Source organism: Mchenga conophoros, linkage group LG5 (genome assembly GCF_057382185.1).
Source record: "Mchenga conophoros isolate Kocher_MC1m ecotype Shallow Benthic linkage group LG5, M_conophoros_male_GT1.1, whole genome shotgun sequence".
Taxonomy (NCBI): domain Eukaryota; kingdom Metazoa; phylum Chordata; class Actinopteri; order Cichliformes; family Cichlidae; genus Mchenga; species Mchenga conophoros.
In genome coordinates, this window is record NC_140530.1 from 35,695,075 (window position 1) to 35,839,253 (window position 144,179).

The 144,179-nt window shown below is 39.5% G+C and overlaps 3 protein-coding genes across 8 annotated transcripts; 1 reads left to right on the top strand and 2 right to left on the bottom strand.

Annotated features, from left to right (window-relative positions):
• Positions 1–2,251: 2,251 nt before the first annotated feature.
• On the bottom strand, positions 2,252–63,115 carry shmt2 (serine hydroxymethyltransferase 2 (mitochondrial)). 6 transcript variants are annotated; one of them, XM_085275143.1, is made up of 12 exons: positions 62,936–63,114; positions 52,999–53,190; positions 50,623–50,699; positions 47,892–48,092; positions 47,580–47,661; positions 44,664–44,786; positions 40,068–40,207; positions 39,783–39,945; positions 39,476–39,575; positions 30,113–30,194; positions 19,463–19,632; positions 19,253–19,383 (listed from the first exon to the last, which is right to left on the bottom strand). In XM_085275143.1, the coding sequence occupies exons 1-12, from the start codon at positions 62,966–62,968 to the stop codon at positions 19,289–19,291; spliced, it is 1,458 nt and encodes a 485-aa protein (XP_085131269.1). In that variant the 5' UTR covers positions 62,969–63,114; the 3' UTR covers positions 19,253–19,288. The 6 variants fall into 6 exon arrangements, 5 of the variants coding, with proteins under 5 accessions (XP_085131271.1, XP_085131269.1, XP_085131267.1 ...); XR_014892516.1 differs by lacking the exon at positions 19,253–19,383 and adding an exon at positions 19,703–19,902 and having other exon boundaries at positions 19,507–19,632; positions 62,936–63,050; XM_085275140.1 differs by lacking the exons at positions 19,253–19,383; positions 19,463–19,632; positions 30,113–30,194 and adding exons at positions 34,006–35,143; positions 35,403–35,510; positions 36,142–36,297 and having other exon boundaries at positions 62,936–63,049.
• LOC146575002 (cytochrome c oxidase subunit FA4) lies at positions 7,977–16,973 on the top strand. The gene is made up of 4 exons (XM_085275146.1): positions 7,977–8,188; positions 11,342–11,427; positions 13,787–13,850; positions 16,781–16,973. The coding sequence occupies exons 1-4, from the start codon at positions 8,147–8,149 to the stop codon at positions 16,835–16,837; spliced, it is 249 nt and encodes an 82-aa protein (XP_085131272.1). The 5' UTR covers positions 7,977–8,146; the 3' UTR covers positions 16,838–16,973.
• An 8,858-nt stretch (positions 63,116–71,973) lies between the features above and the next one.
• nxph4 (neurexophilin 4) lies at positions 71,974–117,900 on the bottom strand. Its single transcript, XM_085275635.1, has 2 exons — positions 117,506–117,900; positions 71,974–73,788 (listed from the first exon to the last, which is right to left on the bottom strand). The coding sequence occupies exons 1-2, from the start codon at positions 117,557–117,559 to the stop codon at positions 72,985–72,987; spliced, it is 858 nt and encodes a 285-aa protein (XP_085131761.1). The 5' UTR covers positions 117,560–117,900; the 3' UTR covers positions 71,974–72,984.
• Positions 117,901–144,179: the final 26,279 nt, after the last annotated feature.

Consider the following 144,179-nt stretch of genomic DNA (forward strand, 5'->3'; position numbering starts at 1 on the left):
ATAGTACAGTATGGGGTCTCTGCAGAACTATTATTATTACAAGGATTTTGGTACAGCAAAGAAAACGTGACAAAGGAGAAACAGTGAGGATACTGTGTGCTGTGTGGAGGAATGGGAAGCTATGTGTTTTTGGCATTCATGTCACAGCCCTTTTGAAAAATGCATCAAAGCAATTGCAGAACTCGAGGGACTCAGTTTGGGCACACAAAGTCGTGACCACCATCCAAACCTCAGTGGTAAGGATGGGGGGAGGAGGAGAGGGGTGCTGCTTATGGTTGAGGGTTTAAAATTCCTGCCGCTTAATATTAAAAACGAGCTCTCCACCATACCATGGCAACACAAATTCCCGTAATTTCTGTGGATGTGCCTCTTAAGTTCCAAGATGTGTGTACGTGTGTGCATGCACATGCCTGCTGTGCTATACAGTATACTGAAACAATTTGTCAGTGGCAGTGGCTTGTATATTTTATGCCTCCTGAAAAACTTGGAAACAGATTGTGTTGTTTTTCATGCTTACATTCACACATGGCTATTAGCCGAAATGCCTTCTGCTTTAAGAAGAACTCTCTCTTCCACCTTCTGCTCGGAGAAATCACAAATAACGATGGCCCCAGTCTAACTATGACTTTTTTACATGTGCACTGACTGTTAGAAATTGAAATGAGATCACTCGCAGATGGATAATTCCCTGCAGATGTCGTACTCCCCACTTATCTTCTGCTTTGCAATTCTTGGCCAAGACTAAAAAGAAAAATAAGTTCATCTCTCTGTATGGTTAAAAAGAAGCAAAGATCATGCTGTTATAGTTACAGCTTCCATAAAAGTCATAAGTTGGATTTCAGTCAACATGTGGAGATAGGTCACATGTTAAAGTGACTGGAACTGAAGCCTCACTGGTTTCTTATCAATGCTGGTGTTTATCCCAAAAGATTATGATTTTTTTTTTTAGATGCAAAAAAAAAAAAAAAAAAGAATTTTTTTTTGCTTCTGGCTTTATTGGACAATAAGTGTAGATGGACAAGAAAGCATTTCGAGAGTTGAGAAAGTCGAAGATCCACTCTCTCTGGGTCGGTGCTCGAGCCTGGACCGGTGCATTCTTGCCATACAGCACACAGCCACCACCTCACCCAGTGCACTAAACCAGCACCCCAGAACAGACTGTCATTTGTCCAACAGTCAAAACTCTGAGCTGCTGATTAACTTCCCCTCAATTAATCCAAAATTTGCTCGTATTTCAGATGCAAAGTCAATTAACAGAATCCTGTTGTGTCCTGAATGTTTTGACATTCCTGTACTGTAATCGTTTTATTAACTGCTGACCAGTAAGTCCATAACAAAATTTTAATTACTGATACATACTATCCCAAAAGTATAATATCCCAACCTGAGACAAACAGCAGTGATATGAACTGGGTTAAGCCTCAGTCACAAAGACCTATAGACTGGTCAACGATTGCCTGGCAACCACAGGTCATTTGGGAAAACTGTGTTTTCTCTGACTGGTTGTAAAGAGGTTTTGATAATGGCAAGGTGAAAAAAAAAAGGTGTTGCACCAAACAGTTTGCATGGACGACATGCAAATAAAGGTGACTGTGGTAACCCAGTAACCTAGTTTTTTGGAGCAGCATTGTATGCCTCTTTGTGACCAGTGTCATACTAGCAGCTGCCTGTAACCTCCCACAACCACTCTGAAACCAGTTGCAGAATGCACATTTTTCCCCGGGATGCCAAATGACTGCTGACCGCCACCTGTTCAAACTATCATGGAGTTAGAAACACCGTAGTTCATTGCAGCACTAAAACAGAGAGACTAATTAACCCTCAAATTCACTCTAAAATTTATACATATGATTAATTTTGAATTACTGAATAACTAACTTAACAATATAGCTAGGCTCCAGCCCCCCAACCCCCGATCCCAAATTGGATAAGCAGAAGAGAAATAATGGATTTGGATAGTGGAAAGAAACAGGAGTACCAGACAATTATAGAGCAGCAGAGTCCAAACACAGTCCTAAACACTGCACCAAAGAAGAGTAAGAAAAACTACAAAATGCAGACATGCGTCCAGGTTGAACTCAAGCCGCCATCACCACACCCTCCACCTCTGTTGGAAGTCTTAGCTGTTTGGCTCTGTTCTTTATGTTTACCTTTGTTTTCTTGATAATCCCACTGCAGAAACTCACAGTACTCCAACATGTTAAACTGCCACGGGGAGCTTTACACATCCATTGGTGTGCAGTATGCAGAGCTGCAGATGCACCTGTCAGGATCTGAATGTCAGTGACTTCTTACTGAACCTGAATAAAACAGAAAAAGCAAACAAAAATAATGTTAATCAAAAACAGTTTTGTGTTTTTAGAAAATATATTCAGTTGCCTGTGTTTGACATAACCAAGCTACTTTTTCAGCGTAGTAGATCCTCAAAGCCAGCAAATATAGATTTTACAGGTTTTTCTGAAAGACACCCCCCCTCCCCCCCGACAAAGAAACTGTAATCCTTAGCCCCCATAAGAAGTAATATTTGATGTGCATATTATGTTTTATCTAAGCACACAGGATTAGGTGCATGATTCTGACAGCCAAACATTCTTGGTTGATATCCAATTTAATTTCCCCAGATATGACACCGGAACATAAAGCATCTTACGGTGCACCATGTCTTTGTGTTGTTGTAGTGTGGAAAAGAACAGAAATTCTCTTTTGGGTTTCACACAACTATGTGACACTGCACCATGCTGAAAATCTAAAGTGTCAGGAATATTTACCCTTAGAAATTACAGCAGGAAAAAGTCACTGTTAATTACAATTATTCATGAGAGAGCTTTAAGGGGAAAAGAGTTGCAAAATGAAACTAGAAAGCTAAGATTATTATCACAGAGTACATTCAATGTCAATTATATGCATTAGAGAAGAGCGTCTGCCTCACTTTCCTGTGTGTAAAATTCAATAGCGGCATTGCAGTACTAGAAATGGGTCAAATTTTTAAATAAACAGTGTCACAGTCAATCTCTGTTCAATAATGTGCTACAATCACAGGAAAGGAATCACTAACACAGCCATCTATTATTCGGACACTATCCTGCAGGGATCACATGTACGGGTTGCCACTTATTTGTACATGTTCAGGCTTATAGTTTGGAAAAGGCTCGCGCGTTCCCTGAACGTGTCACACTTGTGACTCATGACTGCCCTCTACACTCAGAAATGAAAGGAAAACATGTTGAAAATTTATAGGGGTTCTGAGTGTGTGCCAGGTCACCAGGTGGATTTCGAGCATGCGTCAAGTTACATGACCTTACTGCAGTATGGTGTGTATTTCTCCAAGTGTGTTTGTTTGTGAGAGGCAGAGGTGGAGAGAGCAAAGCACTGAGAAAAGTAGTGAGTTTCCAAATGTATTAAACCATGTGTAAAACGATGGGACAATTTATTACATGACAAACTTTCTTTTTTATTTGTTTTTGACATTGTAGATGTTCCACTTCAAATTTGAACAGATGCATGGCTTCATTTTTGCTCCAGGTTCATATCTAACCAGACTGATTGCACATATATACTTGTTTTAATATACATGATTCACATACATACACGGCTCGACGACAACATTATAACCATCTGGTTAATGTTGAGTAGGACCCCTTTACTCCAAAGAAGCTTAGTGTGGTGTTTTTGGTTAATCCTTTAGGCCATGGGAGTTTGTAGGCTGGGTCAGTGTCTTGGACTTTTTGCTTGGGTTCCTCCAACCATACCTAAGCTGATTGTGCGATACGGTGCAAGGCATTATCTCGCTGGGGGATTATCTGCAGTTACTGTCAGTGTGCAGCTATGCCGAAGTTTGGCGGTTTGTGGAAATGATTCATGTTTTTCACTTAACCTGTCAGTGTTTTTAATGTCGTGGCCAGCCAGCCAGTGTATATCTATATCTACTGCACATACTGCACAAAAGACAGTCTAACATCTATCTCACCACACATGGAGGAGTGGCACCTTGTGATTTGAGTGTAGTGGGTGGGTAGCCTGTAGATTTGCATCTCGGGCCTCAGTCACATGAGCAAGAACAATCAGCACCAATCTGGCAACCGCCAATCATGAGGAAAAAAAAAAAAAGCACATTCCCTGACTGATAGGGATGCGATTCTTGGAGATCACAGTCCATTGCCAGGTTGCAAAGAGCGTACTGTGTTCGCCTTGCTATGGTCGCTTGGAGATTTCTCATTTAAAAAACAAACAAACAAAAAAACGTTTGCTTTCAAAGAAAAAGTTCCAACTTTCGCTTTGAAGGTAAAATTCTCCATTTCCAGTTTGTGTTGCACTTTTCACAGTCCCTACAGCTCAGTTGCTGCAGAAAAGTTGGACTCTTCCATGGAAAATACACAGGAGCTTCCATCGTCTTTCAGCAACCATTTGCCAACTGGTCAAGAAATACATATTTTTCCCTCATGATGATTGGTTGCCACATGATTACCCATACCTCTAGTCCTCTATGACTGGGACTTTAACCTTTTATTTTTGCAACAAATAGACAGCAGATGTTATGAAGAACTTTATGGATATGTGCCAGTATATTTCTCTACATAAATAAATTTTTCTTTTTGCCATTTTTCTAGAAATACAGACACAAGATTCACATCCAGCATTGTGCAGGGTCAAAACTGGAGTCAGACCCATCCCACTGTATCCATTCTTACAAAGAAAATCTCATTAAAAGCCACCCTTTCTCTTAGCTACATATCACCAGTGAGAAACATTTGGATATTGCAGTCTGCCTCTTATTATAAACACTCGGCTTGCAATCTGTTAGGGGGAACAATGGAAGAGACTGATAAGGGAGGGGGAGTATGTATTGACTTTTTCTCTCACCTCTTTCGTCTTAATGCATCTCATTTTCCCCCCCAACCTCTTTTTGTTCAACACCTTTCCTTCCCCATCAACCTTCATCAATCTCTCTATCCTTGCTGGGTGAAAAATTGCACCCATTACCTTTGTCATGTGGTATACAGAAATAGCATTCTTTTCCACTGACAAGCATCAGGTAAAACAACTTAGGGTGACTCACAAGACTCCAGGACGAAAGCACAAGAGCATAAATCAATCCCAGATATTTCACAACTTTGATGCAGTAAACATGTTAAAAGTTCAGGAAATGGGGGCAAATTATGCAGCGTCCAAGCCGAGCCGTGACACGTGGATGGAAGGATCTGTTATCCTTGTTTCTTTTAGATGCACTGATACAGAATTTCAGGACGAATTAAAACTATAATAACAACATCTGTATTCTTCCTCCAACCAGATTCCAACTCTCATTCTGTTCTTGAGTTAATGAATAATGAACAGAAAAATGTTTTTGAATAGTGTGTTACAGTGTTCTTGACCTTTAACCACCAAATTATCATCAGGCCAGCCTTGAGTCCAAGTGGATGTTTGTCTCAAACATAATATAAATAAGAAAGAAAATCAGGATGGCTTTGAGGTCTCAGTTACCCTGACCCATGTCCACCACAAATCTACATTTGAAGAAATTCCCCTCAAGATAAATCACATTCACATAGATGAATGGGTGAAAAGACAGGTGAACAACCCTGTGGCTGGTGAAGTACGGCAGCTATAATATTTATCCTATAGGTTAATTAAAAGAGTTTTCCAATGCTCAGAAAACCTTCAATGCTGCAAGCATTCAGCTAATTCTGAGACAAAGGGCCCATCGAGCTCAATTTGAGTACTTGGACTTGAGTAAGAAAAATAAATAAATAATGGGGTGGTTTCCCAGACTGGTGTTAAATCAGAAGCCACTTAAACCAGCTTTCTTAGTTGTGGCTTGAAGTAGTATCATAAGAGGGCTGGACCAGTAAAGCTGCCCTTTCTGTCAGTATAAAGACATTTAACTAAACATTTAATTCCTGAGATATTTTAATATCAGAAAAAGAAGAAAAAAAGAATTTAAACAGAAAGTCTCAGTTTCTCTACAATGCAGGCCGATTCCGGCCCCCAGGCCTTATGTTTGACATCCGTTACCTAGACTTAACCTAGTCCTGGATTATTTAAACAGATTTCCTGAAGACAAATTGGAGCTACTCCAGGACTAAATTAAACCTCCAGGAGTTAAGTTTAATTTTAGATTAACGTCATTTGTCAAAGAAGATCAATGAGTTACTTGTTATTAATGACGATCAGTGAGCATCACCAGCCAGACAAATTCTTCCTGACATTTTTATGCAATTTGATTAAATGAGTTCTTATTCGTTAAAGATGCTGCATTGTCATTATCACAACAGCTGTTTTACCGTCAGCAGTGTGGATGCCAAGCTCCCGCGGCAGCAGTCTGATAATCCAGATGTATTAATGAGTTGCATACAGAGATGATTTTGTAGAATTAGTTAAAAGTAGAACATATTTCATATCAGATGACACAGGAGCAACTGAAAGTTTGCATTTTCTTTTTCTATTTTCAAAGTTGAAAGTTTTCATATACTTAGTGTAAGTGCGTATGATGCCTGATCTGATCATCATCGTCATCATCTGTTATGTTCTTCAAGGCTGCTGATTCTCTTTCCTTATTTGTAGGTCCTTCATCAGTTTTAGACTGTTCATGAATCAGCAGCAGTTTTTTTTAATTCATTGTTATATTCTTCCTCAACATATGTGCAGGACCTCTACTATCATGCCATCTCAGCGATTTCACAAAAAAGTAACAAGATGAAGCCAACAAATGTTACCTGAAATCAATGAATTCTTCCCATAGATTCTATAGATTTCTACAGTTTTTTCAGAGCAGAGCTTATCCGGTGCCATCGTTTTCATTGCCTTTACTGTTCCAAACGGTTTTAAGCTTTTAGAGTGTAACTCTGTCCAACCTCAGTCCAGCTCATTCAGATTAGCACAGGTGGTTTTAAGTCCAAGACTCTGTAGTCCAGGTTTTAGTAATCAGCAATTAACCTGTGTTTGGGAAAGCTACCTTTTAGGCCTGAATGAACTAATGTGTATCCAGGCCTACTGTTAACATCTGAACAAAAACTCATGCTTGTCCTTTCAATTCTGTGTTGACCAGAAATACTATTTCAAAATAAATCATCTGGCAATTATGAATGTTTCTATCAAATTTCACCGAAATCAAAAAATTAATTATCCAGACATCTCAAACCAACCTCATGAGGGTGGTCTAAGTTAGAACTGATATAAAACAGTGCTGAGATGCTTCTTTATGTAGCATAGTGGTAGATCCACTGACCAACATATTAGTCTGGCATTACAATAATGACACTAATGTGGCTTAAAATGCAACCACTTTGCTGTATTGCATGATAAATAGCACCTTAAGTAGGTAATTGCAATGACCTGTACATTTTGCAGTGCACAGCATTTTGATGTTAATTAAATTAGGTCGGAAAATGCTGTTAAGAAACCTGTAAGGTCTGCAAGTGCTGCATCGCCGACTAATCAATTGCCATTATCATGTCCGGGACAAAGGTCTCGACCCGAGGGACGTGTTGGATTCTGCCGTTTCTCTCCTCTTCGCACAGAACAAGGTGCTCTGCAAAAGCAGCACAATTTTATGGCCACCGAGGGATGATTTTACAGTTTAAGAGTAACGGCTACCCATAAAAATAGTGGCTCATCGTTTCAGAAATGACAATACATTGTGAAACTAGCCAGCACAATGGCTGTATTGTTGGTGTGCTGTCTAAGCATGAATCTATTATAGCAACACTACTGCTGCACCTTCAGGAGGAAATGTCTGGGTAAATGTCTCTATCTGTTGCATCAAAAAAAAAAAGTGTTCAGAATCTGCAGTTTTGTTGTTGTACAACAAAACACTTTAGGACACAGAGTACTCAGTGAGCCTCAGTGGAAACATACAGTGTCCTCAACAGATGTCATTATGTGGATTAGGACTGTCTCTCCCGCTCTGCTCCCCTCCTCCCACTCGCCTCTGACCCTCTCATTTATCCAACACGAGGGCGGGTGGGGGGGTGGAGAGACGGGATAGACTGGCAACAGGTTTCGCCACACTGGCCAACATACTGTACTTAAGCTAGCAAGCACCTCTTTGTAATAATCTGCAGAGATAGAGAGTCTCTTATATGGATATCTTCATCAGCCTTTAACTGTCTTTTTTTTTGGTGGATTTGTTTGTGGAAGACTTATAAAGATGATTAAAACCATGTTTCAACATGCGAAGAAACATCCAGGGGTAGGTTCCGTCATTCATTTATCTTTTATATAGTCAGAGATTTATAAACAAGGCCTAAACAGCTGACTGTAATTTTAGACTGGTGTTTGCTAACAGTTGCACTTCTAAACTGCAAGTCACTGAAAAAGAGACACAAAACTGAAAACATGACAGTGAAGAATGATAGAAGAAGATACAGTTGAAGCCAACCGTGTAAATGGCATGAATAATGTGCAACACTGCCTCGACGCCGCTGAGAGCAATATGTTACTGTGCAGCTTAAAGCGTGGCACTAGAATACCAATTTGCAACTACAACTTATGTCTTAAAAATGCAGTAAAATACTGTCTACAAGACATACTAATGTTATTAATTAGTAACTGAGTCCCTTTCAATTTCACAATGACAGCTCAGAGATTACAGAAAGCTTCAGAAAACTAATAAGTGGACCTTAAAGTCTGGATTCTTTTGTTACAACAATTATAACTCCTTTCCTGATCAACTTGTTTGAAACAAGTACTGTGGCAGTGTATAATTACGCTGGCATCTTAATTTGCTTTACCAACATAATAAAATGAAAGCAGAAGAAAGACACAGAAGCTGTCTTTTTTTCTGCTTCAAAGCTGTGCTGGGCTGACCCAAATTTGAGGATTGACGTTGTTGGCTTGGCAGTGCACCAGAAAAGTAATAAGGGCAGCGTCAGTATCGAACCCCAGCGAGCATAAAACATTTCCTATATCGGTCAGGCTGATGGTGAAAGGTGAAACCCTCTGCTGCGTGGCTCGACATGAAGAGATCAGCACCCGGGGATTGGACAGCTCCCGGCACACGACAGTCTTCATTATTTTCTTGGTGTTTGTTTGAGTGTCAGCGATCAAAGCTGACCTGCTTTGTTTGTGTTTATATGTGCTGCCGCTTCAGTGATGATCTAAGCGAGGCATCTGCAGTAAGATACAGTGTGTGTGCAGCGCACAGCGTGAACCTTTTTTCAAGGTTATGCCAAGTTCATCGAGATCTTACTTGGAGAAAAAGCAAACAAAAAACATGCAGCGTGGGCACACTGTGCAGTACACGAGTAAGACAACATGTGCTAAATACACAAGGAAAAAGTCTGTTTTAGTTGATGAAAACTGACTACAATCCTACTGACGCTCAGTTGTGATTAAAAAAAACAAAACTGGAAATACTCACTGGTTTCAGCTCGTTAGCTTACAAATGCAAATCAGCATCTTTAGGTTTCAGGCTATTGATGATCAAACAAGAAATATGGAGATAATTAAGATGAAACACATTTGACAACGTGTTGACAAGGATAATAAAGAAAGGTGAGAAATCATTTAATCTTAATTGATAACGCATGCAGACGACTAGTTTCATGTTAGTGCATAATTTCTTAATTATTATGATATTTGGTTAATTGGCACCTTGGATTCTGGGTGATATTTAACATGAATTAAGACAAAATATTAATAACACAAGCAGGAAAATAATCTGCAGATTACCATTTGTATTAACTAACTGCTGGCTGCAAAACTATTCAAACTTCATTTTGACACATGGACATGAGGACCAAAAGTCTATAAAATGCTCTGAATGAAAACGAGAGCGTAGCCACGGTGATGTCACTCCTGATTTTGAATGACACCAATACTGTTAAACTATAAAGGCAGCTTATGTAGGGGAGAGCAGTGTGTCATGATTTATGAGAGGAATCATCATCAATTTGCAAATGCTGAACACACTTTAATGACCACTAAATCACTGTGAATTTTGCTTTCCGCAATAATTAGTTGATACAACAAAACACATCTTTCAGCTTTTCAAACTTTTTTTTGGGAGACCTGTAATTTTAATGTGGCTGTCTTCTGTTCTTTAAATGTTCTATAGGCTGTAAACAAAATAGGCGTGACAGTCAACACAAAATATATTTTTTGTGACATTTTTCATAGTGCATAGGTATAGTTTTTCCATTTCAAAAAGATTTATTTCTTACAGTTCTGTGAGATACATACTGGACTTGCAGGATAGAAAGAAAGTATCAATATGATACCGGCTGCCGGCTTTGGTATCAATTCTACTGATATTTGGATTTAAAACTTAAAACTAGTACCTGAAACCATGAAAGTCTTTACTGAGATCACAAATCGAGTCAGCACTGGATTCGTTTTCTCAGACTTTTATACAACGGCACTTCATTTTGAAACCAGAACTGTCAAATCCTGCTAACTAAAGCCCTTTTAAAGGAACTTCTGCAATAACTTCCCAAGTCTATCTATCATATAGTCTATGCTTTAAAGTAGAAAATATCAAAGTTTTATCATCACCAGACTTTCTCCTAATCAACAACAAGGCAAGTGGCAACGCAATCAGACAGAAGACAGATGTCGAGATACAGCTGAGCAGAGACATCCTTCAGTTCAACCTGATCAAACTGTCATCTCTCTACAGCTTGACTAGATCTGTGTGGGCTGCGAACAGCTGTTCGCCAGTGGTGTGACTCTCCCTCTCCATCTTGTATACACAGTATCACACAGTAATATTAGGAAAGTTATGCCTATGTAGTGCTGATAAATAGATGCGCCATGGTGAAGGGATTGTCACACCTAAGCTTTGGGTGTTTAGGATGACATCACATTTCCTCCCCCTTCCCCTTAATGTACTTTTTAAAATGTTTAAATCCCATCATCATCACCTCTCAGGATATCAGATAAATGTGTCTGCATAAACACATTCATGACTGTGCGTCTGAGAGCACCCACTGGGTGTGTAAGCTCATTTTTGTGCACATTTGTGTGAGTGTATGCGTTAGGTGTGCCTCCGCCTCAGTGTGTGTTTGTGTTTCTGTCACTCACTGTGACAGGTATAGCGTTATAGGAGGAGAGGCTGGCACACAGAGACGCGGCAGCTCTCTCTTCCACTGCGTCCTTGCCCGTTCAACCCAGGCTGACAGTGAGCTGCCTCACACATGGCCTGGGTCTCATGCATATGGAGGAGGGCAGGGAGAGGGAAAACAGGAATAACAACTACCAGTATATGTGTGTGTATTTCACACGGGCGTATGTTCATGGTACATATCACAGCCAACCACTTGATGGAATGTGTTTGTTTACCACCTTCTGTCTCTGTGCTCTGGGACTAATGCAACCCTCCTCTCCTCTACTGTCCTTTCCTCAGTTAATCCCTCAATTTTTCTTCATGACTCTGGGCATCACAGGGGCCTCTCTCTACCTGATCCGTCTGGCAAGAGGGCCGCATGTCACGTAAGTTTTCATATTGTTTGTCTGCACACCGTAGGATTCTTCCACTTTGCTATTGCTAGTGTGAGTTTACAGGTTTTGAAACGTTGGCTGATTAAAGCTTGATATCAAACTGCCTGGACGGTTTGGTTTCAATAGCTGGTCCCAGTTTTGATCTGGGTCTCTGCTGACATGACATACTCTATTTTAAAACATAAAATCAGAAAGATTTGGAGTCAGCAAGTGGATGGAATACATAAAACGCTATCACCTCTGAACCCCAATGTCACTTGTATAGATGTGTTAATTTCTAAAGTAAAAAGAACCAAATGTAACCCCTGCTTCTCTTTAAATGTTAATTCGCTACTACTTTCTGCTGCTGAACTCTCTTAAAGTCATTACTTTAAGAGAGAATTATTCTCGAACTAAAAAGTTCGAGAATAATTCAGTCAGCTAAGTATTCAAAAATTGGTAAAAATTGTGGCGATAACAACAAAGAGGTTCTTAACCACCAAGGATCTGAAAATTAGGTCCAAATTACTGCGACATAGTCAGACAGTCAGAGTCGATCTTCTACCAAAGCCAATGTTCCATATCACAATTTGAAATAAAGTGATAAAAGATCAGAAACAACATTTTTTCAGTTTTCAGTTTTACTTGTCATATGCAAGTTAGCACAGGGTCAACATCGCAATGAAATGTATTTGACGAGCAGAAGACAGTCACTCAGCAGAATGGTACAGTAGAAGAAAAAAACCAGGTACCATCTTTGCTCATGCTTCTCCAAATTTCATGACAATCAATTCAGTAGCTGAAATTTACTCCCGTCTCAGCTACTTGTTGAAGCCAAACTACGATTGACAATGTCTTCATGCTTTTAATTTTCACAGTCCAAAATCTGATAAATCCCACATGATCATTACAAAAATCAGTGTCTGAAGGGTAGACAAATAAAACAAATAATTTGTGTCACAGAGGAAACACTCCACAGCTGGAAGGAATAGTGGATTAAAATACCAGGATCAGAGTCATCTTCAAGCCTGATGAAGGACACAAGCCATCTGTTGGTCAAGTAAAACAGTTGTTCTACATACGACCAGTGTTGTTGGAGTTTTGACTTTTCCAACTAGTCACCATCAGCTTGCAACCATTGGAGAGCTGGTCAAACTTGGAATTACTTTGGTTTTAACAACTATGAAACCTGTAGGCCAACAGACCTAAAGAGCCCCTCCTCATGCAGCCTCTAAATTAACAAAGTTCAAAGACCAGAGTTCTTATTCTTTCACTTAGTCACAGCCACAAAAGACCCAAATTCAACTCTAACTGCCCAGTTCCTTCTAACATGAGTCTTAGACAATTAAAGTTCATGACACAACATGGCCTATTAAACAAAACAGAAGTTCTCACTTCAGCATCATTAAAATCCAGCCACACATGTTTAAACATGCTATCCATGCAAGTTTAAAGTATCTTAGAACTTGAAGTGATTGAACAAAATTGTCTGAAATTACCTTAATCAAGACTACAAACTCTCTCAGCTGAATACAAAGGAGCATTTGCTAAAAAGCAAGTTCTTAAGCAGCGACTTTGTATGGTTAATGCCTATTTGCTGGATGGCTTGTGTTTATTTCCAACTTTAAAAACCAAAAGGATATTTTGCCGAGTGGTGCTGAAAACACAGAACTGTAAGTATGCACTGATTTCAATACGAGTATCAAAACAAGGCGTAAACACTAAGAATAAGACAATTTAATCAGGTAGCAGCATTAAACTGTCATGTTTTAGAACTGCACTAACCGCACTGAACTCGGTGACCGCTCACATACAGTAAATGTTCACTGCTCGTGTCCTACTTTGAGCTACACAAACCCACTTGTTCTGAGGGTCAGCCATAAAGCCTGACCTCATCACCAGCTGCAGACACTACTGTTGGTGGTAATGGAAAGCGAGGAGGGGAGATATGCTTTCTCTGCCATCGGTCTCTCTGTCTCTTTGTTTGTGCTTTGGCGGTGTGACGTGTTGCCGGAGGGGAGGAGGAGGAGGGATGGACAGTCACAGAGGAGTGCTGTGAAATCCAGACTTTGGTTAATGAACAGAGGAGAACTGCCAAGTCACTGGGATGAGTTCACCTTATCTCATAATCACTCTCTCTTCTCCCCCCAACTTCTGTCTCCATTCGGCATCCACATATTTATCTTCTTTTGTCTCCGTCCTTCTGTTGCTCTGTCTTTCTTTCCCTTGTTATTTGTTGCATCGTGGTCTGTTACCCTTGTTTAAGTCTTTTTCTCTTTACCTGCCTTGCTTTATGCTTATGTTCTGTCTTTTTTCTCCTTTGTCCTGCTCCTCTTTATCCTGCATGCCATGAATCTCTGCACATTTGCAGCCTCTGGGATAAGAACAACAACCCGGAGCCCTGGAGCAAGCTCGACCCAACCTACCAATACAAGGTGACTATAATCCCATCACACACCAAGACCACATTTGCACCAATCATGCCAGAATAGTAATCTAGACAAGAATGGCATTGTTTCACTCATTCACTGAAAATCTCACATTTATCATCAGCTTAAAAATGACCAAAATAGATTCTGACAAATCAGTTCTGGCAAAATGTCAAATACATGACGCTGCTTCCTGGCTTTCTTCACATCTGCTCAAACAAAGGAAAACAAAGTGTCTCTCAAAAACAAATTAAAGCAGATGGAACCAGGAGCTTTTAGTGGTTGGTAATAATTTGCCTTACCTCTGAACAAGGCCAGAGCTCCAAACAAACTAAAGAAAATATAAACAAAACTGACCCAAAATAAAGCAGAAAAACAGCCACTTGACAGGACCCACTAAAGAACATTTGGATGATATTTTTCAGAGAAAAAGAGTGTTTTCTTGGGGCTTGAAGGCTGCGTTGCACGCTAGTGGAATGAAAGTCCCTGCAGACAAAAGGTCAGGACATGGCATGTTTAATTCTCGATAGGAAGGCAAAGGTCTCGCATCGAAATTCTACTGAAGTCCAAACAATGATCATAATGAGGAGGGTGAAGTGAGAAGGGATGAGGGGGGAGGTGAGGGTTTTAGTGGCAGACCAATCAAGAAAAATACATGTGGAGAAAATAATCACTGCCAGTGATTTCACGGCTGGAGGTCTGAGAAGCGTGCAGGACACACACATGCACTCGCACAGTATTTATTATCCATGGCATATGCAAACTAAGGGTCGACCGATTAGTTTTATCAGGGCCAACGCCAGTAGCAGTTAATAATCCAGAGAATGATAACTGATATTTGGAATTTAAATCAATTTGCAGTGAATGAACATTTCGGTGTTCGGTGAACAACACAAAATTTTATTGGTATTTACAGTAAAAACTGCAAACTTTTTTTATTCTGGACGAAGTTGTTAAGAATGGATTATGTTGCCAAAACTGTTTATTTTATCTGAGGAAAAGGTCTCGCTGCAAAGTCTATTTTATAGTTTTCTTATACTACATTAGCCACGTTTGCCAGATCATGCAGAGACAAAAAGGCTGTGCAGGATGTGTATGAGCAAAGAAAGATAGTGGTGAGATATGTGGTAGTGACAGATGGCTTCACATCAGGAATTAGGGGGTGGGATTACATCAGGTACTGGCTCTTAGCTAATTTTTGTTTGCAGTGGTGATGGACAGGTTGACAGATGAGGTCAGGTCAGAGTTCCCATGAACTATGATGTTTAAAGATGACCTCATGATTGTAGTGAGGGTAGGGAGCAGCTGGAAGAGAGTCTGGAGACATGAAGGTATGCGCTGGAAACAAGAGGAATTAAAGTCAGAAGATGCAAGATAGAATATGTGTGAGAATGAGAAGGAAACAGGTGTAACACTGAAAATGCAAGGAGCAGAGGTAGTGAAGGTGCATGAGTTTAAATACCTGTGGTCAACCATCCAAAGCAAAGGACAGCAGATGAGAGGTGAAGAAGAGAGTGCAGATGGGGTGGAGTGGGTGAAGAAGAGCATAAGGCTGGGATTTGGTACAGAAGGACAGCAGAAGTGAAAGGCAAGGTTTGGCGATGGAGATGGAGGAACTAACAAAGAGACAGGAGACCAAACTGGAGATGGGAGGTTTGACAAGATTAGGTGTGAGCACATCAGAAGGACAGGATGAGTGGTTTGGAGACAAAAATTACAGAGGCAAGGCTGAGATGGTTTGATCATGCGGAGCGGTGATGGTGGGTATATTAGACAAAGGATACTGAAGACGGAGCTTCGAGTCAGGAGAAAAAGAAAGACCACAGAGAAGATTGAAGATCCATGGATGTAATGAAGAGCAGAGGATTGGTGTGACAGAGGAGGATGCTAAAGATGTTGTGAGATGGAGGCAGATGCTTCACTGTAGCAAACCCTAAAGGAAGCAGTCGAAAGTAGAAGAAAAATCCAAGCAACAATGACAGCGTTGGGGTGCATGTAGCCCATGAACGAAAGTCAAGGGAGTTTCACACCCTTAATTTAAAAAAAATAAAATAAAAACAAAACAAACATATCCGCTTCTGATCACTCACCAGAACTGCTTCACAGAGCTTATCTTGCATAGTTCCCATTTCTGTATAGCTGTATATCTCAGATTTCTGTAAAGTTATTTATTTATAAATACAGAATATTTATTTCATATTCTGTATAGTTTTTCATATTTATATCCTGTTCATAGCCTGTACATAGCTTGTACTCACTACAGCCTGTACATACTTATAGTTATAGAATATTCACAACATACCTCATACCGTGTATATTATAACATAATAGACCCATTTCTGTAATATACTTACATAACTATATTATTGCTAATATATATTGTAATATATCTATATCACTAAAGCACTTCTGGATGGATGCAAACTGCATTTCGTTGCCCTGTACCTGTGCATGTGCAATGACAATAAAGTTGAATTCTATTCTATTCTATTCTATTATCTGTGACGTAACCTGCAGTGCTCATTGGTTACACAGCACTCTGATTGGACAGTGGAATGGAGAGACATGTTTCTCAAGAGCACAGATTGGCTGTGATATACCCACCTCTCAAAGAACCATGCCTTTAAGTTGATTTACTTTATGTGGAACTCGGCCTCAAAACTTAAAGAAAAATGATTTGGCCAGGGCAATAATCTGCCAACCCCTACAGCAAACTGTTGTCCTAAAAGCATCAGTGGGATGAAAATATAAGAAAAAAAAATAGACAGAGGTCACAGTACATGGTAGTGTTTGTTTATACTAGAGGGTGAGAAGTTCTAGGCTTTTTTTGGTTTTTATATTCCCCTCTGTTTTTGTAAAATGCTATCCTAAAGACGACACTGATGAATTTAATTTAAGCAAAACAGATTTAAATGTATTCCTCCTTCCTTCCGCAGTTTGTGGCCATCAACACAGACTACAAGAACCTGAAAAAAGAGGGACCTGACTTCTAAAAGGTCCTCCAGGCAACTCCAGGGGCACCAAGTTTAGCAGGACCTCCTGCTGTTATCTCACTGATGTGAAACTTCTTTCTGATGCTCTCTAATATACACTGTGAACAAAAATAAATAAAGATCACATGAGACAGATGACTGTATTTTTCGTGTTGTCATAAAAAGTGTTGGTTTATCCAACTGACATACACAGCATTAAAAAAAAATCTTTCAGTGGACTCTAAATATAAACATTAAGTTTTTTATTCTTAAACGGCTTAAATAATAACCACGAATCAATCTGTGATAGTTTTATCATTTTTCTTTCTTGTAAGGGCACTTTAACTAGGAGGTCAAAGGTCAGGGTCTTACTCTGAAATTCATCTCTGAGGCTGGAAGTGATCCAGCCTATTTTCTCAAAGCTGCACATATCACACATTTGCAATGTTGATATGTGCAGCTTCATGACTTCTCACCCTACTCTGCATTACAACATAAACATGCTTGAGACATAAACAATTAAGCAAGTGTGTGTTTCATGCCTTCTAACCTTTCTAACACACTAACTTAATGATGTGATATAAAGTAAAGTAACATAATGCCAAGCTGTTATCTTCTTTTTTACCAAGTGCTTTGCATCATGCTTATTGTGTTTATGCAGATGTATTTCACATCATGAAATGGAATAACACACCAAAAAACACAGGATCAGCAACTTCCTACTACTTAAAACACACACACGCAAATAACAATAGGGAGCTTCTGTCAAACAAAGACCTTATGATGGCAACAAGAATTATTTATAATAATAATAAAAATAATAATAATAAACAGATGAGCAATTTACACTTTATTATGCACCAGGGTTTCATAGATGAGAAACAATGGAGCCAAAAGTAGATGGAAAAAACAAGAAACAGTGGACATGAGCGCCCTAAACCTGCATTCTTTCTAGTGGCCAGCAGGAGGAGAGGTCCGGGGTTAGTTATTTAGTTATTAAGCAGAAGATTTTAAGAACAGCATCTGCATATAGGAAAATTTTAACACAGAATTCCACTCACGCTGTTGGTGTTAATTAAACGGTTTGTAAAATTGTTACATACACTATAAGCTTCTAATATTTGTAGCTGACTTTTCTATTGAACTTTTTCATATTCTATAAAAACAAAAAAACAAAAAAACAACAACCTCCAGACAAAAAAGAATATTAGGCTCATCACTTCACAAATCTGCGGCTGATTGGATAAGTAAGCCACACATGGACACATGCTGAGAAATGAACTTGCAGATAAAGAGGACAGAAATAGAATCAATCATGAGAGACTAATGTTTGTGTGGGTTACTGAGCTCTTAAACCAAGTTTCTGTCCCAGAAAGATGCCGTCCAAAGACACAAAACTGTTTGATCACTGCGTGTCTTTTAAAGACCAAAACCACATTTTTTTTCAAGGTATGGAGCAGGAAAAGGACACTCAGAAGCATTCGTTTCTACAAATATGTCTCCTGCTGGCACAATTCTCCCCTCTTGGAGAGTTCATTGAATGATGAATGTTGTGTGTCTGTGTGAGTCTACATGTGCGCGCGCCCTCGCTCAGTATCACTGGCCACCTGACAACATAAAATCCCGCTCTAATGGCACACAACCTGTCTCAATGACAGACCCCTGGGTTCTTCTAATACACTGCTTAATAGACAATCTATGTTCCAGACCCTGCATGGGTCCATTTATGTGAGTGTGTCTGTGTGTGTGCAGCTTTTAAACAGTAATATGCTTTCTCCAACAATGTGGTGACCTGCCCTGTGGGTATTGTCTGTTGCTGGGTATTGTGTGTGTGTTTGTGTCAGATGCACAAAACCTGCTGACAGGTAATCAGCTGGGCCAAAGTATCACACTGGGGCATAATCGCAAGGTCACACACACAGACACACACAGGGGGGACAGTTATTACCCAACCTGAACAGCTTCACAGGTCGCCGTGATTGCACTGCCTCTTTGCGGTAATATAAAACTAACACACAGAGGCGAGAGCAGCTCACTATGAAACAACTTACTAATTAGGAGTAAAAGCTTCCTTTTATAATCTATTCTGATGCCATTCACTCCCTCCTTATTTACTTCAAATATGACTTTTCAAAAACATCACCTGCACCCTGTTCCTTCACAAACATAATTTTTAAGCTCTCGTAGTCTAATAATACGCTTTCCTTGACTGCTTTTTAGCTATTTTCTAAACTCAACAGAAGTCAAGGCAACACTGCTATTTAAGGAGGACTATAGAGCTGAATTAGTATATTCATACGGCTTCAAAACTCAGTGTGTCACGGCCCAGCGGCACGAGGGAACAAAGATGGACACAGGTGCAGAAACCAACCCGGAAGCGAGACGGTAGGGAACAAATGATTTATTTCCGCCCACAGGCAAAGAAAAGCAAAAGCAAAGCGGCGCCACCACACTCGTGGCGCGTAGGATTATTTACGATAAAGAGGGCGACCTAGACACCTCTAGGAGACGGCTGAACAGCAGAGGCAGCGGGGAGGTAGAAACAGGACTAGGCAGGGGCCGGGGCACTGGAATAAGAGGAGATCACGGTCAGTGGGATCCAGCAGACAATCAACGATCCTCCACAGTTGAATTGAGTTGCCTTACTTGGTTTCAGGTGGAGGTGACAGGTGGGGCGGAAGCCCGGAAGCGGTCGAAGCGTGGGGAGGCAGGCAAGTGAGTGGTGGGCCGGCAGGCCACGTCGTGTTAGCAGCAGGCGGCCCAGGTCCAGGAAGGCGGGAGTGAGGGAGACAAGATCTCCACTCCAGGTGCTACCTCTGAGGACAAGAAAAACAAGTAAGACATCACACAGCGTCTGACAGAGTTATGATGCTCCACTCGACTGACATGGGGATAGCAGATACTCAGGCGATGAATGGTTGAGAGCGCAGGTCTGATATACTGCTGGCATGATTGCTCACAGGTGGTCAGCCAGGGAGGAGCAACCGAACTCCGCCCAAAGGAGGAGGGGCCACTGTCGGAGACCTGCAGGTGCCCACCCAGACCATGACACCGTGTCAACAAACCCAGGCAATCCTTTTCCATAACTGCAAACATGAATGCAGACATGCAGCCCCAATCAGACTTCAGAAGGCAATGAACTATGGCAGCGTGTGATTAAGATCTCTGCTTCACAAACACAGGTAGTGCTGCTTTTCCATTACATAAGTTGATGTGAGAGCTCTCATCAGCGAAGCAGAATGAGACAGACTTATGAAGACCATCTCCTCCTCGATTAAATCGTCTCTGAGCAGATATTTTTAGAAGAGGATTAATTTTAATGGCTGAGATAAGAAGTAAGTTGTGGGTGGAGAAGGGACAAATAAATAAGTAAATAGGACATGCCGCAAAACAGGAGGCATCGGTGGTGGTGGTGGAGGGTAATGTGGCAGTTGTTGCGAGGCCCTGGGCAGATCCACTGATCTAGCAGAGATAGAGAGGCCTTTCATGTTTTCTCCCAGAGCTGGAGTGATGTAAAAATCAAAGAGAAAACCAATGTTTGTCTTTAACGCCTCTCCCTCATGACCTTTCATAAAGGAACAGGTTGTCAGTTTAAATGCTGCATTTCTACTTTTTTTAGTTTCTAAAAAAAAAAATGGCCAAAAGGTGAATAGAAAAAGGATATAAATTAGATTAAAATTAAATGGGTTATGTAATTCCGATTTTTATTCAATTTAACTACAGACAGACCTTTTTATAGCAGAGATCTTTACCAATACTCGAATGCATCCAACTTTATAACAAGTATCATATTGTCTGCAATCATACCAGCATAATTGTTATGTAATAATATCATTATTATAGCAATACCATCCGTTTTTGTTCCCCAGTGTGCACAACAACGATCAAACCCAGGCATGTCTGAGAGTAAGAGCCTCATAACAGCCTTTGATGACAATTTAGGACCTAAAAAGGAGCCACTTCAACAACCTCTAACAAATCTCAGTACTTCAGGTCTCAGTACCAGCAGTCCTCGTAAAATGTGAAAATGTGAAAATATGTTGATGGTGTCATCAAACTGCGCCTGTTTTGGAAGACTGTTGCGACGTCGGTCATATGCACCTGCAGTTGAATGTTAGCTGTTTTAATTTTTTCAGAAATCTCTCAGTCAGAACATGCTATATCATGTTTAGGTGGAAGCTAGCAAGCTAACTTCCTGCTAACTTTGGATGCCCGGATGTTAAACTTAATTGTTACATCTTGTAAAGCAGCAAAGCAAAGTTGTACTAAAAGATTTGACAGATTTTTTTAGCATAAGGTGCACCAAATTATAAGGTGCACTGTCGATCTTTGAGAAAATCAAAGAATTTTAAGTGCGCCTTATGGTGTGAAAAATACGGTTTACAGAAGAAAATAATAATAATAATAATGATAATAATAATGGATACTTTATTGATCCCCATGGGGAAATTACTTGTTTTTCTCTGCATTTGACCCATTCACTCAGTGAAGCAGTGGGCAGCCCACTAAGCAGGCGCCCGGGGAGCAGTGTGTAGGGACGGTACCTTGCTCAGGGGTACCTCAGGGTAGCCGTTAAGTGGATTCGAACCGCCGACCTTCCGATCATGGGGCGACCACTTTACCTACTGAGCTATCCCTGAATATATCACAATATATATTGTTACTGCACATGCTTCAAATTACATTGCAATATGGATTTTAGGCCATATCGCCCAGCCCTACCCACATGCAAACAAAAAACACCACTTGAAACCTCAATAAGATGTTCTGATTGCTCTAATCAGAGCTGCACAGATACAGATGAAGATCCACTTCAAGAACTGAATGTTTATTTCCAGGTGTCATTGACTTTAATGTTGTGACTGATGAATTTATACAGAGTTTTTATACAGCCTATACTGAGTTTTCATATGACTATCATCAGTAAATAGAAGGAGAAAAAAGTTGTATTTATCAACTTCACAAAACAATACCAGTAAGATCGAGTATTATTAAATAAACTGTAAGTGTTTATAGAGACACAATGTTTTGAAATAATTTTGTCTAAAGGCAAAGAAAGCTTCCCTGCAAAAATCAACAAAAACAGGATTTTATTTTAATGTAAAGGAACCAATACAGTTAAACCTTTAAGCATTTTATTCACACGCATCAGCTGGTGATATATACACATGATTTTGTATTCCAGTCTTTCATATGTTATAAGAACATCGCCTACAATGATGCGTTATTGAGAAGTGTGCAGAGCTGACCTTTATAACATCACAAAACCACAACACAGTCGAGCTGCTTGTGAACAAAGCTGAAAAGAAAAAGCAGAAAATGGCACATCCCACCAAAAATACAACAATGCACAGGTAACATCCGCTCTATATGAAACTCTGAATATGCCAGCAGCAACTTTATAATGTGGTGTATGAGAATAGCTCCCACTGTGTGAAAAGCAGGACAAAGAATTATGCTGCATTGGCAGTCTGGCTCCTTGAATCCCTCTTCACTTTAGGAATGAGAACAGCTTCCACTGCGGTAAGGGTGAAAACAAAAACAAAAACAGGTTTCAATTACTGGCTCCCTGCTGCAGGTGTGGGAAAATATTTGTTTATTTAAGGTCAAGGTAAAAAGGAGAAAATCTGTGTGTAAATCAAGTGTAACTGGCTCACTTAGAGAGCACTCACTGCCACACGGACACACGAACAGAGGTTACATGAAGAGGAAGTCATAGACAATAACTCTCTGCCTTGCTTTTTAGACTAGCTCAACTGATCCTTTGTATCTGTTTTCTGAAAAAAATAACACAGTTTTACTCTTAATTAATAGAGCACCAATTCAGTGCACTCACTGTATTGTCATCAGGGTCATTCAGTGTCAATTGACCAAATGCTTACAGCTTGACCATCTCTGATTTCGTTGATCTTGATGCTTTGATGTACAGTAAGATAGTGAAATAAAATTATAGTAAATGCATTTCATCTCTTGTGGTGTTTTATTATTTCTGCAGCAAAAGACTGTTACTTTATGGTAGATCTGAGAGGTCAAACAGACTGCAAATTAAGAACGCACTAGCAAATCAAAATACATAAAAGATGCTGAATAAAACAACAAAAGTAGAAAAAAGGCTCATAAAACACAACAGAAGTGCTTCTACGGACACAATAATGTGATGGACCAGTGTGGAAGTGACAAAAATAAAAAAAATGCAAAGGATTGCCCTGAGACACGCTTATAAGAAGCAGAAGGTTCTTTAACTTTTGTGGCTTTTTTCTATTTCTGTTGTGTTTTTGCTTCCTGTATATTGCAGTACATTTAGCCTCTCAGGGTCACCATAGTACAAGTGCATATATAATTTAGCCAAGTCCAAAATACATATTACAAAATAATCTGGACAAGGCAGGAAGTAGGAACTTATGAACTAGGTTCACACAAGGGAACCTGGAACTCACAGAGAACAGGGCAAGAGCGACGCAACCTAGAGGGACAATGCGACAAAGGGCAAGGGAAAGATGAGACAAAATATACACACACAGGATAATGTGGGGACAGACCACAGATGGAATGTAGAACAGAACCAAAAAACAGAACAATGAGTCCAAGTCCAAACAAACAGAAAGACTGGTAAGTCAGGAGGACAATTTCCTGAGGTGAAGCCAATCAGGAGGCCAGCTGGGTGGCCAACGACTGAGATGGAGGCTTTTGTTATTGCCTGTAAACAAAAATATAAATAACTCAAATATTCATATTGGGAAAGTGACACAGAACACTTTCATAAGTTCTGATACTACCAGACACCAAATCTATCAATGAAAGTGAAATTTAAGTTGTTAGATGCAATTTTTTTTAATTACAATGTTTTTGCAGGATACTCTTTCCCCCCCACCAATTTCCTAGGTTAATGTCTTTGTAATATTCAAATCAGATGAACGGTCTCAAAGTACCATTTTATGGTACTGGGTACACGTCATATATGGTGATCTGTGCTACACATTTCAACAGCTTTTCAAAAATTCTAGTGTAGGCTGTACTGTCAAATTTTCAAGCAAATTCAAGCTCCCACAATTTTATGCAGAATTTCAATTACACTTTTGAAATTCCATAGTCCTAAAGTCACAGTTTGGCCTAAAACACTTCAATGACATACCTTTAGTAGGTTGTACTAACTAATATGGAATGACCCATTATTATAATTGGCTATAGGTTAACAACTGTATAAGTTGTTTTTTTTATGTTGTTACTATATCATATGACTATCATTTGTAAGTGGACACAGCAGAAGTCAAAAAGAAAAACAGATCACAAAGCGTATAAAAATGTACTTTAAGAAGTGATTTGAAGGAAGTCAATGATTATGCAGCTTCATTTCCTTTGGTATGCTGTACCAAAGTCTAGGGGCCCTGATGGCCTAATCCTTGAAACACCCTGAAGGGCCAAACCTAATTACCTAAGGCCTCGAATTAGCTCAAAGGAATCAACTTTTATTCCATTTAGCTTGGGGCCAAACTCATATGTATGAGCAGAAATTTGTGCCATCAGAAACTGAATTTGAAAAAGTTAAATTTGAATTGCTTGGATTGAATCTGAATTGTAACTTGAATAAGTGCTTTTAAAAAACTGAATACGAATTAGCCTAATTTGAAATTCAATTTATTGGTTTGAAAATGATCATCACTAAATTGAAATTGAATTTTATTTTTGAAAATGAATTCATTTGCTTTGAAACTGTATTTCATCCTTTAAAAATTTAGCTCTCAAATAATTTCAGATTCACTTCTCACCATTCAGTTTCAAACGTAGTTCCAAAATTCAGTTTTTTGGGACTTACATCCGGTTCCGGTTCAAGAGTAATGAGCGCAGATTAATAGAACTACGTTTTACTAGAGGACCGAAAGTGTTACTGACGGGAATCTACAGTGTCTTGAGCTGAATTAAGACTTCAGAAGTCATTCGTCATGTCGAATGACCAGCGGATAAACTCTCAAGTTGGAAATAAATGTATTACATGTATAAGAACAAGCGTCATGTTAACAAATGATACCGCACAGTAACTTTTATGCTTATTGTAGCTGTTAGCTAAAAATGCTAATTTAGCGTAGTTTCCCCTGAATTCATCTTTGACAAACAAATATGATCAACTGTTTCTAGTAGAATTCCAAAGTTGTCATCTTGGACCCTCTCAGAGCCCTGTATGCTTGCAGAGACCCCTACAGTAGGGAAACATGCAAAACGGTGTCCAAACCTTTGTATTTTAGCTTTATTTATGTCTTACACAGCATCCCAACTCTTTAGCTAACTTAATAACTTTAGCTAAAGTGAATAGTTAGTCTAATTCATTAGTGCAGCATTACTGGATCACCTCTGTTTGAAGTGATATAATATGATATACAACTATCACTGAAACAGCAAACTTTGTAAGTTTATCTCTTTATAAGAGATCAGGAAAATAGCAGAGAAGGACTCAGTAGAGCAGGAGCTGGTTGATATGATGCCATCTGTAAAAAAAAAAAAAACAAAAAAAAAAAAAACACAAAGGAAGAAAAAAAAAAAGCAGAGATGACCTGTAGCTATGATTCTCTTGTAATTGTTACTCGTAGCACTGATCAAAAAAAGTTGTCTCAGGTTACTTTAAAAAGGGGTGTCTGATATGACGACAGGTTGTTTCCACTCATGTCTAAATCTGTGTTTCACGTTTGTTAGGTACAGCTGGCAGAAAGATAAACTCCATGCTATGCAGGACTTTGTTAGGTTGTGCATTGTTGGTGCAGGGGATTTGATAAAGGGTCACGTTTGACTATGATTATCAGCACTAGCAGCAGCAGCATTTGAGGTAGCATGAAAGGATTAGGAGCCGGATTAGGATTACTGTACAGACCAGCATCATCCATGTGCTCTGATGTGATGCCACTGACACTATGAGAAGCACTCATGGAATAATTACAACGCATTAGTGTGGCTTGGATGTATAAATATGACTTGTAACATGGTTACATCCAGACAGACAGACAGCTCCTCCTGTTTATATTTAGATCATTTTATGGTCGTATCAACTTCTGCCAGGTTTAATCATGACAGGTGTTGAAGTGACAAAGGTACATTCGTGCATACTGTGAGGCACACTCATACCGTCTCTCTCTCTCTCTCACACACACACACACGCATGCACGCACGCACACACACAGCTCCACAGACATGACAGGCTGAAGATGCATTTCTAATTAATTGCTGACACTGTCATTTATCCCTCTCCTCATTAAAAGGACATGATTTATTGTCAGATCAGCTACCAAGGGAATTAAATTTTATCATCCTTTCATTTTAAACTGTGTGCGTGTCTCGGTGTGTGTGTATGTGTGTCTCAGTGTGTGTTTGCTTCTGTTTTTACAGCAGAGGGCAGATCAGAGGGAGTTTTAAGGCTATGATATATGACCGGCATTATGAGGAAATGTACCAGATGGGTAATACTGTGTACAATTATGACAATTACAACTGAAGAGTACTTTTTCATTGCACTTTTTCTTGCTTGTGAACCCATTCCTTTTACAGAGTGATTTTATGATCTGTTCTGCTGGTAAAACATATAACTCATCTGCTGTGCTTCTACAGAATGGAACAATGAAAATATTGTGGTAACTCCTGCAAGGGATTAAGAGCAAGCTGCGTTACGTAAGACGTCCAACAAAAAACAAATACTTTTTTTTAAAGGACGGAACCATTAGTGCTGACTGAAAGGTTTCTCACCAAGTTGTTTGTATGTGCGTGTGCGCGCGTGTGCATGTGTAAAGCAGTTTCCAAAACCTACTATGCAGGTGTGCAGTGTTGTTTTCAGTATTTTCTGATGTAAAACTGAGTTAAATTTTGGTTGCAGAAGAATAGTTACTGGTGTCAGTAGTCACACACATCACTCTTTATGTAGCTGTAATGCACAGCAGGTAACCTCGGCTTTGTAGGCATTAAGTAATAACAAACTCATAGAAGAAAAATACCATGACCACAGAATGAAGACCACCTGAGTGGATACCAACAAAATTAATATTCCCAAACTATACCTGAATATATTTATAACTGCAGGTATGAATTACTGTCACTCATTGAATTCGAGACCCCATAAATTGGCAGATTAAGGTTTTCTGAGTACTCCGGCAAAAGTGACCAACACTCTGCTGTCTCATTAACTGCAGACCCCCAAACGTCTAGCGTTAACCTCAACACAAAACCTCTGTACTCTGAGCTTTGTGTCATGGGCTTCCATGTTGGAGCAGTTCCTTTAAGTACAATGTTTCTATACTGCTTTTCTACTCTGAGCACTAGAAACTGACAGTACATTACTATAATCATATTTTGTCACACACATCATCTGGAGACAAGTAAGGTACAGGCGCAATTTGCTTTTCATGATTCCTACAAATCAGTCTGCTTGTTAAAAGCACCTGCCTAATATTTGGCAGGTCAGCTTTCTGCTTCAAAAATAACTTGCTGGCATGGCATAGACTTGCCAAGACTTGTGAAGAGCAACATGAACATGTATCAGCATAAATGCCAGGAAAAAAGGTTTCCCACCTGAACGGCAAACCCAGAGCCTCTTGCAGCCATCTTAGACTGAAAAAACCCAAACAAAGCTTTATTCATTATCCCACCTCTAAAGACACGTCGTTATCACAAAATAATCAATGCTACTTTTTCACCTCTCACTGGTTTTATTGTCGTGGCTGGCTGATACACAAAAAAATGTTCAGATTTTCCAAAAAAACCCATTTCAAATTGTTTAACTTACATATTCAACAATGCACATAAGCTGTTATCGTTTAAATTCAAAGTAAAGGAAAGTATGACATAAATGTACCCTTAGTCAATTCTATTTTGTCATGGTTCAGTAGTGTGGATCCTAATGCACGATTCAACAAGATCACAGTTTTTGTGGGCCGATCGTGGCTCAAGATGATGAATGGATGTGTAAAGCGCTTTGGGGTCCTTAGGGACTAGTAAAGCGTTATACAAATACAGGCCATTTTTACCATTTTTGTGCTGGTATTCCAAAGGAAAAAACCCCCAAAAGCATCTGAGGAACAACTTAGAGAAAAACAGGGCAATGGAATACACTACCATGGGAAGAACAGCAGAGACTTCTAAAATAAATACACACCAGGTAATATGTGGGGGGGGGGGACACAGCTGTAACAAATCACGTCAATCAACTAAGCAGAGAAGCTAAAACTCAGAACGAAGTACATGAAACACAGGACTATCAAAATAAAACAGGAACTAACACATACCCTGAGACCCAGACTAAGACTTATGAACTTGATACAGGTGATAAACAAGCACAGTGACCAGATAGAAGTAACAGAATGAAAGAGGAAACCAGACAACCATGCAAACAGGAGACAGAGAGACCAGACAGAAAGGGGGGCATGACTGGGAACACAGAAAGGGATCACAAAAGACGATAACTAAATATTGCATAACCAAAAAGATAAACTAGAATACAAACAGAGGATATAATAAATGGCAAAGAAATATAGAAGCCTGACTAAAATTGCAAAAGAGCCAAATTAAAACAAGTGACCCTCAAAACCACAAGGATTCACTAAATCCACAGAGAAACACAAAGCCTTGGGTTCAAGACCCAGAAACCATGACACATTTTACACGAGTGAATTTAAAGAAGTGTTTCTTGTTACGCATTGAAACCAACTTGAATGTGCCACCTCATGCTCAGACATGTAAATCCACAGATTTAATATGCATATCTACACATCACATAACATGCATAGCTGAAATATCAGGGACTCTGACTTGATCAGTCCTGCAAGCAGGAACCTGGCACAACACATGTTCACGCAAACAAAAAGACTCCTCCACAAAAATACAATCCCGGCGCCAGCTTTAATGCATCTCTGTAAATCCTGCTGAGGTCAAATGGTCTGTGATGACTCGCTGCACAAGGACCAGTCCACAGCTCCGAAAAGATTCAGACACATCTAAACACTGCCACAGGTGTTCTTATTAATTTAATTAAAATGACAATAAAAATGTCTTCATAGATATGACATGAATAATCAACACAAAACAGCTGATAACCTAACAGTGGACAGTGGCAAAGGCTGAATGAACACTGGTTCCACTGAAATATTTTTTCTTGTCCTACTCCTGAAATTAAGTGAAATATGTGAATGTTTGCATTTAATATTCACTTTTCAATGCCAATATTTTCTGACACTGATAGCAAGCCTATAGGAAACCTCCAAAACAACAGCACCCTGTCTACAGGGAAATGCTAAACAACTCAGCCCAACACTGGCACAAAAATAGTGTCACAATACGGCTGTGTGCAGGCAAGAGTAGGACCCAAACGCAAACTCACAGAGTCAAAAGGTAAACTCAAAAAACACAGCTTTATTGCTGGCGTGAAGTGGGACACGAAAAACAATACAAAATAAACTAAACTGGGAAAACTAAAGCACAAGGAGCCACAGGGAAAAATCACACAGCTATGAGGGAGGACGCAACACTGACAAAGAGAAACATGGGGCTTAAATACACTGAGGGATAACGAGGGGGAATGAGCCACAGGAGGAGAGCATAGCTGAGAGTAATTAAGCAGGACGAGGCAAGGGGAGCAAAACTAGAAACATTAACATAGAACAGACTGTGAAAGTAAAACAGGAAACACACTGACGGAACTCAAGACATGTGAACTTAACAGACTGGGGGAGACAGAACATAGGGACCTGAAACATGGAACAGAAAGGCACAGTAGATCAACATGAACATAACAACGCCACAGGGGAAGAGTAAAACTGAACACGATGAACACAGAAACACCAGACCTCTTCACAATAAAACAGGAAACATAATGAGACGTAGACATGACAACCCGAACTTCACAATGTAAGACACAGACATGAAACACATGAAGAGCAGGGGAGATTTACCATAGTTGGAAACACGAGGGGAAAATAATAAGAACTAGAAACACTTAAGCATGATAACAAATGAACTTAGGAACCTGAAGGGCTTACATAAACTAAAACATCAAAATGAACTAAAACTCAAAACACTGGGTCATAAGACCCAGGATCGTGACAAATAGTCCCAAATGCCATTCTACTTTATGCAAATTAGCCAACTGGTATCGTCATACAAACAGCTCAGCAAGAGAAAACAACCTCATGCAAACGTTTAAAAAAAATAGATGGATTCTATTGCATGCAGTGGTTAGATGTTACAATATAAGGCAGTAGCAGTAAATAGAGAGAAGACTTCAGCCTCTGTTGGACATATTAGCACAAGCAGCAAACAAAAACCTACCTGTGGATGCAGCCAACTGACATTAGCAGATGAACCTTTTTCGTAGAGTGGGAAAGGCGTGAGTTGTCCGGTGCAACTCTTCCTATTGGAAACGAGCAAAGGAAAAGTATTTATGTTTATGAAAGTAACTATTATAAAACCAAAAACAACTTTTAGCAAGTTTGCTTACTTTCATGGTAAATGAGTGCCAGGTATTCACACCCACTGTTAAGCAGTCAGCAGGTAAGAGAACAGCCGAACGGTGGGCGGGGCATAACAATTTAAGTATAAAAAAAAAGAGCATTGAGGCACGGGCAGTAGGGCTGGGTATCGTCACTGATTTCTAGAATCGATTCAATTCCGATTCACAAGGCCCCGAATCGATTCGATCCACGATTCGATTTAATTCGATTCGATTTAAATCTGGGAAATTTTGACAGTCAGAAATATTATAATTCAGATCAGTACATTTACATATTTTTGTATCAATAAAAAGGAAGCTGACACACGCAAGACTTTATCACAGGTGTGAGCATCACAGCAGAGGCCTTTGTGTCAAAGTAGCTGAGGATAAAACACAGAAAAACATGAAGGTGATTTTCCTGGCCTGGGATTTTATAAAAATATTCTGCAGTACATCAAAAACGAAAGAAAACCATTAATCAACATATGAACATCACCTCTGAAGTTACAGCGGTTTTATTAGAGACACAGCGTTTTGCATTTTGAATAATTTTAAAAAGTTTAAATTTGTTCAGTATTGAACAGCAGAAATGAGGTTTTCTTTTCGGAAGAATGTAAAAGGGAAAAAACAGCGGCCGACAGCCTGTAAACAACAGTAGACTTGTGCGTAACAAGCAAGCGAATAATGAAGAAAGGGAAACTGTTCTTGAAGTACAGAGAGAGAGCTGTGCATCGCAGTGGAAGCAAAACAGTAAAAGTCTGAGTGAATTCATGACGATGTTTATGTGAAGCGTTTGGATCTTCTTTTGCTGCTGGTTCGGTCAATATTGTTTGGAGAGAGATCAAACTAACAGCTTTAGAATCGGCGCATAAAGGGCGTGCACACAAAGCGCAGACCCGCCGACAGATCAGAGTCAGCGAGCTGTCGGCTTTCAGCCCCGACTGTGAGAAAAGCGACATCTAACTGATTCTGATCCGCGGGTCCCACTGTGTGTTTAAGTCTTTGTGCAGAATCCCTGTTCCTGCTCTCATTTACTGTCTTAACTGTTTGGTGGTTCTTGAAATTTTGTGAGATTTCACCTGAGATTCTGGCATTTTGGGCAAAATAAATTTATATTAAAAAATCGATTCAGGATTTTAATGAATCGATTTTACGTTATCCAAGCCAGAATCGATTTTAATCGATGAATCGATTATAAGAACCTACCCCTAACGGGCAGTATGCCACATGAAGGAACCAGCTCTAAAAATGTCCTTTTAGCAAATTGCAGTTCATTTTCCAGCCACTATGATAGACTCACCTGCTAGTGCAAACATTTTCTTGGAAGCAACTATTGTATTTAGGCACGTTGACATGGTCAAGATAATCTGCTGGCGTTCTGACCAAGCTGACTCTGAATGTGGTTGTTTGTTCCAGAAGGGCCGGACTGAGTGTTTTGGGAACAACTGATCTACTCTGATTTTCTAACACAACCATATCTGGGATTTAAAAGAAATATATCCAGTAGGGGTGGGCGATATAAACGATATACGATAGAAACGATATAAATTTGACCAACGATAGAGATTTTGATCTATCGCGATAGCGCATGTTGATGATGTCATCAAGCTGCGCCTGTTTTGGTCGAAAGCATGGCAGCGGCTACAATCAAATTATGCCGGTGAACAGATGTTAACAGAGATGAAGCACTTTTGAAATATGGGGAAAGCCAAAAACTGCGCTTCCTCCACTTCTGTAACATTGATTCATTAATATTGAATTCTCTCTCAGCTCTTCTATTCCCATATTGTTGCAGTATATTAATAACTAACCTCTTATTGTGGATGAATAATCTCAGTTGTTCTCCTGACTGAAGTTTGCCCTGTGTATAGCATCCTGCTATGCGATTGCATTTGTCCCTAACCACCAGAATCCCTCACGTTAACTTTTATCATCGAGTGGAAAAAAAGTTGGCGTTCATCCTCCAGCTTCACTGTGCTAATGTTATGCTAACATAGCTGTGTTGCTAGCAATCACGTAGCACAACATTATATACCAGGTAGTCCAACTTCATTAACCCTGCAAACGCCACTGCTGTTTAGTTGTCTGTCTTCATTTATGTTGGAAGTGGTAGCAGAGCTGTACGTTTTAATTAGTTTCAAAAATCTCTCAGAACATGGTATGTCATGTTTAGGTGGAAACTAGCGAGCTAACTTCCTGTTAACTTGTAACTCCGTTAAATTTAATAACTTCTGTTTTCATGGATGTTAAACTTAATTGTTGCACCTGGTAAAGCAGCAACGCTGATGATTTTATTAAAGATGAAATAATTTAGACCGTTTTTAACTCTCAGTGTTCGTTTGACTTTGGGACCTGAAGTCGATGGAGTTTTGGACCCAGATTACTCCGCGAAGCTCCTCACCACAGCAGCCGTAATGCTCTGACAATCCATCAAGCAGTGCGGCTTACCAAAGTTGTACTAAAACATTTTTAACAGATTTTTGCACGCCAAGATCGGTTCGAGGTCAGTAAGCACAACCAGAATTCATACATAAGGCACACTCTCGATTTTTGAGAAAATTAAAGGATTTTAAGTGTGCCTTATAGTGTGGAAAATATGTTATACAGAAGAAAAGAATATATCGCGATATATATCGTTACCGCTCGTGCTTCAAATTATACCATGATATGGATTTTAGGCCATATCGCCCAGCCCTAATATCCAAATACCTCAAAAAAAAAAAAAAGGCTACATTTCACTGTGTGTTATACTTGTATAACTATGCATGTGACAAATAAAGAACCTTGAACCTTGAACAGTGAACGGCAGTTCTCTGAGTTTTGATTGTTAATGTACTGACAATGAAGTACAACTTTTTCAAACTCTATCTTCTCTATATCATGGTCAACATGTTGACCAAGGATGGTTAACAGGAGAAAACCTTTCTGGTACAATGATAAATCACAGAAACTCATTTACTTGCTAATGCTAGCTGGAGCTTGCAAGGAAGCGCAGATCGTAACTGATCTCAGAGCTGTGAAAGCAGGGCCAGTGGCAGCATGCCTGCTGTCTTGGTTTCCCTTAGTTTACTGTCAAAGACATGAATGTTATCTACAATGGCCATGCGCAAACCACCAGTCACCCTGTTCCAATCAGTGTTAAGGTGAGACGGGCACACCTTCAGAGACACCTTGCTATGAGATTGAAATAAGCGTAGCTTTGAGGGGCAAAAAAACAAGTGAACAGATGCACATATTAAATGAGATGAGTTTTTAATTCATGGTTTGTCCTGAAGAAATATTACTGTGAGGTGTACCAACCAAATGGCCAGTGAGTGTAACAGGCTGACTTGTGGAAAACCAACCAAACTGCAAAAAAATGTTATAAGGAAAAACTTTTTCATACTTATTTTATAAACCAACACTTTTTTGTAAAACGGTTTGTAAAAAGTTTTCTTCTTGAAAACCAGAAATGAGGTATCATGAAATTAAAAAATTCAAGTGTAATTATATGAGTATGCATGTAAGTGGAGCTGTAGAAAATCTGTACTGTTTAGGAAACTTTCATCTGCAAACTCTGCCAGGTAAATGCCACCAACAATGTTATGTCAATATCAAATAGATGCATGCATTCACATTTTTTTTCTATATATTTTGACTAAATTAGTTTTTCAAAGCTTAAGATTTCTGTTTTAATCCTCTGCAAATACGTTAAACATAACAATATAACAGAATTACACAACACAGACCATACTTTCATTACTGGGGTTTATTAGAATGGCACTACTAAAATGAACACAAACATGAAAAAGATTGGTTCAAACCAGCAGTTGTCAGTTAAAAAAAAATCAGAGACTTCTGAACACTATAGTAAAATATGTTTTGACTGAGTTGTGATGTAGACAGTTTATTCGCATTTGTTGAAACCATGTGCACTGTGGAGGAGCAGAATGAGCACATGAGAACAGAAAGGGCCTCCAGCAGGCCACTAGTGTGAATGTCTCTGACCAAAGATTAAGAGACAGACTTCATGAAGGTGGCTGGGGCCTGACATCCTCCAGTGCGCCCTGTGCGTATTACCTGGCACCTTTTAGCATTCGCCATAGAATACCAGAATTGTCACTAGCCTTGTGCTTTTCAGTGATGAGAGCAGGTACACACATTAAAGGGTAAATGGTAAACTGACTGGATCTTATATAGCACTTTTTTTTTCTATGCTCTTTCTATTTAACATTCACACGCATTCATACTCTGATAGAGAGCAATTTGGTGTTCGTATCTTGCAAAAGCCTGCCCAGCCAAAGATATTTGGCATGCACACTGGAGCAGATAGGGATCGAAACACCAACCTTCCAGTTAGTAGGTGACTGTGAGTAAACATATCCAGTATGATTTTTCTTTTTCATTGAGATCACAGACACTATGACACCGACTTTTGCTAATTATTTCTTCCACACACATTTTTATTACAAAATGATATGAAGAAGAAAATCTTCACACACAATAGAAAATATGTTGTTCTGCTCTAGAAAATCTGTCACATTTGATTGTTTCTTTAACTCAAAATGGAAGCTATGTTTTTACCCAAACAGATGACTCGTGACTGCAAAGCAGTATAAAAATTGTTTCCCGTATATGATTGAAAAAGTGAATTGAAGCCATTTCAGTTCACAGGCTCCAGCCACATTTCACTCCATCCACACTTCTGCCCTGCCGGCTCTCTGCCATCTGGCTGTGATAGACCCGTGAGTCCACAGTGGGCTAATGGTCGGAGAACCCTGGCATGGGAAAGGGCCTGGCAAAAGCTTCAACACGGTGGCGCAGATCTGCGATGCGAGCCACCGTTTCTGGGTCCTGAAGAAGGAAGTTCTTGAAGTCCTGGAGCTTTCCTGCAAACAACAACAGAAAAGAGAAATGCTCAGATGTTTATTCTTAGCTTCCTCTGTTTCACTACCACTGGGCATTTTGTCTTCTCTCATGCAGCAATTTTAAAGACCGTGCACTATATTTGACTTTATAAATTCACTAATGCTATTACAGTTAATAATGAACAGTTTCAAACTGTGCTTTGGTAAAAAGAGTTTAAACATGTTTTAGGCATCCCCTGAGCTACAGATTAATCTGCCCCCCTCCTCACAGCAGGCTCACCTGTCTTTTTCGTGACATCCAAGGCAATCTTCAAACCCTCATCCATGAACTCGACAACTTGCACAAAGTCAGCTTCTTTGAACTGTCTCGAGGTCAGGGCTGGAGCACCTGACAGAGAAGAACACATCACTCAGGTTGAAATAGACTATGAACTATATACTTCCTTTTGTACTTTTCCAGTTTTACGTTTTTTAAATTCTTGTTCTTGCTTTTTTTCTGCTAATTTTGCCATATAGTTTTTAAAAATTGTATAGACTTGGAGCTTCTTAAAAGGTCAGTAATTAATCTATACAGATTCGACTACACAAATACTAATGGCTGCCACAGTGCAGGACAAAAGAGAAAGTAATAAGTGCAGTGCATTGGATTACAGGTACGAAATATTGCCTTAAGATAATGCTAAAAATGAGGGAGTGTAGATGAGAAGCTCTTGAACTTCCTGAAAGATGATTAAAAAGCCAAACAAGTTTAATTAATCATGAACAGCTCAGTGCTTGTGGCTTAATTTGTGGCTGACTAATTTCCATATGCAGAACTACATTTTTAAAAAAGCAACACAGATTAATTGAAGAAGGTGGTGAATGTAAAATAAATCTGACAAAAAAAACTTTATAACATTGCTGGACAACTGATCGGTTTCTTTTAACATTCAAAATGAATATACAGGGAAGCGCATGGTTTCACAACACCCCTGGTGTGTGTTCGGCCAAACACAGTGTGATGTGAAGCTGCTTCTTACCTAGTCTGAGGCCACCAGGCGCCAGGGCGCTCTTGTCTCCAGGGCAGGTAGTCTTATTGGTGGAGATTGACGCAAGCTCAAGTAACCTCTCAGTCCGTGCCCCGTCAACACCCCTGGGCCGCAGGTCCACGAGGACCAGGTGGGTGTCGGTCCCACCTGGAATTTTTAATGAGGACAGAAGCATGTTGTTTTGTAGACACACAAACCTCGCTGTGAAGCATTTGATCACAGCACCTTGTCACACCAATGTATGAAACACAGATATTAGATTTAGCTTAAGAAGGAGTACTGCTTGACATTTTCTCCTCTTTTATGTGCTTATCTGATTCATGCTATTTATACATTTCACAACGCTGAAACCAAAAAAGCCAAATTAGATTTTGTTCATTTAATAAGATTTAAGTGTGAAGGAGACAAATAGATCATTTATTTAGATCCCCGTTAGCTTCCACAAGAGTAAATGCACATGTTCCTGGAATACAGGCCGTCAAAATGCACTTTTTTAAGCAGGACACGTAAAAGTCTAACCAATAATAGTGACAACCACCAAAGGTATTATAAATATCTTTATTCTAGACATAATAAACCAAAAAACCCACAATAATCCGAGCTGCTGGATGACTGTGTGAGGCAGTTTTTTGTTTTCCTTTTGTTTTCTTTCTTTTTTTTAAGTGAGGACTCACTAAATTGCTGATTTTGGGACATGAGTGGATAATTATGTGTTCAGAGTATCAATGGAAGTACCTGATAATGTTGCTTTCTTTAAAAACATGGATAAGTCATTACACAACCTGTCAGCTAGTTTACCTTGCCTGGGCTGCAGGATTTGCTCATTAGTTCACAAATTTGTTGGTTATGGACAAGATGACTTTTATACTGATGCTTTTTTATCTTGGTGCTCCTTACATCAACTATACAAAGGCAGCTCTCCACAGCACTTCATTTAATAGTTAAACATTATGAAAATCTATCAGAGTAGCCCATGTGCAACTGTGTGTAATTCTACTACTCTGGAATTATCATTTACAAGTTCATAATGTACAGAGTTCAATTTTCAAGATGGCTGACCATTAAAATAGAGAACTCTACAACATAAATCTCAAAAATCACCCCCAAAGAGAATGACAGTGAGGAGATTAATGGGATAGAGTAAATCACAGGCCAAGCGTGTTCTGGACTGCGTTTTCTTTTTTCTTTTTTTTGCTTGTTTGTTTTCTTAAGCACACATTATGTCTGAAGATTGCTGCTAATTAGACAACATTTAGGAACTGACAGCATTATTTATAACCTGTGGTGGAACAAGAACATTTTAGGCCTCTTCCCACTTTGGTAATGACGCTCTCCATTAGCTGAGACTATGGAAGGTAGTTGTACAGTGTACCTCCTAGTAATTAGATCGTATGAACTTATTCTAGCTTTGTACTGAGAAAATGCAACTGGGAGATGTTAACTAATTAGATTCCACTTCCAGTTTACAAAGGTTTTAAGAGTCATCCAAACGTTATAAGATACGATATTATTAGTCTCTGTGATAGTTTGTCACCTGAAGGGAACTTAATCAGGAAAGTCAGACAGGAATTGTCTTTAAAACATTTCAAACAACTGTTTCCAGATGAAAATATTATACCTAAACAGCATTATTTACTGCATCTTCCTTCTCAGATTAAGGCTCTTGGTCCTACAGTGAGGCATATGTGTATGCGTTTTGAGTCAAAACATTGTTTCTTCAAGCAGTGGGCTCTGAAAAGTAGTTTTAAGAATATTTGTAAATCTGTTGTGAAGCACAACCAACTTTATGAATGTAGTCAGAACGTGCATGAGAAACATCCCATTTTTTCAAGTGAAGTCGACATGGGTCCAGCCAAAGAGGTGAAAAATGTTCATTATGTAGAAGGCAAGATTAAAGACTTCATTGAGCAAGTTGAACATGTAGTTTCTGTACAGTGGATTATGCTACATGGAAATATACATTCATGTGAAAAATCTTTGGTTATTTCTGATGTCATAAATGATGCTCCAGAGTTTGCACTTGTTAAAAACATCTATATTGTAAATGCATCTGTGTATTGTTTTGAATGCCAGCCTCTCTCTACAGTTGGGTGGAATGATCAATATTTAGCTTATGAGGTAGAAGTTCCCTGTCTAGCTCAGGCAAATATTTTTGTGGATGCTGGAAATCTTGTTGATTATACAGCATACCACTATGTAAACTTTAATAACAGCAAGTACATTCCAGCGAAGTATGATCTAACTGACATCATCAAACATTATTCTTGAGTCTTTTGTGAATATGTGGGCTGAAATAAGGTTTTTAAAGACTGGCAAAAAAATTGTTCTATTTACTTTTTATTTTACTTTTGGCGCAATCTGTTCAGTGAGGGAAACAATTTCAGTGTTTTGCCTCTTTTTCAATGTCACATTGATATGGTTTGACTGGTATGTAAGAAAAATAAATACACTGTGCTTAAGATACTAAGACTCATAATAATGCAATGTTGGGCATGATATTAACCTGCAGTTCTCAATAAAGTAGATTTGATGTCCTGATTCAAGTTAGGTCTATTTCTTGAAACAAGATGATACATCTTTTACAAATAACACAGCAGCTTAAAACGTTTATGAAATTCCAAAAAAGCTTGTTTCGTGTGAGATATGACTCAAAACAATATGTTTTCTAGAGTTTTTCACTTAACAAGATATCCAAGATGCACTGTCTAAAAACAAGTTCCTATATCTCACTGAAACGTTACTCTTTAGCTGATTATGGCTTATTTTAAGTGTGATTAGATATTTTGACTTGAAATAAGACAAATATACTTGGTAAGATTTTGAGTTTTTGCAGTGTAACAGTTGAAACTAAGTCAACCAACATTTATATAGGGTTTGTAAAAGCACTGAATTTGTGTTTTACTGGTACGGTCTTTCACTCTTTCCAGTTATTTGGCTAAAACATTTACTAAGGGATTAAAGAAGGGTGTATGTACACACTGCAGAGTAAGCACAGGACAAGTCTGTATTTTTAGAGTATCAATTGAAGGCTATACATCAAAAAACAGCTGAGGCCAGCGTATTGGATTCAGTACAAGATTCAAGCATTTGCTCACAACCGCAAAGTGACCACTTTCATCTGATTTTATTTTCTTGACTGACAAGGCAGGCGCAGCAACATTAGCCTATTTGCACATCATGAATTTAAATGGATTTGTGCTTTTTTTCTTGCTGTGTAATTTGCATTTTGTTACAGGACATTTTATGTGAATTTTCAGTGTTAAATGCTCTGTGCTGAGTCTGTGACTTGGAAAATAAAGAATTGAGTAAATACACACTAGATTACCTGATACCAGAGTGTAGCCTTTGCTGAGAAGAGCTGCAGCCATAGCCTTGGCATTCTTTAGCACCTGGTCAACATACTTCTTAAACAGGGGAGACTGTGCCTGGACACACAGAACCAAAACCATACAGTAAGTTTATCATTTGGCTATCAAAAATAGATACAGACATCAAGAAACTGTATGATGTAACTGCATCATGTCTAGAGTTTTATTAACAAAAACTAATGTTATATGCATCTTGTGACAGAACAGATTACTTCCCCTCTGCTGACTGAAGTTTATGCAACATGTTCTTAAGGTTGTGCAGACCTGTCTGAGTGCCACTGCTACAGCACCAATGGCATGGTTATGAGGTCCACCCTGCAGGGAGGGGAAGACGGAAAAGTTGACCCTGTCCTCGAGGTCGTACATGATTTCCTTTCCCTTTTTGTCAACTGAGCGAACACCCTTCCGATAGAAGATGAGACCAGCCCTGGACAGAACAGAATCTTTTACTGATGAAGCACTTTTACTATTCTCTAAAAACCAAACCAGGTTTGCTTCTCAGTAATTTGATTTTTGTTCCCACCCGTGTCTCTTACAGTTTGACCTTACCTTGCTCCACGGAGGGACTTGTGCGTGGTGGAGGTGACCAGGTCAGCATGTTCAAAGGGCGAGGGGATGGCTTTGGCTGCCACCAGGCCACTAATATGAGCCATGTCAGCAAGCAGGTAGGCATTGATGTTGGTGCACAGCTGGAAGAAAAAGAGGCAGGATGAGGGAACAGTTATAAAATTAAGACCAACATGTATACACATGTGGCAGGAAAGTTCCAGTTTTTTTCAATACAAGATCAATATGACAAAGACCAAAGAATTGATTGTGGACTTTATGAGGATCAGGAAACATGTGACCCCTGTTTCAATACTGGAGGTCGATGTGATAATTGTGGAGAACTATAAATACCTGAGAGTACACACCGACAATAAACTGGATTGGGTTAAAAACACCACTGCGCTCTACAAGAAGGGCCAGAGTCGTCTGTATTTTCTGAGGCGGCTGACGTCTTTGAAGATCTGTCAGAAATGCTCAGAATTTTCTATGTCTGTTGTGGCTGCTGCCATCCTCTATGCTGTTGCATGGTGGGGCAGCAGGTTGAGGGTCGCAGATGCCAACAAATTCAATAAACTGATCTGAAAGGACAATAATGTTGTGGGGATGGAGCTGGACTCCCTTAAGGTGGTGTCGGAGAGCCGAATTTTGTTGAAAGTAAGGACAATGCTGGGCAATACCTCCCGCCCACTCATCTGTGCTGACCAGTCACAGGAGCAGTGTTAAGTGAGAGACTAAGATCACCCAAATGCACCACTGAAAGACACAGGGAATCAGTCTCACTTTACAACTCCTCCATCTAATACACAGTGCAATAGTTATACCCTTAATATTTGCACACCCTCTACTGTGAAAATAACAAAAATAACAAAGTTTTACCTAATAAAGTTTCACCTACTAACCGGAAGGTTGGTGGTTCGATCCCAGGTCTGCTCCAGTTGGGCAAGATACTAACCTCCATGTTTTCTACGATCAGAGTATGAATACTCCATTGGTGTATGAATGCGTGTGTGAATGTTACAAAGGAAGCACTTAGTAACTCGAAATTTAAACGCAAATTAATAGTAGGTTGGTCCTGTCAGAGAAGAGTGTTTTTTAGATGTGATATCAAAGGACCATGAGAGCACCATGATAGCAAAAACAATGTATGTGCCACTATGAAATATGACAGAAATATGTTGGGCTCTGTTCTAAATTTTTCGGACTCAGTGAAACACTTCTGAACTGCAGGAGAGGGAACCAAAGCTTTGGTACTGCCCTTGCATCTACTGCACATGTAGAGGCAATCTGCGCATGCCAAATACTGTATGCATTGGCTTTGGAAATAAACAAACATTCATTGCAGTAATGATCATAGTTATGCACGGTTGCTTTGGCAGTAGTTAAAGCAAAAAGTTGCCTGCCGTTAATACTTGTACCTCACATGTGTCTGACTCCTTTTATAATACTGCACTGTGAAATGGACACTCCGAATGCAACAACAGATACAGTGCTGGTCCCCCAAAAGGTTTCCAACCTTTCAGTTACTAAATCAATGTAACAGTCAATTTTAAATTTAAACAAGCTCTTGATTCGTGCCATCTGGATGTAGCGTTTTCAGTGAGAGAAACATTAATCACTCATCCAAGGAGTCAATTGGATGAGTGATGAGCTATAACAGAAACAACAAAAACTGATTATGAAGTAGGAAAACCTTAAATTTATGGAATTCACATAGTAGTATATGCCCCGTTTTTGGGAAGGCACCATGAGATTGCTTTGTCTGTTCATATTCCCAAAGACCAGGCCCAAACAGCTGATAAGTTACACACCCACGCACATCTATGAAGTTAAAACTGGTCCAATTATTTCGTTTGAAACAACGTTCAAACACAGCCAATGTCCAAAGAACAACTTTGAAACACCTTCATAAAAGAAAACTAGGAGAAGATCTGGCATGTCTTATGCGAAATGTAGAGAAATTATGGGGCACTCAAGACTCTTGCACAATATAAGAGTTTAAAGAGTCTAAAGAATAAATCAAAATATTAAATTTCAACCTAACAAATAAAATGAAGGACATGCTCAAAAATCAAACCGAGGTCTGTAGAAGTAACGACCCAGCAAACAACAGGCTAAATAAAAAATAAAGTTCTACCAGTCTCAGAAATAACCTTCACATGCGGTTTGGTATCTATGAAGAAGCTTGTGTGCTTGTATTATTTTCTGTATTGAATTTTCTTTTTAATTTGATCTATTTATTAGATTAGATTGAAATGGATGAGTGAAGAACTGCTCACTGAAAACAGTTTTGGCGATTTGCTGTGTAAAATGTCTGAATGGTCGAACTGACTGTAAAGTTTCATCCATGGATTTTACATTTTTTAAAATTGAACTTTTTATACTTTAATGGGTGAAATGTTTAAAACAAAAACTAACATAAAATGTGAAATTCCATTCAGTTTTATTTATACAGCCCAAATTAAACCAGTGGCCTCAATGCACACAAATCTATTTAATACTTCAATTTCTTGTCTCCATTTATTTATTTATACTATTTGTGCTTTATGTGTTCTAGTTCTAATGTACATATTAACCGGCATCTGTTTGTGGACAGCAGAGACAGAATTTCATTGTACAGAGAAATGCTTACTTTGTACACGACAATAAACGCTTTGAATCTTGAATGTTTATATTATTAGGCAAAGACCCTACAATAATACTGAGAAAATCATCTATAGCTAACTATCCAAGTCCTTTTTTAAGACAATTTCCTTAAGCATTAATAAAGTATCCTGAATCGGGTGCAGTTCCCTGTGCTTCACAAAGACTTTAAATTAAAATCACTGAGCCTCCAGGATTAGCCTGAAAACTATGAGGTGAAAATACCTTCTCTTTTCCATCTGGATTAGATTTGCAGTGTAAGGTTTTTGGCCTTTCTTAGACACTGTCCCCTGCTTTAAGGTGACACAGTCCTGAGTTCAGAAAAAAAGTTCAAAAGAGAGCCGAAGCTATGATGTCCCATCTGGACAAGCCTCTGTTCCACTAGCTTCTGTTACTTAGCGAAATCTTACTTAGCATTTCTTTCATGGGCCTTTTTTTTGGGGGGGGGGGGGGGGGGGGGTCTTTCTGGGGTTTACTTTTTATGTTTTGGAACAAATCAGTGCTCACCATGTTTAAAAATTGTAAACACTTATGATTTGCTCTTATGATAAGCTCACTGCAGCTCCTTTCAATTAATATTTTTAAATTCCTACTGATCTCTGCCATCTGTAAAGTTCTCTGCTCACAGTGCTCAGTTGGACTTTACTGCAGACATATTAAATATGACCCCTAAACTCACCGTGGACTCTGCCAGGCGGTTACGTCTTTTCCAAAAATAAGTGATTTAATGAAGACACCCAAGCCCTGATAAAGCTCAAACTTAGCACTTCAGCTTTAGTGAGTTTTTGACACTGCTCAAATATAGATAAATTACATTGTGTATGCATATAAAATGTTTTTCAGATACAATGTCTTGGCACTACATTTACATTTACCCCCCCCCACAGTTAAGATTTGAGGACTAACTCCATCTGTTAACGGTACCCATGTTCTCTAAGGAAAGACATTTCAAATGAGAGCTGGTGTAATTACATCCTTCAGCAGTCTTCAGAGGCCTGAAATATTATAACGCAATTCAATAAATCCTTGCTGTCTCTTGCCAGCATTTATTGAAAAAGGCACAAACAATAAATAGCTCGCTAACATGCAAATGACTCGCTGGCGAATGATCAGAGCAGTAAACAATCTTTTTAGTGCTCCAATTAATATGCATTATCGTGACAATCTCTCTTCCTCTCATATCTGAACTGGATCTACACGTTTATTAGATTAAAAGGAAAGAGGGTAAAGAACACAAGAGGGTGAAGCGCGGCAGTTGATGAATACCGATAGTAAAAGAAAAAAAAAAACACACAAAAAATGAACAACTCTACAATCTAGGTAGCTCACCCCCGCCTAAAATGTGAAGTCTGCCTAACAGATTCGGCCATAAAACAGAGAACAGTTGCACAGAGACATGCCAGGGGGAAAATATGGCCCCTCTTCAGGCCTAGTGGCAAAGTAGTTATGGTGCTTAATAAAAACACAGCTCTGTAATGGTGGGACACTCCATCTGATGGTACTAGCTAAAGTGGAGCTCTGCAACAAAGGGAAACAGTCATGGAGTGAATGAAGTGAATCAGCGGGTGGGTATAACAAAACAGATAAAGGGGCCTCTTGTGCACCGTCAAAGAGAACAGTGAAGTGTGTGGTTAAAAGTTGCTACTGAGTACTTGTGACTCAGTGTGAGTTGAGTAGTCAACAGAAGAAGAAAGCAGCTGTGTGTAAAGTGTGTAATGACCCTGAAATTAGTGTGTTTGGAAAATGTTGAAGCTTCAAAGTGAATGCTCTTTATTTAGAGCAGACGAGTCTCCATTTCTGTCGGACGAAATTAGCAAAGACACGGTTTGAAGTAATGCTGGCGAGATGTGACCTGTCGGTATGGGAAGCTGGTGTGTTTGGCATTACAATGCAAAGAACGGAAAAAGACGGGGTGAACATGGGGTGAGCTGTGAATGCAGAGAGTTCTCCGTGCACCTTCTTGATGCGGGCATAGTCAATGAGCCGGGCATAGGCACTGGTGCCAGCGATGATGAGCTTGGGCCGGAACAGCTTGGCCGTCATCTCCATCTGGTCGTAGTCTATAAGTCCTGTTGCAATCTGCAGAAAGGGAGACAGATTGAGGAAACAGAGAAGATAAAGGAAGAGTGTGAAAGAATAAAGAGAAAGTGGAAGAAGAATGTGAGAATATTAGAGGGAATGTAAGGGTCAGGAGAAAAAAGGAATATGTAAAGATCAAAAAACTGTCAGATATCTGAGTATCAAGAGCAAACATATCTACACGGAAGAGAGATTTTTTCCATTTGAAGCTCATTCGAAGCAGCTGTATTTGAAGTACTTTGGCTACCTTAAAAGGGGAAGGAATTTATCTAAAGGAGGCATTTATACCCATCATATCATGGAAGAAGATGGAGCAATTGCAGTAATGCACCCCTACTTATCCTAATTTAACCATTCAGGGACCTGCTATGCTGGTGCAATGAACCTGAACAGATTCAGGTTGGTTTCGAGACTCTCTCTGCCCCCTTTTATTAAAATGAACAATGTAAGAAACACATTAGACAATCCATTTTTTCCAGTAAATGCAATTTGAAGTCACATGAAATGGAGCCAGGCTCACCCTGTCCAGTGACCGATATGTCTGATGCCTCATAGTGAAGTTTTGCCCCTCTAGTCCACCTTTAAGCGTCAGAAAAGAGAAGCAGTGAAAGACACCAGAATGCAGCCGAAAAACAAAGTGAGGGACAAAAACAATGGTGAATAAGGCAGACAGAGACACGAAAAAGAAGAGAGAAAAGGAGGAAGGAAAGCTTTATTTAGACAGCCTGATAATCTCCCATCTCCAGAGCACATCTATGGATGCCCCCTCACTCCATCAACCTGCTCATTGTGAAGACAGAGCCAGTAGTGCTGGCCAGCTTGTCGATTTCCCATTATCTTTCTCACAGAGGGGTCCTGCTTGCCCATACATCAGCAGGTCTGGACACACAGACTCTCATGACCATCCATCAGCTGCTACCAATACTGCAACTATGACCCCAGAAATAAAATATTCTACACTAAATATAGTCGAGTGATCAAAACTTTATGTTAATTTTAAAAAATCACTTGTTAAATCTGATGCAACCTAACTTAACAGATGCTGGTGCAGGTGGAAAATACTTTGAATGTGTTACAAGTATAGCAGTAAGACTACATGGTCGCCGTATATTGACTATAAACTTGCGAACTGCCCTGTGTCAGCAAACAGCTGCCAGCAAGTGTCTGTTGCGTTTAAGTTTTGTGAAGTTAGACACTAAATCCCTAGCCACACTGCCTCATGTCTTCCCTCTGGGGCAGGGAAACAAACAGGATTTTCTAAAAGGCTATTATTGTCTTTACATTTCTTGCTCTTGTTTTGTGTTTCTTTCAATGAATAAGTTAATGATTTTAAACAAAAAGAGTAACACTGTAAAAAGATTCAAATATAGTTTAGTTATCCCAGGTGTTCACATTTGATGAACACAAGCTGACCAACACTGTCAGCATAACTGCCAATATTATGACAGCAATCTAAGACATGGCTTATTGCTCAGTATACATTTACTGTAATGTGGCAGTAGTCATTATTACATTATTATTTTTAAGTTTAAATTCTATTATAAGAAGAACTAGCAAAAAAGCTGCGTGTGTCGGCCTTGTGCAATGTGTTTACATCTAACTCTAACATACTGAAAGCTTGACTGTCTTAACATTTGCTGGCTTATTGGCTTTTGGAAGACTTCTCACACTGACATTCGTAAGACATCAAAAATACATCAGTATATCTCCCAGTTTTCATACTCTACCTCCAAAAAGCGAATCGTACTACACTGGTATAAATAGTAGGGCTGTGCGATATGATCAAAATGTCATATCCCGATATGACATTTCTTATCCCAATAACAATATATATCACAAAATAGTGCATTTTCTGTAAATTCTGTGAATCTCGGGGAACTCGACTTGTGTGAAGCGTTTTCAGCTGGGCGTCGTGTACCTGGAGTCGAGTGTTTTGACTGATGCATTAAACTATACATTTTTAGACATAACTTGTACTGGCTGTCATTTTCTTTGTATTTATTACACGGTGTGCTGTGGGGAAAAGCCTGTTCTAATGTTTGAGTCTAAGGTGTATTTTGAACACCTGATGGCTCTTTTTTGCTTCTCATCCGTTAACTCTCTCCATACTCGTTCACGTGATTCTTGCGTAGGTGGTTGAAGAGGTTTGCCTGCTCTGTGTTTTCTGGTCCGTGTCAGACTTTTCATAACCAAACCCTGTCCATGCTACAGAGGTAGCCCCTCGTTTAGGAATAAGGTCCTCGATTTGTTTTGACTGGTCCTTCTGTTTGGAGCTACCTGGTTCTGCCTCATCTTCACTGGCCATGTTGGCATTCTCTGTGCCCGCATCCACGTGGTGACTGTAAGCACCATTTATAGTTACCTTATGTTTTTATTTCAGGTAATTTGTTTGACGCATATTCTGAAATTTGATGTTTGAGAATAATGTATATCATTTCAGTGTATTTTGAAAAGTTGAGCTTTATTGTGAAAGGTTTATGTAGAAAATAAACAAGCAGACGGCGGAACCACACAATGATTTTACCGTTGCTAATGAAAGTACGTGTAAAAACAGTCGCTTGTCCGTCCATAGTGTGGTTATTTTAAATCGCCACTACAGTGACCATCAAAACGATGAAAAAATATTGCCGTAAACAGCTTATTTTGTGACACCACAAAACAAACGATAGCATAATATGAAACGATGTTTTCATATCCGATATGTATATTCATATCATCCCATATGTATCATCCTATCAAACAGCCCTAATCAACAGGTGTCAGTAGATATTAGTAGAAGGTTTTTCTACTTACATTTAGCTTGTAAGGCATTGTCTCAAAGTAGATTGAGGTTGCAGAGATTCTTTTCACATCAGACATGTAGCCGTGAGACAGACTGGAGTGAGAAAAAACAATATATACATAAAGAATAAAACATGGAAGTTCAAAGACTCTGTTTGTAAACCTTTTCACAAAATTTTATTCAATATGAATATCAGATTTGTAGGAAACTAAAACAGGGCAGTAACACACTACAGTTGACCAACAACTTGGGTGGCTTTAAAAGTGTGTGGATGAAGAAAAAACAGGACCAACAATGAAAATAAAGCAACAGTGAATACTAACTGTCCACCATCAGATACGTCCAGGCCCATGATACGATCGTGGGGATTGAGTACAGCGGTGAAAGTGGCAAAGTTGGCAGGAGAGCCAGAGTACAGTTCGACGTTGACGCCCCACAGAGCTGGATCCAGGTCAAAGGCCTCCAGAGCTCGCTTCTGACAGAGCAGCTCAATTTGGTCAACCACTCCTCCTCCACCATGAGACCTGTAATGGAAAATTTGTTTCAATTCATCTAATGTCCGTGTACTATTGGTATGTCATTGTGACTTCCTGGTACAAAGACGAGTGCTTGAGGATGGGAAAAGAACTAAGTGCAAGCTGAGTTCACATGCATGACATGCGATGTTCCCTCTAAGCTGCGCACGTGCGCAATTGCGCACTGCTGACACGGTCTCTGTGCACAGAAAATCTTCGTTGCGCACAAAAAAAATCTAACCTGAATTGAAATTAAAATTAAAATTTCAACAATTCTGTTTTGCAGTGTTAGTCAGTAAGTGACTGGCTGCTCCCGTATGGGATTAGAACGATGCCACCTTATCCCATAGTCCAGCCAATGATGCGATTCACATTCGTATATACGCAGCTAATCAACGTGGTTGACAGGCTATGACAGCGTCCTTATGTGCCGACACCGGTGTTTTACCTGGCAAAGCGGCGTGGCTGATGTGGAGTGAAGCCACGTTAATGACAACGTGTACAACCATTGGAGATGTGAGCAGGACAGACGGAACAATTGATGGAAAAAGTGTGGACTTTATACCAGTTTTTAAATTGTGTTGATCGGCCACGTAAAACCAGAGTTATGATAAAAATATATGAAATGCTTGGTTTTCTTCCTGAATACTATTGTTGTTTATATTTACTGCGGGAAGAAACGTTCTATAAGAAAAAACGCTCTGCCTGTGAGCAAAAACAAAACCAAAAACACCCCCACCCTTTCCTATTGGTCGAAAAAAGTACAGCCTGCAGGCTGATGTTCTCCTTTATCTCATAGTGGAAAGAAATAATTTTTGGAGTGGCACTCCAAAAATATTTGTATTGCATTAAATTTGATGCAGAACAGCTGATTGTTCTGTAAATAGTTTGAAATGTTTATTTAAAAAAAACGCCTTGGCTGCATTTAAAAAAAATAGCTGCAAAAAACTTTGTTTGCCAAACTGAGATACTTTTTTAAAAAAGTAACTATATAATTAATTGTCCAACATTGGTCATTATATACTGTATTTTGCAGTCAGAGAGTTACAGGACTCTCTCCCAGACCACAGACTCATAATACAAGTCAGAGCTTTATAAAAAAAAAGAAAAAAGAAGAAAGATATGTTTTCAAAATTGGAATTCAAGTTATTTTTACTCCCAATAGTGTTAACAAACTACACAGGTCAATGACTACATTTTTGTTTTACATTTTCATTGTAAGTGGGCTAAAGCAGTTAATTAAAAGTAGTCTAACATAAATATAAATGCTGTAATTTGATTATCTTAATAAACCATGTAACTTGGATGGATTCAATGCTGGTGGGACCACAGTGCACACGTCTGATGTCGCTCACAGTGGTCCAAGGGACCGCTCAGGGAGTTTGTGTGTTCGCTCAGACACATGGAAAATTAGAGGGAACATTGATGACATGCTTTATCTGTATTCACTATGTCGTTGGTCCCTTAAACCAGGGATAGTTCATTTCTGGCCAGCAGAACAATGCCGTGAACACAACGGACAAGCCAGTGTGGTGAACTGCTGTTAACTGCATTCCATGCAAATACAAAATGAAATTATCATTCATCAGATTAGCTATACCAGTCTGTTCAGTCCATTAAATCTATTTTTGTTACAGCCAGCCCCTGATGGGAACTGCCTATATAGCCAACAGCAATCACCAGCTACTTGCCATCTATTTGTCTGTTGCTTGGGATTGAGCAGGTAGGACATATTGGTAAAAACCAACACTATGACAGGTATACATTATGGACACAAATGTTCTCCATAGTCTAGAATCATCAGTACAAGCAAACCCTCTAAGTAAAGCACTAATTTTGCATTGTCATTTGGTACATCGCTGTAAAACTGTTTAGACTACGGCCCCTTTAACATATTTTCACACATTTTCCACAAACAGTAAATTTAGTCAAGAAAGATCTACACCAACCTAGACCCAAAACTTCCACAGCAGATGTGAGGCATCTCTGGTGAAAATCAAACCTTTTCAGTGGAATTACAGATGAAGGTGCAACAGATGGCTACTTTACAAACCACTCATTCAATGAGATCATCCTTTTGTTACATTACATTAAAAGTGGGAGAAAAAAACAACAGATGAGTGGGATGTCGGGAGGGAAAAAAACAAAAATTAAAAACACAGTCAGTGGGAGAGAGATTTGTGGTAGGATTGTATTCCAGGAATCAAAGGCATCAAATGAGATGAATTTCAAAACATGTCATCTTTCTGGTTGCTGCTGATAAATGCGACTTATCTGAAGGAAATAACAGAACTAAACTGAAAATAGAAAACATGCAACTATCAGCCCGGCACTAAATTCTTCAAATATAACCCCTCAGGAATTTTCTTTGGAAAGGCAGAGGCTGTGGATTATGTACCTGGTAAGAAATTACTATCATGGGTAAACAAGACTACACAGTATAGATCGGTGTGTGTTTGTGCACGTCTGTAACAAATATCCTCAAGCACATAATATTAATAGTGAAAACAAACAGAGGTGTGGCTGAATAAAAACGTACTTTATGACAGGGTTGCGTGAATATTTGTTGGTAAGACAGGAGCCGAGAACTTCCTGAGCTGCTCGGCTGCAGAAATTCTGCAATGAGAACACACAGGCGGACACACACAGATCAATGGCACGAGTAGACAGAAGGGACAAGGACAGCAAATTAAAGTCTGTTAAGTGATAGTGAGAAATCCCCCTCCGGCAAGAGGCAATCATTACAGTATTGAACCTCTGGACTTCCATAGACTAACACTCTGCACTTTCCAATGATTATCCCCTTGCAGCTGGAGGATACAAGATAATGCAATAAATGTTTCTACACATGCTGAATTACATCAGGATCGTTGAGACGCACTGAGAAACAAATTTTAGTCATTATTGTTAGAGGAAAAAAAGCATACTGTTTCCTTTGTATCTTTTCAGTTTGCTCAAGATGAAATTTATTGGCTGGACTCATTGACTGATGATGTTAGTAGATGCATTCCTTTGCCTTTTTTTAAATCTGCAATTACTGCAATACAGTAGAGCTTGACCAAAATCTTAAAATCTGAGTGATGCAGCCCCGACTGTGTAACATGTCTCTCTTGTATATCGTCACACTGGTCAGTAACAGCATCTGACATAAAATGAACACAGACAAATAAAGTCTGAATGCTGCCTCTCTGAGTGGGGTGGTGGTTGTGGTGTGTTGTTATGCAAATGCTTCACCTGTGAGCCAAGAGGAGATCAAGGCAGATAACAGCTCCAGTAACAGCTTTCTACTGCATCCGTCTGTCATGCCAACTACTGTGCATATATTAGAACGGAAACGAATTTGCTTCTTAGTGTCAGTGTGTGTGTGTGTGTGTGTGTGCAAAACTGTACGTCTTCTCATCGGAGGAATGTCTGTCTGAGCTGTATTGTAATGTGACTTGCAGAGTGAGCTGGGGAGGAGGCAGAATGAAGACATCAGCTTTATCTCACACTAGAGTGGTCAGGCTTTGTGTTGAGAGGGGGCTGACATACTCCACTGAACTGTGGCGAAGAAGGAAAAGGAGGAGAGAGAAGGAACAGCAGAAGATAAAACCTTGTCTGCTCTTCTGAATAGTAAAATTTTTCATTTCACACCATCCAGCCTTGGAATGAAAACAAAGAGCTGCCCAAATCTTTCTGATAACTGAGCTAGTCTCGCTCACAACAAGCAGAGTTTCTTGTAAGTGTTTTTACTATTAAAGAAGTTGAGTTTGAATGACTTCCAGCCTACTGTGTACAGTTCCTCAGTGAGTGAATAATGAATTAACAGGAAGCTTGATATGAATTTATTCCTGTCAGAGATCATGACATCAGTTTATGAGCTGTATGTGTGAGACAAAAGTTCAGTTTTAGAAGCCTCAAAGGCCAATGGAAATATTTAAAACAGGACATTTGGAGGTATACAACATTAATGCAGACAGCAAGAGGATTCAAGAATAAATAACTTGGCAGAGTGTGAATTTCAAATGCTATACCCACGATCATGTGTTGGATTTGGTGTGCACATCTATCACAAGACCTCAAAGGCTTTTCCCTCACTTTTCCAGCCAGCAGTAACATGTAGAATAACTAGAATAAATATCCCAAAGTCGGCGCATTCATTCATTAATGAGAGGGGATTAGTTATTCTCAGACAGTTGCACTGCTAACATGTCAGGGAGAGGCTATCAGCTCTCTGAGACACCGAATAACTGCTTACATTGACCATCTTTGCTTAAAAAAAGAAAGACAATTGAATCAATACAAAAAAGTGGAACGAGTGTCTGACTGACTAAACCCTTTTAAAAATACGTTTTTTTTTAAACAAGTGAGTCTGTCGCCTTACAACTCCGTGACAACAGTTTTAAAGGACTGTGAAAAATTCAAGCGCCTATTCTCAACTGAGTGTTTTAAGGTGGTAATCATTAGTTATATATTTCAAATAACCATCCGCTTCAATCAAAATGACGAGAGGAAACAAAACCATTTATAGATTAACATAAAAGGTGTGCGCTGACGTATTCTGACTTTCAATGTAGGTTTCTATATAGATTTACTAGCAAGTTGCACCAGTTCAAACTGGGTTTTAGTATAAACAAAAATTCTTTCATATTTACAAAGAGATTACAGTGTGTAAGAGATGGGAACTCAGAGATTTTTGCAACTGACCCTGCTGCATTTACATTTCTGAGAGTTCCTTTCTCAGAGAACAAACTGATTTACTAATGTTTGCCACATGCAATTTACTGCCAGTTGCGCTGATGTTGAATGATATTTTTTCACACTTGATATTTAAACAAACTCATGTCTATGATTGGAAAACTAACTGCAACCACAAGCGAAATTTGGAGATTGCGCTCACATGCTATTTTGCGCCACTTAATCTGGCTCCTAGTACCTCAGATGCAATGAGCTCCAAACCACGGCACTGCCTGTCCTTCTCCTTCTGCAGCAGATTCCACATCTCGGGGTCATCCTGAGCCAGGCTCTCCTGACCCGTCCAAGGACGATCTTCATCCGCTGCACGGGTGGCAGCGTGAGACTGGTGGGCACGTGCACTGAGACAAACAGGGACTCGCTGGCACAGCGGCTGTGGGTGGAAGACGAGTTGGGAATATGAGGAAAGAAAATACAGAAAGGAAAAGGTTTGATTTAGAGTTTGTCAGCTTTACACAGATATCGCAGTTACAGTAGAAATGTTTTCTAAAACTGTGTCATTGCACCAAACTGGGTCATGAGTTGCCAGAGTGTGAGATTGTGTCCATCATCCTGCAGCTAACAGATGGTTGTATTGGATTTCCAGGTACAACTATTGTATATTTCCCACCTAATCATGTCGTTCTCTTTGTAGCCTGCTGAAAGCTTATCATCTCAAAGTTGAGAAATCAAATTAGTTTGACTTGGTAGCCACAGATCATGGTGCAGTTAAAGTCCCTGTCATCTCCTAAAGTTGCTGAATTTTCATGGACATTTGTCAGTTTTTGGTCACCATGCTGCTGCTAGCTGTCCTATTACAAAGAACATCAATTCTCTAGTCTTTATTTGATCATTTCATATATTTAAAGTGTGATTCTAATTTGTCCTGTACAAAAAGGAGACATTTGCCTCCTTTCAACTACTGCGCTTCCCTTACACTCTAATGCAGCCTGGTATAATTAGAAGCTGGCGTGTTTTCGTGATATCAATAATCAGCATGGTTGTTCAATTATGCCTCTATCAGCACTTCTATAAACTGGGACCGACTTTTACAGCCTCAGTGTACCAGAAGGAGGCATACAGAGAACAGATTCAGCACTTCCTGCTTATCTAATCTGGACTGGGGCTGGCGAGTTCTTCCTCTGCTGCAATGCTTGATCGTGTGAGAGTGCAGACTCCATACAATTTTCACTGGCTCTTTTCTAAAGTGAATCCTGATCCCACTTTTCTTTGTTAGTATGACACACCACCGACACGGTGCTTGGACCATCAGAAAACCTCTGAATACACACAAAAAAAGGTTTGTGTTCTATTTAAGTGGATTCCCATTATAACTCTCAATCAAAAAAGAAGCACTGTGTGGGAGAGCTGTAAGGTTAAATAAAATGTTGACAGGTTGATTGCACTCAAAACAAATTGGCTCATTCTCTTCATTTAATCAGCAATATGATGATGATGACTCTGTGCTGAGATCAATCGCCCCACTACAAACCTATAGTTATCATCTGTACAGGTGTGCTGGGGCGTGAGGGACAGCCTCCTTTTAATAGCGCCATTAAAAAGCAATTAACACAATACTTAGGACTCTTTAAGGACACCCATATGAAAAACATGTAATTATGCTTATTCCATGCAGTGTGAATTAAGTTTGGCTTTTTACTCATTTGAAATGGCTTTATAATATTTACCAGTGTTGTTTTTCACAGGCTTTAAGATATATGTATATTCTCATTCTAAATAATCTCTACAACATAAAGAGGTCTAGCTATAGTATAATTCAATACACTCTTTAAAAAATAAAATAAAATACCCTAAAGATAGTTTATCACCTTCATTGTGGTTGTCTACTTCTTCCTCTGCTCCCCAGTGTGGCAAAAGAGACAACGGTGACACGCCAGGGGAGCCAACTGGCACACTAATGACTGATTTCTAATAGTCTCTACCCTGGCCTTCTGTCACCAGTAGCATTTATGATGGTGGAGATTTCCCTCCCCAGGATCCTGGAAAAGACAGGGCCTGGGAGACAGGTCGAGCTGCCTCTGAGGACACATTTCTCGCCAAAAAAAAATCACACGGGTCATTAAACCTTGACGGGAACTGTCCTTTGCTGTCTCTTTTTCGACTGTGGCACACCAACGCCAGGAAACGCAGTGGCAGAAAAAACCCAAACTGAGTGGCTACAGGGTTACTGAAGACTGAAAAACAGACAAGGCTGCCTCTCCTTTCTCCTCTTCACCTTCATCCTTTCCCCGCACTATCCTGTCACCCTACGCCGCTAAGCACTCTCAACCAAGTAACATTTGTGTGGCATTTTTGTTAGTTCCTCTTGTCATCGATGTGAATTTCACAGTGTCCAAATGGGAAAGCTCTGAGCTTAAACAGCCAAAAGACAGGTTACTCCCTGTTGTGTTTCTTTCTGTTTCCCTGCTTCATTTCTCAGCCTTGATCATTATGGGAGATTAATTAATAAACACAAAACAAACTGATCCAAGAGAAGCGAGAGCCAAGATACAAGCACCAAATATGTCACAGCGGGACTATTTTTAGGCGACAGATTACGCTGTCGTTTGAAGGTGAACTTGATGAAAACTCTGCTGTGAGAAAAGGGGCGGGATAGGCCGCGTCAACCTGGGTGCTGAGCACAAAATAATGACAGAGTCACAGATGCACTACATCTGCGTGACAATGATAAGGTAATTGTTGGCATTCTGCCTTCCCTGTCAAACATCTGTGCTCAAAGTACAATTGCGAAACAGAAGAAAAGGGAAGGAAGAAAATCATTTCATTAATCCTACTTCTGTATTGTTTTTGCCCGTTTCCTGAAGCAGCTCCTGAGGAGAGTCAATTTTACAGATGACTGCTGTCCATCAGCAGCTATACCAAACAACAATCAACCCAGAAAAACACACACTAACACACACACACACACATGGGATTAGAGTGGTGAAAGTAGGTTGCAACGATTCGATTATAAAAAAAAAAATCCTCAACGCAAATTTTTTGCCCTGGGTTTTCCAACAAAAAACTGATAACACAACAGTAGCAGTGAAGATGACGCTGTTGTAGTTTAATGTAGAGTTTGTCCACACACACACACACACACGTCGAAGAACAAAGAGGCGGAGCCGTACTGAGAAGCAGAACCCGATACTGTAATCACCATTAAAAGCATTTCTGTTAAAAACCCGGGGAGGAGTCCTGCATCGAACAACCTGTTTTACAGGATCCAGTATGTTGAAAAAAAGTTTTTGTAGCTGCTCCTATCCACCGCAGCAAAAAACTGCAAGACATTATTGACAATGTTGGTCACTAATAACCAGAGAAGTCTGGGACCAACAGACTTAAAAACTCCTTTGTCCCACACGCCATTAAACTCTTTAACTCCTCGCTGGAGGGGAGGCAGAGGGGAAACAGGAGGACAAAGGGGGCGGGGACAACTAAGCAGTAGTTTTTGCACAAACCAAACACTAAATAAGAACTGATCACTGTGCGCACGATCTGATATCCTTGTGTTGGTGTTGGAATAACTATCTATCTATCTATCCATCCCATTTTTCTATTGCAGTGATATACTCAGCGAACAGGGGTGAGTTTAAAGGAGGGCATGGGATGTACTAGATCATATTTATTTCAAAGCTTTAGTAACATTACTTTGCTTTTATATTGATTAAATTGAAATTAATATTTAAAAATATAAAAATAAAACCTTTTTTCAACCCGCAGGCCAGTAAAAATATACATAAGCTAGCAGAAGTCACTGACCCAGTGCTGTTTGACGCTGAATAATTATAAACATGAATTATTAAAATCTACACCATCAGAATGTCTGCTTTCCGCAGCAGGAAACGTTGCATCGAAGCATAGTGCAAACCTCAGACAATGCTGATTTCCTCACTTCATTCCAGCTACAGCTTGTTCCTCTAAAGGCTTAACACCACACCTTCTCCTTTATTCATTACAACATTTAATAACTCAGACACACCAGACTGCCTAAAACTAAATCTGAGCCCTGGCTGAACGACATGACCCAAGCTGTCAGGCGCGACTGCTGTCGAGCTGAGCGCAAGTGGAAAAAGGACAAACTACAAGTGTCATTCCAGATGCTGAAGGACTGTTGGCGTCAATATCAAAGAACTGTAAAAGATGCCAAAAGAAAACACTTATCTGACATTATTTTGTCAAACTGTCACAACCCGCGTGTTTTATTTAAAACTATTAACTCTGTTCTTAATGCACCATATACTGACTGTATCGAGCCCTCATCAGAAGCCTGTGAAAATTTTTTACACTTTTTTATTGAGAAGGTCTCCTCCACAAGGGCTCAAATCTCTCCTTGTGCTCATGACCTCTCAGTCTCTGTTTCCTGCTCTGCTGTCTTTGACAGGTTTGAGCCTGTGACTCTGTCCTTTTTAAAGGAGACTGTTGGTCATCTTAAGCCTACAGGGTCTCCAAATGATGCTGTCCCTCCTCGACTTTTAAAAGAGGTGTTACCTACAGTTGGTCCTTTGGTTCTTGAACTGGTAAACCATAGTCTGATGTCAGGTGTTGTCCCTAAAGATTTTAAACATGCAGTAGTCAAACCCCTGATTAAAAAACCTTGCAAATTAGCTGGCCTATCTCCAAACTACCTTTTCTTTCCAAAATTCTTGAAAAGGTAGTTTACAGCCAAATAATGACCTTCCTGGAAAAGCAAAATGTGTTAGAGGTTTTCCAATCTGGTTTTAAACCCTTTCATAGCACTGAATCAGCCCTTTTAAAAGTTTTTAATGACATATTTTTAGCGACTGATGCTGGGGACTGTGTTGTTCTTGTGCTTTTAGATTTGACAGCTGTGTTTGATACTGTGGATTATGCCATTTTATTCTCTCATTTGGAGCACTGGGTGGGCATTAGGGGCACAGCACTGGAGTGGTTCAGGTCCTACTTGGCGGGGCGAACTTTTTGTGTCAGCCTCGGTGACTATGTGTCGTCCTCCGCTCCCCTCTTGTGTGGTGTCCCACAGGGCTCAGTTCTAGGCCCCCTCCTCTTCTCTTTATATCTGCTTCCTCTTGGTTCTGTACTGAGAAAGCACGGCATTGCTTTCCACTTTTATGCTGATGACTGTCAGATCTATGTCCCTCTAAAGAAAAAAGACAGATACCTTACACAGCCATTACTTCAGTGTCTCGATGACATTAAGGCTTGGATGTCTAAAATTCAATGATAAAAAGGTGATGGTTTTTGGTAGCCCCACTGAGACCCCCAATGTGTATGTAGATTCCCTGGCCCAGTATGTTAAGCCAACTGTCACAAACCTGGGGGTCAAAGTGGACTGTGATCTGAAGTTTAACAATCAAATTAAGGCAGTGGTAAAATCTAGCTTCTTTCAGCTGGCAAAAATAAAGCCAATTCTTTCACGGCAGCACTTTGAGACAGTGATCCACACCTTTGTTAGCACTCGGCTGGATTACTGTAATGCACTTTATATTGGGGTCAGTGCATCATATATTAGTCATCTACAGAGGGTGCAAAATGCCGCAGCTCGTCTTTTAACTGGCACTCGAAAGTTTGAGCACATTTCCCCTGTTTTAGCTTCACTTCACTGGCTGCCCATTTCTTTTAGGATTCATTTTTAAATTCTTTTATTTACTTTTAAAGCTCTCCATGGCCTAGCTCCATCTTATCTCCATGAGCTGCTACAGCCTTATACACCCACCCGCTCTCTCAGGTCAGCTGATCAGCTGCTCCTGAAGATACCCAGGACTGGGCGTAAACTTAGAGGAGATCGTGCTTTTGCTGGAGCAGCTCCAAAACTGTGGAACGAGCTTCCTTTAGAGATTAGACAGGCCACTTCTTTATCTGTTTTTAAGTCACTCTTGAAAACCCACCTCTTTACCCTGGCCTTTGACACCACGTGAGATGTTGGTTTTTATTTTTATTTTAGTTGTTTTTAGGTGATTCGATGCTGTTTTATCTTGTTTTGGTTTTAACATAGGGCTGTTTTAATTGTATGTTTTCTGTTTTATTTATTTATTTTGCTGTTTTCCGTTATTCTATTGTTTTAACTTATTTTCTATACAGCACTTTGTTCCTGTGCTGGGTATTTTAAAGTGCTTTATAAATAAAATTGGATTGGATTGGACACACGCACAAGTCCCCCCCCCCCAAAAAAAAGAAAATAAATAAAAAAAATCTATGTACATATCTAGGAAATAAAGCACTGTCAGAACTCTTTGTTTTGCCTTTGACTAATGTAAGGAAGTCTTCCAAAAAGACAGGATAAGGTTATTTTATTTGACCTCTTAGTTCAGGTTGTATGTAAGCCTCATTTTAGGACATTTTAGGACATTACTGTACTTATGATAATTTAGTCATTTATGCATTTAGGAAATATTTTATTTAAAATATATAACTTCAGTGACAGTGTTTAGCTTTTTTAGGCCACATGCTGTATGCAGTTGAATTATCAAAATAAAATGGAAACCAATGAGCAGTTCATTCCCAAAAGAGCTGTCTTTTTTTTCCTTTTCTTAATATTTACTATAGCTCATCAACAAAACAGAAGTGTTTCTTATTCGATCATGTAATTAACTCAGAGAATAATCGATCCTCGATCACTAAACTAATCGATAGCTGCAGTCCTGGGTGAGCCCACAGAAGAACACAACAGATATTTAAGGTTGCAGAGAAGAAGTGTCAACAGCGCAGCAGCATCCGTCAGTTTGACACAGCGTTGCCTCTTCCTCTGTCACTGACTAATAGCAGGGCTGCCCATTACAAATTGCCCTGTGATACACTCTGGATGACACTAGACTGGAAATCTAGACTAAAATCTGGACGGGGTGAGGAGGCGTAAAGGGACAGAGGCACAGTCAAGACGACTACACTCCATTCGGATCAAAGGATTGTCAGGGTGACAATCAGAGACTTAAGCGATACTGGCAACAAAGGCAATCTTCAGGAGGCGTAGGCAGTGGAACGGCACATTTATACTGTAATCTTTGCACTGCACTTCTTAAAGATGGTTTCCTAGTGCTTCAGACACATGCTGTGGATGCTAACACTTTTGGGTTCAAGGCTGGCTCAAAGCCTTTCGTCCATGAAACCCCGCTCATAAACTCTATCAGGTCTACAGTGTGAAATATGTTTTTGTTCAAGTCATCCTAGCTTTTAAATCTTTTAAATCATTTTTTGGACAGCTAAAAGCTACTTTGGACCTTATCAATGCAGCTAATCCTGTCCAACAACATAATCCGATTAATGTAAATCTGTCAAAATGAAAAGCTATGCACTAGTTGTGATTCTACCGAAATTACAAGGAGAGAATGTCAACTTTAAAATGTTTTCTTCAGTTAATTCAAAATAAATACAAATAGATTAAAAAAAGGTTGTATTGCAATTGTAGTAGACCTGACTAAACATATATGTTTAGTGAATGGGAGTCAGTGCGCCCAGGGCAGCTGTGGCTACAATGTAGCTGCCATCACCAGTGTGTGAATGTGTGTGTGAATGGGTGAAAGACTGAATGTAGTGTAAAGCGCTTTGGGGTCCTTAGGGACTAAGTAAAGCGCTATACAAATACAGGCCATTTACCATTTACAATCAACACAACATGCTGAAGTTCAAACTGAGCACCAGAACGAGGCAGAAAGGTGATTTAAATGACTTTGAGCTTGGCTTGGTTGTTGGTGCCAGATGGGCTCGTCTGAGTGTTTCAGAAACTGCTGATCCAATGGGATTTTCCCACACAAATGTCTCTAGAGTTTACAAAGAATGTTTTTTCTTAAAGTTTCTTTTGGTAAATTGATGTCAGTTTCTTGGTTACATCACTGATAGGATGACCTTCCTACTGGTCAAGTTGTTAAAGGCCTTCGGCCATATCAGTAAATCTGTAGGAGGCCACATCTCTTACTGACAACTAAAGATTTTCAAGTGTTCAGCAAAGCAAACCCAAAAAGTTTAGATGTTTGAGCTACGTTTAGTTCAACATGACCTCTAGCTCTCACAAAAACCATTGGTTATAAAAAAAAGTTTGATGTACACGATTCCCTCTACAGTCTGTGCGAACAGCAGCACTCTCCAATGTTTTCACAAACAATCTTATTATTGTCTCTACACCTCACGTCTCACTTTGCAAAAAACTGAACTGATGAAAATCAAATCTGAAAATAATGTTAATTATAAAATTCAAATTCCATATCTGTCACTCACAGGTTGCTCTTTCAAAGATGTGATCATTTAAATTTGGGAAAATGTTGTGTTTTTTTTAAAAAGCTCAATCTGGAGTGTGCCTGTCCTTATTATACCCAGAAACAAGGTTTGATGCCAATGTGCAAATCCGGGTAACATCCTCTTTTATGTCTGGGGGAGACGTGATAGGAAGTAATAGGAGTGGTCCTGGTGCCTAGGAGGCAGGAGAGAAGAAATCAGAATAATCGACTAATCCAAAAGTAACTAAATATTAGGATTTAAGCACAATCTAATGGAAGATGTTTGCCTGCAAAATTACTGCATGTATTTAAGAGCCATTTGAAATTGTTAAACACATTCTTCAATAATCCAACTGTACTTCAGATCATGAGTTTTCTAAATGTAACTAACATTTACAGCGAACAGCAGCTGTAGCTTTGTTTCCTTGTAAATTAATTGGTGACGAATGTTGTTAAGCAATCCACAGGCAAGTTCTCACATGTCATGTAACTCCTATCACACAATGAGGCACTCTTTGGTATTTTTTGGCATCCTAATATTTCAGAATCAGGGCTTTACTTGACTTCATACTCTGTGTAAATAATCATTCTGTACATACGATAACTTTTTAATCCTACAACTGTTTATAACTTGCATAGTTCCCATTTCTGTATAACTGTATATCTCAGATTTCTGTATAGTTTTTTTAAATTTCATATTTATATCCTGTTCATAGCCTGTACATAGCTTGTACTCACTACAGCCTGTACATACTTATAGTTATAGAATATTCACAACATACTTCATACCGTGTACATTATAACATACCATAATAGACCCATTTTCTGTAATATACTCACATATCTATATTATTGCTAATATATATTGTAATATATCTATATCACTAAAGCACTTCTGGATGGATGCAAACTGCATTTCGTTGCCCTGTACCTGTGCATGTGCAATGACAATAAAGTTGAATTCTATTCTATTCTATAAACCCTTTGTCAGCAGGAATGGCAATCAATAAACATCTAAAATATTTACAGTTATTTATTATCAGACTAAATAATCTAAGACTGTACTTACATTAACTGCATTTGCATTAAACTGTACCTGACTCCAACCTAACCATGCCACTTCTTCTCCACTTTTTCCAGCACTTTTTCCCATGCAAACAAAACTTTACAAAGCTAGGTCATTAGAGCTTAACTTATATGAGAGATCGTTTTTCATGCGTAGATATAATTGTTAGGTCCCAACAGTTCCGACTTGCCACACAAACTTTAAATACACTGTTTTGGTTGGGTTTTTTTGTTTTTTCATTTTTAAAGCATGCTGATATGAATCTAATACTCCAGAATAAATAAAAACAAAGCCAAATCTGGTTTGCAACAAAGTTTGACTTCCTAATGAGTTGTTGTCCTTCTTTTTTAATTTTTAAAACCTCACTTGTTTTATATACTTACTTTATAAGAGTATGTTTTAATCCAAAGGTAGACAGTACACAGTTCAGTATGATTTCATCCAGTCTTTTTTTTTTTTTTTTTACAAAGTGATCATCTGTCGAGCTAGCACAAAAACATACAAATACAAGTATAACACGCAGCATGATAACACATCCCGGTTCCAAGTATTTGGACTGAATATCATGTTATCTTTAATGAAGGTTCTTGTGCAACCATTATTAATTTACACTTAAAAAATAATAATAATGAATTCACTTTTTATGCTTGCAAGCTGTGGCAGTCGCTGTGGCATCATCACGTGGACCCAGCTGCATTCACCAAACTTAACCTCTGGCAACCTCAAGTTTCCATGAATGCAGTGCATAAAGGGCAGACAGAAAACAGCCAGCGGTTTATTGCTGAGCATTTCTATTTATTAAATATAAACACTACAGTTTACTTAAGCAGCAGTAAGAAACATTACCTCAGGGGCAAAATAGCACAGAAATATATTACAGTTACCCGTGTGAGTCGTCTCAGAGCGAATAGCCGCATATTTCCAGGTAGACCTGACGAAGAAGCAGCACAGCAGCGCCCACACCCCTGACAGAAACGAAGGGCTGGTTGAAAAAAAAAAAAGTGTAGTCACTTTCGTCCTACCGAAGGGTTCGATGGGAAATGTAGGCACACTGCAGTGAAGAAAACACAAAAACTAGCTGTGTGCCTACAGTGCTCATATACAGAAGTGCCCAGAGTGCGTGGTCGCACTACAGTCCAGCTCCTAAAGCATGAAGTAATTATTTAATAATCAGATAAGATAAGATAAGATAAGATAATAAGATAAGATAAGATAAGATAATAAGATAAGATGCCTTAATTAATGTCAAATTACAACAGAAATAAACATTGAACACAACCTATGAATTAGGGCTGCACAATTAATCGTTAGAAAATTGCAATCTCAATCCATACTCATTTCGAAATGACAACGATTAAAAAAAAAAGAAAAAAAAAGATGACGTATGTACCGGATTTTCTTCCGGGACATAAGCTGCATGAAAACAAGCGCCCACTCTTCAAACAACAAATGACTCAACAAATGACAAGGGCGGAGGCTTATACCACGTGATACAGAAGTCAGCTGGCAGGAAAAAAACAACGGAGAGCACGTGAGAGATAACGAAGCTGTAAAGGCCAAGAAAGTGACAGGAGAAAATCCGTCCCGGTCAACCACCCAAACATCAATAACGGGAACCTTATACAGTATGTCTGTGAAGGTTCTCAGTCTTCATCCGAGAAGCTTCTCGGATGAGAGGTGAAACGTCTTCAAGCAACTTAAAGAAGTCCAGACGCTTTTCTTTGCAAGCTCCTTTGACAACCTTATACAGCGCTTCCCCATACCTGTCGAACTCCCGCAGGCGCAAAGAAATTACGGAGGTTATCACTTATCACCTGACCGAAGATAACACTGTTCAAAACGAGGGATTTAGGAAAAATGATCAACACCCTAGACCAGTGGTTCCCAAACTTTTTGCTGGGCCCCCTTTGTTTTACAAGAAAAATGTTCGCGCCCCCCCCCCCCTCCCGCGCGTGCACGCGCACAAACACATCCTCCAACCACACCCTTATTTTGCTCCATTTCGGTTTATTTCACACCTCAAACATTCAGTAAACAATTAAGCAAATACAAGTAATCTGCAATAAATTACAGGTAGTAATAAAATAAACTTATAATTCTTTTATGCTACATCCACACCTACATGAGTATTTTTGACAACTCAGCTGTTTCGTCCACGTAAACGGCGTTTCGAATCACCGAAAGCGGAGATTTTTTAAAACTCCTTTTTTGCGTTTACCTGTGGATGAGGAATACAGAGTTTGTTGCAACGTCAAAGGTTTGTGCCTTTTTCCACATCATGCTGTGCGCCACGTTATTGTTTACATGAGATGAATTGCAGAATGGCAGATAGAGACAGAATACCGTTTCTGTTAATCTGACTATCTTCAGTTTTTACAGGCTTACATACACACATGCAGTTACTGTCCCTCTATTTAGAAAGCCAGAGGCGTCACCTTGTGATTATTTTACCTGTAGTTGTTTTTTTTCCTGTGTAACAATATTCAACATTGCTATCAATAAAAATGGTAAATGGCCTGTATTTGTATAGCGCTTTTCTAGTCCCTGGACCCCAAAGCGCTTTACACAACCTGTCATCCACCCATTCACACACTGGTGATGGCAAGCTACATTGTAGCCACAGCTGCCCTGGGGCGCACTGACAGAGGCGAGGCTGCCGGACACTGGCGCCAATGGGTGAAGTGTCTTGCCCAAGGACACAACAACCGAGACTGTCCAAACCAGGGCTCAAACCGGCAACCTTCCGATTACAAGGTGAACTCCCAACTCTTGAGCCATGATCGCCCCTATACATTTTCAAAAAGTGTCTCTCTGTGCAAAATGGGTTCAAAAACATAAACAACTGTGGGATACTGTTGGTCCGTGATTTAGACAGGGGGAATTTTCTCCCCCTTTTCATACTGCGCCCCCCGCAATGGCTCTGCGCCCCACACTTTGGGAAGGTCTGCCCTAGACAAACGCTACACAGTGCCGTCCGGCAACTATTTAAAAAATGTTGCACTACCTGCTCTAAACACGCAGTGTCGAGCAACGGTGGGGATGGGATTATAAGCAGTACAACATTTTTTTATGTTCAGTTTCAACTGTTACGAAGTTGATGTGCAGTTAATAAGTGCAAGAAATATTTATGATTCTCATTTTATGCAAAATCATGCAGCCCTACTATGAATATAAACAAGCACAACAAGCATATAATTTAATATAGTAAAATGCAAAACATAATATGAAAAAAAAAACTTAAAAACTAAAGAAAAGAAAGGGACACAGTGCTCTGTGCTCATCACAGCTGAACCAGCAATACTGGCTGGTTGCTACATTTTATATATGACTTTTAAAAGAGAATTTCCCTGGAAATATACATGTATGGCATGAACTACATGGCACTACTATCTCTATAAAATGTGGGTAAATTTAATTCAGTGTGTCAGGTATAATCTTTCCAGTTTTTCTCTTGCCTCTTATATTTTATTCTATAAAACGATTTCAGGCAAACAATTGGTTAAAAATTGTGAAACATGATTAATTAATAATTCATTGTTAATCATAGGTAATATATATCAAGTTAGTTAAGTTTAAGTTCATGTAATAAATTGGTCATTGTCATGTACAAGTCCAATCCTTTTAAGGTTAAACTTTAATTTTTAATTTGTGATTTACAGTCTCTGATCTTAACCTCAGTGATTATAGGCCGATCTCCAACCTTCCTTGTATCTAAAAAATTCTTATAACAGCAGTCGTAAAACAGCTAACTGATAATCTGCAGAGGACTGCTTTTACTGAGTTTCACTGAGGTTTCAGAGCTCATCACAGCACAGAAACAGCTGTAGTGAAAGTTACAATTTATCTTCTCATGGCCTCTGACAGTGGACTCATCTCTGTGCTTGTCCTGCTAGACCTCAGTGCAGCGTTCGATACTGTTGACCATAACATTCTATTAAAGTGATTAGAGCACGCTGTGGGTATTACAGGTACTGCACTGCAGTGGTTTGAATCATATCCATCCAATAGAGTTTGTTCATGTAAATGGAGAGACTTCTTCACACACTAAGGTTAATTATGGGGTTCCACAGGGTTCCATGCAAGGACCAACTCTGATTATACATGTTTCCCTTAGGCAGTATCATTTGAAGGCATAGCATACATTTTCATTGCTATGCAGATAATACCCTGCTTTTATATCTACGAAGCCATTGGTGAACACACACCAATCAGTTAAACTGTAGAAATATCTTAAAGACATAAAGACCTGGATGACCTCTAATTTCCTGCTTGTAAATTCAAATATTGTACTCGGCCTTGAAAATTGTAGAAATACGACATCTAATCACATGTGTACTCTGGATGGCATTACCTTGGCCTCCAGTAACACCGTGAGGAACCTTGCAGTCATTTTTGACCAGGATATGTCCTTCAATGCACATATTAAACAAATATAGGACTGCTTTCTTCCATTCGCGCAACATCTCTAAAGTTTGAATCATCCTTTCTCAGAGTGATGCTGAAAAACTAGTTCATGCATTTATCACTTCTATCCTAGACTACTGTAATTCATTATTATCAGGCGGTCCTAAGATTCTTTTAAAAGCCTTCAGTTGATCCAAAATGCTACGTAAAGAACGAGCATATTTTGCCAATATTTTTTTCTCTAGCTCTCTTCATTGGCTCCCTGTTAAATCCAGAATCGAATCTAAACTCCCTTTCCTCACGTACAAGGTCTTGAATAATCAGGCCTCATATTAAATTAATGACCAAATAGTAACTCAATAGAGCTCTTCACTCTCAAACTGCTGGTTTACTGGTGTCTCCTAGGATATTTAAAGGTTGAATGGGAGGTAGCTTCTGTGGAACCTGCTTACAGTTTGGATTCAGGACACAGAGACAAGGGTAAACCAAGGCAGGCAGGTTGGTCTGAACTAGGAAGCAGGATTTCACAAATTTAGCACACTCCTGGGTTACCCCTAGATTTTCTGATGACTGTCTATAATTAGAAATCATCAAATGAATATGTAATTTAGCTTGACCCTTAAATGACCCTTAGAATCTGGACTCTTTTTACCCTAAGGAAAAAAATGCCACCTTCCAAAAACTGCAGTAAAATTATGGTAATTTTTTTTCCATTTTAAAAGACCCATAGTTTAAAGGCCAGTATGTTTACATAGCTCCACAGTCAATAATTGGTAACAGCATTGATTTATTTTTTCTTTAAAAAAACAAAAACAAACTGACACTCCTGATCCTAACGACAAAAAATGACAGGTTCCCGAAAACTGCTGCAAAAATACTGTGTAGTAATAATTTCTTCTACTTTAAATCATTATGTATTTTAAAGCTGCCAGCTCTTCGTCATAGTTGGTAGCATGGTGTGCAGGTATATATTGGATGCTTAGAATTTTGTGTTGCTTAACCATTTTAAGCTAATTTCAGGAACTGAGGGAGCAGTTATCCTCTGGCAAATGTGAGCTTTATTCATCCTGGGCAGCCAAAATAGCATGAAAATTAAAAAAAAAAAAAAACCCTGAGTGGCACGAAATGTTCCCAGAATTATCTAAGGGTTAAATACGTTTTCTTTCAGTTTCTCTGAGTTCAGTATTCGGTTAGTTTTGTGTCTGATAACTGTTAAGTTGAAGTAATTGTTTGTTGTTGTATAATTTGTTAGTGGTTGTTCCTCCTTGTGTCTTGTTTGATTGGTCAGCTTTTGGTTCTGTTGGTTGGAGTTATTTTTATGTTCCTGTTCCTGGGCCCTGTATTATGCATTGATGATTGTGCGACTTATTTATATTATTTATATTCATTCATAATTTATTATTTATTTTACTAAAACTCAATTCCTATGACATTCCTGGACAAACATAGACACACAAAAACATTTTCAACATACAGTTAGGTTTATAAGTTTTGGGGCAATGACACTTTTTTCTACATTTTATTGCTGTTGTATGCAACACCACTGTGGATTTTATTTCAAATAGGGCAGTAAAATGCAGACTTTCAGCTTTAATTAATAAGGTTTAACAAAAGTACTTCACTGACAGTTTAAAAATTACATCTGTTTTTATAAACAGGCCTCTGAGGCTTGAAAGGAATCGGACAGTTGACTGATAAGCAGCTTCATGGCCAGGTGAGACCAATTCCTTCATTATTTCATGACAAAATTAAAATCAACTCCAAATTAAAAAATGAAAAAAAAATCCAGAGGTGATTCCAAGTGTTGAACTTGCGTCTGGCTGTTAACAGGAACTTTCAATACAAGGTTAAAAGAGATTTTGAATAAGTGGTTGAATAAGACTGTTTCCTCGCGGCTGCGTGCAGCGGGGCTAGGGGAGGGTCTGTGCTGACGGACGCGGGTTACTGACCTGGCAACCTGGCTGCCCCTGGGTGGGTCCGGGATGGGCGTGAGGTTCTGGGGGCGCTCCGTCTCTGGGCTGGGGCCCGGGCCGGGCCTCGGGGGCTCGGGTCCTGGTTGGTGTGTTGCCGGGGTTGTGGGCGGGTGGGTGCATGGGGGCCCGCCCCTGGAGCAGGGTGCCGCCGGTGCATCGAGCCGCCTGGGGGGCTCTTCAACTGGTGGGGGGGATGGTCACATCTTGCAGGAGCTTTCTTCTCTCAGGAACTCTCTGCAGGAGGGGGAGATACAGGAGAGGTGGAGGAAGATCTCAGCCTGGGCGTTTACCGTCTTATGTAGTCTGGAAGATGTGTGGTTGGTGGGGTGGGTGCAGTTTTCTCTGTGGTGGGGTTGGGTGGACTGTCCAGGGCTCTGTGGAGCCGGGGGGCGCTACTGCACTGGGCCCCGGTCTGATGGGCCTGGGCCCCCCTTCCCTGGCGGGTCGCGGAGGGTGGGAGTGCCTACTGGGGTCAGCGGGGGAGCTGGCCCCAGGGAGGGGTTACCTGCCCCTCCCTTCCTTCCCTCCCCATCTCCAGCTGCCTCCCTCTTCCCGCTCCTCCACAACCACCCACACATGCAGGGCCTTGGAGTGGGGGTATGTCACCAGGGTGCAGAGGAGGCTAACCCCCCCCCCCCTGTCCCCTTCTGGCTGCCTCTGCCTCAATTTTATCCCACAACTTAGACATTCACATTATTCACACTCTCATTACACATACATATAGGATCTTGGGGGTGGGCACAATCACGGAGTCCAAATCACCATCAGGGTGTATACCTCACCCCTGACGTCGTTGCCCACCTCTCAATTTTAAATACACTTAGTCATTGAGGGTTAGCAGGAGGGACTATGCGCTTACCTGCTGCTCCTTGGCAGGTAGCTCCATGCCCTCCTGGGTTTTAATTGCACCTTAGAACACATATGCAGCAACACTACAATGAGCGGGTGGAGGGAGGTTTGGAGTCTTCTCCCACCCCCATTCTCTGCGGCCTGCTGGAGCGGGAGGGCTAGTAGGAGGAGTTGGCCGTCCGACTGCGGTCTGGGGTGTGGGGCCTCCCTGCTGCTGCGGAGTCGGGGTGGTCTGCCTCTCCCCACCGCAGGGAAAAGGGTAACACCACCTGGGTCTGGGTGCAATTCCCCCCTCCAGGGGCAAGGGTACCTAGACCCGGTTTGTAGAGTACGCTTGGGGAGTGTGGTTGTGTGTACAGCGTCTCTTTATGTCTGTCTCCACGTTGGTTGAGTGTGGAGTGAGTGCATATGAGAGCATGAGGGTGGGAATGGATGTTTGTGTCTGTGTGTGCCTGTATGTCTGTGTCTATATGTCAGGTTGGGTATCAGACGCCACCTCTCTGGGGACACCTCAGGCCCTCCAAGGTTTGGAGGCCTATCTCCACCCACCACCACTTCCCCTGCCGGTGGCGGACTCCCTCAGGTGTCGGTGTGTTGGTGGTTCTTTGTGTCTGGGGGTGGGCGTCCGGGTACACACTGGCTCACTCCTTGGCGGCCGCTTGTCGGGGCCTGGGGCCTGGGGCTCGCTCGGGCCCCTTTGGAGGTGGGGTGCCCCCGGCCTCTCGGCCTAGGGCTCGGTCACTCAGGCGCAGCTGGGGGCCGGCGGAGCTCACGGGCGCGTCACTGCAACTCCCCCTGACTTCTGCTCCGCGGCTGCTGGGCGAGCCCTCATCTGGGACTCTCCTCAGCTCTTACTGGGACAGTGGCGCGGCTGCCCCTCTGTTGGTCTTCCATGGTCTCTTGTGTTCTGGGGGCCTCTGGATGTCTGGAGTTTTGATCTCCTCCATACCCGCTTCACACCCTGGAGGACGGGGCTGTGGCCCCCCCACACTCCCTAGCAGATCATTACATGGAGAAACCTTTGGAATGCAAGCATGCTGATCCACACAGGTATGCACACATGGGTATTCACAGACGCGGACTACAGCTTTCTTGGCTGCTGCCTCAAAGCACACTGTGCGCTGTCTATCTTGCGTGCTGCACAATATCGTTTATTACTTAGTAAATACTGATATCTATGACTAGCTAGTTTATTGTGATGGTGCTTTGTTTTCTCTATTATTATGTTGCTCTTTGTTGTTTGCTGTCTCCTCTGTTTGTTTTTGTTTGTTTGTTTGTTTGTTTTTTTCTCCATACAGGTGACCCAGGAGTTTTTTTTTTTTTTTTTTGTCTCTCTTCCCCCCCCTTCTCACCGTCTCTTCTCCCCTTTGGTTTTCTTTCTTTCTCTCCCCCTCTCTCTCTCATTCATTCCCCCTGTCCTATTTATTAAAAAAAAAAAAAAAAAAAAAATGACAAAGGATGAACTGAAGCTCTGCCATCACGTAATGTCGCATACTGCTGTTTCTGATGTCATTTTAAAAAAAAAAAAAAAAAAAAAAAAGAATAAGTGGTTGGTTTGAAAAAACAAAATAAATATCAGAGAGATAGAAAAACCTTCAGAAGTGTCTAAATCTACAATATAGTTCATTTTAAAAAGAAATTGGCTACATTTGAAACACTAAAAGACCGAGAAGAGCACAGAAAACTTTGCCATAAAACATCTAAAAGACTCTGTCCAGAGTCTGCCAGCAATGCGATAATCTTTAAGTTAGTCACCCGATTTCAAGCCAACAGAGCATGGGAACACAGCATGTATTGTTGGGTTCTAGGTTTCACACTGTCATTGACAGCAATCATTATATTTAAAATTATGTGAGGGGAATTTTGTCCAGTTACTGCTGAAAATGGGAGACTAGTATGCAAAAAAATCTTTCATTAATAGTTAAAGCAATTCTTTTCCTAAGCTGTTTAAATAAAAGTGGAAAGTCAGCATTTCAAAGACGTATCGATTGTTTGCTTTATAATCCACAGTGATGGTATACACAGAGAAAATTACACAGAAAAGCCTCATTAACAGAATACTTATGGACCTTACTGTAGCTTTCACATGCATCTACATCCAGTCACAAACATGCACTCAAACGTACACTTACATATAGTTGTGAGTAATCCCGAGCACTTTTTTAACAACTCTTCACTAAGCTTCTGTCTAAAAAGAAGGGAAGTTCACCAACTTCTGCATTTGTCCATAGCAACTTGTGTAAGGCTCCATTTCAGTTTAAATCATCATGACCATAAGATACTGAGGCAGAGAAGGTGAAGATTTAATTAACACTGAATATGTGTTTTCTAATGAAATTCTGTGCACCAATATTTCCGGATCAAAGGTGTGTGGACCCAAATGACTTTGAGCTGAGAGTTTGCGAAGAACGAAGAATCAGTCTTAAATAGTTGTTCAAACTGCATTTGGTTGGTTTGCTTAAGAGAGAGGCAGGTGGGGCGATCCTTGCTTTCGGTTATAACCCCCGATCAGTTTTAATAATTACTCTTTTGGTGGCGAGCCAGTCCTACTTTATTTTCTTTTAAGTTCATATTTTGAGCATAAAACACCTTGATCAAGTAAGTATTATTAGGTAGTTAAGATCATAGCATTGGCAGCATAATATACATATAAAATAATACAATATACCCTTTGGTTTCGGCACAACTAAAAAATGTTTACTCGGGTGTGCAATACTTTATTTGGTTGCATGATCAAACAAACATAAATCTGTCAGTCATGTTACCTTCAGTACAATAGTTATTCTTTTCCATTTCCAGGATATATGTAATTAAAAATCACATCAGATAAGGCTGCTGGATTCTATTACTGTACATATCAACTCCTTCAAAAAGTCAAACTTTATCATCTAAAGAATGTTTCACAGTTGGTTTTCATGTTAAAATTCAATCCATAACAAACTTTCCTTCGATATATTTGAGAAAATTAAAATTACATATCTTAGCTGAAAGCTGGAACATGAATTCCTAATCAGAGTAAAATGTAGCTTAATTCATAATAGTGTCCTTGCTGAGTTAGATAACATGAAAATGCTGCACAGCTTGCGCCTTGCAAATTTGCTTCAAGCTCTGAACCAAAACATTCACTCAGTAAAAGGCAGACAGTTTAAGAGATTTTAATGTGCTTTTTCATACAGTATATTGTATGCATATCCAGCATGGCATTTCTCATACATATAACTCTCTTATATCCAGGGTTTAAATGTAGAGCTGAGAGGATGATTAACAGTCAGTCTACCATAACATTACGTTTGCCATACAGCGATGGCACTGTTCGGCTGCCTCAGAGGCTTACTTTGTACTCGAAGGGCATAATACTGATTCCAGCTGTTTGTAACCAAGCCTCCAACTTCAGAAAGAAATGACACTAAGAAACAAATATCTAAAAACAATAAGTCTGCTGGGGTTGAGTACAATATTTACAGAAAACAAAAGAAAACAAAGAAAAACAGAACAAATACAAAGTTGGAAAAGACGTCAGTGAAATCAGCCACATCCTAATCATCCATAAGTCTGAATATACATGATTTAAATCCACAATTCACAGCTGTTTAGAGGCAAAAAAACTGTCCCCTGCTTTTTTTAACAGGATCAGTATGACTATCATTTCCATCATTATCATTTTACTCATCAGTGTCTCTTTTATTCTCTATTTAGTCTCGTTTACTTTATCCAAAGTAAGGGTGATCGCTTTGGAAGTTGTAGTCTGGACACACTTTCTGAACCAGCTTATAATCAATGCTGAAGAAAGAGATGAAGATGCAGATCACCTTGAAAGGTTTAGCACAAAGCCAAGCAGCGTGGGACTGGGTGTGCTCTGTGAAGCAGGTCTGAGACGGATCATACAGGCAGGGTTTGGATTTCTTGGATCTGTTGGTTTTCTCGTACTCGACCCGACAGTTTAAGGTCTTTGCCTCTTTTGGATCGATGGTGGACTGCTGTGTCTCCTGGATCTGGACGTCCTGCTGGGTGTGGGGGTGCAGATGATGCTGCTGAAGGACCTCAAACTCAACCACTTTGGTTGGTGGCACGATACTGACCGACACATTCCCCAGGCTGGAGGAGTTGTGGCGAAAATAAACAGTAAAAGTCCCATTGATGTGGTCCACAATCTTCCCTGTCACCAACAGGCTGAACTTCACGGTCTTGACATTGAAGTAGAAGTCCCCCCAGCCAAAGATTTTCTTGGTCTTCATGGCTGTCTTTAGTGCAGGTTTACGCTTGGAGCGGTAGCCTGTCTGATCCACTAGCAGGGACTGGTTCCGGGCCAGCTCATAAGGGCTATAGGAACTGTACGGGGGTGGCTTGGATTTCACCGGTATCTGATCGATCGGTGTGGAGAAGATGGTTTGGTACGGCGGCTTAACTACTCCTCCAACGGTGCCTCCGCCCATGCCGTATGGAAGAGTCTTCATCACCGCCCCCACTGGGCCCAGATCTGAGAAGTCCACTTGCCTCTCCAACCCTTGGACCTGCAGAAGAGACAAAGAACAATCAAATTTTACTGACAGTGTAACTGACAATGCTGCACTTTGCCTTTTCATGTCTTTTTCTACCAGACAGACCTTTCAAAAACACAACAGCATCCATCCATCCATCCATTTAACCCAGCTCCTACTACCATAGTTCCAAGTTTTTAGGAATTGTAATTCATTCTTACAAATGCTACTCACTCATATCTATATTTTCATGTCTCAAACTATAATGCCAAGCTCCGCATATACCGAGAATGTTTTGAGTTTTAAGTTAGATTTAGTTTTACTGCATGTTTGCCTAAAAACCAAAAACCTTTTAGCTATTCTTTGTCAAGAACAGCATCCTGTAAAATAGGACTCCATTCATATTAGATGAGTGCCAAACAGCTGATTGACTGAGAAACTGATCAAGTGTCAGGACCCCACTAAAAAATGTCAAATTGAAAGTGATTTGGAGGGGATTCAGTCTGGGAAGGATAAGTATTTACAGTCTTGGAGCAGTTATTGGATTTGGTGCATTTCTCAGAGGTATTTAATATTAAATAGTGGCTGCCACATCACTCCTGTTCCCTGTGCTGGCTAAATGCTACAATATAGAACTCTAAGTATGGAACCAACGGCTTGCAACTAGTCCTTGGCTGACTTTGTATCTTCATTTTTAAAGAGGTAAAGACAGAGATCAGAGGTGCTACAGTTTATTCTTTGTTCTGTCAAATGAAAAGTAAATACACATAATGTGATATAATTCAAATGTGTCCAATTTCAATTTGCACTCGTTGTTAAAATTATAAATATTTCAAAGGTCACTCTTTGGTAGCATTCATGTTTACCTCCCACAAGTTTTCTTTTTCTACGAGCATCCTAGTTGTTAGATGTTGCTACGTTTCATGTCCTGAATTCAAGAGAAAAAATAGATCTATTTTTGTTAACACACTTTAATTTTGTTGTCAGTGTTGCCACAGAGAGCAAAACAACTCTACATGTAAAGTAATGGATGTGAGCCTTTGTTTGTGCAGACAGCTTTCTGCCTTTAATCCACAGCCTAGGTGGTTATTCACAGGGCTGATTGACTAGAAATCTTGCTCTGCTCTCTTATATGTCTCATCAATCACATCACTGCCATGCTCCTATCCATATGCATGCACACACACACACACACACACACACACACACACACACACACACACACACACACACACACACACACACACACACACACAGACTTTGAGCTTGAAGCTGTCATGAAGTGACAGTGCCAAGTATTACAACTATTCAGAGGGGTTACATGCGCTTCCCCTGAGGCTGCATTTGGATGGAGTTTAAAAAACTATTCTCCCAGTTGATAAACAACACCAACCCAAAAAACAGAGGTACAGGATCACATCTTTGTGTCTAGTTAGGTTGGGACATTTTCTGTCTTCCTTCATTTGTATCCAATGCAGTGGGACCAGCAGCTTTATGCCTGCCTCATCTTTCATCAACCTCCGACCTAAAAACAACTACATATTGCTGCAGATGCAAAACAATAGCACTTATATAGATTCTGATATATTCCATGCTTGAGGCTGTTGTGATTTGGTGATATATATATAATTGAATTAAACTGAAATGAATTTAATTAACATGCCCGCAGAGCTGATTTTTAAGTAGATTGATTGAAGAGCAAATAAACGGTAGTGTATCGACTGCTCCAGGATGAACTTATAAAAGAAGAAAGCTTTAGATGAATGACCAGTGACTGGGATAATGTCTAACTGCAGATTTTCAACAGACCCCAATTCCCTCTGGTGCACTGACAGCAGGCATGTGCAGAGGTCTTGCAATTTTAAGTCTGTGAATAGATGATGTGAGCTGACTTTGGCATTGACAGGTAGAAACAAGCTACAGTTGATGGCAGAAAAACATCAGAATATGTACAGCAACAAAGCCTGTGTACAGTGCATGCAATATGGGGACTTCCTGTGAATGCGCTGTCAGCAGTGCTGTCAGCTAACTCCATGTGTTGCCATCTGTCAGGGTAACACTCTGCTGGTGCAGTCCTAATCATTACTCAAGCTTGTGGCCCAGAGTTTAAACAAGCACAATCATCATAATCCAGAAACTTCAGCGGCAACATCTCACCATGAACCTCAACCTAACCTTCAGGGTCAGCTGTACGAAGTTTTAAAGTGATTTTATTCTGGGGGGGGGGGGTCTGAGGCTGACATAAGTCCTTCTGAAGGGGGAAAAGCAACTGTACATAGTCAGCAACTTTAACAAGTGTCGATCGAGTGAAAAAGATGAGTACAGAGAAAGGCCCTCTTCTTCTGTGGCATGAAAATAATAAAATGCCAACACAAACCAATAAATAGATGGACTTTTTATTAGCATGAATATGAAATTTTTTGTGCTTGACAGTAAATCAATTTAAAGGGTGAGGATATGTTAGAATAAATATCAGATATTTTCTCTTGACATGAAATCCATAAGCTATAGACTTTTTGAAACAGCAGATGTTTGCTATAAGGTCATATCAGGCTGCCGCACTCAGTGAAAGATTTGAGAAATAAACCTTCATGCTTTTCTTCCTCCTCAGTGCCTATTCAGTTAAGTTACAATGAGTCAGAAGTAACTTTTAGAGCAATAGCCAGAGGGGCACTGCTGAAGTGATGAAGAGGTGCTGAAGCTAAAAGCACACAGGTGCGCACACACAACTAAAAAGTAGTCACTCTTTCAGCTTATGATTTCGATTTGAATGGAACTTAGAGTTGTAAGTGGTAGCCAACCCTGGGTAAATTATATAGTTTGTGATTTTTTCATTGAAAAGACGCTTTTGCAAATGTTTCAGTGGACAGACCTTGAAAATCAGCTTTTCTTCTTTAACTTTTTTTTTTGTCGGGAACTCACAAAATAGTTGTCAGGTCATAAGTAACTCATAAGTGAGGCCAGAGAATGGCATTATTAGCCACCTGGCAATTTTAGAACTTTGTGGGTTGACCAGGTATCAGCAAATTATGGATTTCAATGTCAGAAAAGAAAGTGAAACTCCCACAAGAAGACAATAACCCCTAGCAGACTAGAAAATTCACCAAAAATACCTCAAGAAATGCAAGCTGAAGCTTTTGAAGTGGTCGTCAGCGTCAACTGACTTAAACATGATTGAAAATCTGTGGGAAGAACTCTGTGAAAGACAGAAAAGATATCTCTTGAAACCGAGAAGATGAAAACTCCTTAAATCAAGAACTGAATGACTCTAAGCCAGTTACATATGTGTGTGTGTATCTATCTATATCTATCTATTTATATATCTATAAGTTTTGTTAATCATTCTTTAACAATTCCTTGTTAAAGATTGCCAACAATTGCAACGACAACCACCACCCAATGTAAGGGTTATGCTACAGCATCCCTAAATTAACAGTATTCGTAATTACCGAAATACAACAGTAATGGTAAATCCACCGCAATGCATGAGTTCTTTAATCCAAATTATATTTTTAATACTAGATTATAATTAGTGTGTTTAGCTTTGAATTTTCAAATGTACAGTTTTACAGAAAAAACAAAAAACCCCAGAAAAAAATAGTTATTGTTTGATTAAGATCCCAAATTACAGTCATTCACTTGGATTCCTGAACAGAAAAATTTGTTTTAGTGGTTGAATGTTATGCTTGATTAATTTCTGACTTCTCAGAGAGGTCCAGGGTGCCGACTCAAATTGGAGCACTGGAGCATATGACAGGTGGACTCGTAAATTTGTTAAGCACTGTATCTGATCAAATATAAGCTTGTATGCATGAAAAAGTGTGGCCATCTACTAAAGAGACTGACTGCCATCCCCACAGCCCCACAGCTGGCTAAAAATGAATCTAGGTGCAGCTAGCTGGGAGAACACAAAATTGTGGATGACAGCTAGTTTTACGTTGTACTTTAAAAGAAACACATGCATCACTCGTCTACCAAAGTAGCTACATAACTCCGAGGTTGTATTTCTTATTCTCACGTTATATCTGAGCCACTGTTGTCAAGAAAAAACAACTCCATTAACACACACAGTCAGACTTGGGGACTTTTACAGCTTTCCAGCAAACTTAACATGACTCAAAAGGAACATTTCCGTATAAACCTGACTCAGGGGTTGGTGTGAGTCCCCTCTTTTTCAGAGGGAAGCTTTTACACGCTTCAACATGGCATTAGTGTTTCCTCCAATTAGGGATGGGACTCCTGTTTGGTTGTATGCTGCAGGAAATCACAGCAGAGCACAGCATAAGTATTGTGGTGAGCTTATACATATGTATGATCCAGACAACTCAATAACAGCACAATCACAGAAAGAACAATCAGATTACAGCGCTCGGGAGATAAAGGGAGATAGTGAAGAAAATGTTATTAGTGGAGAAGTGAGATGAGGAGAGGAGAGAGTAAGAAGATCTTGTACATTTTCTAGGAATAGGGAACATTAATCATCTTTAAATTTCATTTGGAGGTTCATATGAGCAAAAAGCAACCCTTAGTTGCTGCGTAGATGGAAGGCCTCCAACCTACCTTAAAGTCCATACAAGAATGAAATGTAGGAATTTGTTCAATGAGGAGATTATCAATGCGGCTGAGACAAAACTGACAGACAAAGCGATGAGACACATCTACAGGCAGGTAGAGAAGGCTGTAGTGAGGGAAAGAAAGACTATGTGATGAGAGGCTTCACACTACCCTATTAAATAAGGTCAGATGAGCTCTACAATTGACTGCTTAAACCTGTTATATTACATGTCACCACAATTAAGATCTCTTTTCATCATTAGGGAAGCTTTAGATCAATGCCAGCACTTCTCCCTCTGCTCCCTCTTTCTTTTGCACTCTCTGTCTATCGGTTATCTGATCTTCTGTCTGCAGTTTGCTCACTCTCACATTCATCCATAACTTCCACACCTTCCTGATAGCAAGAGTATTCAGAGGAAATGAACCATGCTCCCCGGCTCCTCAGCCCACACCCGACTCCCTCTCCTGCCTCACGCTCTCCCATTCTTCCCCCGAGGACAGATGTGAAGATGAGAGCTGCTTGTCTCTGAGCTCTCTCCCAGGCTTGTTCCTTTGTTTAATTGGAGTTTTATTGGTGACAATCAATTCATTTCTATCTGCGCTCCAGGCTGCATTGATCTGCTGTCACACAGGAGAGTCAAATGTACAGTTCCCCTCCCACAGCACTACAAACCACAGGCTCTGATGCCAGCTACTGATTGTTTTTTCTTAACTTTCTGTTTCAAGTGCCTTTGCGATTAAAAGTAGTTATCTCATTTTTCTTCAAGAAGACTTGGAAAAGCTGCAAAATGTTAACTGAGGACAATAAGATGTAAAGCTGAATGCAGATCTTTTTTTTTTTTTTTAACTTTGAAGTTCCTATTTATCCTAAATGCACCTTCACCATTTCTGAAAAAGGCAAATGCCATCAATCTGTGCTTGTGGAAAGCGAAGGATCTTGCAGTAAAAAAGTTCTCTTTTTGTAGTTTCGAACTTCAAAGATGAAATTTGTAGACATTTCTGTTCATCCACCACTGCATTCTGAAATATGCCGGAAAACCCTGAAAGGGTAAGGCCTTTCATTTCTCAGATGACCCTGACATCTTTGAAACAGTTCAAGCAAAAGGAAATCTGAGTGTCAGAGTCCTGTTTAGGAAAATCTCGACAGATTATAAGCTGTTACATTAGTTTGGTTCGCTTCATCATAGCTGATGTATGAACACCTTCATCTGAAGAAGGCTGTGCCTTTAAAATGAAGGGCGGTATTTGAACTGTCCCGTTTTACTGTGCTAATGCATGCATTTAACAGTAACAAGTCCAAAGTGATCAGAGCATGCATTCTCCCAGCACCCCTGCCATTTTGTTTTCCTCCTCGCTGCGTTGCAAAGCGAGGTGAGAAAATAGCTCAGAGGTTGCAGTACTTAACAAAACAGTCGTATCGCCGCTCTCATAACTCTGAATCAGCCGAACCAAACACAGTGATGGATGGTGACAGTATCTTAGCACAAATTCTTTAGGAAGTCAAGACACACCTGAACACACAGCACAACTAAATGGAAGATGATGTGTGTGTTCTCAGCTGATACATCTGTACAATAATGACAAAAGCAGTTTAAATACTGGAGAAGAGTTTTGTACTCAGTTGATGTGATTTAATAATATTTATTTTTTAATATAGGCAACCTAAGAAATACACCTGCCTGATGCATGTATGGTGTTATTTCATACAGCTGTGCATATAAAAAGGCAGATTCACAAGCGTTTGTGCTTGTGTGATTCAATGATTACTTTAAGGTGCTTTCTTCACATAAAGAGTTATTCTTTGATTAAATTTGAAAGTTTTTGTGACTGATGGAGTAATTAAATGTCACTGACAAAACATAGGATATAACAAACTGATTTTGGACATTACTGACTTAAGGCTGACTGGATCCTTCCCTTCAACTATGCCTCCTCAGAATTATCCAGTTACTGTGATGTTTTTTTAGTGATAGATAATAATCAAAAAAACACAAATCAAAAACTGATGTGGAAAAATCCCCTCAAGGGATGTCACAATATACTGATAGTTTATGATGTTTTTGAGTGAAATGTTCTGAGCACATATGATAACATCACACATTGCAGTGTTGTGCTTTTGTCATGCATCTGAATATTTATGAATATGAACTCAGACGTTTAATTGATTTAAAAAAAAAAAAAGTAAAAAAGGTTACACATGAATTCGAGTAATAACATTATTACAACTTTTTCGGATAAAAAAAAATCACAAAAATGTGATGAATTCTTTTGTGCAGGTCAACTTATGTAACTGCATCTTTTCGTCCTTATTCACAGCTTGTGTTATTTTTCAGGTCATATTTGTAGCATTATTATGCCTTATTTTATAAACCAGTCTGTGGTGCAGTGTTAGATGTTGCTGCTTCTAGTAAAAGGAGCAAGATGTGGAGTCTGGGGCATTTACAGTGCGTTGAAATGACATAAAAGATGCCTGCCGGAAGACAGGAATTATAATTTGCATCTGTTATGAATATGATGCTTAGAAATATAAGATGTGGATAAAAAGAAACATCTCTGAGAACGGATGGAAGTTTGATGACAGAGTAGTAATTGAGCTACGTGTAGACTGAGAATAAAATAAAGCTGAACTGAACCTATCCGATGGTGGTAGTGTGGTACTGTAGCTCAGACGTGCTCAGTTTTTAACAGCAGTCACGCTGCACTGTTTTAACAATAATCATACTACAAAAAAAGAAACTTTTTAACTTTTAGCCTCCCACTCCCTGCCCCCCCCCCCTCCAAAAAAATGAGAGAGCTGAAAATGACATTTAATTACAAAAAGCAAAATAAAGCCAGGAGGAAAAAAGATAAACCAGTAGGGGAAAAATGGAGCAAGAGACTGTTGAGAGAGAGAGACAGAGAGGAAGAGGGGGGAAGAAGAGGGGGAAAAAAGCAGTAAAAGCGATTTTGCAGTCCACTGGTGTCGTTGGATTATCATGAAAATGAAAGCTACTGAGTCAGGGAGTATCAGGGAGCAAGGAAATGGAGCTGAGACAGATAACACAGCAAGGGAGAAAAAGAAAAAGAATAAGAGAATGAGTGTAGAGAAAGCAGAGAGGTCTGTAAGACAATATGAGGCGAAAGTGCAAAGAGAGAAAAGGTAAAAAGACAATATATATACGACACAGAGTGAGATTATGAGTGCAATAAGACAAAAATGAGAAACACTTCACCCCATAGAGAATAATCAGAGGTTTCTTGAGAAGTAATATCTGTAATATTGTTTCAAGAAGACCAGCTCAGTTCTGAAAAAAATCACTTGAAGAAGAAATAAAGTATTTTTCCATATTTCAGACTAAATTTAATAAGCATTTTAGTTCATCATCAGCTTTAAAGAATCTGTATTTTTTAGTGTGTAGAAAATAAGGTAAATAAAAACAAGGTTTAGTTTCAAGGAAGAAAGAAAGAGATGCTACTCTACCATTTGATGTCTATATTAGAGGATTTATGAGGGTATTGAATGCTGGCTTAAGTGTAATATGCCGACAATATTGCAAAATATTGCAGATGTGCTAAAATTAGACTAAGGGGGAAATGTAGAAAACTACAATGTCTCACAGTTATGGGAATTTCAGGTTTGTTTTATTGTCTTGGCACAACAAGGCAACTTTAGAACTTCCAACTGTTGTATATTGAGACATATTTTTACACAATTAATTAACATTTTAATTTAACCAAGTCAGCCAGCGTGAGTGGGAGTTCAATTGCTTGAAAAACTGGCCAGTCATTTTTTTTTTCACCAAGCAAGCAGAAGATCTACAACAAAAACCCAGCGGTGAAAGAAAGGTCATTAGAGGTCAGGCAGCTTGTTAGACAACACATCCATGTGTCTGCATGTACTTTTCTTTACAAAAAAAAGCATAAAAACAAACAGAGAAAATAAAAAAATATAAACAGAACATCAAATATCTTGCAGTGGACCCATCATGTACAAATATGTGCATGTATTCAAGCAAATGAAACATTATTTGGAAAGAAATTGCTGTATTTTTTGTTTTTGAAGACTGAGATTACAAGGCCAAACATATTCTCATATTTTTGCAGTAAATAAGAGGCTCCATTTGGCTTACGATCCTTTTGAATATTACTCGTTCAATACAGTTAAACATTACACCTGCAACAGCAAAGCCTCACCTGAAGCTTCTTTATTTGCATCATAATCTAAATCCACCTGTCACTCTTATCTGTGTATTCCAAAGATAAATATTGCTGTCCAGTGATTTATAAATTCAGCAAGGCCTGCTACAACGACAAACTGAAATAATTATGTTCTTCTTACATTTGGAACGACATACCTCTTGTTATAGCACATGGGACTAAAAATAGCCTTTGCAACCACAGAGATTACCACATTAAATAAACAACGTTGCTCTTGTTAACACAGTCTTTTGCAAAACGCATTATGGTACTATATTAAATCAGGAGACTCCACAGTGACTGGCTAAGTATCAGCCACTGCCAAATAAACATACAATGCTAAGAAAACACTGGGCATCGCTGCCAGCATTGTATGTAAGTGCTTTCATTCAAGTATGTTTAAGCAGTGCTGCTACAGCCAAATCGGTTTTAGTTGTTTTTCAGTTGCATTTAATCTTCATCACGTAACTACTCCCACAGGAAACAGAATCTATGTGCTGCTGTAGACCTCCAGAAAACATTTGTTTTATTTATTACCCCCGCCAAGGAGGTTATGTCTTTGGTAGCGTTTGTGTGCGTTCCTGCGTGCCTGTCAATCTGTCTGTAAACACAATAGCTCAAAAAGTTTTGAATGAATTCTGATAAAACTTTGTAGGGGTGTAGAGTTGCGTTAACAATCTACCAAAATTTGACTTACATCCTCCAAGGTCTTAAAGGTCAACTTAATGATTTAGAATAATCCTTTAATTGTGCCACAAGGGGAAATTTGGGTGTACAAGCAGCAAGAAAGACACGTATACAAACAAACAGTACACAAGACACACAACAGAAACCTACGCAATTTTTACATATTTACATCAAGGACAATTATTGGTTGAAAACAAAAAGTCTTACAACTTAGAATCATGATTGTTTCAAGTGTAGTGTGTATTGTCAGGATATAGAAAGTAGATTTCACATAACAGCAAATATGACCTCTGACCTCTCCTTCAAGGTCGATAGATTGACCTGAAGGTCAAAGTGATAATAATGCTATATAGAACTATTTAAAACTATGTATGGGATCCTAAATAATATGTTACTTTGTCCTGCTCGCCTCTTCTTTAAGGTCGAATAAGGTCAAACTTTCATAAAATGTCTTTCATCCTTAAAACTATGTTTAAAATTCTACTGCCTTTGTTTGTCTTGGCAACATTTAGGAAATGATTTAGGTACATTCAGGCATATAGCAATTCTAAATGTCCCATTATAGTTTGCATCCAAATATCATGTTACATTTGACCTCTGCTCTCACTTTTACATTTTACACCTGCCTCTCTTTTAAGTTAACCCAAAAAATGCATTCTTTTTTACCACACTATAAACTTCTTAAAGTACATTTAAAAAGAAGAAAGAAAACAAATTGAATCTGTACAAAATATGATACTGCTCCCTTAAGCGTAAACACTGCCCAGAGAGTGAGTTGCCTTGGCAGAGCTTTGTGCTCTCTCTGTGGTTAGTTAAGATTAGCTAATACAACTATAATATTAAAAGTTTTGTGGATACGTAAATTACTTTCAAGTGCTCAGAAACTCAGAAAATCATCCACATATATAATTACAAACATGAAAAACTAAAAAGTAACCAGGGGTCTGTAAAGGAGGAGTTAGGAAAATGAAAGTTAAAAGTTTGAAAAACTCAGAGGAAAGAAATAACAAAATTCAAGATCTTTTGTCTGATATATCCACTAACCTTACACCTCAGAAAGGTCAGGAACTTTCCTGAACAAAAGATAACTAATTGTACTTTTCTTAACTTCACTATATGCCGAAACCACGTCAACCTTGTCTCTCTAACTTATTTTCCAAAACGTGTGACCTGAGCTGTCCTGCTGATGCACTCATTTTTAATCCTGTTCCTCCTGGGCAATCCCAGTGAAGACCTTTACATCTTCAACTCTGCCACCTTCAACTCGACCTGCTGTGCAAGCAGCAGAAACATTTCAAAAACGTTTGCTTAACTTATCATTTTTATCTTACATCCAAGTAGCAACAGTTTAAGATGAATGCTGTGTCTCAAGTCCACACTTAGTACTTTTTGAGTGCACAAAAAGGGAAAAACCTGCGGCTAAATGAAGCTCATTGGATGGTGTACTCATAATGGTAAAAACAAACAAAAAAACTGCCATTTCTTACCATCTATGGTTGTCATCTTGGCTACAGAGAGGAAGCAGAGAGGCCACCAAACAATTTCCAGACAGTAAGAGAAGAATTCACTCTTGATTCCTATGATAGCTAGCATGCTAACTGACAGTGGCAGTTAGCATAAAGCACACATGCTACATACAGAATGTTGTAGCACTGTTTTTTTAAACTTTTTCTTTTTTAATCTTATGTGTTAAAATAGTCATCATCACCGCAGAAGGACTTAGCACGGTGTGGTCCGAGGATTGACAAGTCAGAGCAACGCTCACGGTCAAATCTCTATTTCATCTTGCTGTGTTCAATTTTTGGCAGCACGAACATGTCAAAAAGCATTTAGCGCACTATGGGAAACGTCCAAATAGAGAGACTAGCAAGTTCAAACAACTACCAAATCTTTTTAAGAAAAGACTAAAAAGATTTGGTGAAATTTTACTCTAACTTGAAGGGATTTGAAAGCATTACAGCTGTATTATTATTTATTATTAATAAAATTAATTTGATTTGCTTCAAAGGGCAGTTTATATGTTTTAATGTGCAGTTTTCCTTTTATTAACAGAAGAAGTAGAAATTAAAAATATTGGAAGTATTGAACAAAAAGAAATATCAGCTGTGGTTACTTCTTTCTACACAGTCTGTTGGACAATGATGACGAATTTTAGTGAGGTTAAGGTCACTCATTGTGTTTAAACCTTCCTTGGTCAATGCATAAGAATCGTTACAAAACAACTAAAATATAGATTAGTTAGAAAAGACCTAAGACAGCAAAAACAAACTTTACTGGACAAAGATAACTAATTGTGATTTCTTAAAATCTTTCCTTTTTGCAATTTACCACAAGCTTACAATACCTTTAAAACTAACTTACAAAACAGGATGCTGAAAACACTGCTAATGTCCCATTTGTTGCATTCAGTATATTTACAGTATTGCTCTACGAAGTTTACCAAAAGTTAAAATGCAGGAAGATGACACGAAACACAATTTATCTATGAAGCCATTAGAAAACTTCCCACTGAAGGGCCAGACTTCAGGAGTCATATTTGTCCACTTTTGTTCCCTCTATCTTACTGATCACATCAGATCAACATGCTGAAGTGTTTTTGTCTGGCTTGCTGGGTGGGCACACTCCCTTCATGTCTCCACTGATGCAACCGCACCACCTGATCAATCACCCAAAGCAGGTCTTTGGGGACACATCTTAAAGGAAGGGGGGGGACAGAAGAGCATGGTGTCATCAGCAGAGAAGGGGTGCCTTGTTTGCATGCAAGATGCTGGGTAATGCATCAAAAGATGACAGCTTCCCCATTCTTCCTTAAATAAGAATGGTGAGACTCTTGCTGGCTGTGGTTTAACTTTAATCATTCATCTAAATAACTGTTGCAGAAGTCTGCTGCAGGAGGGGCTGCATCGCCAAGCAGGCTGCCATGGGCGTGGAGAATATGAGAACTGACGTTGTACTCCTGGATTTCTCATTTGTAAATGTGTAAACATATATTTGACTCAGATTGGAAAAGCACTAAAGTTCCCCCCCACCCACGCTCCTCCCCTCCCTTGCAGATTTATGTATTGGAAGAGTTTGAAATTCATCGAGATTAGGTTCGGAGGAGGGCTCTGTCGCAACGAGCGACATGTTGAGCAGCTAAGTGACAGTGATTGATGCCCTCTGTGTTTCACAACTTATCAAGCGCATATACACACACTCTCTGCAAACAGATAAACAGCAAAAACACCGGAGATAAATAAAGAATCAAACGAACACAGGGGACTGGCAAAGAAAAAAAAAAACCAACTTATCTGCATAATGAATAGACGAGATGGAGGAAAACAGAGAGAAGAGCGGCAGAGATTCCCAGCGGGTGAAACTGAGCTTGGGAGATGTCAGTTGGGAAGAGGTACAGGGACACATGGGCTTGTGACGACTCCGACAAGTCACCCAGGCGGCAAAATAAAGCCCGGCTTCCTCAGATTTGTTTCCAATGCTCATCAGTAGGAGAGCTGGATGACGGATGGACTGGCACTGGGCGCAACGCGAGCGTGTCAAAGTTACTCACCATAATAAAGACCTGCTCTTTTTCCTTTCCATTCGCCTTCCCTTTTTTTCTCCCCTCAATCCCTTTGCAGTCCTGCTGCCTACAACCAATTTCATTTCATTTTAAGCTGCCTTCATTTGTGTCTTATGCTTGTTCTATGTGCTTTTCCACTAATTTGCAGCATTTAGGGTATTGAAGTTGGTACATTCGCATGGTTGCTAATAAATATAATGCCACAATCATTTCCTCCCTTCTTTTGTTCTTATTCTTTTTTATCCATTACCTTCTACCTGCTTCCTTTCTTTCATTTATACCTGGATGGATCTTAATTTCTGTTATGCCATCTTTCTGCTAGCTACAGTTTCATTTTTTGGTTGTTTTTCTATCTGAAAAAAATTCCTTTGTTACCTCAATATTGAAAGAAAATCATAAAATTAAAATTTCTTTAGCATATGTCTCTAGTTTTGATTTGATTCTTTAGTTTCTAGTTTTTTCTTTAGTTCCTTTAGTCATTTTATCTTTGATTCAAACCTTGTTCATGTCACCGTTTGCCTTGTTTTACCACCAGCCCACAGTCCTCTCATATTCCTTGATTTCCTTTTTTCCTTATCCTTACACTGCTGCTTTCCTTCTTTGACAGTTCATCATTTACATCCATCTATCCATGATGAGATTATGAAAGTCTTCTGGTACTGTACTTTATTTTTCCTTTTTTTCCCACTTCTATCCTTAATGTTTTCCTTGCCACTTTTTTTGCCCTCACTTTCTTCTTTTTCCTTATCACACCCTCTATCTTTTCATCCAATCACTCATCATTAAGCTCATGATCAGATCTGTGAATTATCCTTAATTTCCTTAAGCTCTCGCCTTTTTTCCATCCCTTCATTCCTCCTAAAGTTCCTCATTCCATTCTCCATAACTGCTTTTTTCCCAATACATTTCCACTTATCATCGACTACACATGAACACAATCCTTGCTCAGTTCCATCTTTCCATCCTGCTCCTTTTCTTTTTCTCATCCCTCGATTTGAACATTACCTTTTGACTCAAAATGGTGATCAATGAATGTACTGCTAAAGATCACTCAACCTGAAGTATATTTAAAGTATTGAATAAAACAAACGTATTACAAAATATGATGGAAATTCTTTCTGTGATTTGAACAATGTTAAATTACAGCACGGATTCATAATCATAAAATCATGCTCACCATGACGATTTCTACGGATTCTGTTACAAAATGACAGCAACAGAAGGAGCTGCTGATAAAAAAATACTTCATGTTAAAAAAGGAGCTACAGTCCTTTTCAAACATTGTGCATAAGTGCAAATAACTACTACAGGATTTTGAGCGATAAAAATAAATAAATCAAATAAACAAAACAAAAGTTTATCGAACAGACCATTTTACTCAGCTGGAATAGATTTGCAAGTCAAACAAGTACCAAAGCAGTTTGTTAAATGAACAAAACTGAATCAACCAAGCAAAGATGATGGTTTACACAACATGGAAGATCTGATTCAGATACCATTTGGTCATGTTTATTTTTTAACAAAAAAAAAAGTTAAATAAATATGGCAGTCTCTTAATTAACAACAAGGTAAATTTCACAATATTCCAATTTCTTTAATTTTTTTTTTACCTTGATCTCTTTTCCTTTTATTCCAGCACCTCCTGCTTTCCGACATCTACACCCCATGGCGAGAACACAGCTAACTATTGATCTATTGATCCATTTAACTTAATTACTTCCACTCTTTCTCCATAAATCTGTCCTTTCTTCTCTCCTATGTTTCCTCACACTTCGATTCTTTTATCCTCTATTCTTTCACACTTCTGAGACCCATTTCGGAACTGCTGGCAAAAGGGAATACTAATACATATCTGGACGTTCCCTGGTGTGAAGGATGCTCTCCATGCATTTGGGACCTAAGCTGAGTGGGGACGAGTGGGGCCAAAGCTCAGACCTGTGGGGGGATACATGGCTCTCGCGCTTGGGGCAGACTCTCTTCACCAAGGGTGATGGCAGACTTAATTGGAGAGAAAACAGTGGGAGGTGCCAGTGAATAAAACTCCTCAGAAACGCTGAGGTTCAAGTGAGGTTCACTTGAAGGTTAAGCACACACACACACACACACACACACACACACACACACACACACACACACACACACCTGCGTCAGAGCATGAAGTGACAAGGATCCTGTAGCATTATTAGCACAAAGAGTGCAAAGGTATGAAATATATCAAATATGATTGTGAATATAAAGAACTAAAAAAACTCCCATATCAGAAAAGATAATTAAACATACGATCCAGCACATCCTTATACTATCACACAATGTATAGGAGTTTTCTCCTTAGTTGCCTTTTAGATGCCTTTGCCAGTGTATAAATCACCCAGCTTCAAGGACGTAGCATTGGGACCCCTAACTGGGATCTTTCACATCTACCATCTGGATGCAGAAAACCAGAGTGCTGACCAGCGGCCCTGCTCTCATTCTGTTCCTCAGGAAGAGATGGGGGGTGGGTGTACACTGTAGCTAGAAACCTAATCAATCCAACAACTGCTCATATAAAATCCTTTCTAAAGATGTAGAGAAGTCGAATTGTGCAGTAATGATATTTTGAGAGCGAATGAGAAAGAGAGAGACAGGGGCCAGAACAGAAAAAAAGAAAGAAAACCTGTCAGTGTCTGCTCATCCAGAACTGTCCGAAGCATTCGTTCACACGCTCGCTTTTTCTTTTTCCCCCTCTTTGCTCGCCCTCCTCCAGAAACCCCGGTCTTCCATCATTCAAGTTAGTTTCACACTCTGAGGCTCAATATCAAAGTAGATATGAAGCAGAGAAACACAGGATTGTCTTTCCACAGACAATTGTGTCCACTGCATTTATTTGTGTCATGGTATCCAATGGTGTAAGTAGGCCTATATGTGAGCCACCTGTCTGCTGTCTTTCCATCAGGCTGAAAATAACTGAGCTCCCTCCACCCCCCAACAAAAGACAGTCGCTAGGGAGTATCTGTCAGTCAACACACGCGTCGAAGCTATTATCAGTTAGGGTTGCACTAATGACACTGTCTCTAGTTACAATACAATACCGATACCTGAGGTTTGGTTATATGTAGCATAAAAAATATTAAAAGACTCTGAAGAAGAGACTGGGAATCATTTTTTCTATGTGTGTAAGTTAAACCACACTTAAGTTAAACATTATTTTCCAAACTTTGCAAAATAAAATGTAACAAATGAAAATAATTTTGCAACGTGATCAATACGGTGACCATAAATATTACCCATTCTCCGGCTCGCTGTAAAATCACAGAGCACCTAAGGACAGATGAAGTGTAATATTATTAATTGAACTGATGATTATATGTTAGTGTAAGTGCAATAAAATCTTCCCAACAATGTGACGAGTGACAGCAAAGATGAGAGAGAGAGAGAGAGAGAGGGAGGGAGTAAGAGAAAGAGAGCAGCTGACAGGGAAAGCACTGTCGTCATCAATGAGCTCGTCATTTGTCTCAGCTTACTTTGACCACAGTCTGTGGTGAAGTACAACGCTTTTGCAAACATACAAATAAAAGATGCTGGCGTCTTAGCCACGAAATGCCTTCAAAATGCTAAACGATTTCTGTTAGCTTCCTTCATACTGTACTAGGTCTAATGCTAGCAGCTTGCGCACTGCTGATGTGTGGTATTGAATACAATGCAACCTTGTTATTCTTCAGCAGCTGCACATTATTATCACACAATAAAAAATATAAAATATAATTTAATAACAAAATATTTTCAAGATCTAACCACAACAGTAATTTGCATCCACCTTTGCTCTTCTTGTCATGTGAGGTGCAGTTAGCCAGAGCTCCAGTGATGCTCGATTGAGTCTACATTTGAGTCACACATCACCAGCTGTTAGCACTTCTTCTTTCACAGCCTGTTTGTGCTCAGTAGTGTGTTTTTACCTCACTGGGGAAGTAAAAACACAGGTTGGTTTTCACCTCAAGTGGGAACAGTTTTTTTGCATAGTTTACAAAGTACTGTATTTTTGTTCTTTAAATTTTATTACATTACAAGTTAAAATTAAACTTTGTATTTTTTAAAATGCTGTATTTCATTGGAGGTTATTGGTGAAATTCCCCTTTTAGAAACGAAATTGTTATTGGAGGCTCACTCCTGGCTCTTGTTCTCAGACATTCCTGGCCTTTTCTTGTTATAGACCTCACTAGGAAATGTAAATACAAAGATATTGCGATATGACATTTTTATATCATGTAAAACAGCGGTCCCCAACCTTTTTTGGGGAGGGTTGGGGGTTGGGGACCGCTGATGTAAAATGTATGCGATATTATCACAGGTGATATACTATGGCACTAGCCTAAACAAAATATCAATATATAAGAGATTTGAAAAGCAGTGTAATTGGAATAAAGAAGTGCAAGAGAACAAAACACATGAGAAGCCTGGTTATTTATCTCTGAAACTTGCTACCAACAAATTAACCTAGCTTAAAATTGATCCAAAAAGATGGTTTACAAACTATATTGGAACCTAATTACTCACCGATTTCATTTATTTGTGATGCTTATTTTGGTGTTTAACTATGTTCTCTAAACAAAACCTATAAAAAGTTAACATTTGGCTAACTGTGATAGCTGCATTTGTATTACTGACCAGCCTATTCACTTCACTCATGTGGATTCAAGAGTGCTATAGACAGAACAAGTCTTGTGACTAATAGTCTAGCAGGATCTGTGGTTCAATTACACTGTGGACCAGCTCTTCTCTGTCCCTGGGCTAGATGCTTCACTGGAATAACTAACACACATACAAACATATACAGAAGCACACACCAGAGTGCAAAAACACACAGACTTTATAAATGTGATGTCACTGACCAAAGGACAGCAGCGCTGATACATTTCTCTCGTTTCTTCCTTAAAGATATGTCCAAAAGAAACATACTGGAAGATTGGATATTGGCACTATCTAAATGAATGTTTTCAGGCCCCGGGGAGGCAAAGGCTCACTGCACCGTCTGGGTCTTTAAAAATCAGGGGACAGATGATGAAAAGCTTGGCCGATGCAGTTTATCCACAATGTGAGAAAACACAGGAAATGAACAGTGACCTATGCCGCCGAATTCCTGCCGTTTCACAGAACTCGTTCAGATTTAGCAGATGGAATTCTTGACTGTTGTTTCAAGCGAATTCATCCTTTCACTCAGCTACTCGCCGGGCTTTTGTAATTTTGAATCCAAGGACTCGTGATATTTCGCATCTTGAACAAACAAACCTGATTAACTGAAAAATTTCAGTGATGTTGCGATCCGTGTAGCACAGCCTCACTTTGAACAGTATATTCTTAAAAGGCAAAAGAGCCTATAAAGCCATTTCGGCCTTGGCATTTACAGAAGAAAAACTGATGGTCGCTACAAAGCATGACTAGAATTTTCTTGAGCTTCCCTACTGGTCCGACCAGTTGAAGAATGACAAAAACTGAGCTGACTGACACGCCCACACGCACAAACACCCACATGGCACAAACACAAGACAGGTCTAAAGATCTGGTGTCTTTCCAGAGCAGATGGGTGGGTTGGGTGAGGGGTATGGGGTGGGCCTGGTGGGTGGGGGGTGCAGGAGAGCGTCAATCTGTCATTACTAACAAGCCAGGAGACTCGGAGCCAGGGCAGGTCACACACACATACACACACGCTCGTCGTCCTTACGCAGGCATCACATTCCAACTGTGGCATTCCTGCTAATTAGAACACAAATTAATGATCCAAGCAAGTGAGACAGGCTGGCTCTCCCTCCCTCTAGTCAACATTTAGCCTTCCTCTGAGTTCCCACTTCCTCTGTGCTGGCTCCCTCCATTTTATTTTGCAATTCACCCTTTCGCTTTTATTTTTTTTCTTTCATAATGTTCCATATTGCCTCGCTGTGCTCCTTTTTCGTTTCTCTGTAACAGGTGAGTGGAAACAAGCTGTTTCTAATCAGTTAAGTAAAGCAGACTTTGTGTGATTATTTACAGACACTCTGTGATCTTTCACTGGGAGATTATTGACAAAATCAGGTGGAAGATGGCTGTAGAACTTCTTCTGCTAATGTTTAAACAAGTAAATATGTAAACAAGGTAAATTGGTAGCTTTGATATTAAATCTCATCCAATGTTATTATATTTCTTATACACCTGAGTTTCTTTCAGGTTTTGCGTCGTTATCGGCTGTGCCATCAACAACAAAAAAAAAAACAACTACAACAAATCTGTTTATTAGCATTATGGAAAAGCTTGTTAAACATAGGAGGCGAGTGGCCAATCTTGCAAGCTTATATTTTTTGCTGTATATCCCAGTGTTGTTTGCTTCTTATTTATGATAAATGGTCGTTTTCTTCTTCTCATAATGGAAGAAATCTGACTATGCAAAGGCATACATGAAACCTGAACATACGATCCCTGCTGTGTTCAACTATCTCCTCCACGCAACACTTTAATGCATGTTTTTAGTCATTTTAAATTCCCATCCGCTATTATTATACCAAATGGAGCTGGTTTCAGTATGTGGATAAAAGGGTTCACTTTAGCAGCAGCAGCACTTGAAAGCTTGAATTGCCTATACATTTAGAGATTTTTTTCTTTTTTGACGCTGCCAGATAAAAAGAAAGTTTTAATAAAGCTTGTCACACGTTAAAATCAAAATCTTCCCCCATCTCTGAATCCTGCAGCTTTTCTCTCTCTTACATTAATTTTCCACTTGCATTATTGTGAAATAATCAGCGCATAACTTGAAGCCACAGTGAAAAATGGTCTGTAAACTTGCCAAAGAATTGCTGCTAGTTCCCTCAGAGCTCCACCGCTGAATAGATTGCTTGTTCTTTGATTGTATCTGTTTGTATTCCTTCAGGAAGAACAGTGATAAATTCTGGGGCAAAGTCACAGTCAACCACAACAACAGCTATACAGACTCAATCTGGCAGCAGTCTTCGGCGTCCAGGACACCTTGCCTATGATGCATCAGTGGAGACTGACCTTGAGCTCTTGGTATTAAGGTCAGGAAGCATCATTAGTTCTGTTTCCCCACTGCAGGGCTAAGAATAGGAACGTGAACACAATCACTCAGTCATCATCTTTGTTTTTTCACACAGTTCTCTTCTTCTTTTTTAGATCAGGGTTTGCTGGAGCGACTAAAACAATTAAACATCTTGCTGTACCTCATATGAGCATAAGTGGGATTAAATCAGAATTAGACCATAAAGCTCTGATTAAGCGTAGTTAAACTATTAATATTATCTGTACAGCCAGCCCAATATGGAATCAGTATGTCTTTAATGTCTGTATTTTTTCTGATGATCAAATCTAATCAAATTCCTTTTCTCCTTTTTTTAATCTTTTTTTTTTTTCAGTTTTCAGTTCAGTTCATTTTTATTTCAAACATATACATTCACCAACATGTCATAAAAATCTTTCCATGCAGTTGTTTGAAAAGGAGTAGGCAGAAGCATATACTTATTTAGCCCTTACATGAACAGAGCATGGACATGTTGCTACATGCACACACACCTGTTATTACGGTTAAATCTCCCTAAGGTAGTGTTTCAGGCCCTGAAGTTCCAACGGCTTTGATTTAAATTAATAAATGATCCATTCTCTGCTTTAGAGTAAAGTACGCTGGAAAATATCACCATATACAGAACTGAGGGAAAGAGTTCCTTTTGTTTTGTTTTTTAATAAATACAAATCACCTGCAGTTGACAGCTCACACCTTCCATCTCTGTTTCCTTCAGTCCCGGTTGGGGCTCTGGCTCACAATCAATACCTTTCACAGCTAAGCCAATCTGCAATAATAAAAGCATTACAGACAGGGAAAAATAACATCAAATCTTATTAAATATGGGAGATAGTCTCGTCCTTTCTACTGCATGTCTTCCTGTCTCTTGTTGCCTAGGTGATCAGGAAACCACTACGTTGGACAGATCATTGCTGTTGGCATGATCCCTTAATGTTCCTGGGTGATCAACAGGCTCAGGCTCAGGGCCTGTGTTGTGGGTTACAGGTTTGAAGCTTAGCATTCTGCTCATCTCTCCTGCCAGCCATGTATATTTCACAGGATTGTCTTTTATATTCAGTCTGTGGCTCAGTGGAGCACTCATCTTTATTTCATTTTGTGGCGTTTTTTAATTTTAGCCAGAGTTTTTTGCACTCTCCTCCTCCTCCTCTCCCTCCCTCCATCCTTCCTGACAACCCCCTCTGCTGACTGAATCAGTAATGGCATAATGCATCTTGCACTATAAAACTTTCACCAAAACAAACAGTAACTTTCAGCAATTCAATTTCTGCCCTTACTGCACCTAGACTGGAAAAGGGTGAGATCTGCACTGTACTCATATTAAGGTTTTTTTTGTCTGGCTCAGTGTTACAACTTTATCACATTAATATACAGTTACAATAGATTAATTTCATTCTAATGGAAAATTCACGTGAATCTATTATGGACATTTATAGAATCATCTTTTTATTCTGTCATCGCTAAGAAAAAGTCTAAGAAAAAAATCCTTCCTTCAGTGCTGGGTTTTTCCAGAAAGCCTGATCCTTTCAAGATGCTGAAGCATCTTCTTCTCCATATCTGAGCTCCTGCATCGATGTGCCATTGGTAGTAAAGACTAAGTCACTTGTCACCAACCTGATTTCTCCAACCCAGCTGTGCCAAACTGATACATAGCGTGACACACACGGGCCCTCACTAATGGTGATGACAACAGCAAGCATAAACTGGCCATGACCCAACTCTGACTGGCTGTTCGTTGCAAACATGTGGGAGGGGCTTCTGAGCTCAGTGCTCACACCCAGGTGTGTAGCATGCTGAGGCGATTGCCACTCTGTGAGCACATACAGATCCAGAAGAAAAAACCCAAACCAAAACAACTGACCAACCAATCAAATGAAAAAACAAACAAACGTAAACATATATATATATTTTTTGTACATAGTTTAATCCCGCAGATAATTTTAGTTTCATTTTCTTAAACTTAGAGATTTCCGGGAGTGAGGTGTCCTCAGTTAACCCTTTAAAGCCGGTCGGAGCGGCACGCTCCGTTTTGCATAACTTTTGTAAAATCCCGGTAGCACTGCAACCACGTAAGCTAGCACAATAATTTTTTTTGCATATGAAATCGGAGGAGTCGTACTTACATCCATACATACATGTGCCATCAGCTTGTCCTAGGTCACAGTTTCCTTCCACATATAGCTTTGCAAAAACTGCATAAAAAGCACTTGCAGCAACAAAAACATAATATTCCAGAAACACGCTTTGCCAATCCGATCAGCTGTTTGTAACACTTCCTACGTTCATCAACTATCGCACGTCTGCCATGTCCTGCCTGAAACCGAAAGTGATTTCATTTTGCGGAAATGTAGTTTTTTACCATCAGGGCCTTATGAGCCTATACTGGTGTTTTTAAAAGTTATGTTTGACTTTATGACTTTCTGTGTCGTTTCTGGGATGCTTAGGACTCATATTGCACTGCTGGAAATAGTTTATTTTGATGCATATGCTGTTTTTTTTGCAAATTTGCATTATAATATTTATTTTTGTTTTTCCTGCAGTATATAAAAATTGGTGTATTTCAAAAATAAAACTATGAAGACACTCAAAATAAATTTCCTGTGGTGGGAAACTATTTTGCGCAACTTTTTTGTATTTACAGTTTTGAGGGATAAGCCTCTTAAATTTCTCTAACTAGAAATATATGTTAAAAAAACAAAAACGATTTAAATTTTTTTTGTAGTTTATTGCACTTTTTTGCAATTTATGTAATTACTATGCACTTAATGCATACATATTATTAAAATATGGGCTTTAATGGTTGATTTGATGTATATCAACTTGAAATGCTCCCAAAAACGGCTCCACAGCATGTAAAAATATAATATAAGCTCTGGCGCACTTGGTTCTGTAGGTCTTAAAGGGTTAATTGAGACAAAGGAAATTAGTGAAATTAAGATTGACATGCTTACACTGTGAAGAAAATACAAAGGTGAATTTTTCAAAATCAATGCTGCAGTTTCTATTTCCTTCGCTGACAAGAGCCATCCTCCAGGTTATATTTTTAAGCCTTTATTACAGACATCCAGAACTGATAAGAAGAAAGAAAGATGCAACACAGGAGTCCAACCAGACTCAAAGTGGGCATGGTGAAAAATGTAAGACTAGTCAAAGAACTCTTATGATTCCTTATTTATATGACAGTGAGCATTGCACTAAATAAAGGTACCTGCAAGGGAAGCAAGCTTTATTACTATACAATGGAAACTTTCTGCTGATCTCATTTATAAATGGATAATTTCACTTGTTTAGAATAAACTTTATTAATTTGTTCTCAGTTTTTAAATCAGCAATGTGTAATGTTGTTAGTAAGTACTTCCACTTAAATTCAGTGAGGCACAAAAACAAACTAGTATAAATACTTAAGTAAAGTAGGTAAAAGTACAAAGTGAAATCAGACATGAAGACTATATTTTTCTCTCTCTTGCGTAAACTTCACCTGTAATAAGAATGAATGTCTTCTCCCCAGTGCAGATATGGACTATCTTGTACAATTCCTAGCTATAAACCTTTACAGTGTCCTTGGAACAGCTCTAAAAGGCAACAACAATTTTAAGATTGTCTCATTTCAGTTGGTTTGATGTCAAGGGAGCGTTTAACCCACAAACAAACCAATCTAACACAGTCTGTTAGCTTTGCCAATACATCCTCAAGTCAATACAGCCCGCCAGCCGTTCTTTATTTACACATTTGTTTGTGGTCTTGGTAAAGCTGTTCACATCCCTGTTGGGCCATCCCAATTAACTGGTAATGGAAAACTAGACTGAAAGTGAGCCTTCTTGAGAGTGCTAGAATTATAATAAATCCAGATCAATTTAAATGACAACAAAAGTGGAGCCAACTTAAATTCATACAGTGGTGTTTACAAACTGCTGCATGGATCATACCAGAATAGTGTGAAGCAGTGAGAATTCTTCAAAATAAAATTGAGTGTGGAGGTTTTTTTTTTTCTAACAGGGAACACTACTCCTGGTGCACCATCTCAACCTTTTTCTTTGATGCAAAAAAATATGTCAAACTTGAACCTGCTTCTTTTTCTCGCTTTTTGAAGTATATACTTTGATTTTAAGTTCTTCTAAAATTTGTGTGTTAAAATAAGATCTAGTAATTAACTGTCAGTAGGAAGTAATGCTATCTATGATTATGGTTACTTTTTTCCCTCTCCTGTAAGGGAATAGTTACACTGTAAAAAGTAAAGCAAAGCCTCAGTTACGCTGACTTTAACGTCATAATAACAAAGACAAAAAAGAAAAAAGTTCCAGGAAAGGTTTCCTTTAACAATTTGTATTTTTTTAATATTTCAAATTAGATGAAGACGATAAATGGCATACATTTTTCAACCTTGTGATTTAAAATATATTTAAATATATACAGTCACCGCTACCTGTTTTACACCTTGGTACAGTAATACCTCTATTGCCTTCAGAATTGCCTTAATTCTTCATGGCAGGGATTGAAGAAGGCGCTGAAAACATTGTCAGAGTTTTTGATTCATATTGACATGACAACATGACAGGGCTGCTGTAGATTTGCTGGCTGTACATCCATGATGTGAATGATGTGAATCTCCCATTCCACCAAAGGCTCCACAAGATGCTTTATTGGATTTAGATCTGTGGAGACCATTCAAGTACAATTGATTCATTTTGAGAAACAAGTTTGAGATGATCTGAGATTTGTGATATGTTGTGTTATCTTGCTGGAAGCAGCCATCAGGAGATGTGTGTGTTACAGGGATTGACATGGCCAACTACAATCCTCATGTAGACTGTAGCTCCACCTGAGGGGCTCAGGGGGCAAAAAGAAAACATCTCCCACACAAATACACCAGCGCAGCAGTCTCAACTGTTGATACAGGGCAGGACGGATCCATGCTGTCATGTGGTTTATGCCACACGGCCAATCTCACAGCAGAAATCGAGACTTACCAAACCAAGTAACATTTTTCCAATCTTCTATTGTCCAATTTAATGAACCTGTGCAAACTGTAGCCTCAGATTTCAGTTCTTAGCTGACAGAAATTGTGCCAGAAAATCCTAGAAAAATCAACATTTTCTGAATTCAGACCAGCTTGTCTAGCAGCACCATGTTCTGAGTCACTTAAATCACCTTTTTTCCCCATTCTGAGGCTCAATTTGAACTTCAGCAGGGGTCTTGGCAATTTGCGAATTCACCAAGTTGCTGCGGTGTGATTAGCTGATTAGATATTTTTGTTAACGAGCGGTTGAACAGGTGTGCCTAATAAAGTGGCAGGTGAGTGTATATTTCTTCATGACTCATTCGGAGGGCACAAAGCAAATAGCATCAATAAAACAAAGTACAGTCATGAGGAATACAGAGAAAAAGACTGAATTTAAATTAAAGACACGTATCACAGATAAAACCGTCAGCAAAGTGAGTCACTGCCGATCAACTGAGAACCAGTAATTTTTATACAGAGGATTTTATCTAAGCAGCACCACAGAGACTTTGAATAAAGCAATGAGGAGGTTGATATTTAACAGCATCTCTACTCATTTTAAAAGCTTCCAACAAAATAAAACACATTCTTTTTGCAAATATTGAAACAAAAAAACAAACAAAAAACCCTCAAATAGGTAGGTTATTGGGGAAGAGTTTCATAACAATTTAACAAATTACATTATGAACGGGGGTTCACCCATTTCTATGTTTTTTATGTTTCCACGCATCAACACATCTTATTTTAACTCTAATCAGATGGATTTCTCCAAAGTAGTGGAACTCTTTTCATTTGATCAGCTGAACGACAAATAATTTCCTAGCTTGTGGTAAAAGAAGGAAGAAAATATAAATATGAATAAATAGCACAGCACACATTCAATGTTGGTTGGACATACAATACTAAGACTTTAAGAATTGACATCTCTTTATCTGACATGACATTCAATCTGATCTATAAAACAAGTATGAAATTATTTGGCAACAGAATGTAATCTCTGCAACACGGGAAATGTGAATGGAAAGGAGACAGTGGGGTCTGATATCTCAATAAAGAAACAAGAATGAAATCATTAACTAAACCGTTTGGCAACAGAATCTAATCTTTGCTACATCAGACGTTCTAAATGAAAATAGGAGGGTGGGTAGATATCTCAACAAAGAACATTTGTTATCACAGATGAAAATCAGTTCTTGCAAAAATAGAAATCACTGTGCATGCAATCGGCGTAAAGGCAGCAGAGGTGTTTAGTTAGGTGCTGCGGAAAAATGTTAACATGGTCTACAACACACGGATTATTTAAGAACGCATAAAATTTTAATGCCGCACCCTGTGAAAGATCATAACTAGACCTGGGAGTGCATCTGGTATAAAAATGGAAAAAAGATGGGGGAGGAATGTGATTTATACAATTGAAATGGTGGTGCAGCAGGGGCTAGCGAGAAGCACTGACCTCATGGATTAAACATCCGAGGAAATTACACAAAAACATTCATCAGCAGCATTCATTTGTAAATCTCATTTTAATCTCTATTTAGTGGATGTTGCTATCTTCAAATAATGTCCATCTAGTTCAACAGAAATTGCTTTGCCTGATGAGATTTTGTTAGATGTTATAAACCTTGAGGTGCACAATTACACCAGAGCAAAATTTGTGGATGTGTCATTTTTGATGTTACTTTAAGGTTAAGTCTTCATCATAAGAATGATGTTCATCTACTAAACCCCGTCGTAAATTGTGGTGCTCCAGAAGTCAGGGTTTTACTCATTCAAGGTCTCACACAGCACTTTTTGATACCAGACTACTGCACAGGTACGTATATGAAATACTATGTTTTTTTTCCCTTTCTTTTTTTTAATGTACACTTTGCTTTACAAGGCAACAGGGCAGTCAATCTCTCACAGATATCTTTTTAATCAATTTCTTTCTGTCCTTGTGTGTGCATGCGTGTGATTTATGTGGTTCAGCAGGCCATCAGGGCACACTGCTGGCCTCACAGTACTTTGGTGTCTGATGTAGCAAGACATGAGTTCACCCTGGCCTCCTTATCTCTAGTGTGCAAAAACATCCTAGCACAGAGTGACAGAGAAAAAAATGTAAAGGAAATGAATACCTACAAAACGAGTAGAGTTGGGATGACACCGAAGTTGAGAGGAGGAGGTAAGAGAAGTGGTAAAGGACAGCAGGGATACATGAGACCGCATGTTTATGCAGCGCTGCTCTGACCTAAATAAGGTTTCAATTTTTTTTTTAAATATTCACTAATGGATACTAAAAAATTGTAACAGTATCGATGCCAACAATACATGCCTCCTCCAGCTGATGCACAACTTCACACAACCCTCACTAGCGGGATAACAAATGAATTGGAGCAGATTCAGAACCCCGAACAACATTTCATGAGGAATTTTGAGAGTTTGGTTTATGTATTAAAGAGTTAATATGAATATTAACCCATCTACCACATTAATGCCAGCAACATCCACTATCTGTTAAGTTATTGTTTAGGTAGCAGCTAGCACGAATGACCAATAGTAAAAGAATATTGTTAATACAGGAGCTAGATAGCAAACATTATCCATCCTGCCCATCTTTAATGTTAATAGACAGCATTAGTTTGACTAAAGAGCCCAGTCATTTGTAACAAGTGTTACGTTCCAGATTAAGGTTGAGAAAACTCTGCCAACAATTAAACAAAACAGTTGCCGTTTAGCTTGCCAACTCTGTTTGATCAGCAATGAACTGTAGTATAAAACACTCCCTCAGTCAACCTACAAATATTGCATTTTAACACTATCTCTGGGAAAAATTCACTTATTTAGTTATCTTAATCTATAATATTGCCCTGCTTCAGACAAGTTAAAAGTAGTTTTGTTCTTAATGTTATTGTTTGTATTGCCATTGTCTTTTAATGGTATTGAAAATGGTATCGAGTATAGGTACTGAGTTTGAAATTCTAATAGTGTAACAACCTTAGACTTACGCTGGTCTATGATTGACCTCAATCTGAACCAAATCAGGCGTACAATGTAAGTTTGAGCTAAAAATGTCACATAGCCGTTTAAGCTTCGTATTGTCAATGTGGCAAGGCACTATAGATGTCTGTATGTGCTAACAACTAGCTGTGATATGACTGTAGATTCTCGAACAGTCTTTGAACACAGCAGCTTCTTCGTGTATTTACTTTTGTCGTTCCCGCAGTGACGCAGTTTGGTTCGCTTGGATTTCACTTCACAACCAAACCACAAGGAAAAGCTACAAGTTTACAAACACTTAAACTGATTTGGACCAAAGAAAACAACCTACAGGTGTGAAAACACCCTCAGAAACCAAGGCCATGCTGTTGCTGTCGTTAGCCAAACTAATCAGACATCGTGTGTTTGCAATGTTACACATGGCGCAAGTTTGTGCATGTTTAAGCAACACTTGATTAACGTGTAGCATGATTACCAATTTCATATAGCTCCTAAATATTTGTCTGGCCAGTGTTGAACATTGTCCATTTGAAGTGTGCTCAGTGTTAAATGTTTTCTGAGGTGTTTCTGTCTTTCAGACGAGGCCTAGCCTAATTTTGTCTCTCTCGTTTAAACAGCCAGTAGCCAGAAACATCCCTAGCTGTGACACCGCTTTTGGTGTGGACCGCCGATCTCAAGGGCGACAGTGGCAAATCTCACACAATCTCACCCACTCAAATCTCAAAAATCTTGCTAATTACACACCTAAAGAGACAACTTGAAAACGTGTGGGGTGTAGCTGTCGATCAGAAGTGTTGATTAAAGACTAGTAAAATAACATTCGCTGTTTGAAAATGTAATCAAGCAGAAGACTTGTGTTATCAAGCTGGACGTGACTTTGCTGTGTTCACCATGTTAAAGAGGGTTACATTAAATACATTTCCAGTCTGACACACTGGCATGCTTCTTCAGTATCACTTTCTGGGTGTTTTACAGTGGAATGGTTGGTGAAAACAAGGGTGGGGAACAATATGAATGTTCATAGACCTGTGCATGCTTAAGGTAAAGGTGTGCAGTGCCATCCAATCCATTTTAAGGCACGAGGAGTTTACATTGGCCAGAAAAAAAACTTGTTCATGAACAGTGATGAATGAGCTGAACAGAGGTGTTTAAGCAAAGCTTTCAAAGCTATTTATATCTTCTTATTTTTAAAAATGGGTTGCTATTTCATGTGAGAAATTTTCTTTGTGCAAATGCAGTCGTCTTATAATTTGTTATGTAGACTACCTGATGGAGGTCGGCAGCTATTCAGTTAATAAATATGAATAATAAATAAATATGAATTCATCCATCCATTCGCGTCCGCTTATCCTTTTCAGGGTCGCGGGGGGCGCTGGAGCCTATCCCAGCTGTCATAGGGCGAGAGGCGGAGTACACCCTGGACAGGTCGCCAGTCTGTCGCAGAGCCAACACACAGAGACAGACAACCATTCGCGCTCACATTCACTCGCACATTCACACCTATGGGCAATTTGGATTAACCAATTAACCTATCCCCACTAAGTGCATGTCTTTGGACAGTGGGAGGAAGCCGGAGTACCCGGAGAGAACCCACGCAAATATGAATTCCAAAGTCTAAAGTCCTGCACTGAAAACAGGATGGACCAGCTGCATCAAAGAACTTGCATATTAGCTCAGCTCACCCATGACTGTGTTTTCATCCCTAAACTCTAGTCAGTTGCACTTCATGCATTCTATGATGCAACATATTTCCCTACAGCAGACATGCACTGGGAGTTTAAGGTTATGCTGTTTGCAACTTATTTTCCCAAAGTCAGAGGCAGAGAAAGAAGAGTATGGTCAGCAATCTCCTGCTCGGTCCTTCAGGGATAGCATCCTGCTGTTGTTCTCCTTGTTGTTGCTGCATCGTATTGTTCATGCTCTCCTCAGCTGAACTTATTGAAGCACAGCTCTCTGCAGAGAGATGCCCAGCCTCTCACTGGTGGGACATATGATTCTGTTTCTTCATTTGTCTCTCTATCACTTCCTAGAACTCATTCTCTGTCTGTCTGGTTCTCTAGGTGCCATATTATGTCACTGTCACTGACTGGTCATGTCGCTACAAGCAGGTTGGGGTTTGTCCAAGTGTTTGCTGAGGGGAGGGTGACATCTGCTGAGCAGAGTGAACTGAGGCTTTAGGAAACTGGTTCCATCTGCACCTTTTTGATCAGGAAACAGAAGAAACGAGATTTTCTTTATGAGTGGTTTTGCTCCAGCTGTGAGTGATGGGTGCTGCAGTCCCACTTGCTTCCATTAATGCCAGAATCTGAGGTTCCCTCTACTGACTCTAAATCTAAAGTGTTGATGTGTTTGTTGTCACCTAATTGGTTCTAGTGTTAAAGCAGACATATCAAGCTGTTTCAGCATGTCAAATGTCTGCAGTGTTACAAAGCACAAAGTCCATGCAGTTATTCTCTCCCACAGAAAACACCTACAGTAAACGTTTTGGCAGGCCAGAGATTCCTCTCATTGCTTATCTACGTCACCGTGTAAAACATTTAGCATAAGTCCTGCCAAGCTGGCCTAAAACAAAGCATGTGTATTTATATCTACTTCCTAGAGCTGCTTCAGTTAACTTCACAATGTCTCATTGATGAGTCAAGTGCACCAAATTATCTCTTACTGGCTGCACAAGTGAGCAAAAGTGTCAAAGCTCTGCTAAACATAAATAAAGTGTGTTCATTTTTTTATAGCAACATTCCTATGACAACAGGAAAGCACATTAGCAAGTTGCACAGCTAATGTGGACAACAATAGCATTGCTGTTATTCTTAATATATCACTTATGTGTTAGGTTTGGTAAGTTTATATGCTCAGACACTTGATTACTGATGGGGAACAATTGTGATTTTGTAGGAACTAATTGATTATGATGAAAAACCAGTCTCCCTGCAAGTTGATAACTGTCCTGGAACATTTATTCCCATTAGGAGCTTTATCCATGTTTGTTTAAATATACTGACCTTTTGTGGTTATACAAAAGGTTGCTTTTAATATTACAGTGTAAAGCATGGATATTTTAAGTGCTTATCAACCAGCGTAGTCTGGTGTAATACGACTGGACAGTTTCCTATATAAGCCTTTAAACATCACAAAGATTTAAAGGATTTACATGAAAGATAATCTGCTAAAACATTTACGACTCAGCAAAATTTAAATAACATCTCTTATTACCTTAGAACTTAGAGCTGTACCCAGAGGCCCACGTTTACAAACACAGAACTATTATTTGATTTTGACGGAACATTTCTATTTTTTTCATATTTACAGTAGAGTTATTTTAATTGGTGCAGTGTTTTCCTTTTTCTTTATTGTTGTCATTGTAATGTATGTACACAGAAGAGCCACTGAATAGGAATCGGAGAAACTTTATTAATCCCAGAGAGAAACTGAGTTGTCATAGCAGCAAATATACAACAAACATCAAACACTCATATAAACTGAGTGTAGAAAAAGAGATATTGATAGATAAATATTAAGATAAATAAATATAGAGATAAACATATAAATATAAATATACATAAATATAAAAGGACATGAATGATATTCCAGACATTTGTTTGAGAAAATTTTCTCTGACTGGATCTACTTAAATTAGATTGAATACCCCTGCTTTAGAAATACCAGTCCATTGTTATTCTGTAAAGTAAAGCAGTTTTGTCAAAGCTGCCGGCGTGGTTCATTTATTCATAAGAGGTCCAGTTTTTTTCTCAAACCCAACCAATTAGTTCTTAGTGCCTAAAACTAACCGGCAAATGGAAGCCAAAGCACAAAGGAAAAAAAATGGAGTGACATTAGAAGGTAAAAATTTTAAATATATATATATATATAAATAAAAAAAAACCACATTAAAACATGATAAAAAACATCTGTTTCCTGGTTGACAAACCTCCTACTTATGCCAGTACCTTCCCTCCAACATCCAAAGGTGAACTTTGCAGGTCTCTAAAATAGAACCATTATCTCTGGCCACTAATATTGCAGTGGGCTGTGTGTCTAAGCATCAATGCCAAAGGACATTTTGCACATAACAGAGGGGACAGGACAGCAATATATTACAGCCCGGGATGAAAATGTGTAGGAACCGCTAAAGAAGTCAAAAGGCACGCACTATAAATCTGATGCCCATGCAATTTTTCCTGGAAAAAAAAATCTAGCGATCATTCCAGATACACAAATTCAAGATGTCTGCAATTAACTTCAGATTAATGAAGAAATAATCGCAGCCTACTGTGTCAGGCATTTCTCCTCTCAGGCATTTTTAAAAGTGGATTTTATTCTTACCAAGAAAATGTTGCACCCCAGCTAATAGCGAAAACAAACATACCACAAGCTTTATGAGAACAATATGTGCTGACTGGTTCTACGAGGTTACTTCCTCACTCAGAGCTACATTATGCATCGTTCTCTCGTTCAGAACCTATAATAGCATTAAAAGCACAGAGTGGTAAAATGCATGTCAAGGTCCTCCAACACATGCTGACAGTTAAGCTCTGCATAAGGAGTATATTACAATTTTGTGAGGGCAGTTAAGATGTGAGATGTTTTTCTGATGTTTCCTTCTGCCCACACAGCCTCAAGTTCAGTTTGCTCTTCACTCCTCTCCTTCTTTACCCCTGACCTAGACTCCCTCCACAGCAGCCTCCTTTGGGCCAACTTGGACTAAGTTAAAGGAGGGAAAGTCTACCCTCGCCGCCTCCACACAGACCATTTCTTTCCTCTTGCCATCAATCTCCCCGTGCCCCCTGCTTCTTCGTTGCTCGGGCTAATTAACTAAAAACCAAGCAGAGATTTTATATAATTCAGCAGCAAGAACTGCCACGTCTCGATCCAGAAACACACAGAGAAAAAAGTGGTGACTGAAGCCAAAAACCACCAGGAGAGGAAAAAGGAAAAAGTAAAGGCCAAATTTTGTCTCCCTAGCACAAAAATATCAGAACACGAGAACCTGGAAGCCAAAACTATGAAATTCTCTCGACATATTTTATTTCTTCCATGGCTACGTTTTAATCAGACACACTGGGAAAATTAGTCGCAGGCCGGGCATGACCAGTATCAAGGTGTTGGAGCAGGGAAGACAAGGAAGTGGAAAGAGCTTGCAAGAGGAGAAATGGCACAATGAAGTGGAAGATAGAAGCTCAATTGTGAAGGTTTTGACAGGTGCAGGTGAGAGAGCTGTAAGATGAAAGACAGCCAGAGCGAAAGACAGGGAAATGGACTGTGCGAGGCGCGAGGGATCTGTGACCAAATGGTCTTTGCGGAGTGCTCGCTTCTCCACTGAAATCTCCTGACCACTCTCCATTAAGCTTGAGTCCAGGGAACAATATATAAAGAAAGTTTTGACATGGGAGAACAATGTGCAGGAAACAAATAAAAATAAAAACCCCAAAGAACAAAAAACAAACAAAAACGTGAAAGTGTATCGAATAATACATCCTGTGTAGCTTCTGAAATCCTGCACAGACTAAAAAAAGAATGCAAGATGACAAGACTATATTATTACACATCTGCTTAAAAAACATAACATGAAACCCTTCATATGTCCGCTGCGTGATCTTTTATTTATTAAGATACTGTGAGTCTCGATGCATACTGAGGCTTACCAAAAGAGTCACCAATCCAGCTGGGTTACCTATGTCTTTTTCCCCCATCTCATCCTCCCTCCCTTCTCCAATAAATTCAATGCTTGTCTGAATTAATGCATTACAAGCTGTGCTTGCGATATTAAAAAGTGATAAAAAACGAATCCCTCCTCCACGGTCTCATGTGAGGCAGGGTCCTCACACTGAGCTGACCCTGAGCATTCTCTGCCATCTGCACCATGAGTTATGATATTTGGTGTCGCTTGGATTACGCTTTAATATTTCATTGCAAAATCCTATTCTATATATCTCCCCCAGGTGTGTTACTATTAATCATAAGATGCTGTGAATACCCAGGGCTCAATCATACCACCTAACTGCTACAGGTGCGTGATATTCATAAACAAATATTTTGCACATGTATAAAAAAAGGTGGAAAAATAAGGTGCACACTTTGCGAGCACTCAGCTGCATTATATAGATATTTTGTTCACTTCACAAGAGATTGCAAGAGGAGCAAACTATACGCAATACTTTTCAATGAAAGTCCACGTCCACCCTTTATGACCTTAATAATAAGCACAACCTAGAATTATCACGTTTCTGAAAATGTATAAGACCTGATTGTAAACTGTCATTGCATAATGCAGCACAGGTGTTCCCACTAAAGTGCTTGTTTAGTGTATTAATAAAGGTAGTTGGAAATTGTGCATGCAAACCGCCACACAATGACACACACACACTTGCACAATCTGTCATCGTCTTAAGATTCTGCGTGTTGTCTCACTGCTCCGTGTGAGCTCGGGTTCAGTTCACATGGTTGTTTCTCGCACCAGTAAACACACGTGAACACACACTGCTGTATCAAATAGCAAAAGTATGAAGCACAGCATGTGTTTTCTCCCAGGGGGAGCTGAGCGTTATGCCATAACTGGTGGCCCCCGCCGAGAGCTGAGCTACTCATCATGCATGTATGAAACAAACACAGTGCCCATCATCAGGAGCCAAGCGTCCCTTCTGATGTGATCTATTTCCAAAGCTCGACTCTGCTCCTTGCAGCCAGGAAAAAGAGAGCGAGGGAGAGAGAGATTAACACGCTGCTCACATCACAAAGATGGCTGGGGACCTCTCAAAGTGGAGCAACGCGAGTAGACCAATCCAAAGTAGGGCTGACCACTTCACCTAGAATCTCCCTCTGCTGCTTTATTTTATTAAGTCACGCAAAAGAGGGCAACAACAACTAAACCCCAGCGGAGATTCAGGAAAAACAACAGCAGAATACATTACAGCAAACAAACAAAAATATGCATCAATCACTGATAAACTCATCAGCAAAGCGTTTAGTGAGGTCATTGACTGAAAGAACTAAGGGTCGTTTTCCTGTAGCTTTCTTTACAACCAAGCATCTTTTTGCAACCAGTAGAGTCGCCCCCTGCTGACCATTAAAAAGAACGTTTCTGATTTAAATCCATCTTTTGTATCTATGGGTTTAACTTATAAAATACAACAATAAGATTATGATGCTTCAAAGCTAAAATATTGACTATTTCCATGTTAGAATATTAGCAACATGCTTTTTCTCACTATAAATACAAGACACAGTTGGGACTAGTTTCACCTGGTCATAATTCAAAGCGTTGATCAAAATAACTTATTGACCTGATGTGGAGCTTTAAAGGACGTTATATAGTCACCAAAGTGATAATATTTCATCTTTATAATGATATTAGTGTGTGTCTTTCATGGTAATCCATCCTATAGTTGAGATATTGCATTAAAGAGGAAAATGTCAGCCTCATGACAGTGCTTAAAGAAAGGTCAGGGGATCAACAAAGTCTTTAAGATACATCCTATCGGGACCACAAATGTCCGTACGAAATGTCATAGCAATCCATCTAATAGTTGCTGAGATATTTTAGTTTGCAGCAAAGTGGTGGATTGACTGCTAGCATGGCTAAAAACAAGCAAGACAAACAAAGACTTTGTCTTTATAACCCGTCATAAAACTGGGAGATGTTTTAAACTGCGAAATAATTAGAATATATACCTGACCAGACAGCATGTTTAAAGTGCACCAGAAAAAAAGCAACTCCTAAATAAATCAACCTGAATATTTAAAAGAATGCACTCAAACTTTTGGGTCTCACTCTGAATTAAAGTTGCCATTAGAAAAAAAGGAGGTGATGGATAAAGTGATGGAGTTCCAGCTGCCCTTCTCCTCTGGTCAGGACACCACGCAGTGATGGATGTCTGCCCTCTTGGCAGATGCGTTACAGGGTCACGACACACCCAGCTGTAGTGTCCCTTTATCAGCGTCAGCTAAGTGTTCATTTTCTCCTCCCTGCCATCATAGCTGTAACACCTCAGTGGTAATTGCTGTGTGATAAATAAGCTTTGTGTAAGCCCACGTTGGTGATGACAACACAGAACAATCACGAAGCCTTATTCCCTGCATTCCTTAATTTCATCTCTCAGCTGTAAATGCGAGTGTTTGGGGATAATTCATTTTATCGCAGGTCCATTCTTTGCACACACGTCTGTGTCGCACATATTTACAGCCAACAGATTACGAGGCATATTTTCAAATTGATGTTATCAGCTCCTCAGAACCCCCACCCCCCACCCCCTTTTTCTAAGCTACCAACCAACTCCTCTGGAGGAGCAATTTTCCACTGTTGCTCTATATGACTTGGTGAGTCATACACAGTACTATTGTAATAATGGTAGACCTTCCATTGAGATAGGCGGGGATGCATTAAAATGCTGTGTGAGTGTGTGTTCTGCAGTGTGCCTAGAGATCAGTTCAAGACAGTTCAGGTGTGGTTATCTTGACCCGGACCTCCATATGTGCTTTGCCCGCTCTGCCCTGATCCTTCTCACCTTCACTCGAGAGATACAGACCAAACAAACTTCGAGCCACTATAAAAGGCTGTGAGAAAACAAAAATGATAATGACAGAAAATAGAACAAGAAACACAGTTTCATACCAAAAACCTCTAGCTATCTCCATTATTGCCACATCCTCCACCACTCAAGCTGGCAGTTACACAAAGATCAGCATCGGAGGCTGGACGGTAGCTTGGGCCGGGAGACGTGAGACCCTCTTGAGGCTAAGGCAGCAGCTGTCCACAGGCCTTCTTTTCCAGATTATCCTGGCAGTGAAACCTGGGTCGCATGGTCTGATGTGCAGCCCAGTGTTCTGCCTCTCTCTGTTTGGCCGCGTTTTCACTGAAGCTCAAGAACTCACTTTTCCAGCAACAGGTCAGGGATGTTTTGTGCTAATTTTAAAGCTTACACTGTGACATGTTGGTTGGAACACTTACTGGCTTGCTGTGTGTTTGTCTCACCAGGGTCTGAATGAATAAAGGAATGCCTTTGCTACTCTAATCCATGTTATATGTCAACCTTCATTTTGGATTTAGTTAGAATGCAAGTACACATACCACTCTGAATCAATGGATGCGCCAGTCTAACCTATATGTAAAGTATATGTACTGCACTGAACTTGTAATTTGACACATTAAAACCGCTTGTGTCCTGCTGTGTCTATTAAATTTATGAGGTAGCAAAAATCATCTCTATAGCATTTTATTTTAAAATGACAGCCTATTTAAAAACCAACTAAAACTCATCTTATTAAGCTTTGTTTTAAAGTATTTTTGCTATTTTTCCCTTAAATATGCAATATAAATAACATTTTATTAATTTTCATTTTTCAACCTATTTTAACTTCATGTTTTTTTACTAGTAACTGAATGGTCTTGTGTGTGTGTGTGTGTGTGTGTGTGTGTGTGTGTGTGTGTGTGTGTGTGTTTTACATAAATACACCCTACAACACAGTTTCTATAATTTAAGGACAGTATTTTTAACAACTGTGTTAATTTGCAGATTATGATGTTATATACAAAAGAATGATGTGAATCATTAGTGAATAAACTCCCCAAACTCCCCATTAGTGTTTTATGAAAGAGAAAATTGTACATGCAATCAGCAGCACTAAAGCCTTTTTCAGTTATTAAACTCTCATTTGCTGAATTCAGATTGACACAGGAACACAGTAAGATATGTTTCATTGAGCCAGTAAAGATGAATCACCAAACATTAAACCAATGAAAACACATTTTGCCATATCTCCCATGATGCTTTAAACTGTTACTAAACAAAAGACATTGTGTTTACCATTTTCTATTAACTTGAGCTTCCTGAAGCACCAATAGAGACCAGACGAGACACGAAAAGGGGAATTTATTCAAGTTGTCTGCTTCTGCCGCTCTGATTTCCATGTGTTTCTTTCCAACATAAAAGCTTCAACCGATTGCCAGTGTTATTTGCAGTAATGTGAAAGCCCACCATCTGGCACTCACAGCCCAGTCAGTCTAAACCAAAGCAAGACTCCTCTGACAGCTGCGGGCTAGTTTGCAAAATTCAACAGAGAAACTGGCTTATTTCATGCAAAACTGCTTTTGTTTCTTACTATAAGTAGCTTGTCCTAGTTAATTTAATTAAAATTTTGTTTTTCTGGAATATTTATAGAAAACAGCAGACATGGAATAAACACTAAGAGTTAAGTTAAATTTCATCTGATCCTTTACAGGGGATGGTACTGTTAAAAGGGTGAACCGATGATTTTAGCGAGTTTACACGTGCAGTTGTTGCACAAGCCCTCAATTTGATACAAGAACACACAAACAGCCCAACTAACGTCACTGCATCAGCATGAATTAGTCTTATAAACGTTCAAATATTTCAGGTGATGGGTTCTGGATTTTCACTTTGCTGGTATTTTTAGCTTTAAGGAAACCGGTCAGCCTAATACGCCAGCATTTGGTTCAAGATGCAGCATATAAAATGTACATTTTTCAGCTCATTTTATGTGTTTTTAATTGTTTTTTTATTTATTAACTTATCAATTTGTTAAAATATGACTGAAAATGTGTTCCACTTTATTAATAATTAAAGTTTAGCTTTATTTGTATTTAATTACCAATACCTACATGCTATATTATTTTCTTCCTCTCTCTTTTCTGCAGAGAAAAGCTAACAGTGCTAACAGAATTAGCACCATCAATGCAGTAAAGTGATACACGACTGCATGGTACTGATCATTTTACTGATAATGATGAGGCAAAATTTTTTAAATGTTTCACCTACAATAGAAAAAATGAGCAACAACTAAACAAAAAGGAAAATTGTTTCACGTTTCATTCAAATAGCACTCCAACGTATTCACAGTTTTTCACTCTTAATGACTAAACCTTTTTACCTTGTTACTGATCGTTGAACAGATTGTACTATGATGGTGTCAATCAGAGTGAGAGTTTAATAACTATTAAAAAAAACTGTGAATTTTGAAAATGTGTTTAATTCACAAAGTAACACAAATATAGTTTGGTTTTAAGTAGGTGTAAAACAGGACATGTAAAAGAGGACTGACACATGCAAAATATTCATATTTAAAATTTATTTAAAAATAGTTTTTAGAACTTTAAGGGAACCCTGAATTTTGCTTCCCTGATATTTCTCTTCAACTGAAAAAGTCTGTTTGCATGTTCTGCTTCAGACTGGCAGAATGAAGTAAGGAAATGAGCTGACGTGCCATTTACAGCCCAATATACATCAACAACAGCTTCCATACTAGATTTTTTCACACTTACACAAAACCTGGGCTTTTTAAGACCCGTGCTTTTGTTGTATATATGAATTTAAGGAAATTCACCTGGATCAGTTCCCCCTGGTGTTTTTATTCTTGGGTAACTTAGAGCGTTTAGAAATAGCATCAACTACTAGCAGCATGACCATACTTTTATCCTCAGAATTAAAACTGGCAGAAAATATAGAACCAGCAAAATTAATTAAGTCTTAGAAATCTTGTATTACAAAGTTTGAATGCAAATTCACCAGCTGTGATGACACTACCATTACATGAAGCAACACAAAAATAGAAATTGTGAAGTAAAATCAGAATTACATGAAAATAAACCCTTGTGATAGTGATATATAACTGAGTATTTTCACTTCAGGGCTGTTCTGTGATTCACTTGCACTGTAGTATTTCCATTTTTTGCAACTTGCTTGATTATAAATAACTTACAGCTGTAGTTACTTTAAAGTTGGAGGCTACAACTGATCAGTTAATAAAGATAGGATTAACTGATACTGATTAAACTAACTGATTGTATAGATTAAACTGGTTTGGCCAAAAGTAAAATCCTGCTTAAATACTAATGCATGCGCAACAATAATCTAGTAGAATAATATAAAAAAGATTGGGATCCTTTTTCGTTTTTATGAGCACTTTTAGTGAATACTTTATTTGAAGCTCATTACATGCATGCATGACTGTTGTCAGTATCACAACTCTTACTTAAGCAACTGAACATATAGAATAGAATAGAATAGAATAGAATAGAATAGAATTCAACTTTATTGTCATTGCACATGTCACAGGTACAAGGCAACGAAATGCAGTTTGCATCCATTTCCCTATAACTAATAATTATCAGCATTGAGAGTTGAATATTATATTAAAGATTGTGTTATGCTTTGGCTTCAAAGGTTGCAAGCACGTCGAGGTAGCTGTTGTTATAATTTTTGCATTATATAAAGAAAATTGGATTAAACTACATAAAACTTTGGAAAAATAAATTCACAGTGCATGAAAGGTAACTGAAAGCCTGACCCAGGGTCATCTTTTCTATCTGCATGTCAAACAGAAACTGAAAGCTCTGACAGGGAAAGAAGCAAACACCCGCAAAGGCCTGTTCAGCCGTGAGAAGAGCAGCAGCTCTTTCCAGAATCTGCAGCATGTTCTGGCTTTCTCTTTCCATGCATCTTAAAAATAATACCATTGCCTTATCAATAATTTCACACATAATGCTTCCTTTCTTGCAACTCCACATGTATCTGAGCTGTCTGCCAAACAGAGGGTTGTACACTTTGTTTGTAATTAAATTTTGGCACCATTATAGTGATTTTCTGCCTGCTGCTTGCCTCCATTTGTTATAAGTGGATCATCTAGAGTTTTCATAACACTAGTGGGATTTTAAGGTTGTTAGTACCCAACTTTACCTCTGCAAAATTTTAAAAACAGTGCAATAATTCAATGATCAAAATACAATCAAGCTTGCATTTACTGTCTTACGTGCACTCCAACAACTAAACAATGATGATTGTGGTTTTATGCAAAGCAGAATCTATGTAATGTTTTATTTTACATCAATCTTCGCACATTTAAATTCCCTCTCCTTAAGGCTAATACAAAGCCTGAGGTGTTCACTGCATCAAGCAAGGGATGACTCATTTCACAAGTAATGGTTTGTCAAAAATGGGGCATGGTGCTGTCGAAAAAGGAGAAATCAAATTAAATAAAATGGATCATTGGTTGACCTTAAGCAAACTGTCTTAGAACTGAAATTAAAAAAAATTAAAATACAGTATGAATCTGTGCTATTTTTGTAGGTTAATTCTTTGATCTCAGGGAATAATTTCAGAGGCAACACATACAGCAGTAATGTGATTGCTTCAGTCATCATGTTTTATCAGATTACATATCTAATCGCTTTGTAAATGGAGAGTATAATTTGTGCAGATTACAGGCCAGTGGTGGCTCCTGTCTGCTTGACAGTTCACATGATCCGCAGACAGCCAGAAGGATGGGCAAAAAGACAGCAAGTGGGAAGGAAACCACCAACCACCTGCTTTAGTCCCTGATGGAAAATCATCTGATCCTGCTGTTTCTGATAGCCCAGATTTTTTCCCCCACAATGGCGCGAATAAGTGAATAATATGTAGGCACGCACTTGAGGCATGGAAACATACTCGGCTGCATTTCTCACACACGTTTACGGAGACTATGGAAACGCAAAGCTATGCAGAATACATGAGACATGATTGCAAAGGAAGTAGGACTATATATAATGAAATTAAAGCAACTCAGTTTCTGAAATATCCCTGGGGTATATAGCTAGTTGTTTTATGGGGGGAGATAAGAGGATTTTGTCAGGCTGAGATGCTGGCTAATGCTATTGTTTCTACAGGGAGCATAAAACAGCAAAGAAGCTTTTCACACGTCTTTCCTTCTTTTGTAGTACTGTTACTGTAGCTATCATTTTAAAGCACAAGGTGGAAAAAATTATAATATCGCAGCAGAGGACATATTATGAAGGAAGTGCAACTGTTTTATTAGGTTTCTCTCTTCTTCTTTTTTTGCATGAATATGAAAACCACCCATTCAAATACATTAAAGCAAATTCATTTTAAAGATATTATGGAAATGATCTACAAAATAGGTTTTACATTTTACATGCTGTCAAAAACCATAAAATGAGTTTAAGGTATCCTGCGAGAATTCCGATTCTCTCTCGCTCTGTCTCCCCGTCTTCCCTTGCAAACTCACTTATGCACTTACACGTGTACTTAAACAGCCCTTTAAGTTACTCTAATAGACCATTAAAGGTGGTCAAATTAAGTTAGAGGTGTGGTTAGCGTAGCCCTCTCTTTCCTTCTGCTGACTTGTCTTTTCCCTCATGCCTCCTCGCTGTTTACCCAATTTTTCACCTGCCTTCACTTCTTCACTGCCTCCTTTAGCTCGTCACTCCTTAATCCCTCAACCTAATAGTGCTCCCAAGGAGGCAACTTGTCATATTATGCCAGCCAAATCACTGTATCATCTACACGGCATAGTTGGTGAAAACAAACAAGATTCTGTCCTCCTTCATCTCTATCGCAACAATTTCAAATGGCACATTACAGAAAAGCATGGTTGATTCAATCTATTACCAAGTCAATCCTAATACTTGAATCTAGTGGCACTCTCACGATGAGCCTTAGCGGTCCTACTTGGCAGGTGAAATGATTTGCATTCAATCTTCAAAAGAAGTGCAGGGGCTTTTACCTGTCACAATACAACCTAACCCCAATCTGCCAGCAGCAAAAAGTCTTTAAAAAAATTGCAAAACAGACAAGTCATTTTTGAGTCACTTTTTGTTTTTTTGCTTGGAGAGAATATTGGTTATTGTCGGCCACGAGGCAAATCTGTTGGAACTCAAGGTTTTTCGCCCAGCTGCCATCTTTTCATACACTTTGTCACTTAAATCAAGCAGCATTTGCTTGTTAATAAGACTTCACAGTCTTCACTTTAAAAAAAAAAAAAGCTAATTAAAATGTTTTGTCAAAATTCAAGAATTATTAAACAGTTTCACAGTTTTTTATTTTAAAAAAACCCCCAAAACTCTATTTGCAGACGCATTAAACGGCGTATTATAGTGATAAAGAGATCTAAACTGGAGAAAAACTAAATTGAGCAAAGATGAAGAGGAAGATGAAGGAGTCACAGGTACGGAAAAGGGAGAAGAGGAAGAATATGGTGAAAGGTCATGTTTTTATTCTCTTTTATTTAGCTAAGGCCAAAGACACACTGAGCACAGATGCTGTGTATCTGCTGGGACAGCCAGCCTTCTATTGTATTCTGTTGTACTGTATTGTACTCTGTCATGTGTGGAAGTCTGTGCATTATTACAGTCAGTGTAAAGAATAAAAAAGAAGAAACTCTAATATAATGTGCACAGCCGACTGAGCACGCGTGTGCGTGCACGCGCATATTCATCCACACACAGCAGCAGCTGCAGCAGCCAAACTAGGCGCACAAACTCTTTGCCATAGCGATGACGAGATAATAAAAGAAGCCACGGGCGCGTTTAACTTCAGAAGGAAAATTAGAGGAAGTTGCTAAGAGCACAAATAGATAACTAGATAAGGAGGGGGCTTCTTAATAGGGGAAATGCTCAGACAGCAGAAATCTGCGCCTTTTGGAGACGGGCAAAAGTCACCATACCCTTTCTGCAGTCAAATAAAGCAAAATTAAGCCTCCAAACAGGCGTGTTGTTGTCTGTTTCGTGGTTAAACTGGTGTTTTGAAGATATAACTTTAAGCCAAGTTAGACTAATTGGAGGATTTACGCAGTTAAAATGCGATTTCTTACGAGGAAATAGTAAAAGGTTATTGCTTGCATCATTTTCTCAGGTGAGTGATCTCTAGGAAACTAAACCTCTAAAGGAAGAAGGAAGACGATTCTCTACGAAATCATCCAAATCTCCGTGGACCAACACACATTTAATTCCCTTTTCTCGATATGACAGTTAACTCACCTTCCGTAGGATCCACTGGCTCAGGAGAACTATGGTCCAGCTGAGAACCTGCATGTCACCTTCCTTTTAGCGGACCACGCCGAAAAGCTACGCGTCTCCCCAGCTGAACATATAAAGACACACCGCGGAATCCAAGCAATCCCAAGTGGCAGGCGACAAGTGATGTTTTTGAGAAAAACACGGATAAAGTTGTTTGTTTGCTTAGTCGGAGTCACAGTGATTTCTACAGACAAACTTTGAGCGGTGGTTTCAGTTTCTCCGGTCCGCCTCATGTGGCACATCCATGGTGTTTGCCTCCGCTCATGCTGGACGTCTGACGGAAGTTTGGTGCGAAAGTCAGTTTGGAAGGTGGAGGCAAACAGCGGAACGTTTGAAGATCACCTGCGCTTCTTGTGTTTTGTGATACTAACTGGCTGATTTTGAGAGATGAGATCTGTCGCGCGCCCTATCTCTCCTTCTCCTCCCCCCACCCCCTCTGTCTTTCTCTCCCTGTTTTCGCGCGGGCGTCACGGCGCACAGCTGCTTCTCCTTTATTGGAAACCGCACTGACCACAACTGCATGTAGATTATGTTGTCCAGTCAGTGTTTACACCGAGAGGTGACTGCTGACACTATCTGACGCTCTGTTCGTCAAACAGGATGCTTTTGTTGGATATTTATTTATACTGGACTGATTTTTAAGCGTAACGTCTCTTTTTTAAGTTTCCAAAGTTGTTTTTCCCCTTTCTTTGTTATATGCGACAGCAAATTGAATATTTTTGACTCATTAGTTGGACAAATCAGTCAGTTTGAAAAAACGTCCCCCGTTGCTTTGACTGCTTTTGTTTTTGACGTTAGTTGAGGAGATATGTTATACACTAATCAACACATAGATTGCAGGGAATTTTAGCACAAGTCTTGTGTGATACTTCCTCCTATATGACATCTTCATATAGTTTGTTCTTAGTTTGTTTGGCTGTAATGCAGGATTTATTAACATGGATGGAATCAACTTGCATTTTAATAGATAGATAGACAGACAGACAGACACTGTCTAACACTAATGAATGCCATTGTCTCCTTTTTGTGACTGCTAAACAATCATTATCTTACACAAAAATCTCAAACCTCCACTGCTACATTTAGGTGACTGTGTGTGATGGAGGGCAACAACCCAAGCTAGCCAGACTATAAATTCCCAGAAAAACAATTTTGAAATATTAATGTTGCATGGATATATTGGGGCAGCGCGGCCCCACATTTCTCCCTGATGGCCAGTCCCAGCTGCCGCTTGCCTGATTGTGCCACCTTTAAAATGAGCTGATCTGGGATGCACAGTGTTTACTTGCCTGTCTTGCAAGTTTGTGCAGAGATCAGTGTGTTGGCCTGCTGAATTGTTTCTGTCTGCGTGGCATTATATACTGCTGTCAGCGACTGAGCGACGGGCTCTTCAGTATAAGCATAATGGCTGTCTTGACTTTCTGTCGGCGTATGATGAAGCATGTCCCTCCTGTATAACTGTCTGTCTGAATGACTGACCAGCTGTCTATTTTTCTGTGTCTGATTTGTTGTTTTTCAACCTGTTTTTCTGTCAGTAGCTTGACCCAATATTTACAACATTTATACTATGAGGTTCTTATCCAGTATACCAACTTTTCTTTTTCCCTGTGTCTCCCAAAAGAAATTACTGATGTTCTTCTCTGATCTTCTCTCCACATTCCTCATCTGCAATATTGCAGATTTTATTTTCTGCACATGAAGAGAAACAACAGCCGGGGATATAAGTCTGCAGATCAACTACTTTCTTCTTCAGATACAGCATATTTCACCTGTAGCATGCCATTATACTTCTAGTCTTGTGCTGACAAGGCCAGCTACTGGGACCGCTTCAGCAGCCATGTTGATGGGCTCAGAGGTTGCAAAGTAGGGCTGGTCGGTCACAGATGGAGAGGAGGTGCTCTGTAAAAATTTGGAGCTTTGTGATTATCTGTGAGTTTATATATTGTACATTAGCAATCTGTTGTCAGTCTTTGGGATGCAGGCTCTTTTCAGCCTGATTGTAGCTCCCATCAATGTGTGAATAACACAGCACTGCCTCCCTGCGAAGGAAAGCGTCACTGCACACTGGGGGCAAACACTGAAATCAGCTGAGAAGACACAAACAGTCAAGTCAAGTCAAGTCAAGTCAACTTTATTTGTCAATTCTGCCACATGTACAGGACATACACAGAATAGAAATTGCGTTACTCTCAAACCCTAGTGATTAGAAAAATGCAATAAAATAATTAAAAAGTAAAAATTTAAATAAATACAATACAATTTTACGTATAACAAAAAAAAGCTATGCAATATACAATATACAATATTCAAGTAAGAAGGCATAGTGGTGCAAAATAGACAAATAGTGCAAATGGGGATTTAGTAGTGTACGGTAAGAGATAGTGTAACAACAAAGTCTTATGATGAGGAAATGCAGTGGCACAACGATTATAATGACTGCTAATCATTTCAACAGTACAATCCTGGAAACTAGAACAAAAATCAAGACCAAATATTCTATTATTAAAAAATCTTGTTCAGTCATCTGTGGGTTACCAACAGATAATGCCAGGGGAAGTGACACTTTAAAATTACAGTGATCTACAGCTAAATATATCATAACACAGTAAATTGAGAGTATTTTAAAACAATATCAGTTTGGAAATGTAATTTTTACAATAAAATGTTTATTGTGGATTTATCTCCATGTTTTTGCTGCCAACTGTTACTTTAAACAATATCTGCTGCGGAACTGAAGCTAAATCCAGCTTGTTTTTGGAATTTAGGAAACTCAGAATTTCAGTACATTTTGGGAAATCCAACCACTTGCTGTGTGCTTTCTCTAGTAGTATCAAACTGAATAGAAAATTCTTTTTTCAAACCAAAGTTTTTGTTGCATGCACCCAAGTGCACACAGGCACTGAGGACGCAAGCACAAAGTCAAAGTCAGTGTCAAAGTTATGGACGCTGGGCACCGATCATCCAACCTGACTAACTTTTTCATAAAATATATTGTAAAAACATTTATTTCTCTCAAAATATACAAATAAATATTGCATGATGTTTGGCTAAACAATTTGGGACATAATGAAACTGCACTTCTACTTCGTAATTCATCGATTTTAAAGAATAAACTACTTCCAGCAGACTAAGTTTCTCTTATGGCTTCTGTCAGTGTTACGGCTGCTGTAAATCAGTGTGTTACACCCATTGCTTCATCTTCAGCAGACCATGAAACGCTGTCTATCAAACACAGCGGGTCTCAAAGAATGTGACCATTTCCCATTTCCATCACTGCCCCCATTCAATCTACTGTCTGTGATTTGTATGGCTACAGCATGCTCTGTCCTTCTGTTTCCCTTAATTTTTTTCTTCCCACTGCTGGAGAAGAACTTGCTGGTGTGAGTGCAATTTCTGATCCACATTGGAAGTGGCAGGTGAATTTCGCCCAGCTGCTCCCCTTCTCTGTTCCACTTAGCAGCGACACTACTATTCCGAGTCACTCAGTCGCTGCATGGTTATAGTAAATGAATGAACATGCTCCGAGCAAGAGCCGAGTGCATCTACTTTCACAAATATCATCCCCGCATCATTATTCCTCTTTTGCCTCCCAAGATGTCAGGAGAAAGTTTCATCATTTCTAAAACTGCACACTTAAAGGCTGCTCGTGTTTATCATCGCCGCGTTCGCAAACAAATTAACAAACACGCATCATTAAAGAAAACAGATTACAGTGAAGACTTAAGAGTAGGAAAATGGTCACGTTTTATCGTTAAAGCTCTTTGATGGATTGAGCTTAAGCCAGGTGGAGGATGAGAGAAGGTGGTAAAGAGGGATAAGAGAGGAGGACAATGGTGCGAGTATGACGGAGGAGGAGAAAGCAGGTAGTGGAAGCAGGATTAGAAGCCAAGGAAAAGCAGAAGTGGAAGGCCAAGAAGAATAGGCAGTGGTGGGGGAAAGGGACAGAGGGAAAGATGGACAACAGGGAGGAGGAGGAGCAGAGGGTGGGAAGGAAGGATGCAATATCTCAAGGAAGAGGAAGGGATGAAGCTAAGAAAAAAAAGCTGGATTTATATTAGAGGGAATCTTGTTGTAGAATGGGTAAATTCATGTGTTAAAGTGTACACTGGATTAATGTATTGCATGTTACTTATTTGCTCTTATTAGACTTTTTTTTAGCATTTAATGAGCACAAGAAAATGGATGGATGATGGATGATGAATCAATGGCTGGATGGGATTTCCTTTGTCATGAAAAGAGACAGTGTACTAGTACGCACACAGTGTGAACGCACATACATCATTTTTCCTTCTGATTTATAATCCTCTGATTGAAGATTCTGTTTACATTTAAACAGGTGATCCGGCACATTTAATCGTAACAGTGTGACATGCAAAATAGTGATGAAAATGTCATTCATTTGTCTTTAACAGCTATCAACTACCTGATTATGGTTATCTATCGTCTCTTCAGCACAGTAGCTACCATCATGTGTTGTTCTCCAGTCTTTAAGAGTTTGCTCTTTGCAAAGCACCGGTTCAACTTTGAAGCTGCCATTTTTGGAAAATTGTTTATGAAAATGTTTATTTCACCTCTCTGAATCTGCTTGGTCGATTTTGGCCTGATTGAGGTGTTTATATGGAGTGCTTTTAATCCTCTTTGGGGCTTTAAACCAATTCTAATCAGAATACCAGGCTCAGTTGAATTGCCTACAATGTATTTTACCTCACCTCATTACTGACACCCCTGTTTCAGAGAAATTACACTTATTTGCTTTGGCTCCAAACACCACGGGACACTAGTTTCGTGAGAAATAACTGTTTCTAAACAATGAATGTGTTGCAGTTATTTCTTTTACTGAGAACATGATAATTCTGATGAGCAAATTGACAACACATGTATTATTATTGACACTGAGTCTTTCAGCAGCTTGGTGCATGACATCTCCATTATCAACAATCTCCATTAGAGTGGGAACCTAGAAGGTGGAACCCAATCTGGCAGAAATCTTCCTGTGGTATCTCCTCAGCCACTGCAACCCCGATGGGTAGTTACAATTTCCAGGAAATCTACGTCACGTAATGAATATAGCTTTTTATGATTCACAGTTTACGATCATTCTAATAATCTTTAGTGTGAAAAACAGACTGGTTTGAGCTCTCCTCCAACATGTTTTAATGCCAACTTTCTTCTGATTGGCTGCCCCTCGTATGCAGAGGTATGAACAACAGGTAGGTGAGATTTCTGTAATCTCAGGCAGAGCTGTGTACTTGAGATTACCATATTTGGGATAGCTGCTTTTACATCATGCGTTAAGACCAAGAGTTATAAGCAGAAAGCCTGAGCTTTTGGCCCACAGGGATTACTTGAACATACTCTGACTTACTATTTGAATTTTTTAAACTTTAAACATGCATAATGTGAATATGAATGTATAATATACAGTGGGTGGATGCTAATACTGTCCTTAATGTACATTATAAATCCACTTAGACTTGGAGGACAATCGAAGAAAAACAAAGATAGCGAAGCCGTAACAGAGGAAGAAATGGGGATAAATGTGGGGAACAGAAAGAAAAATATGCTGCAAAAGAATTAATCAGTATTGTTACAATACATCTATTAAATCTTTGTGTGTATTCACAGATACCAAGATTACTTGTTTATATGTTAATGCACACAGAGGCAGTGGGTTGTGGAAGCACTTCAATAATTTGTCCATTGTGAATATACAGAATAAAGTGTCTTAACTACCAATAGGATGTTTTTTTCCTAAATAATTGCACCTATGTTTCAATGGACAAAGGAAAATATAATTAGCACTGCCTCTGGCACCTTTTTTTTTTAAAGCTGGAAGTCTTACGACTAAAAATAGAAGGCCACGCAGTCATTGCAAACATGACAGCAAAAAGAGGGTGAGGAAAAAAAACCTGAGGATGAATGACAGGATGAATTCCTCCTCACTGCATGAGGAGCTCTGGTACAGACACAATTACATCGCTCAGTCACACATAAACACACACAAACACGCCTGCCAACACACACACCGACGTGCCGATTCTGGGGTGTCTAACTCGGAGGTTAAGGAACACAATGACGAGAGGTCACCTGGCAGTAATGGAGCCTTTTGTGTGTGGAAATAGTCATTTCCCTGTGTAGTCTCGGGGTATCACAGCAGTGATATGAAACCCTGTCATTTTGTTTTCCTTTCTATCGATTTCAGAAAGGAGAACGTGTGGAAAGGAGAGAGGGTGAGAGAGGCATAGGAGAAGAGCAGGAGCACTGTGTCTGTCGCTGGTGTTTGGACTATGCCATTGTCATTCAAATGTTTTGTTGCAGGAAGGGAAATTGAGAGGAGAATGGGAGATGAGCACTAATGGGGAGCAAAGGGAGAAGTGGAATAATTGGATTTGATTACGTCTGTCTGTCAGAACAGGGCAGCACATAATATGTGACAGGAATTATTTGGACAGTGACACAATGTGCACAACTTCTGGTGAAGTTGGTCTGATGTGAAGAACTTTTGGATCGAGAACAGCTCAGTTCGACTCTTATCCGAGATTTTTAGACCCACTGGCAGTGTGACTCTAGGCACAGCAATGTCTATCAGTCAGTCAGTCAGTCAGTCACCCTTTATTCTTTGCAGTCCTTTCGGTTTCAGGGTGTCAGTGTAGGGATGGTGGACTTTTTACTGAGGCGTAGTGCCATATGCTGCAATTCTAACCTGCCACATTATGTTTGGGAGAAGAGTCTGGTCATGGCATAACCATTAAAGGTAAGTCTAAGTTTAAGAAGTCTGAGAACTCTGAAGCAGAATCCAACACAAGACAAAACACATGTTTTCTTACATTCATTAATCAGCAAAGACCCAGGAATGACGAAGAAACTTGCAACTGCAATCACAGTTTGGATGAGTAACTCTGTGAGACAGGAGAAGGAAATTAGTCCAGGCAGGTTTTGCAGCAGACACTGGATTATTACTGGAGTGTTTTCTCACTCGAAGAATCATGAGAGAACCTAAGGGCTTGACTGGTCAAAGATCCCAGTTCTTTCAAGGACAGGGTAAGTGAGTCTTGTTGGTAATAAGAAGACAAGAAGACAAGAAACCAAAGATGGAAAACACAAGATCCACAGAGCAGCTGGATTACCAATCAGTTTTTTAACAATCAATAGTTTTTATGTGACATCAGAGCTACTGGGGTATGGAAGGACAAAACAGTACTGTGGTCCTTTGCCCTTTAGCCAAAATGCCACATAGTTTCAATTCAATTCAATTCAATAAAACTTTATTGATCCTGAAGGTTGACCCCCGAAGGAAATTGGGTTAAGGCTGCCGACCTTTGCCAGCACCATCTCACCCTTCTGACCATACATACATGACACAAACATCACATGGGGAAGACAGGTCAGAGAGGTATAACAATGGAAAATGCAAAACATGAGGAAAGATAAGGAGAAAAAAATAACTCCCCCCAGACTGAGCTCCAACAGGGAGATCAGTTTGAGAACAGAAAAAAACACCTCTGCACAAAGCACATGAAAAAAACTCTTAATACACCAAAGAAACACATGACAAGCAACAGGGGTGGGTAAAGGGTGAGAGACAGCCAGTGTAGACAGTGCATCCGGGCCTGCAGCATAAGCGCTGGTCTCCTTGATCCACCGTCAGCATCGGAGGGGAATAAGCGTCGAAGGCGTTTGGAGGGGAAGGGGGGATGAGTGTACATCTGCATGTGTATATATGTCTGTGTTTGTGTGTGTGTTTATGTGTCCAGAGTTCAGCTGAGACAGTGTCCTTCGCCCTGCCAGGCTAAGTAAACAGTCTTCCAGCCAACCCAGGTGGCCTTGCATAGAATGGGAAGAACAGTCTAAACACAGTCGTTATCAGGGTGTTGTTGTTCAGCTCCAGCCTTGAGACCGCAGCTGGCGCAGAAGGGGTATCCGCATGAAGTGATGGTGGATTTTACTTTAGTGCGAACAACTCATGAGAATTTCAAAGCTGTTCTAACAGTTCGACACTGGTCTCTCAATCTCCCGTTGGAGAGCCGTGAGCTTCTCCATGATGTTATCAAACATACGCTCCGTGATGTTGTCATTCTTGTGCTCAAAGAGCCGATTCTGAGAACTCACGTCCGCAGTGAGCTTCTCCAAGATGTAATCCAGTGTGCGCTCAGAGGTGTTATTCTGAGCGAGCCCCTCCAAGATGTAATCCAGTTTGCACTCAGAGGTCTTGTTCTGAGTATTCACGGCAGCCGTAAGCTTCTCCAAGATCTTATCCGTGCTGCACTCAATGAGCCCATTTTGAGAAACTCACGCCTCGTTCCATCATTTCAATCCCAGCGGGCAGCCTTGTGGGGGTTTGAACAGCCGGTTCCGCTTTCTTGATTCTTCGATAAGTCAGGGCCAAGCCAGCTCAGATCAGCAAGAACCCTGTTATCATTGTTCCGAATAGGTAGATATCTTCAGCACTCAGGCTCACCCGAGCCCAGACTTCTCGTTGAGAAAAGGGTGTCAATTGCATTTAGGGACCAGCTGATCAAATCCATAATTCCTCTTTAGGTTTTAGAAAACAGACTGTGAGAGAGTGTTCCAGGGAAAAGTAATACAAAAAACACGAGACTAGACAAGGACACAAGAGGCTAAGCAGGGAAGCCAAGGGAGAGGAGGAGTTTCTGTGCTATTGATACATTAACCAACATTTATTGACATCAGCCAGAAGGGCTTTTAATATGGCACCAACTTGTGAACACACCTCTCCTAACCCTGCTTTACAGGCCAAATTGCACCAATCACTGCTTCTCCACAGCAACCCTGGCTGTCAGCCAGAACTGTCCTGGCCATAAACTGTAAAAGTCCAAGTCAACAAAACACAAGATTTACATGTGGTAGTTCGTTTAAGCTAGCTATGTACTACTTTCTTTTCCTTTAACGATGAATAATTGCTTGTTTTTCACTTGCCACAAACTGGCAGTGTAAGGTGAGGGGTTCTCTATAAGACACCGCTAGATATCACTGAAAAGACGTCACCACTTTGAGGGATTCAAATAAAGATGAAAGGCAGAATATGGATTACAAGTCCCCAATACTTGTAGTCTCTCTTCATATCTTTGTTTTTGCTCTATAGATAAATGATCCAAGTAGTCTTGGCTCAAGACAGATACAACCCCCTCTCCACTATTGACCATCACAATGGAGTGATGCTTTGCCTGCCAGAATAGTGACGTGACTGAAAACTATAGATTGAAGACAATCTGGTGGAGAGTGGATGCTTACACTGGTCTTTTAGTGATGGCCTTGAGGAACAGGTGAGGCGGCTGAAGAGTGGGAACAGGAGACTCTGCCTGCAGGAGAGCAGTCTTAATAAATAGCACAGGGGAAAAAAACCTTGACCAGTACAGGACCATGACAGACCAATCATTTCTCTTGAAAATAATGTTACCATTCTTGGAAGATTAAGGTCATTCTGGTGCACAGACAGTAAGGGAGTCTATAGATTACCTTTCTCCTGACAAGTGTCAATAAAAAATGTATAATTTTTAGAATCAACTTCATGCATTGTCCTTTTCCCCTGCTGGGAAAATCTTTTCATTGGTTTATAACCATTAGTATAGTGATAGAACTATAAAAACACAGTTAAGTACATTTACTGGTTTGAATTATGTTTTAATATTTGTTCCCTTGTTAATCTTTAGCAACACCTTAATTTAATGGAATATAATTACAGTCAAAACATTCTTTTGTAATGGTGGGGTCACGATACGTATAAGTCTATACCTAATGCAGTTGGCATTTTCTTTTGTTTGCAGAAACAGAATAAAGCTTTCTGGCAAAGGCTCAAGGTGCATGGAGGAGAGGAAATATCTGAAGAGATGAAAGGTGCAGAAACACTTGTAATATGAAGAACAACTTTATTACTTGACCAATAGGTTCCAGCCCTTGTCAGGGCCATCAGAAAATATACTGCATACAGCATTTTAAATAGCATAGATGTTTAAGCAGGACAAAATGTTTCTAGCAGGGAAAATTTTGATTTAAGGTGACACATCCACCGGAGAGATTTCTCTCCACAACTGCAAAATGCATGCAATTTCAAATCACAGTCCACAGTCCATGCTTGTAGACATGTTTGTGACTGGTCATATGATTAATCTATTAATCATGATAAGGGCAACTCTGGGTTTTCTGTTCAGGAGGAAGAGCCAACTTTTCGCGGGTCAGTTACCGGTTTGATAGACTGTTTTATTTCCTGATTCATGCATTCAGTATAAAAGCACATAAATGTACACTTTGACAAATTCACCTTTCAAAAAAGCATTACGGTATGTGTAGATAATAGTTCAATACCAAAGGGCTGTCTTTAACATGCAAACTTTTATGATTGATTTGTAATCGGTGTAGGAAACAGACAAGAATTGCTGAAAATTGTTCAATTCTCAGGTCAGAATTAAACCTATAATTTGTCTTTCTTTGTAACAATGTGAGCAAACTGCCAACCAGTTTGCCTGCATTGAGACATTTTCTGTACATTAGTCAGCACATTTTTCAATAAAATGTACCTGTGTGCAGCTTTAGAGACATCAGCCAATCTTCAGAGCTCAATCATTTGTTGTGTTTTGATTTTTTTTTTTTTTTTTTTGCCTTAAGGAAAAAGTTCTGTTGCATTTGGTATCAATTTGAAGATTATGTGAATATTTCTGATTATCCTGCAGCTAAAATGATTTTAAGGTTGTAAAACTGGACTAAATTTAGTTTAAAAGTGTGGTTTTGAATGGAGGGTGCAGATCTGAATGTGTTTTAATGTTAGCCTTTGCAAGATTTTATTAAAAAATAAGTCATTCTTTCATTTATCTTCAGCTGAATCACATTCTCATGAGCTTCAGATGTGCTCAATGTTATGGATGAGAAAAAAAAGCCCCTGTTTTGAAAATCCAGTTTGAATAACAGATCGAAGAAATTGAAGGCGTATCAGAAAGCATCACAAATCACTGAGGTGCCATTTAATCCTATTGCATTGCAAACAGTAGAAATCCATGACTGGGAGCTGATATTGCTCTACTGACATCTTTTTGGAAAGTCTTTCTCTCTCTTCTTGAAATCTCACTGAGCATTCTGTGTTGTGCTTTTGGAGTCATCCACTTCTAAGGTGAATGACCACAGTACTTAATCATCTCCATATATAGATTTTACAGTTTGTCCCACTGTAGACAGATCAATATCTAAACTTTGAGATGACTTTGTAACCCTTTCCAGCTTTATGTAAATCAACTCATCAATTCTTGACCCCAAGTCTTCAGAGGTACTCTTTTTTTTCCAGGCATAATTAACATCAGCAGATGCCTGTTGTGATAAGACAACTTGAAATGTTTATTTTTGTACAGGTCAAATGAGCTCTGACCCACACTTTCAATCTTGTTTCACTGATTAGACCTCATGTTTGCTAACTTGTGACTTCAGTTAATGTTTGTTGATGTGATTTTCCCAGGGATTTATACTTTTCTAGCCTACAAGGTAAATGCAAATGTGGTATTCAGCATAGAGAAAAATAATATGAGAATGTGTGTGTATTATTAGCATTTGATCATAAGATGAATATCTCTGCATGTTTTAATTTATGAATAAATACAGATAAATCTTAACATTCTTCATTTTTGGAACACTGGTGGGTTTTAAAAAAAATTGACATGAAGCCAGGAGAGTTGGTGGCAAAACCTGCAATTCGAATTTACTTTATTTACCACTGATACTATCCAAGATTATATAAACAACCTCAGGATGGCCATGGATGATGAAGGCTGATGCATAGGCCGCTGACCAGACTTGGACACAAGCTGGGAACTGATCGATTTATGCCTCGAGGGATGGGTGAGTGTGTCTAATGTTGAAAAGACCCTAAACACTCTCCGTGACCTTAGATCACATAGTTGATGTAGCCAATCGCATCAGAGGCTGCACATTCAGCTCAATGACAACACGCACATAATCTAGTCTAATAAATTTAAAATTCTCGTTGATCAAACATAAATGCATTCCCATCTGATTCAGCAACATTTCAGCTTCTACTGTGTTCCTGTGTGTGATCCTAACTGTTTAACAGGTGCATGTTTTGCTAAAAATAAAGCGCTAGACTCACAGGTACTGCTGTGTCCTGGTATCTATTGAATCTTCTTGTGATTCCTGCTGTGCTTCTCATGCCTCTTTTAATTAACTTTCGAAAAATCATTACAGTCCGTCTTATTTTGAAAGGTCCTTTCCTTATGAGTTATTTTGCATTTTATTTCCGGACTTCATTCTTTGGTTTCCCTCTCTTTTGTTTGCACACTCTCATTAACATGTGAGTGTATTTGCAGTTTTCCCTGTCACCTTTCCTGGTCAAATTTATCTGCTTACCGCCTCTTCCCTCACATGTCCATTTTCATGTGTAGGTCTTTAGGTGTTTTTTTGGATTGGTTTTCATTGCCTGTTTTGTTTTTTCTTCATTTGTGTCCTCTTTTTGAATGAAACAGTGGGACCTATCTTTTTTCATTTTTACAAGCAAGCTGCGCAACATGAGCTCATCTCATCTGACTCATTTCACCATTTGAATCAAAAGCCATATTTTTGAATTACACATGCACATGTGTGAGAGTTCTGTATAGCTCAAAAAATTGTCTGCAATTTCCATCATTTGGGAACTTCTCATCAGCAGTGCTGGCAAATTGTTTTTTTGTCAGGCCGGCCCCAGTCAACTTGAGTTCTGACTGGTATAAAAAAAGAAATGTACACACACATTTTCACACGTTCACATCACAGTTTGGTTGACCATCATAACTCAATGGAGATATTATCTATAATAACTTTTGCTACAATAACCATCCATAGTTTTTACGTAACATCAGAGCTACTAGGACATGCGCACCTGGAGGGCAAAAACAAAGCTGCAGCCCTTTGCCCTCCAACCGAGTTTATCTTAGCCAAAATACTACATAGTTGCTGTGCTATCGGACCCACTAATCAACATTTATTGGCAGCTGCCAGAAGGGCGTTCAATTCAATTCATCCATCCATTCGCTACCGCTTATCCTTTTCAGGGTCGCGGGGGGTGCTGGAGCCAATCCCAGCTGTCATAGGGCGAGAGGCAGGGTACACTCTGGACAGGTCGCCAGTCTGTCGCAGGGCTAACACACAAGGACAGACAACCATTCACACCTAGTGGCAATTTGGATTATCCAATTAACCTATCCCCACAAACTGCATGTCTTTGGACGGTGGGAGGAAGCCGGAGTACCCGGAGGGAACCCACACAAACACGGGGAGAACATGCAAACTCCACGCAGAAAGACCCCGGCCTGATGGTGGAATTGAACTCAGGACCTTCTTGCTGTGCGGCAACAGTGCTCACCACCGTGCCACCGTGCTGCCAGTTCAATTCAATTCAATTCAATTCAATTCAATTCAATTTTATTTATACAGCGCCAAATCACAACATCTGTCACCTCAAGGCGCTCTATATTGTAAGGTAGACCCTACAACAATACATACAGAGAAAAACCCAACAATGATATGACCCCCTATGAGAAAGCACTTTGGCGACAGTGGGAAGGAGAAACTCCCTTTTAACAGGAAGAAACCTCCGGCAGAACCAGGCTCAGGGAGGGGCGGGGCCATCTGCTGCGACCGGTTTTAGTTTACGACTGATTTGTAAGGATATTGTGTTCGTCCTCGTATTGCTGCCTTACAAACCAGTCGTAACATAACCAGCACTCATAAATATTATTTTGTTCAGAAGAAGCGTCATATGATGAGTGAAACACCCCTTTTTATACGAGAGAACAAGGAGCTTAAAGCAGAACCTAACAGAAAAAGTTGATACTAATTATCTCCAATTGGGATTTCAGGTTTTGCCGAGCCAGCTAACATAAAGAAAGCCTGGCTTTGCTGAACTTCCTTTGTTGTATACTCCTCCATGCTTCTTTTGGATTTTTAATTAAATGACTCACCCTTTGTTGACTCGTTCTGTCTCCTGTGCTTCAACAATTGGATTCTAATTCTGCACTCTAAGAATTATGCAGAAATGTCACAGCACTTCTAGACTAAAAAACATGATATGTTCTATATAAGACCAAACATTGAAAAAAAAAACTTATTCAGTCTAAGAAAAATCTGTTAGGATGCCAATCATTTATAGATTTATGTCAAATACTTGTGCTCTGCTCCCTTTGAGCTCCCACACAATCCATTGGTAAATTACAAGATGACCGTTAAACATATGTTTACTGTAATTGATAAAATATCATTTGTGTGAGTGCTATTACAACCTAAAATGTGCTCAGACATTGGTATTTTCCGCTGGAGTGAAAGTGAACCTGGAGCTTTAATATTGTAAAAGACGGCATTTTAAGAGCCCAACCAGTAAAACCAAATAAAAACAAAGGGGGAAAAAGTAAAGGCCAAATTGAAAAGAGATCCCGAATGGGATTCAGACTTCGTTCTCTTTGTTGAATGGGAGTTTTAAAAACCTGCACCTCATGTGTCTCCTAATGCAGATTTTGTTGGTTCTTTTAAGGGAACCGTTCCCATTCGTTGTATCAAAAACACTCGCATTAAGTGCGTTGCACTGTATCGCTTAGTCAGAGTCATTTTTAGAAATAAATTCTCAGTTACCAAAACCTTTGCGAATAGGTAGTGGGGATGCTGAGGGAGCCAGTAAAACTGACTCATGCATGAAGAAGCCGATGTGTGAGCTCACTGCTGTGCTTGAGATAACACTAGGCTCCATACAATAAACATCAGTGATTCCAAATAAACAAGCCATTTTTCAGAAACTCAAGAGGTTATGGTATCTGGCCTCCATGTTCTGTGTTCACATAAAGTATAGTACATTTTCAGACTCTTTTTTTTTTTATCTGCACACCTTCTCACAAACACTCATCTCCATGAGTGAGTGTATTCGAATCCTCAGTGCTGTCTTACATATATATAAATACAAAAAAAGAACCACACAAATGCTCAAACACACAAAAAAAGACAAGAACACAGAAATAACCGCAGATCCATTCTGCAGGAGCCACTTCCATTGCTATTATTGGGGTTTTGTGGTATCAGTAACCCTTGAATATAAAAGTCCCTTTAAGCAACAATGGTTATAAATTACCAAAAATAATCTGGCAGCCAGGAAGCATAGAGGGCCTGTCAGCACTCTGCTACTCCCCATCTGTCACACACATACACAGATGCATACACAAACACAACACACATACTGTAACAGCAGCATGCATCTGCTCCCACCTCCTCTTCATCCCCACCTTATTAAGATTCATATCCCTGAAAGGTGACTTAGTCGGGCACGCTGACAACTCCCCACCCCTCACCGCACTGCCCCACAAGCTGCCTGGAGGTATAGGCACAGTGACAGGTAGATTTTCGGTCCCCTGGGCCCTGGGCAGAGGTGCAGAGGTGGAGGTGTATGTGTGTGTGTGCTCAGGGTTCAGGGCGGTATAGGTGACGAAGAACAGGATTATCAAGTCAAAGATGCCCCCTGCAGATAAGAAGTCTCTGGGGACAAGTGTCTGTCAGAGAGCTCTGGGAACTGAAGCCTCTCTTTCCCTCTCACTTGTCCTCTTACTAGCAGTGTTGCTTTCTGTCTGTCTGTCTCTCTTTTCTCTCCAGGCTTACCTACCTCTCACCTCCTACGGCTTGCCAGTCTCTTTATCCTCTGACACTGATTCTCCCTCCTCCTCTCTCTGTGGCACTCGTAACTCTGAGCACTCCCTCAGCACTCCAACAAATGAATCCAGCCACTTGACTTCTGATCCACCATGCTGTTAAAGCAAATACACAGCTCCCCACGGCAGCCATATGTGGGGGCAAAGATTGCACTTATTCTCATTCCCCTTTAGATTGTACCGTTTTGTAAGAGGTTGAAAGTTCCCTGTTTGTTTGTTTTCCACAGGAGCTTGGCGGCCATTCTGTTTGCTCTCTTCTGTCCAGCAATATTCACTGGGAAGCATTTAATCATATAAAGTCACTTTTTCTTCGTCCAGAATATTTATTCTCCCATGTAGCTTTTCATTATTCCTCCAGAAGAGAACATAAAAGAAAAATATGCCTTTAATAACTAATTATGCACCCTGCATGCAGTGGGACAAAGATTCCTTTGTGTACTTACCTAATAGAAATAATACAATGTAGTCAGAAAGTATCACAGCAGTGATGTTTTTTCTTGGGCTGCTTATCCACCACAGTCTTGCTTGTGTGCGTTATTTCACATTTTGGGCTTTTGTTGGTTTTGATATTATTTGAAACTTTGTAACAATGAACATGATAGCTGATGTAAAGAATAGGTGCTGTCAACCCAACAGAGAGTGTGTCTGGGTCTGCTTCATTGTCCACTCAAAGAGAAATCATATTTCTCCCATATAAGCTCCTCTTCATTGGCTCCCAGTGAAATCCAGAATTTTAGAATCCTTGTCCTCACAGTCCTGAATGACCAGACCCCATCATATTTTAATATTATCCTAATATAGCACTTTGACCTCAGACTACAGGCTTGTGGATCCTAGAGCTTCTAAAAGCAAAACAGACTCTTCTAGTGTGGAACCAGTTCCAAGTTTGGGTCAAGAAGACAGAGATCCTCTCTGCTTTTGAAAATCGCCTTTAAAATTTCTGCAACAGGCGGTCCTGAACCAAGTACAGGTTAGTTTGCTGGGAGACTTTTTGTCCTTGTCTCCCAGTTTTAGTTTAAACATCAACAACATGGATAATTTTCAGATCTGACTTATGCAACACACCACAGTGTGTACTGCAATCCAAAAATAATTTCAGTTCTGGTTCTTTTTAGTCACTTTATTTCAAATCTGCTTCAAAAGTCCAACATTTTCCCCAGTAAGACTTGGACAACCATCAGTTTTAACCCCTACCAGTTTGTCTCATTGTCTCATATATTGTAAGACAGACCTGTCTTACAATATAAAATGCCTTGAGGCAACTGTTGTTGTAAATTGCTGGTATAAAACTGAACAGAAAATTTGGCAAGCTTAAATCAGAAGTGTAAATTCATGTTAATGAGTGTGTTAAAGTGTTATCAACCTTTGCATTAACGCTATGCTCCATTTTTTATATTCTAAACTAAAGATGCAGCTGAAGTTAAATTTATACTTTCTCACTACTCGTGAGGAATGTGCTGTCCTGTTGCAAACAGTGGTTCCTTGGGACCAGAGAGTTTGTGAATGGTGAGAGACTTTCAAAAAAAGTGAAAGGCCAAGCTAAAAGACTTAAGATAAGAATCTGGTTGGTGGTACCCATCAGGTGAGGTGTTTAATGAGGCAGTCCAAGTGCACAGGCAAGGCTAATACCTTCACACCAGGCTGATTAGTGTGAACTTCCCCTAGGCTGGCAACTAGGAACAGGTCTAGGTGCCACCCTGGCCCTCATTATTACATGTCAAGAGAAGAAAAGAGTCAGTGTTTTTTTAACCCCCTTTTTTTTCATTCTACAATTTAAACGTACTACTTATATGCTGTATCTTTTCTTGGAAGGGATAGAAATTTATGATAAAATCGTGTTATATATACTGTGACTTTGCATGCCATATGCAGAAGGAAATTAATTCAGCGGCCAGATGGTTATCATACATAAAATACATGGTCTAACATTTCTGGTTCCCCAGGAAGTGCTAAGTGTGATGTTGCCATTTCCTTTAAGATCTGAAAAAGGGATACTGTTACCAAAACATCAGCTGAAGGACTACAGACTGTGCTGCAGATGTGTTATTCTACCATACACATGGTATACTTATTTTCTACCTAGAGTTTATATGTTTCACAGTAGAGCACACTTTAAAAAACAAAGAAAATGGGGCTCTACTTTTCCTGAAAGAGAGCACAGCTACAAACACAAGCAAGGAAAATCTCAGGTCACAATCACAAATAAATGTTACCAGTACGTTTTTGCAATTTTGCTGACTGCAGGTGGTGATGCAAACCTGGTGGAGCTGGGCATAATTTGAAAGAGAAACTGCACATAATATTAGTGGAAAGGATCAGCAGGTGGAGTGGTGGAGTTTCAATAATCACAAATCACACACGCTTTCCTTAAAACACGTTTGAAAGCAGCAACAAGTGAAATGGGGATGCTAGATTCTAGTCTTTGAGGAAAAGAACAAACAAAAGAACATATTTAAAAAATAAATAATATCCTAAATGTTAACATCCACTACTCCAGTGATGTAAATGGAACAATGAACACAAATAGTATGTTGCTGGCTCAGCTGCAAGAACAAGTCCCCCTGCCAGAGGCTTGACCAATGCTGATGCCAGTTTTTGGGAGGTAAAAAATTATTTTCAATTATTTCAAAAAAATATTTATGACAAGTGAAGCAGTGAAACATAATAGATAAAGTTGATGCAGAGTGTTCAATTTGTATTTTACGGCTTTTTACTGTAATTTTACATATGGTGCACAAAGATGTGTCAGTGCAAGCAAGGGAGGCCGTTATCAGGCTGAACAAAAGAAAAACAGCATAACTTTTATGAGTGGACAAATTAAGAACCTGGTAAATTATTGCTTAGATGAAAGCAAACTAAACAAATCGTATGCAATGTATCTATTTATCTTTAATATAGATTTGGGATCTTGAACTGTAGGGACATAACAATACATTTGTTGTGTGAAAAAGTAAATAAATAAAATACAAATATTTTAAAAAACAATTTAAACAATTTAAACAACATATAAAACATAGATGTCTAATGTTATTTACTTTTTAGGTGTCCCATTTTCTTTTTAATGTTATACATCATGTTATACATCAATTGTAATTTCGTGACTGAAGGTAGTGCACTTTTTGATGCTACACGGGTTGATCTAGGATTTCCCTGAACAACCATCTTTAGGGTTTATGAAGAATGATCAAAAAATCAGAAAATTCCAGGTGAGCAGCAGTTCTCTGGGCAAAAATGTCCTGCTGATGTCAAAGGTCAAAGAAGAATGACCAGACTGCTTTAACCCGATAAGAAGGCAACAATAACTTGCATACTGTACCCACTTCTTACAACCAAGGTATGCATAAGAGCATCTCTGAACACACAGCTCATCAGAGATTGAACCAGATGGGCTACAGTCTCAATTTCTATTGAAAGATTCACATGGTAGGATCAGCATTTTTTGCAAACAATATAAAAAGCATCAGTCCATCCTACTTTATATCAGCTGCTGGTGGTGTGATTGTCACGGTCTGGCTGGCAGACCGTGGGGAGATGGGGAAATAGGACCCAAACGCCGGACTCTTCAGTGCAACAGTGTTTATTTACAAGGTGGTGAAGTAAACAACAATAAATCCCCAGTTTCCCAGACTCCCGTGTAGTGTCTTCTTCCCAAAAGTCCCCGTGTAGTGCTCTCTGCCCCAGTGTCCCTGCACTCCCCGTGCTCACTACTCCTTCTCGTCCCACACTCCTCCTGAGGGGAAAACAATAGAGGCAGCCGTTAACACTTATCCCAGCAGGCATACACTCACACTTGACTTGTTTGAAGACTGACGTGTAGTCAAACGCAATAATCCAGCGTCGGTGGAAGCTCCATCGCTCATCTAAATACACTCAACAAAAATATAAACGCAACACCTTTGTTACTGCTCCCATTCCCCATGGGATGGACGTAGAGACCTAAAATTCATTCCAGATACACAATATAACCATCCCTCCCAAACAGTGGTCACAAATCAGTCCAAATGTGTGGTAGTGGGCACATCTGCTATATTGAGATAATCCATCCCACCTCACAGGTGTGTCACATCAGGATGCTGATCTGACATCATGAGTAGTGCACAGGTGTACCTCAGACTGCCCACAACAAAAGGCCACCCTGGAATGTGCAGTTTTTTGCGCTATTGGGGGTCTGGGGACCCAGAACCGGTCAGTATCTGGTGTGACCACCATTTGCCTCATGCAGTGCAACACATCGTCGCATGGAGTCTATCAGATTGTCAATTGTGGCCTGTGGAATGTTGGTCCACTCCACTTCAATGGCTGTGCGAGGTTGTTGGATATTCGTGGGAACTGGTACACGCTGTCGTATACGCCGGTCAAGCACATCCCGAACATGCTCAATGGGTGACATGTCCGGTGAGTATGCTGGCCATGCAAGAACTGGAACATTCTCAGCTGCCATCTGCCCTGAACAATGTGAACCATGATTCATCCGTGAAGCGCACACCTCTCCAACGTGCCAGACGCCATCGATGTGAGCATTTGCCCACACAAGTCTGTTACGGCGACGAGCTGGAGTCAGGTCAAGACCCCGATGAGGACGACGGGCATGCAGTTGAGCGTCCCTGAGACGGTTTCTGACAGTTTGTGCAGAAATTGTTTGGTTGTGCAAACCAATTGTTCCAGCAGCTGTCTGGGTGGCTGGTCTCAGACGATCTTGGAGGTGAACCTGCTGGATGTGGAGGTCCTGGGCTGGTGTGGTTACACGAGGTCTGCGGTTGTGAGGCCGGTTGGATGTGCTGCCATATTCTCTGAAACGCCTGTGGAGACGGCTTATGGTTGAGAAATGAACATTCAATGCACGGGCGACAGATCTGGTTGACATTCCTGCTGTCAGCATGCCAATTGCACGCTCCCTCATTGCTTGTGGCATCTGTGGCATTTTGCTGTGAGACAAAACTGCACATTCCAGGGTGGCCTTTTGTTGTGGGCAGTCTGAGGTACACCTGTGCACTACTCATGATGTCAGATCAGCATCCTGATGTGGCACACCTGTGAGGTGGGATGGATTATCTCAATATAGCAGATGTGCCCACTACCACACATTTGGACTGATTTGTGACCACTGTTTGGGAGGGATGGTTATATTGTGTATCTGGAATGAATTTTAGGTCTCTACGTCCATCCCATGGGGAATGGGAGCAGTAACAAAGGTGTTGCGTTTATATTTTTGTTGAGTGTAGCTCCCCCGACGAGCCCAGATGAGGAGCAGGTGTGCGGCCAGGACTTCGGGTGTGGCCAGCCCTCAAGTTAGACCACGCCCCCAGGGCTGAAGGTGCCTGTAACTTGGCCACAGCAGAAAGGCAAAACACACACACGCACATAACTGCCTACATACAGATGTGCATAGGGGCAGTGCAGACAACACACCAAATAATAATAATAATAATAATAACAACAATAACAATAATAGTCACAGTCCCCACTGCCCACGGACCCCGAGTCCCCAGAGCCGGGTCCGTGACAGTGATGGTGTGGTGGATCATTGCTGACCATGCCAACCCCTTTATGATCCCAGTGCACCCATCTTCTGATTGTTGCATCTAGCAATATAAAGTGTGACAAAACTCAGAGAATCTGAAACGGGTTTCTTGAACATGTCATTCTGGTCAAATGACTGTCATGAGATCATAATCCAGTATAGCACCTTCATGCTGTCCTGCACCAACTGTGATGCTGTCATGTCAATATGGACCAAAATCTCTTATAAATATTTCTTTCTTATCTATGTAACTGATTACCAAAGCAGTTTTGAAGATAAATCGATACCTAAGTCTTCCCCTATGAACTAGTGTGAGCAAAAGAAAATTCAAGGAAAAATATTATATGAAGTGGATGGGCGGTATCGTCCAGCATTGTCCTTATCTTGGACAACATCATGCCATGCTATGACATGATAAATTTCTGCATCTATGATAATCCATAATAATAGTTGGTCTGAGAAGGTTTTAATACTAACCCAAAATGGCTAATTGCCTCAGCTGCACTTTGCCCTCAATCATATCATTAAAACAGATATTTGATGTCAGGAAATTACCATAAAGGTGCAAGTGCAAAAAAATAGGCCAAGAAAAAAACACATAAGAAAACTGCCTTTGTTCTTTTTTTGTTACTTTTAGACTGAACACCTTTTTTGATGCTCCAATTAGAAGTGGCCCAAATTCTGACAATAAATTGAATGCTCGCTGACCACAACCTCACATCGAATTTGCTGTACAAAAATCATTGTGTTTTAAAGAGATAATAAGGATTTGGAACACTCTGGGACTAAAGTTACAAATTTACATTAGAATACTTGGGCACACTATCATCAGCGTGACTGCCTACTGGCTGTAAGGTCCACATGATAACAACTTCTGTCTAAAGGGCCCTTGGTTGCATGATGAATTGTGTTAGAAAAAGAAAAAACACCCACTACCCATTTACAACAGAAAATGCAGCTAATGATGGTCCAGTTATTTTCTCTTCACTGTTTACAACAAAGGCTTTGAGCCCTCATCATATGGCACATGCAATTAAATGTGTTTGCAAGCCACAAGTGGAAAGAAAGCTTTTGACTAGAAAATAAAAGCATTTTTATACCACGAACTGTAACTCTGCGTCACACAGAAAGACCAAAGAGAGAAACAAAGACACAAAAGGTGAAAGGGAAAAAAGAAAATTCTCTGCAATTACGAATAAAATCTTGTTTTTGTTCCTCTTTGAAAGCCAGTGGCTACAGTCAGCTGTCAGCTTCCACTTGAGACACTATTGACAATGCAGCATTCATGTTATTGTAAAAACCTCACATCACAGCGAACACGAATTTATCATGCTCCACCTGAGAAAGGTCACTCAAAATATCAAAGCATTTGGTGCTAACTATCAATAATATAGCTGTATACCGAGCCAGCAATTACACACAAACATCGCCAACAATCATCCAGCCAGTCCTTCCCTCGCAGCATGAGCTGATTCATTAGCATGCACCGTCCAAAGTGGGGTGCAGTGCTCACGTCCTGTCCTTCAGTTTGAAATGTGGATGGAGTAGGGCAGGGCAGGAGATGGCAGGTTAGCAGGGACGGGCTGTGGCTTTAATGAGTTCCTCGGTGCATTCTCATCAGCCCAGGGATGGGTTCCTTTTATATCCAGGGAGCTTGTTAAGAGGCAATCCCTTTAAAACAATCATGTGCCAGCAATCATCTCCACTCTATTTCTTTCTCTGTATTTACAAAGTTATTATACGGCCCACCTTCTGTGTCTCATTCCTGCAGCCATACTCAGGTTTGTCTCACTCCTCTCATGACTTGCTTTACCATCGCTTTCCAACTCCCATATTCCCTGTTATTCAGTCATTTTGCTCAGAATTCGGATTCCCCTGGTTTCCCTGGGGAGTAGATCCAGAGTATGACATGTTAAATAGTTATCAGAATGACAGGAAGTGAGAAATGAGGGAACCCGGCAGAAATGCAGCAAAAAGTTCACAACAAGGAACTTGAGAGGGGTAAGTGCTGGTATCAGCAGAAAGGAAAGAAGTGGGCAGTAATAATGTATTTGTAAATGAGGATAAAGCAGGTAATTGAACCAAGCAGGCAACAACTTTGTTAAAAAAAACTATGGCATGCAGCTTCTCTGTTCTAAGTTTTAATTTCTAGAGCAAAAATTTGATTTGAGCATATACGACATATAAGAAAGTAGCCACTGTGCCTCCACCCATTGTGTCATGAAATTATACTAGCCTCCATCTGAGCATTTTGGCAAGTGCCAGACACTCCATAAAAAATACATATCTTTTGTGAGAACTGGGATGGTAGTTTGAATTAAAATACTCTTGTATTTAATATAACGTCAAAGTCATTTCAACATAGATTCTTATGTAATCTACTTCAGCGGTCCCCAACCTTTTTTGCGCCACGGACCGGTTTATGCCCGACAATATTTTCACGGAACTGTCTTTAAGGTGGTCTTTAATACAACAAAATAAAACTAGCACCGCTACTGAAAAATAGAAGAGTTATTCATAACACACGTGAAAAGACCCAGGAAAACCGAGTTAACGATAAAAACGATAACAAAATAACGCTGAAAACCGATAAAAACCCTGAAAACCACACATTTCACACCTGAGCCTCAACTCTCGCGGCCCGGTACCAAACGACTCACGGACCGGTACCGGTCCAAGGCCCGGGGGTTGGGGACCGCTGATCTACTTCGTTTAGCAACAAGAGGAGACGCCCCCTACTGGCCAGTAGAAAGCATGCAAGTTTTAGGCATGACAACACTGATTTCACTTTTCAGACCCAGAGCTTATGCGACGTCTTTTATGTAAAGTGTATGGATGCGTAGATTAAAATAAGTTGTACATGATCTGCTATTATGCAGCCCCACCAGCTGCTGGATATACGAGAAAATATTAGTTTCATCTCTGTGTGTTCAAAGGACAAACTGACATGATGAAGAGAATGTGTGTGAACGAAGGCGGTAGCCTCCAGCAAAAGAGGAAGGATGCCAACTTCTACAGAAATATAAACTGGGTAATGCAACTTTTTTACTTTAGCTATTTAATATGAGTTCTGTAGTTTTAAATAGCAAAAATAAGAATTAGAATTGGGCACTCATCACGTTTTAGACTTTCTCTTGACATTAAAGGAGAATATACTGTATGGGACTGGATTAACATAATAGTTTTAATAGCTTAACATTAATTATATCATAACAAATGACACATACGGATTGAAGGATGGGATAGCCAACAGACACAGTTTGGCATTTTTAGATTTACAGATACATTCATTATTTATGTGAATTTATTTGCATATTTATCTGAAGATGCAAGTTTAGGTTGTCTTTTCTTGCCTGAATTGAAAGATTTGCACTTAAAATAGCAGTTTGTGCATGAAGAACGATAAAAAAAAAAAAGCCAGAAAGATTGTTAAGGGGTTGAGTAAAGTCGTTTTCACGCACAAACACTGGAAGATTACAGTGTGGATATGGTTCACATCTGCTCTGTCTCTCATGTAGCATTTAACTGGAGCCTGTTTGAAGTGTTCTAACTTCTTGGAATAATGCATTTTGTCAGTTAAGGGGTGGTGCCCAAGTAGAGTGGATAAACAGGATAAAACACCCTTGGAATCGCTGCAAAGTTACTCGACTTTTACCTGCTCTATTCTCACACGGTCTCAAACAGAAATAAAATGAACTTTGTGTGAGGGATCAGGGTAAAATTCTCCTCCTGCTGTCTCACAGTCTGGCATACAGCTCTACAGGATAATATAGTTAGATCCATATGTTATTTGACAAATTGGACAATATTTGCGAACCATTTAGGAATTACAGCCATTTTTATACTGTCTCCTATTTTGGGAGGATGTAATGTAATTGGACAATTAACTGACAAGTTTCAAGGCCAGGTGAAGCCTGGTTATTTATGACAAGTGAAGCAGTGAAACATAATAGATAAAGTTGATGCAGAGTGTTGAATTTGTATTTTATGGCTTTTTACTGTAATTTTACATATGGTGCACAAAGATGTGTCAGTGCAAGCAAGGGAGGCCGTTATCAGGCTGACCTGGTAAATTTTTTAAAAGACTGAATGGCCTGGCCAGCTCAGCAACATAAAAAGGCCTGATAGACCACAGAAGACATAAAACATAAATGTTTTATGTTGCAAATGGACTGTAATTACCCAAAGGTTGCAGTGAAAGAAACCCAAGACAAGTCAAAGAAATGGGATGTCTACAATGCATACTTTGCAGTTACTAAATACAAAACCAAAATGCAGGAAGACCCACAAATAAGCCCATAAATAAGCAGCCACTGCAGGTGGCTGCAGTAAAGACCTAAGAGAGCATCTCAAGGGAGGAAACACAGCATTTTGGAGACATCCATGGGTTCCAGACTTGAGACAGTCATTAATAGCAGAGGCTTCCCATCCTTGTTAAAAACAATGCTTATATTTAAAATGATGTCTGTCTGTCCATTTACTTTTCAGCCTCTTAAAATGGAATTAAAACTGACTGTAACTACAGAGGAGAAAATATCATGTTAAACCTCCTGAATTAAAGCTGAAAATCTGCACTTCAGTTACTTCTTGATTGTTTGATTTCAACTCCACTGTGGTGTACAGAGATAAAATTACAAAAATTGTGTCTTTGTTCAACAAATTGACCTAACTGCATACAAATTGATGAATTGAAGAAAGAGGCAGAAAAGAAAGAAATACGCATAAACATTTTAGAAACGGTACACTTACCAGCGAGAGTGATACTCCATCAGAGAACTGTAAGGAGGGAGATTTACATCTTTTATAATTTCTTTACTTTTAAACTGATGAAAGTTAATTGTTCTGGAAAACAAATGTGTGGTAGTTGAAAAACTGAAAATTTGCCACAAAACCTTTTTTTTTTTTTTTACAAAGTGCAACACTCGCTAATAAAGCTGTGGTAGATTGTCAAAGTGATATATGAGAGTGTTTCGCAGAAATCAAAGGGGTGAACATTTAACAAGTTTGGGAATGAAAAGTGTTAATCGAGCTCTGCTTTTCTGCCTGACATTAAAGAGAATCCTAACACCAGTAATGTGAAACTGTCAGGACAATGCCAGTTTGTAAAATATGCCCAAAAAACACAGTTTCTGTCCTCTCTGAATTTTGGCTGATTAGCCAGAAACACATTATTGCTCACTCTGACAAACTGGCATGTTTTGTTCCATGAAGATATAAAAAGTACATGCAGAGATACAAATAAATTTCCAGCTCACAGTGCACATCAGACGCCACAGTTTCATACCTGCAGAAATTCATTCCAACAATAAAAATGTGCCTTTGTGTTTGTTTCTATTTACTTCAAGAGCAAATAAATTCCTATCTGTATAAGTAAATATTTATATTTAAATTAGATAAAATAAAATGGATTAATTATATTGTATTTATGCAATTT

Excerpts from the sequence above, each read along its gene's own strand:
- shmt2 (XM_085275140.1), bottom strand. The coding sequence starts at position 62,968 with ATGCGGCTATTCGCTCTGAGACGACTCACACGG. Across the intron at positions 48,093-50,622 it reads TCACGCAACCCTGTCATAAA|GTCTCATGGTGGAGGAGGAG; the intron begins GTACGTTTTTAT and ends TTTCCATTACAG. Across the intron at positions 35,144-35,402 it reads GGATGTCACGAAAAAGACAG|GAAAGCTCCAGGACTTCAAG; the intron begins GTGAGCCTGCTG and ends TGTTGTTTGCAG.
- LOC146575002 (XM_085275146.1), top strand. The coding sequence starts at position 8,147 with ATGATTAAAACCATGTTTCAACATGCGAAGAAACATCCAGGG. Across the intron at positions 11,428-13,786 it reads GCAAGAGGGCCGCATGTCAC|CCTCTGGGATAAGAACAACA; the intron begins GTAAGTTTTCAT and ends GCACATTTGCAG. Across the intron at positions 13,851-16,780 it reads ACCCAACCTACCAATACAAG|TTTGTGGCCATCAACACAGA; the intron begins GTGACTATAATC and ends TTCCTTCCGCAG.
- nxph4 (XM_085275635.1), bottom strand. The coding sequence starts at position 117,559 with ATGCAGGTTCTCAGCTGGACCATAGTTCTCCTGAGCCAGTGGATCCTA. Across the intron at positions 73,789-117,505 it reads GCCAGTGGATCCTACGGAAG|GTCCAAGGGTTGGAGAGGCA; the intron begins GTGAGTTAACTG and ends TCTCTTCTGCAG.